Source organism: Gordionus sp. m RMFG-2023, chromosome 2, assembly GCF_954871325.1.
Source record: "Gordionus sp. m RMFG-2023 chromosome 2, tfGorSpeb1-WG-v2, whole genome shotgun sequence".
Lineage (NCBI taxonomy): Eukaryota > Metazoa > Nematomorpha > Gordioida > Chordodea > Parachordodidae > Gordionus > Gordionus sp. m RMFG-2023.
This window is the reverse complement of record NC_088776.1, coordinates 30,925,323-31,069,501: the sequence shown is the minus strand read 5'-3', so window position 1 is coordinate 31,069,501 and position 144,179 is coordinate 30,925,323. Positions and strand designations below refer to the sequence as shown.

General features: G+C 27.3%; 3 protein-coding genes and 1 long non-coding RNA gene across 10 annotated transcripts in view; 2 read left to right on the top strand and 2 right to left on the bottom strand.

Annotated features, from left to right (window-relative positions):
* Positions 1–28,654, top strand: part of LOC135924254 (cyclin-dependent kinase 4-like) — a 30,991-nt gene extending 2,337 nt beyond the window's left edge. The window contains exons 3-8 of the mRNA XM_065459306.1: positions 8,027–8,162; positions 19,980–20,147; positions 20,523–20,632; positions 20,765–20,815; positions 27,057–27,204; positions 28,580–28,654. Of these exons, the coding sequence (XP_065315378.1) occupies positions 8,027–8,162; positions 19,980–20,147; positions 20,523–20,632; positions 20,765–20,815; positions 27,057–27,204; positions 28,580–28,654 (688 nt within the window). The remainder of the gene's footprint in view (positions 1–8,026; positions 8,163–19,979; positions 20,148–20,522; positions 20,633–20,764; positions 20,816–27,056; positions 27,205–28,579) is intronic.
* A 10,561-nt stretch (positions 28,655–39,215) lies between these two features.
* LOC135923124 (uncharacterized) lies at positions 39,216–49,886 on the top strand. Of its 4 annotated transcripts, XM_065457707.1 has the most exons (11): positions 39,278–39,349; positions 39,407–39,422; positions 39,490–39,806; positions 40,088–40,259; positions 44,697–44,845; positions 44,962–45,036; positions 45,084–45,193; positions 48,473–48,510; positions 48,552–48,657; positions 48,722–48,853; positions 49,691–49,886. In XM_065457707.1, exons 1-11 carry the CDS (start codon positions 39,344–39,346, stop codon positions 49,761–49,763), a joined length of 1,194 nt encoding a protein of 397 aa, XP_065313779.1. In that variant the 5' UTR covers positions 39,278–39,343; the 3' UTR covers positions 49,764–49,886. The 4 variants fall into 4 exon arrangements, with proteins under 4 accessions (XP_065313781.1, XP_065313778.1, XP_065313779.1 ...); XM_065457706.1 differs by having other exon boundaries at positions 39,227–39,422; XM_065457708.1 differs by having other exon boundaries at positions 39,286–39,422; positions 39,493–39,806.
* A 9,770-nt stretch (positions 49,887–59,656) lies between these two features.
* LOC135924995 (protein retinal degeneration B-like) lies at positions 59,657–125,789 on the bottom strand. 4 transcript variants are annotated; one of them, XM_065460129.1, is made up of 21 exons: positions 125,662–125,789; positions 115,402–115,511; positions 108,024–108,168; positions 105,046–105,249; positions 104,685–104,791; positions 104,394–104,550; positions 103,426–103,677; positions 102,350–102,520; positions 101,973–102,119; positions 100,474–100,602; positions 85,202–85,301; positions 84,383–84,656; positions 83,528–84,107; positions 73,725–73,862; positions 72,630–73,012; positions 63,976–64,092; positions 63,723–63,931; positions 63,146–63,557; positions 60,522–60,650; positions 60,354–60,461; positions 59,658–60,273 (listed from the first exon to the last, which is right to left on the bottom strand). In XM_065460129.1, the coding sequence occupies exons 2-21, from the start codon at positions 115,477–115,479 to the stop codon at positions 60,034–60,036; spliced, it is 4,080 nt and encodes a 1,359-aa protein (XP_065316201.1). In that variant the 5' UTR covers positions 115,480–115,511; positions 125,662–125,789; the 3' UTR covers positions 59,658–60,033. The 4 variants fall into 4 exon arrangements, with proteins under 4 accessions (XP_065316202.1, XP_065316201.1, XP_065316203.1 ...); XM_065460131.1 differs by having other exon boundaries at positions 60,256–60,303; XM_065460130.1 differs by lacking the exon at positions 73,725–73,862 and having other exon boundaries at positions 59,657–60,273.
* Positions 73,996–83,441, bottom strand: LOC135924996 (uncharacterized). Its single transcript, XR_010571483.1, has 3 exons — positions 83,414–83,441; positions 74,212–74,306; positions 73,996–74,170 (listed from the first exon to the last, which is right to left on the bottom strand). It is a non-coding gene; the product is annotated as an uncharacterized LOC135924996 (long non-coding RNA).
* Positions 125,790–144,179: the final 18,390 nt, after the last annotated feature.

Genomic DNA, 144,179 nt, shown 5'->3' with positions numbered 1-144,179 from the left:
AATTTATGGACAATTATATCTAAAAATTTATAAAAAAAATAATATAATTTTGGCACAACGTGGATTGATTTATACCAGACTATTATATGATATGGCTCCGGGTCAATAGGACATTTAATTTTTTATTTACAAAATAAACTTATAATTTATGCAAATATCACATTAAAAAAAATAATAAAAAAATTTATTAATTTGAATTTTATAAGCTTACACTATATACCGATAATGTGAAAAGTTTGAAATATTGGCTTATCTTTACTCTTCATTTGATTAGTATAAACATATTTCATTCTCATCAGTTAAATATGCATCCATATAATTTACTTGAATATTGTAATAATTGATGTTTGAACTTTATATTTCGGGCTAAAGGAGAAAAATTTAATGTGTAATTTGATATCTAATTTTAATATTTATTTGATATGCAATTAAACACAGCGTTTGCAATCTATTAAAAAAGATTTCGATTCTGAATATTTTTTAAAGATACTCTGATTTCTGACAAAAGAAGTTTAGGTTAGTAAATTTTACTCGGTTCCAAACTCTGAATAAACAAAAAAGTTTATATAAAGTTTAAATTATTTGTACTTTTGTTAGAACAAATTCATGGGAATAAGAAAAGGGTATGGTTCAAGTTTCTAGATTTTACCCGGTTTCGAGATTTTGATTCTAAAACTTTGATCAAAGATATTATGTCAATCCTTATTTATAATGATAAAAAATTGACAATTTATTTCTTTGATTATCATCTACTTTCCGCGAAATGACGAGAGTATTATTTTTATTAAAAGTCTAGCCATTCATTTTTGCAAAATGATATCTGCCTCTGTTACCTACAATTTTTATGACTTTATCAATTGCATAAATAATATAGTCAAGTAGATTATAACGCATTAATTAAGTTTTAATTACAAAAAAGGGCGTAATTATCTATCAAAAAAATTACTTAATTTCGATAACGTTATTTTTTTTATAAATTCGAGTTTAAAGCTTAGTTTTTATGTAAAATTTTTATCATTTATTTGAGATCTTTAGGAGAAATAAAATATAATGCATCCTGTTTGCGATAATAAACCTGATTACTTTAAAAAATTTGACTTTTTTTAAAAAATATATCCTTTGGTTAGTATGAAATTAAATATATTACTCTTAATCGGACACAAGTAATTTTTCTATTCTAAAGAAATCTTGCGTAACATTTATATGCTTACTAGTGTTATTAAAGTAACTACTTACTTTTGCGAAATAATAACTGCAACTAGTTACAAATGAAAAGATTGTAACTTGTATTTTGGAATGTAACTAAAAAGTAACTATTACTTTTTATATGTTAAATGATATATATTTTATTATTCATTATATGATTATTTCCGAACCTCGAAATTACATATTTTATTAAATATAAAGTCTAACCTTTATAAAAAGCTCCCTAAAACATTTTAAGTCTATGGAAGCTTATATTCAAAGTGGGGTTAATCAAAAATGAAACAAATATTTGATTCGCTTTAAATGATTCAAATCAAATTGAATAGTAACGAATGCAAATAGTAAATTATTTGTTTTGCTCAAATACGAATAAAGGATTATTCAACAAATTATTTGAATAAATGGATTTGTTTGAATCAAATTATTCAAATAGTTTGATTTAATTCGAAATATTTGGAATAATTAGTAGTATGTTTTAAAATATTTTAAACTTATTTGTCATTTCTGATAACCCATCAATCCCGTATCCAAGAAATGGAGAGATAGAGCGATAACCCCCCCCCCCCCGCCTTCGGAAATTTACATGTTCTGTTAAATATCATAAAAAAATTTCCTAAACCCTCCGCCCTTTTTCCCTCAAAAATTTATACAATATATTATTACAAACCATAATTTGAAAGAAAAATAAGCAATTTTATTTTAAATTACGACTATAATTCCAAAATTTTTAGGAGACATTTTTATAAAAAAAGTAAATATCCAAAATTAACCTTAAATAAGTGAAAAACCAAAATTGCTATTATAAAAATATAATTTATCCAAAAGTGTACAATAAGTGGAGGTAAAGACGTCCAATAAAATTTATGGCGGAAAGCCCCAACTAATAATGCCCCCCCCCCATCTCCATAAGAAAATCATAAATATACTTATCTATCAATCTGGCAGGTCTAATTAAAAGATTATGCTTCAACTGCTTATGAAATTCTTAGTTGTAACTAGAGATGTAAAGGTAGGGAAATTTCCCGAATCTTCCCTTAATATAAATATAATATTTTATTGCAAAAATTATGATTTATTTTTTATAAAATATAATATTCTATTTCAAAAATTATGATTATAATAAATTTTAAAATAATTTTTATTTTCCTCGTGAGCCTTTAATTGAATGCTTTGGATGTGCCGCACATGGCTTGAATCTGCTTATTAAAGATTTATCCAAATACTTTTTATTGAAAAATCATCAAAAAAGTCAAAGAAATAGTTAAATATATAAAATTTAATGGCATTTTATTGGCAACTTTTAAAAAAGGCAAATATTGAAAGGATATAAATCTTCCTTAAAAATTCCAAGTCCGACAAAATGGAGAGGTTTTATTATAATGTTGCAAAGTGTTGTGAAAAATAAGGAAGTTTTGCAAGAAAATGCAATTTCAAGTTTATTAATAGACAAACAAAGATGGCGTATTATATTGGACAAAAAGGATACTGGGATAAATTAAAGTCTATACTGACTTTTTTGGAATTTATTTATAACAAAAATATAATTGTAGAATCGGATTATTATCTGACGTATCAGAAATATTTTGGGATATAAAAAACTCAATTCCTCAACTTTTATTTTTAATGAAAATTATTTAAAAAGTGTTAAGATACATATTAATAAACGATGGAAATTTTGTTGCCTTATCATTATGCAACAAATCTTTGTATCCTAGATTTTATGGTGTGAAATTAGCATATCTTGAATTAACAGTAGCTTTAAATTTAATAAATATTTTTTCAAATTGCGATATTAGAAAAATTATGAGTAATTTAGCAGAATATCGTTCAAACAAGGTTTCTATAAAGGAGCTGGCATATGGGAGAGCTCAGACCATACTACACCACTCATATGGTGGGGAGGCTTGTGTTCAAATCAACTTCCGATACCACCCTCAAGCGTTAGAAAGAATCTAGTCAGCATTTAAAAAAATTCATTCAAAAACGAGTAATAGAATAAGAATGGAAGAGTCGAAAAATTAATATCCAGGTATAACATACATTTAAAGGATCACACAAATACATCATGTTCGGGATATCATAAAAAAATTTCAGATTACAATTTATCAGTGTTGTTAAACGCTACTTTTAAAAGTAGCGCGCTACCGCTATCGTTTTCAAATGAGTAGCGCGCTATTAGCTACTTTTTACGCTATTTTGATTTTTTTTAAAATATTTTTTACGTAACTTTATTTCCACAAATAAAATATTGGTATAACATGACTATAATTTGTTACATATATATATATTTTATTTATTATTGCACTTTAATAATAATAACATTTCGGTACTGTCATCCCTAAGTCTAGAGCGACTATCAGAAAGTATAAGCTTTGCCATACTAAATAATCGTTCAGCACTAGCACTTGAGGGCAACGCAGTATTAAATTTAATAAACTCACTTTTTATATGAAAAAAATAATCAAAAATATTTAAATGTGTATTTTTAGATTTAAAAAATAATCTAGAGGTTCAATAATAATATTATTATTATTTATTTTAAAAAATCGTCTATGGAAGGACGCGGTTTCGATTTTGCTATAGTATTAGTATCATGGTTAGGCATGTCATTTTTTAACGTTACATCAGCCTATCAAGTTGCCCTTTAGATTCAGTCAAATTAATGCATGGCCAATTTAACTTGAAACTAGGATGAACGATAGCAGCTATTACATTATCATCATCATACAGATCTGGAAATCTAATTTATATAAAGCGATTGTATTTATTATAAAAAAAGAAGAATAAAATAAAGATTTTAAAAATATAATTATTATACACAAGGTAATTAATAATATATTAATTTTGAATTTTATATTAATACTATATATTAATATTATAGATTGTGTTGTAAATTAAGCCAATTTAAATTATGGCTAATCAAGCAATAAATCATTCATTTTATATAATTGTATAATAGAAAATGAAAATAAAGTTTTGACCTTTTCTCAATGTCTTTTAGCATAGACTCTACCAGTGGTTGGCAAAATTTTAGATTATTGATTCTTTTGAGCTTGGTAATTAATATACTCAGTGTGGGAACATAATATCCCATGCTCATATTATCTTGCCCTTCCAAGATTTTAAGTGAGGCAGCAACATATTGCATAACCTAAAAAATTAAAATGGTTAAATATAATATAAAATTATTTATTAATTAAAAATACTTCAGTATATTCTTTAATAAAAGTATGCTCCTCCACATTAAAATACTGTATTCCTATTTGATTTAATACATAATTCATTTACATTTTTTTCTCATCTAGAAACAATGCTACCCCAAAACTTTTGAGATATTTTTCAATTTATAATTTGTGTGAACAGTCTAAAATTATAACAGTAATACTTTGAATAAAAATTATGTAGGAGATAAGTACATAAAAATGATTGAAATAACTATTTTAAAATGTTTTAAATAATTTAGATAAAATTTATGAATATATAAAAAAATGATTGCTTTGATTTAAATTTATTTTAAAAATTAAGGATTAGCTGTGTAATATATTACCTTTAAATGTTTTTTTAAATTAAAGCTGCTTGTATGATTTGAGGATAAAATTTTGCGACACATCTTGCATCGAAACCGATATCCAGTAGTAATTTTTTATTCAAGATTAAAGTATTTTTTGAATTTTGGGAAAGGAAAATCTATATTTTTCTCATTTTCCAAAGAAATTTCGCTATCTTCAATAATCTCACACATTTTTAATAACTAGATTTATAATGTATATTTTTAAATATAAATTTCAAAATTAAAATAAATATAAATATATAATTTTTAGATGTATTTATTATGTAAAATTGAAAGTAGCGAAGTAGCGCATTAGTAACGAGCTACCGCTATCGCCATTTTCTAAAAAAGTAGCCCGCTAAAGCTACCGCTACTGAAAAAAGTAGCGCTCTACTTGTAGCGCGCTATTTTAACAACACTGCATTTTATCAATATAAAATGATAATGATGATATTTCAATTACATCCCATGAAGATGTTGATGCTATTTCATTAGCATTCCATCAATTTTAAATCTAATTTATAATGCATGCTTCTTGTAATTAATAAAGTAATTCAAAAAAAATGAAATGTTTGTAGTTTTTGTCTTTATTGTTTAATCATTTTATTTTGCCTTAGTTCCCCAAAATAAAGTTATTCAATAAAAGAAATTGAAAGGTTTAAAGTGTATTTTATGATTATTTAATTTTCCGTTATTTCCACTAATTTTCTCTTTTCCCTCAATTTTCCCGGGAAAATTTCCCCTGAACCTATTTTCCAAGGAAATTTACATCTCTAAGTAACTAATTTGCTGTCAAAAAATCGCATGCCTCAATTACTAATGTAACAATGGGAAATAGGGAAATTTCCTTTAAAAATGATTTTCAGGTCAATATTAATTTTTTTACATCGAAAATATATAAACAAGTGTGATATAAATTTCAATTATTTAATTTTTTATCTTCGCTTGAAACGATTCCAGATCTCTAAAATCGAGTAATTTGTCATTTGTCTCACAACATCTAAATCTAGATATCCAGAAAATTGGAACATTAAACCTTTATCAACATTGTCTTTAAAATTAAATCCGTAATATCTTGGGTCAAGTATATGAGCAAGGTAAAATTTATCCCAGCAACAAAAATTTTTCAAATTTTTTAAAAATAAATTGCTCAATCTGTATAATTTCGTTCCATAAGAGATTTCCCTGATATCAATAAATGCTTGAGGAACGTCAAATAAGTTTGATTTGTCCGCGTCGACTTCCTCTATTTGTGCAGAAATGACTATAAAATTGTGTAGATATGCAAGATCATTAAAAAATTTCATTATCAAAAAGATTGTCTCATATCTCTATGAAAATAGGAGTATTGCCTCAAAATATCTATTTCTTAACAGACTATTAATTGTCATAGCTATTCCAAAAGAGTTGGGGGCTAGGCAACCTTAAGGAAACAATCCTATTTTTATCTTTTAGTAGTTATTTTTCCTTAAATGTGTAGAAGAATGTTGAATTTTACACATTTTACTAAAATTTAAATTGGCAATATTTTATTTGCTGATATTTATAAAGCAAATCAAGTCATAAGAGGCAGACCGATGCATTCGATAATTGGATATTTAATTCTCACATGGGTCCACGCTTTCTTCATTACTGGCATTATTTATTATGTTACTTTATGTGTTTCCTATTTCTACAATTACTTTAAATAAATTCACTAGATATATAATCCTCCCTTATGCATTTTAGTCCTGGGTGAACATATAAGAGTGAAATGGGTTATAAATTTTTTTATAGCAATCTCAAATCCAATTTTCTATAAATTAATTAATAAGGGTCAATTTGTATCTTATCTTTGGGTTACTATATTTTTTAATCCTTTCATATTGGCTGTTTAACAAATGAAATAATTTTTTCCAAATACACTTTGCACTATGGAAAATGAATAATTTAATATAAAAAGGTGTTGCAAAATTATTAATATATTTCATTAAATTAGATTATAGTATTATTGGTAAAATTAAAATTAGAAGAGGAAGTATGACCTTTTCCTATATTTCTTACTAAAATTGAGCTATTATTATATTATCGAAAATGAACATACATATAAAAACAAAACACAATTATGATATATGAACCAAGAGAAAAAAATATAACAAAATCTTGATCAAAAAAACATAAAATAAAAATAGGGGAAATTTCCCCTACTTTACATTTCTAGTTTTAATAAGAAAAACTCTGCCTTAAAAATTGTCTAATTGGTTTGGTTTTATAAATTTAATTAATATGCATTTTAATTTCGTTAATAACTTGATCGCATGTTCTTTATCATCAGATTTTAATAATAATTTTTTCATTTTAAAATTAGAGGTGCAATAAAAATATTCTGTAAATGTATTATCGTATAAATTATTTAATAATATTTTTAAAAAACGAATTAATCGAAACGAATGCAAATAGTAAATTATTCTATTCTTTTAAACGAATCGAATATGAATAATGCATTCTTTGATTCATATTTGTTTTAATAGGCCTAATTTAGAAAAATTATCAACCTTTGGACACAAATTTTGAAATAGCTCGCTGCCACATAAAAAATTGTTAAACTCAAATTTTTATGAAAAATAAATATTATATTATAGATATTTTTTTGGGTGCAAATATATATTAAAATCATATATATATAATTTTAATACAAATGATTATACAGTTCAGCTTTTCAGTGCCGCATTTCTTTAATTAAATCTTATTTTAATGTCCTTTTATTAAAATTTGTAAAAATTTTATATAATAAAAATAATTATTAAAAATGATAGGTTATATAAGTTATTTGTAAATTAACTATCAATGTAACAACTAGTAACCTTTTTAAGAATGTAGCTAGTTACCCTTCAAAAGTAACTTCAAGCAACACTAATTCTTTCCATATAACAATCGAAGATTTATCTGTTAATTTATAGTGTAATCAGAGAATAATTTAAAACAGGAAATGATTTTTTAATTGATATTTGCAATATTGTATAGTATGATTTTGATTATTAATTATATGTATGTTATATATTTTACTCATCCATAAGCACAGGAAAAAAGAATCTTCTCTTGGCTACAAAAAATAAAAATGAATACGGTAGGAACAGTTTGCATCCATTCAAAATAATAGAGGCGGGGCAAATATTCCAATGCCCTATGAAAATCTTGGCCACGTTTATTTCTACACTATAGACTTGTCATTTTATTTAATATATACAATTACCTATAAATTCGCCATTTTATTTTATAACAAATCAATAGAATTTTAGATATAGCTCAAGGTGCTAAGAAGACTAACGAGGTCATACTATTTCTAATTTTTGAACACGTAGATTATGATTTAGCAAATTATCTCAAGAGCTATCCTTCCCCTGTCTTGCCAGCAAATCTCATTAAAGTTTGTCACCTCTCATTTTTATTATAAACCTAAAATTTAATAATTTAAATACATAATTTTTAATTATATGAAGATTATCATTCGAAAATATAAACATATATTTTATCTAACATCGATATAGCGATTTTCTATGGCAAAAAAACTTCATTGTGAGTTGAAATTTTCTCTTTTTTTGCTAATTATTATTATCTAAAAGGTAAGATAAACTCTACTCACCCCCTTCCCCTCCCCACCTTCTTTTTGGGGAATAGTAATAAATAAAGTTGCCTATATTATCAACTTATACCCTTAAAACCTTATTATATTTGGGTTATGTTCCAAAATCAAATATCAATGTGTAAGAGCCAAATTTTTTAAAAATAAATGTTCATTCGTTTTGATAGATATTTAGTTTTATTTTATTCACTATCCTTTGTGATATTTATTTATGGCTCATTCATACTGTTTTTAATTTAATGGCAAAAAATATATTTCATTAACACACATTTAAACTGTATCATTAATTTCTTTAAAAAGTAAATTAATATCAATTTTTTTAAAAAATAAATTGATTTTATATGACCAAAACTTTTAATGATTTATAAATAAAATTTTTATATCGTCTTATTTATATATCTTTCTGCATAATATTTTTTATACGCGAAAAAGAAAATTGTAAACATTTTACAAATATAAGAATTGAATTTATTCAAATAGAAATTTTTAGACATAATTATGGTTCCTTTTTGGGTATAAAATTTTAAATATATAATTTTTGATTTTTATTGTTTTAAATTTGAAAAGTAAAATAAAAAAGTTATTTTAATTGCACAGTTTCTAGCCTTACAGATGCATAAAACATGTTGAAGATGACTATTTAGTATAAATTTTGATTTAAAAAATATTTTAACTTAGATGCGCTTCTGATATATTTAATCTACTTTAATGTTTTAAAAGTAAAAAGTGTAAAAGAGCCAATAATTTTAGCCTCCTAGTACTAATAATACCTGAAATATTAATGAAACATTGGAGCTCATTCTTCCTCTAAAATTTATAATTTTGTTTTCTCGTTTCAAAAATATTGGCGGTCATTCTTTCTCTGAAAGTCTATAATTGAAAATAACTTAGATAATTATATTGCGAATATATGACTAGAGTTGAGAAAATACATACGTTTAAAAAAATGTATTTTAAATATAAATTATAAATTTTTATAGTATTATTTATTAACTATAAGAAAAAACATGAAACAATTTCAAATAATTAATTGTGCCTTTACTTTATTATTGATTTATATTTTTTGAAGGAACTTCTGTTAAATAGGTTAAGTGATATTTATAGTGTGGAGCTCTTCATTCTTATAAAAATGTTACCATAGATAATTCCACTGAGTAAAAATTCCCTAAATAAATTTAAGGGGGTTTTTACAGGGAATTATCTTCCGCTTACCGATAAAAATATATTATAAACATCACCATTAACTCGGTGGAACTGGAATCTGATCTTTTAATATATATAATCTTTTTCAAAAAATTTATCTTCAGTTTCATTTTGCTATGAACATTGCCTATTTTAATAAAATAGGACGCTAATGTTTTTTCAGCAATACATTCGCTATAGTAATTCTTGAACATATTCGCTATAATGCTTTATGTCCATTCCATGTCAAATCGATAAAAAAATGGCACATTTTCAGCCGTTCCCTTTTAATGGAATTATTTAGATAGGTAAAAAAATGAGGAAGCCGTTTATTTTAGCTCGTTAGCACACCTGGTTCCCAAGATTTAGGGGCTCATAGGTGCAAAAATGAGCCACTTTGGAATCTGCAAAATTTTTTAAATGCTAATATCTCAAAAACTATTTATAGTAAAAAAATTTATCATATTGTAGGTAAAAGATATCTCTAAACGGCTATCAAAAAACAATAAAAATTGGTGCCAATTTGAGCCTTTAACTTCCGGTTTTATTTAGACACCTTTTATAAATATAAATACGGTGTGAAAACCTTGGCGACGCTATCGACTTTCCCTAAATATACATTTTTACCAAAAATTGAAAAAAAATAGATGGCCCTTTCTTAGCATAAATGAAAATATTGATACGTTTATAAGAAATATGATAAAATTTCCCAGTTCTGCCCCTCCCTTCTTCCACCATCCTTAATAAGTTTTACATTTTTTAGACCTCTACTTTGCTACTATAGCGAATGACTTATTAGCTAGATTATGTATAACAGTTGCATTAAAAGAGAATATTTTTATTATCGATTATATTTTACGAGCATATTATTTTACAAAATAAACTGTTTAAAACGATCTCTCTTTCTGCATAATATTTTTAACCTGCCCGTTCAGATTAATTTTAAATAATTCAACCCATTTGCATCTTACTATTTTATTGTCTGACTACCAATAACATTCGAAATTTGGAGAGTGCAAAAACATATATTCTAAGTGCAGATCAATTAAAATTTTATTCTATATCACAGATGGACAATATCAAAATGTTGCAACCCATTTAATCTACAAAGACACGCTTACTATCACAAGAATCTAAGAAAAATTCAACCCTGGATGACCCAAAAAAATTTACCAATCAATTTAGATATATTAATATGCTCTTCATGCAGCAAAAATTAACATTCCTTATACTTAGACATGTGCGCCGACAGCATTTTCGGCGGCGGCGTTTCTTTTTTTAAAATGATCGGCTGGCGGCGGCGAATCGATTTAGACGCCGCCACAAAAATCGGCGGCGGCGACAAATATTTTTCTAACTTAAATTTTTTAAATTAAATTTATAAATTCATTGGAAACACTTTTAAAATAAAATTTATACTTTATTATGTTTATAACTATAATTTAATGATTTTATTAAGTTATAATTATCATGAATAAATATTATTTTATTAAGATTTAAAGGACCAAATAATGATCTTTTAGAGTTCAGAGTGAGCCCAGCAAATACACGCTCGCTGGGTGTGCTCGTAGCTGGAACGCACAGGACCTTTCTACCTAATATTGAGTTTAGGAAGATCCAATGCTCTTATCTTCCAAAAATCTAAGACATCTTTTATCTCCAAATTATAAGGCGAAAATAATGAATAACACTCTTTTTCTAAATTAGTTAAATAGTGTTGTTGTTCCAGGCTATTGTTTTGAATAGATGAATGTTTCGTAGCCAATGACTTAAGATCATAGTTATTCCTTTTTGGCCAGATAAAAATTCAACAGTTTGGAGGTTTTAAGAAAATTTAAAAGTTCATGCACCAACTATACCAACGGGCACATTTAATTTTAAGGTTTTTTGTTTTTTCTCATATGATTTTTGATTTACACTATCATCACAAAATGCAAACGATCTTCATAAAAAGAATCATTATCATCCAAATCTAAAATATCCGATATATATGATATCGATTCAAAACATTTTCTATATCGTTTATATTTTCAAAATCCACTGTTTTGAATCTTAAGGCAACTATAACTTCTCTCACTTTTTAATGAGATTTTCTATTTTTATTAACTTTTTTTTATTCCATCGACTGTCACTAGATTATGTAATCCATGCCCCAAACATAAATGATGGTCATATTCTCCTAGACGAACACTTTTCTTTATATTGGGTCCTGCATCCGTAACCATTTGAATTTTCTTGGACCCTAAATTAAATTCATTTTCAACTTTTTATATCTCGGAAAAAATAGTTTCAGCGGTATGTTTTTGAGTGACATGATGTGTCGCCAATGTATAAAATATAATATTAAAATTATTATCTATTTCGTGAAATGTAAAGGTGATATAATTTCGCCGTCTATATTTGTCGGTCCAAGTATCAAAAGTTATAGCACAAAATTTAGGACCTATATTATGTTGGCATATGTATGCTTTCATTGATAAATACACATCTTCTAATCCACTCCGGCTAAGTGTAGTTCTATATGGTAATTTTTGGTATCTGAAATAATGCTATATTTCCATATAATAAAAAGTTAATAATAAAAAATTATGTCGTAAAAAATTCTAAATGAGGGATGTTATAAAATAATTTAATATATTAATAGTTATAATAAAAATTAAGATTGCCCTTGCCCTATAAAAAATTATAGTGATTTTACAAATAACCTTTAGAAAATCTTGCATTCCAATATTATTTATAAAAGAGAATGGCATTAAATCCTTGCAACACATGAGAACATAATTCTTTACCAGAATCCATTTTAGGGACAGTTGTATCTTATGGGTTTGAAAAATAACTTAAAATTTTGTTTAGGTATTTCTTCTTTACATGATAAATCATGTTTGTCAAGTAAATGTTTTATTATATTTGATGTGCTGATATTTTTTGAAAAAGATTTGATTGGATAACTAATTAAAAAAACAAATATTTTTAAAATAATCAAAAAATTTACTCTGAAAATGAATAATTATTTTCATCCTCACCATCTTTATCAAGTGCTATTTGCAAGCATATATTACAAAAGATTTTATCTGTAGGAACACTGGTACTCTTATTATTTGTGTCAGTTTTTAATATTAAGGATCCAAAATGTTTCCATGCAAAAGAAGGCTTTGCTTGCAAGGATATACTATATTTTGTTACAGGGTATTGCAATGTTGCATCCATTATAATTGTTTAAGTCCTGGTTTTTTTATATATGTTATAATGGCAACAAAATAAAAATCATTAATTAAAATTTCCTATTATGATAAAAAATAAATTTTATATAACGAGTTGTAAATTATTTGAAGCATCAAAAATTAAAAGAATAAAATATAAAACCTTTTCAAATTTAATGTCCTAATCTTATTTTATCTATCAAGTTGGTCACAAACCTGCCCAAAGTGAGCGATATGGAAATCTATAGCAAATAATATTTATTAATTAAAATCGCATTTTTTAATAATTCAAAAAATATTTAATATCTTCTGATTACAATTCATAAATAACATATAAAATAAATTAATAATAAAAAATATGTATCACGCCGCCACGCCTCTCGGCGGTGGCGTGTTGAGCGCCGACACTTTTTTGGCGCGCGGCGTCGGCGTAGTCAGAATCACCGGCGGCGCACATGTCTACTTATACTTCAAATGACAATGTAGATATTGATTCTCCTCCTCATATAATCAAGAAGCTATTGATAACATTAATATATCCCTACAATCAATAAGGGAATCTCCCATTAAAAGAAATATCCAAAGGAAAAAAAATATCTAGAGTAAAAAAAAGTTTTAATGACTAAAATATCTTCATCAAATGATGAACGATGAAATTCTAGATACCCTAAAAATCAATTACCCACAGCTGTCGATTACAAATAAATTTAGATTATTATGGACAGTAAGAAAAATTGTTAAAGGATTTAATATTACATATCATATGGCGTTAAAATCAAAAGGTTTAATAAATGAAAAGGGGTTGTCAAAACTTTTTATAGCAATGATGAATATAGTAAATCGATGTCTGAGAAAAGAGATCTTGTTTCTATACAAAATTGAAGCAAAATTTTATTCAAACTCAACACATTCGCAAATATTAAAACATTTCACTCGAATATTAATGCAAATTACTATATGAAAAAATGAATGGATATATATTATGTATCTATGACAATCAATGGTGGATAAAATCGAAAAAGAGGTAAAAATGAATAATAAAAAAATTATACCAAAGATATTTATTATTGGAAATTTTTTATATTATTAAATAGTGATCTGCATCGGGCCTAATTTTTCAAGCTCGGCCCGGCCCAAAATTTTTTTTAAAAAGTTTTGCCAGCCCGGCCCGAACCCGAATTTTTTTTTAAAAATATTTAATAGAAATTAATTTTTATAATTACTCAAAATAAGACATATGTTATATGTCTTTTAGTTTCAATAAATAAAATCAAATATTTTTATTTTACATAAAAAATTCAATATAAAATAGATATATTTAGATATATTTTAAAAAATTTCCAAGGTCAGACCCGACCCGGCCCGAATTTGTTTAAAAAATATTAAGCCCGGCCCGAACCCTATTATTTTAAATAGAATTAGGCGGGCCTAACTTTGCAGATCTCTATTATTAAGTGTCTAATGGGCATTTGTCCACACTGCCACTCGGTGGCGTAGACAAGGAAGGGGATGGGGTTGAACCCCCCCCCCCCCCCCCTAACCTCCGAAATTAAATTTTTTAGAAATTTTTTTGTTGTTGCTTAAAACGGTTTCAATTTATAAATAAAATTATATACGATATCAAAATGAAATATATTTTAAAAAAATAAATAAGAATTTTCTATTTTAAATGATAATATGGTTTAAAAATATATATTAAAAATTATATGTAAAATATTAAATAACAATAAAAATATATTATAAATTTTTAAAAATATATTATAAATTTTTCTTACATAGTTAAATAAGATATTTTTAAATTTATATTGTTAAATTAATTAGATAGTTTTAAAAATTTTAACTAATTTTTTGTAATTTTTAAATAAAAGAAAAATCATTTAATTTGGTAAATATAATGAGAAAGTAAAGGTAATCGGTAATATGTTTGGGATTAAAAATTTTAAACCTATAGTAGTTTCTATTTGGTCAATCGCTTAAAAATATTGATGCATCTACGATTGAGGATTTTTATAAAATAAATATTTTTTACTCCCCTTATTGATTTATTTTTATTTCAATTAAAGGAAAGATTTATTAGTCACAATTTTATTTTAAACAGCTTTTATTTTCTTTTGCCGGTTGAGTCTGAATACACTTGAAACGCGAGAGGATATTAAGAAAATCTCAGAGTTTTATTCTGATGAATTATCAGGATCGTATGATAAGTTACTTTGTGATATCGAATTTTGGTATAAAATTTTTGACAGAATAGAGTACTCTTTGAGACCAAAAAATGCTTTGCAGGCCCTTTTCATGTGTAATTGCACTTTAGATTCCCTGCCTAATATCAAAACATTTTTTATTTTAGCTAACTTACCGATTAACACCTGCACTAATTGAAAGGTCTTTTTCAACTTTGAAAGGTTAAAAACCTATTTCAGAAATAGCACCTGTGAAATCCGTTTAAATGGATTCGCAATATTAAATATTTATAAGGATATTATTTTAGATAAAAATTTGATTCTAGATGAATTAGTCAAATCTCAGAGTAAAGTAGACCTCTCTTTATAAATTCAAATCATAGAATTGCTCTATTATTATAATATGTTCTTAGTCATAAAATTTTTATATTCAAAACGTAATTATAGACAATTCTTAGTCATAATATTATATATTATACTATTTTTAATAAAAATATTTCATTTGCAATAAGATTTAGTGATCTGCATCGGGCTTAATTTTTCAAGCCGGCCCTGTCCGAAATTTGCCGGCCCGAACCCGAAATTTTTTTAAAAAAGTTTTGTCGGCCTGGCCCGAATTATTTAAATATAGAAATTTATTTTTATAATTACTCAAAATAAAAGATATATGTTATATGGTCTAGTTTTTATAATAAATAAATAAAATATTATTATTTTACATAAAAAATTTAACATAAAATTTATATATTTAGATAAATTTTAAAAAATTTCCAAGGCCTGACCCAACCCGGCCTGAAATTTTTAAAAAAATATTAGGCCCGAACCCGATTTTCAGATCTCTAATAAGAATTATTTTGTTTTATTAATACACTCATTTGTATTAATCATATTTGTTAAATTAGATTTTTTTAAATACCTTATAAAAAATTACTCATATTTTATTTTATTGTAATTTTATTTTTTTTTAAATTTTAATATAATCTGTATAAAATTTCTACATTTTGAAATTTATATTCTATATATCATTAAAATAAATACATAGTTAAATAAAGGAGTGTTATTTATACTAAAGTATTTTAATAATAAACAAAATTTATAATGAAATTCTCTGCAAAATTTTTGTTATATGCAAAAATTTAATTAAAATAATTATTTTTAACATAGAATAAGATATATTGAGTGATCATAAAAAATGGGAGGTTAGGGGAGCGATTTTTTTTCCACCGAATGGATTGAATTAATTTACAATTGTCTAAACATTGATAAAATTTTCAAAATAATGTTTTTTAATCATAAATTTGGCCAAAATTTTGTTACTAATATTTTTTTCATTTATGCTGGCTACTATAGTGGTTAGACCAGGGTTGTGCATTTGACCGGTCAAATACAATTCGGTCATCAAATATGGTCAAATACGGTCAAATTCAAATAAATGTTTTTTACACCAATATTAACTTTATTTTGCATTTATATAATATTATAATAAATCTATGTATAATAATAAATATCATAATATTTTTTAATTCATTCTATAGTCAATGTTTCACCCTCCGTGGCAGAGTCTTGTTCCGATTCATATTCAATATCATTATTTTCTGTAATATTTTTAATCAATCTTAAATTATGATACACTCTTACTAATTTTCCTGCTGTAGAAGCCTTTAATCTATTTCTGTTTTTCGTGTGAATATTGCCCCAAACCGACCAATTTCTTTCAGAAGAAGAAGTCGAACTAGGAAATGTTAGTAAAATATTAGCGACTTCTCTTAATGGGCAAGGTGGGCAAAATGCATTCCACCAACTTGAGGCCGAAATTTGATTGTTTCTTATGGAAGTTACAACTTTCCACATATTATGGCTATTAAATATACCGCTTTTGCTTCTGAAATTTACAATATTACTCAAAATATTTTGATTATCACCACCTTGTAAAATACCCAATTCTTGTATTATATTACATGCTTCATCAAATTCAGTATTAGTAAGATGCTCCCCTTGATATTGGGGGTCCAATAAATAAGCAGCATTGTGAGCACATGTATTTATATCAGTTTTTCTCTTTTCAAACATAACCTTAATTTTTTTTTCTTGAGATGGAGAAAATATAGAATCATGGCATGATTGTATTATGTGTTTTTCCAAATTAAGCATCTCGTTTTTTACTTGGGCCAAAGTACATTTATCCCCTTGCACTTTCAACAATGAGGTAGCTAAAGGTTGGAGTATAGCTAAAAATTTTAAATTTTTCGTCCAAAATTCTTCGTTTAATATATTATTGGTAATTTCTATGGGACAATTATCACAAACAGCTTCTTCAACAACTGATGCTTTTAGAGCTTTCTTGCATATTTGAATTTGCTCCATACATTTTATTGACGATGCCCATCTTGTTTGGCTAATTGTACTTAATGTAGATGGTATGCCATGAAGATTCTTATTACGGGAAAATACTGCAGCTGGTATGTGTTTATTCTTGAAAAATTTAACAATTTTTTTAATTATTGAAATATGGTCACTGAAGGCGTCCAATCGTTCAAAATCGTGAAAGAATAACTGCAATGTATGCGCTGCACAACCATAACATTGTATATGATTATAAATAGATTCAGATTTTAGAATTCTCCAGGCTGCTTTCATGTTAGCGGCATTATCAGTAACTAAAGAATATACTTTTACCGGATTCAATTCATGAATTACATTTTTAAATTCCTGGGCAATATAATCTGCCGTATGGCGATTTTCCTCAGTATTTAGAAATTTGTAGAACACTGGAACAGGCGTCATCACCATAAAATTAATAATACTCTCGTTTCTAATGTTGCTCCAGCCATCTGATACAATTGATAAGTAAGGAGCTTTATCTGTTATATCTGCAACTCTCACCTCCATATTACCTGACGCTTTGTCTAGAAGATATCCAGCCAGCTGCCTTCTCCTGGGTAATGTGTAAATAGGACGTATTTTTTTAAAAAATTCTTGGATGTAGGGATTTTCAGTGATGTGGAAAGGTAAATTGCTCGCATATACAGCCTTTGCAAACAATTGATCCAGCTCATTTTTTTCTTTGGGATTAATTCTATCTATGAAACCGGTTATACAAGATTGAGATTTATATTTAATCGCCTTGCTTGTAGATTGATTAGAAATAAGGGAATCAAATTCTCCTGAGTCACAAGACAAAATATTGTTCATTTGATAATCATTCTCACTAATTTCACCCAATTCTTCATTAGAGTTAGACTTAGAAGTATTACAAATTACATTTGTGATATTTTTTGTAGAGGTTGATATTTTGGAATTTGAATAAAATTTTTCCTTAATTATAACAGGGCACATAGTACAGCTGCTTAATAAATGTTTGACCATTCTATCAACGTGGGTGATATAGGACATCTTGCAAAACTTGCACACCGCTTTAACTGATTTACCATCGCGTACTTCTTTAAAATGTTTCCAAACATGATGCTTTGGTTTGACCATAATCCCTAATATATTAAAATTTAACAAAAAATGATTTTGATTATTGTAAAGTTAATCAATCTTAACTATTTTATAATTATCGACCAATTATTCCAATAATATCTTAATATTATAAATATAATATAATAAACTTTTTACCAGAATTGAATAATATTCCGTAAATTTGACCAGAACAATTAAAATGAAAATTAATTTTAAAAACCAAATATAGCAAGTGTAAGTAAAACAAATGAGAATTAATATAATTTATACTCGGCTAAATATTAAATAAAATTTAAATTTATTAAAAAATAAGAATGAAAAAATTATATTATGATTATAATAAATCGGGTATTTTTATTTTTTTTAAGAAAAATGAATTGAAAAAAATAAAGAAGGCGAGAAACGGCAATGATTAGGCAAAAAAATAACTAAAAATATTACTATATTTAGAAAAATTACATATTTATATTTTAATAAAAAAATAATAAGATTGATAAACATGCTTTTAATGCATACTAGTTAATTATATCAAAATATTTATTCGCCATTAATATTTTAGAGTATTTGACCAGTCAATTGACCGACATGCCAACCCTGGGTTAGACACTAATAAAGCACAAAATATTTATAAATTTTTAAAATGCGGTTTGAAGGCAAAGCCCCCTCCCCCATGGATTAATCCTGGCTACGCCACTGCTGCCCCTCAATTTAATTAGTATATTTAATAGAAATTCGAAATTTTTTAGTATGAAAAGTGAAAATATCCTATTATTGGTAATTTAGCAACAAAATTTTAACCATAATCCGTAATTTCATAAAGCGCTGTCTATTTTTTTAATGTTTGGTAAAAAGGTATATTTCGAAAGAGTCGATAGTGTCGCCAAGGTTATGACATCGTATATATTTATAAAAGGTGTCTAAATAAAAAGCAAAAAAAATTTCGAAAACCCTTTTTTGCTTAAAAACACAGGTAAAACAATATAGGTAAACCGAAATTTACTCAAATTAGCGCTACTTTTTATTTTTTTTGATAGCCCTTTAGAGATTATTTTACATATAATATGATATATTATATTTTTTTTACTATAAATAGTTTTTGATATAAGCATTTTAAAAATTTTACAGATTCCAAAATGGCTCATTTTTTACATATAAGCCCCTATATCTCGAAAATCAGGTGTGCTATCGAGCTAAAATTAAAGGCTTTCTCATTTTTTTTTACCTATCTAAATAATTCCAGATATTTTTAACAATTTTAAAAGGGGTCAGCCGAATCGTGATCGATTTGACATGGAGTGGTTATTGAAAAGCGGTAATATATTTGTAATTATGCTTTGGCTAAATTGCTTTAACAGTAATGCATTGGATATAATGTATTCGCGATAATCTTTTGTTCTAATGCATTCATGGTCGAAATATTTTGTATAAGTTGTCCGGCCCGATCCGTAAATATTTTTTTTAATATAGAAAAAAAATTGCGAACTTTCGGCCTGGCCTACCAAAATTTTCAAATTTTGATAATGTTTTTTTTGGGTCGTTATATGTATTTTTTTCCTTCTATCAATTGCAAAAAATAGGACCTGCTCAAACAATTATTGCTAGCGATAAAATTTTTACATTCCCACGCCATAGTTCACAGGGATATCAAGCCTCAAAACATTTTGGTCAGTTCTAAAGGTCATTTAAAATTGACGGATTTTGGATTGGCTAGAGACTTTGTCCGAGGGATGGAACTCACAACTGTGGTAGTTAAAATTCATATACATATAAATCTAACTTGATAAATACTAGCAACCTTTAATGAAAATGTAGGCATGGTTTATTTTTACTAATCACTTGGGTGCTAAATGCTCAAATTTTAATAGTTTCCTGTAAATTAAAAATATTATATTATAAGTTTTTTTTGATTACTTGAATCAAAAGGAATATGTTTTATAGAAATTATATAAAATAGAAGAAACAAGCATCCTACTATCTCATATAAAAAGCAAATATATTTTTGTGTGTACATACAATTCTGAAGGTAGTAAAAGGGTTAAAAAATTTTTATAATGAATGGGAAATATAATTCCGTTTAATCTGAAATTGTTAAATTAAAAGAAATTTTAAAAAATTATAAGGTTGTTACTTTGTGGTACAGGCCACCTGAAGTATTGTTGCAATCATCTTACACAACATCTGTCGACATATGGAGCAGTGGGTGTATTATAGCCGAAATGTATCTCAAAAGGTAATGTTTTTTTTTATAGAATTGCAATATTAAACTTCGAATACATAAAACTTTTGATTTATTATCCTATTTTTTTTTAAAAAAAATACTAATTGTCTTATAATATTTATCTTCGGTTTATAAAAAAAATAGACCACTATTCAATGGTAACTCTGAATTAGATCAAATTAACAGAATATTCGAGTAAATTTTTATTTTATTTTTATTTGTATACAAATTTACAAAGTTCCATTATGAAATTTGAACACATTCTTATATATGTGTAGAACCCTACAAAGTGATTTTTTTGCAGCCGTAGCCCGACCTAGCCCTATTTTAATTTTATCAGAGCCCAAGCACACATTTTTAGGTCCAACCCTAGCCCGACTAAAAAAAATTTTTATAGTTTCAATTTAAATATTATAATATCTAAGGAACCATTAAAAGTTACCTGTGTTTATTCGCATATTAAAATCTTAAAGAAAAGTATATTTAACCTTCATAATCTAATCAATAATCATATAAAGTCTCATTTTATTTAATTTGTATACATATATGATTGATGTCGAAAAAAGGTGATATAATTGTTTATATAAAGAAAAAATTATAATGATGAACATTAAACCTGTAACATTTTGAAAGATTGTTTGATTATAATCGTTGTCAAATAAAGAAAGGTTAGAACTAAAATGATACTAAATCTTTATTAAATAATAAGATAAAATATAATCAAACTAATTTAATATAAATTAAAAAAAATTAAAGATTAAAAAAATTAAGTTCGTAAAATCATAATCATAATAATTATTATTTACAAGACAAATATCCTCGATTATATTAATATTCATTTACATAATGTTTTACAAACAAACTGAAAAAATCTTGAACTTATTTAATTTGAATATTTATTCATTTTTCTTTAATCAACATTTGCATAGTCTCAATTTGTATCGAAATTTAATTCTTTTTTCTTGAGTAGATTTGAATATCTTTCGGCTTCGTAATTTGGTTTAAAAATAATTTGCCTTTCTGGCGTTTTTCTTAATCTAGTAAATTTGCATGTTACCACAATTACAACACCCTTCCACTTAGATTAGTCCCACCATTCTGCGAGTGATCTCCTTTCTTCCGATTTTGACTTTACTGATCTTGTTTCTCCACCGAATCTATTCGTCTTAATATTTAATGTCTTCTAGTTTCTAACGACGGAGGTCTATTGTCATATTTTTTACTTCTAAGGACTGTTATCAGATTACAATCTGAAATTCTTGATTCCTTCTGTTTCTTGTCAACCCCTTGTAAACGATTATCTCTTGATCTCTAGGCAATTGACGAACTTGATTCACGCCTGTTATTATGATTCCCGATACATTATTCTAGTCTCTTTTAATTATATTTCGTTTTAATCCCCTTGGTTTCTAACGGTTTCTAGTAACTAATGACGGTAAACGACTGACGATAATTTGTCTGCGAGTAACGATTGTTTCCACGACTTCTTGTTTCTAAGATCATCGATTTTTTATCCCATACTAAAGTTTTGATAAGCAATTGGCGATAATTTGTCAACGATTAACGATAGCATCCTGGACTTGACCACTTGTTCTACCTAGTCGCTTGTCCAGATATCCACGTTGCCTTAAGATCTTTTATACGATAATGATTTCTTGTATCTTTTGATCCAAAATAAAAATCCGATCTCTAATTGAGCTCGATTGCGGCATAAATTTTCTAATGACGAAAAGCCGTTTCTCTTTATGAAGATTTTTTGGTTAATCAACAACCTGATATTTTGCTAAATATTATCAACTCAAATAACAGTTAAACGTATATCTTTAATAAAAATTTATAACGAATTTCTTTTAGCCACATCGATCACTTGTATGTATAACGATCTCTTGTGACGAATTCCTTTTAATTAAACGACTAATTCTATTCTCTTCCGAAATTCGACCATTAATATTGATACCATTGTTTTATTGCTCTCATTCTTTGTCTTAGTCGATCGTCATTTCATACATCCCCTTCCCCCTTTATTTAGAATTTCTTTTCAGAGTTAATTACACTGAATTGTTGAAATTGCCCTGTCGCCTCCACTCTCCAAAATCATTGTAACATTTTGAAGTTTTTTTTAAGGATTGAGAGATTAGAACCGTTGTCAAATAAAGAAAGGTTAAAACTAAAATGATACTAAATCTTTATTAAGTAATAAGATAAAACCATAATCAAAATAAATTAAAATTAAAAAAAATTAAAGATTAAAAAAAGTAAGTTCGTAAAATCATAATCATAATAATTATTTTTTACAAGACAAATATCCTCGATTATATATACTTTTCTATAATATTCATTTACATAATGTTTTACAAACAAACTGAAAAAATCTTGAACTTTATTTAATTTGAATAATAAATCTTTTTTATTCATTTTTCTTTAATCAACATTTGCATAGTCTCAATTTGTATCGAAATTTAATTCTTTTTTCTTTAGTAGATTTGAATATCTTTCGGCTTCGTAATTTGGTTTAAAAGTAATTTGCCTGTCTGGCGTTTTTCTTAATCTAGTAAATTTGCATGTTATTACAATTACAACAAAACCGATATATCATTGTGAATAATAATGATATATAAATTATTAACCAAGTTTTTTATAGGGTACAAGTTCTCCTCTCTTATTTATTTTAAAACTTGTTTGACCGATCCAATCCAAGTATTTTTAAAATAAGGATCCAAGTCGATATTTTATTTTATCACACTCTAGGTTACGATATATAACGAAAATAGATAAATCAAAAACTCTGAAGGAAAATGAAAGATTTTGGTCTTTTTTAAAATATTATTTATGAATACTTAAGAAAAAATAAAATAATTTTAAATTTTATCAATGTTTGCTTTGTCCGAATCATAATGTTAAAATCAAAATTCTACCAAGATGTAGGGCTCTAGTATATATATCAAATAAATGGTGCTGTAAATTAACTTTAAAAAGTTACTCGTTGCCTAAATTTTTTATTAAATGGGAAAAATATATTTTATTATATATTATTTTAAAATTTTATGAATAATCTGAACCCCCCCTCCTATCCTTTGTACCAGCTGAACCTGTATTAGCACGGCGAAAGCTGCGTTGAGCACTATGCGCTCTTGTTTACAGGGTTGCCAGGTCAAAATTTTCAAATTGTGGGAGAATTCGGTATTTTGTGGGAGTAATATAAAAATTGTGGGAGAAATATGAAAATTGCTAACCGGGATTTAGAATTGACTTAGTTATCCGCTTATTATTTTTTATAAATATAAAATCGAATCTATTTTCCAAAATAAAATAGGTAATTATTTTTCAAAATAAAATAGCCAACTATTTATAATAAAATAGACAACTATTTTTCAAAATAAAATAGCCAACTATTTTTCAAAATAAAATAGCCAACTATTTTTCAAAATAAAATATTCAACTCTTTTTCAAAATAAAATAGGTAACTATTTTCCAAAATAAAATACGCAACTATTTTTCAAAATAGGTAATTATAGTACGACACAAAATTTCTTAAATACTATCTTTATTATTAAAATAACATATTGATTTATTATAATATATTAATTTTGTTTAAAAATAATAACCAACGATCTTTTTTAAATACAAAAGAATGTAAACAAGATAAAATTTTATAAAAAAATTGTAATTTTACAATGTAGAAAAATATATTTTATGCTAATGTATAAATAAGATATTATAAAAAAACAAACAATTTTAAATTTACAATGTAAAAAATAATTATAATCAGTGCGGGGAAGTTGTTCTACAGTATTTAGTTAATACAATGGGGGAAGGGAATATGATATTTTGAGGCATCAAAAATCTTCAAAGCATAAATCAGTACAGGGCAGTCTATCAACATCTATTGCAAAACAAAAAGATTCTTCAAAAATAAGAAATAATACAGATGCAACTATAGTTGCGGAAATGGTAAATACCTATCATGCAGTACAACATTCAGAGAGCTACTTAATATCACAATGTTGGTAGAATCTTTTCCCATAATATTTAACGACTAATATAAATGAAAAGTATACTTTGTAGAACACAAATGAGCAAGGCTATCATTAATGTTTTAGGATATAAATCCAGAAGGTCAATTCTTGACGATTTGAAAGATGTGCAAACATATGCAATTCTAACAGATGCATCTAACAAGGAGATATCAAAACATTTCCCTTGATCCTCCCCTATTTCAACAAAATTAATGTCATTTCAATAAAACTATTAAAAAATTTTTCTCCAGATATGAAATATCCAAAGACATAGCTAACCATATATAATGGTAAATTAGGCAGATTTGGCATTACTAATGTATTGCATGGCAGCTTTCTGATCTGATAATTCCTCAGTGAATTTGGCAAAAACCAGAGTGTATTTACAGAATTGAGTCAGCATAATGTTGGTTGACAGGTTCCTCCTATTACGCGCCATCGTAGAATTTTAAAATTTTACAAACCTTTAAAAAATAAATAGATTATAAAAGCTGTCCTAATATTTTGAAAAAAATTTTCAAAAATAAATGGCAGAAGTATATTTAGGAATTTTAAGGAAATCTACTATATACTGTTAATATGCAGTTGCAATCAGAAGAATATAATTTAATAAAGATTCACTAAATTATGCTGCAGAAATACCAAAGTAAGAATATTATTACTATTATCGGATAATTATTAATAAGATTTAATATGATGTCATGTTTGAGGAGATTGTAATGCTTCTTTATTTTTATGATTTGCCAAAATTTTCAAAATATTAATTTTACAATGTAAAAAATAAATTTATTTGATTTTATGCAAATATAGAAAGTCAAATAGTTATAGTTAATTATATTTTATTTGAGATTTAAATAATGGAACTAAACGTTTACCGTCGTTATTAAGATATTTATAAAATTCCTGGCATGACATTTTATAATTTTGTTTAACCATTAACTCGGCCTCTAATGTTGTTAAAGCAATTCGATTTCTCTCCTTTCTCCAGGCAGTCCTCATCAGGCTAATGCGCTCCGATGAGGCATTAGAATGAGGTAAGGAGAAAACATACTCGCAAATTTTTTCCAAGCATAGGGATTTATCATTATTACGAAAAAATTCCACCCATTTCTCCTCTGCTTTTAGACCATCTAATATTCTGGCGAATCATAAAAAATGGAAAAAATTACAATCTCTTCAAACAAGGCTTCAATGTCTATCAGTAATTTTAATATATTTATTAAATTACAAAAACCATCAAATGATGGTTTCTGTTCCAAGGTCATAATATTTATACACTTGTAAATAGAGTTATTAAAATCAAATCTTGATTGTAAATATTCCAAAATTGTCTTAATAAAAATATTTGCTTCATTTAAAAATACGTTAATTATAGTAATATTTGAACATTTTAATATGATATTTTTAGCAATAGCGCCATAAAATTATTTATTTTTAACTGTAGAGATGAACAGAGCTGTAGCATGATTTTGTGAATCTTTATCAATAAAGAATCTTCTGATTGCAACCGAATATTAACTACATGAAGTAGATTTCCTTCATGTGAAACTAATCCCAAATATGCTTCTGACATTTCATCCTCGAAATTTTTTTTTAGCAAAATAGAACATTTTATTACTTAAATCTGTTTGGTATATGGGATATAATATCCACTTCTAAAAGTTCTGTTCTTCTAACACAAAAATTTTGAAAATGTCGAGTGGAGCACTGCAATTCTAGATAACGATATAAAATATATTAAGTAATTTAAAATATATTTATAATAATTATACATATTGTTCTAACTTCTATTCTTTCTAACACAAAAATTTTGAAAATGTCGAGTGGAGAATTGGAGAATTTTATAAAAAATATATTTTAGAGCGGAAAAATAAAATAAAAGAACTAGACATATTATATTTAAAATTTATTTTAAAAATATAAAAATAATCAAATACTGTCTCTCAAAATTATTATTTATTTAAAATGCTAAAAAAAAATTGTGGGAGTTTTGTGGGAGTGAGATGTATTTGGGTAAACAAAAAAATTGTGGGAGACTCCCACTGATGGGGGGAGACATGGCAACCCTGCTTGTTTATTATGATCAAAATTTTGAAAATTTGTTAAAAATAAATAAAAATTTTACAATAAGATCTTATCTTATAGTATATTATTTTGTATTATTTTATTTTGATTATCGGGAAAAAACAATTAAAGAAAATTTATATTTATTATTTTTTAAATAACGAGTAAGGCTTTTCATTTTTGAAGAAACGTTTACAGCACTACAAATACATAATGTAAATTTCTCAATAAAAATACAAATTAATCTTAAATTTGTAAAATAATTATATTTATTTTTTACATACATTACAAAAATTTCTATATAGCATTTTTTTAATTTATAGTTTTAAGTATATATTTTATATTCACCTGAATAGGATAATTGGTTTACCGGATATATCAGATTGGCCTCTTGGATGTCCTGTACCGTATGAATTAATGGCTAATAAATTTCATAAGACTCCTAGTGTTGCTTTAAAAAATATAATACCTCACATGAAAAACGATGCCCTCTTTCTTTTATATGTAATCTAATGTCACATCATTTTAATAATGTTTATGATTTTTTAATATGATACATATAATTTTGAAGTACTTGCCCATATTTGTATCTAAAAATTGAAAGAGCGTCTATATCTTATTTTAGTTAAAATTTTTGGTTGCAATATCACCTTCACAATTAGCGAAAGTCATGGTTCAGTGTGGAGCGATTTTTAAAGACTGAACAGTGAGCCGCCTTATAAGAACCGGACTGATTTTGGTTTTTAATACTTATATAAACAAAATGTCTATTAAAAATTTCATTTATTTGCAAATATCAAAATAAGAAAATATGATAACTAACACAATTATTGGTATCAGAAGGAAGGGCACAGCCTTGCTTGACACCTTTAAAATAAAAATGACACTTCTTTTTTGTGCACCCTCTATAAGGTTATTTAGAAGATTTAGGTAATTAAGGCTTCTAAAACATTTATTAACACTTTAACAATACAAAAATTAACCCTTTTAAAATAATTTTATGGGATCTCATAATCTAAGCTTTTAAGCGCTCCTTAATAAAAAAAACTACTGGCACCTCTTGTAACAATATTTATTTTTATCTTATAATACAACTTCATAAGATTAAATTAAAAAATTTATGTATTGGATTTTTAAGCCGTGATCTAATTCAAATGATAATTATATCATCTTACTCAACTTGATAATCTATTTCTCAATATTGTTAAAGTAGAGCGCTATTTTATTTGTAGGTTTAGAAGTAGCCCGCTACTATTTTTTGAAAAGTATCTTTGCTCTAGTTGGCCTTTTATAATATAAATTTTAAATTATAATATTGATATTTAAATATATTTATATTATTTTTTTTGTAATGTAAATCTAATCGACCTGATCCAAAATTTTTATAAATAAGCTGAAAATAAAGTGATGAGACAAGATATTATAAGAAGGAGATTATATAATTGAAAAAATTGTGAGTAATGGGTTTTCTTTTCCAAATTTGGATATTATATTTTAAAAAAATTTAAAAGAAATAAATTTTAATTTATTTTATTACAATTTTTTAAATGTGTGAAATATATAAAAATTAACTATTCAAAAGCTACTTTTTGAATTTAGTAATTACCGCGCTACTTTTTTTACAAAGTAGTTTTATAGTAGCCAGCCACTTTTGAAAGTAGAGTTTAACAACTGTTATTTATATTCCTTTTTTTTACTGTGAATAGCTTGGAAAAAAATTGTTCACAATAAAATTGAATTTGTTAATTAAAAATAAATAAAATTTACAAATCGAACCTAACTAAGAACCCGATTCTAACGACAAACCCGTCATAGTTCGTCCCAACCCATAAATATATTTGCTTCAATTTATATCATTTTTTTTTATTTCAAAAATAAGAAAATGCTAGAATTCAACTCTCTTAAACGTATCACTGCCGAAACTGCCTTATTGGACCAATATTTTGATGAATGAATTTATTTTGCTTTAAAGATAGCAAAATTAGTACAATTAGAATTGAAAAAAAATATAATTTTTTGTATAAAGTACGAGAATCAGTCACACAGTGATCTCAATCTATTTCATGATATAGTACTAAAATATATTGTTTTAATTTTTATCAAATATCTTTTATGTCTCAAACCCATATATAATAAAAATCTGTTTCTACTCATGAATTCTATTTTTTTATGTAAATTATAACCTTAAAATTTTAACCTTCTTTATTCCACTTTCTTTACTGAAAACCTTTTTTTTAAATGAAGAATATATTATATAAGTTTCTAACTTCTATGTATGAAACACGATTATAATAATATTTTTTACAAGTGTGATATTAATTTATTTTAAAAACCAAAATTTTCCAATTTTAAAATATGTTATAGATATCAATTTATTTGATAAATTTTTTAAATTGGAATCAATTCACTCTAAAATATGCTCATCTTTTATATTTTTTAAATTAATTGTATAATTTTTGCATTTCGATATTTTTATTTAATAATTCCAACCAAATATTGTATTACTCAACATTTTGCTCATAATATTTTTTGAAATAATCATATTTTATATCTTATAGAAATAACTATGCATAATTAATTAATGGCGACAATCTTTTCAGTTATAAATTAAGTCTGATTCTATTCTAATAACATATTTTTTGTATTGATTTTATTATTTTAATTGTGATACATCGCGATATATTATGCAAACAAAACTAAGCATTTACAACAACCATTATATTAAATTTGATTTATAAATAAAGTTACTTCTTTATTGAATTTGATTTATTAATACCTACAAAGCGTTAGAGGGGGGGGGGGTGTATAGTTCTCTTGTGATATTTATTTTAATTAAGGCCATTTCCTTCGAAACTTAGATTTTTAAATCATTTTCTAAATTAATATTTTAAAAGTCAAAAGCAAAAGCAAAAAATTCTAATATTTTTTAGAAGGTGCTAATTCATTTATTGTTATTTTTCAACTTTAATTCATAACTCGTTTTTTAAAGCCTGAAATGTATTCCAATATGTGTATAAGTAGAATATCTGGCAATTTTAAAACGTTTGAAGAAAGTTATATTTATATTAATTTTTCCAAATATTTTAAATATTAACTAAAATTTTTTTAATAGTTTGTTATAGAATTGCCTAAAATTATAGGGTAGGTATTATACACATTGGAATACATTTCTGGCTAAATTAAATTTTTAAATTTAAAAAACCCGCTCAACAAATGATTTAACAAAATGAAGAATAACCTATAAAATTATCGCCTTGCCAAATAAGTATGGCCCATTTTGGATATATATATACCAAGATTTTAACATATTCCATCCAATTAGAAAATTTGTTACATTTGAATTATGTCTCAACATATTTCGTCCAATTAAAAAATTTCCTACATTTGATTATGTCTCATGTTCATCGGGTTACGCCGTGAATGTGAATTTTGAATTTCGTTCCATGATTGGTCTTGACAGACTTTTCCGAAAAATCACCCGGCGTGATTGAGCTTGGTAAGAAATTTTGCATGAATCACGGAAAAATTTATAAAGATATCTTTAAAAATCTGATATCCTTTCTTACACATTTTGTAACAAGATTTTTTTCCCAATAAACTGTTTTTTAAAATTCTATTTAACAAAAAATTGAAACTATTACAATTTTTCAAAATTTATAACATTTTTTTATTTTATAAAAAAACTTATTTCATTATTTTTTTATTAAATTTTGGATCTTTTCCTTTTTTAAAAATGCCAGTAAAAAATTTTCAGCCCCAACCATTCAGTTTCCAGTGAGCGATTATTTTTAACGCAAATAAAATAAAAATATTGGCATCATTTTTATCTTTTAAATAAAGATTTCTATTTGTAAATGTGACTTAATTAGTGGATTCTTAAATACTACAAATTAGGTAGATTTTATAGTAAGCTGGTTGGCTAAAAAAATACATTATACGTGAATTTTTTTTTAGTATAAACGTGAGAGGGCGGGTCTTGAATAAAAAATTTGGACCGCGTCAACCTCTAATTTCAACATCCTAAGCTCTCTCCTTATGTAAATATTATATTACCCTATTAAATTCAAAAAATATTATGCATAAAACTTAAGGTGTATAAAAAATTTATTTGAAAATAATAACTCTAAGTTTTATCTGGTCCATCTTCATTTAAAAAAACTGTAAAAAATAACGTCTCATCTGATCTGTTTTAAGTAAAAAAAACATAAAATGTATAAAATTTATTTGTGAATACACATTCTTAGCATCTTGTCTGTCTTCATCTAAAAATTTGAAAGTGTAAAATTTATTATGAAAAAAAAATTCCATTTTCGTTCATAATTACTATTTTAAAATTATAGCGATTATCATGATTTTGGAAAGGGCTTCTTTTTTTGGTATATGAATTTCAGCACATGTAATATTAAATTTTATTCTATGAAATGTTATTTTATATTTCATAATCTCTAGATATATAAAAGAGCGAATATAATTAATTCTTAACCCTGCACTACTAATCTTATGAGCGAATAACTTTAATAAAAAACTATCTTAAAAATTACGATGATATGAAATTTTAAATAACTTTAGAACTGTTATGTATTAAATGTTTAGTTTGTTATTTTTTTATTTTATGTAAAATGTTTATTTTATTATATGAATTTAGATATAAAATGAAAAATGCAATTTAATAACGTATAAAATAAAAGGTTATACTTCAAAAATTACTTCTAACAAATACACTTCAAGAATGACGCAGTCAATAAAAAGACTAACGGATTCAAACCTGTGTTACTAAGATTGGTTCGACTTATTTAAAGAATTTAAAAACAACTAAGTTTAACATCATCACAAGAAAAATCACTGCTATTAACAATAGGATGTGATACCAGGCGCGTAACCAATGGGGGGTGGAAAGGGGGAAACTTATTTTTATAAATAAATTTTATTAAAATTTCCTTTCCTTGTGAGTACACTAACATTATTCAAAAATATTAATAAAATGAAAAAATTTTTAGTCAAAGATTGAAATCAAACTATAATTTATTTTATTATTTAATATAATTATTTTATTAAATTCAAAATTATTAATGAGTTAGAATTATTAAGTATTTTTAATAATATTTTAATTATTAATAAATATCTATAATTTTTTAAATATTTTTCAATTTTACTTCATTTTGTATAACATAAGAAATAGAAATACAAACGTTAAATAAGGCTGAGCATGAAAAAAAGTAATGTGTCGTCAGAAGCAATATCATTATTGAATTCAATTTATCAATCAGAATTAATCATAGATGCTAGTTGCATCAATGAATTATTTTCCTATAGCTCACTACTTTGTAGATATTTACAAAAACGATTTGGTTCAGGTTATTGATTTGGCGGAAAATATATATGAACAGGTAGATACAATAAGAATGAATGTAGATGAATATTTTCATAATATTTATCTAGACGTTGAATCGAAGGCTAAATTTTATGATATAATACTAATTAAACCTAGTCTAGCACCTAGGCAATTATTGAGATGTAAAATAAATATTGGCTCAACTGAATAATATTATAAAATATCCATTTTCATCCCATTCTTAGATACCTTTTTATCGCAAATAAATGTACGGTTTTTAGATAAAAAACAAGTCTCAATCTTCAAGTTTTATTACCCAAAGATCCTTCTTCATTTTCTAATGCCACTATAGGTAAAATTAAATATTTAGCAAAATTTTATTCCTATTATATTGATACTGAAATAAATTTAATCAGTGAATTCGAATTGTAGTATAAATATTTACTACGTTTAGCTATTTTACCTGAGCATGCTATTGATGCGCTCAATCGGTGTAAAGAAACCTTGGCTCAATTTCCTAATATTTTGAAGTTGTTTTATATTTTTGTATGTTTGCCTATTACAACATGTACGAATGAAAGGACTTTTTCCAACTTGAGAAGATTGAAAACATATTTACGAAGGAAGTACTACTTCCGAATCTCGGCTAAATGGGTTAGCTCTGTTAAATATCCACAGAGATTTGGTTCCAATGACAAACGAAATTCTTGATGAATTGGCAACATTCCCACGAAAATTAAAAATCACATTATAATTATAGTATAATAAAAAATTTTGTATAATATTTATTTGATAAGAAGTTAAAAAAAACTTGATTTTTAAATTATTTTCTAGTCAATATTTTATACACACTACTATTAGTATTTTCAATTAAAAAATTATATTCTACTTATATTGTATGAGAATTTAAGCTAAGCCTAGTTTTTAAAGCAAATTTTATAAAAAAAATAACATTAAACTTTATTTCAACTTTACATTTAAAAAAACTTTAATAAATATAATATACCTAACTTAAAATCCCCCTACCCCATAAGAAAATCCTGGATACGCCACTGTGTGATACTAACAAAAATACTGGTAAATTTATGTGCACCTGATAGTCCGGGAAACAAAGAGGTATTGGAAATAATATTTTAATCAAATTTTTTGATCCCAAACCTAATATAATTGTAGAGAGATATAATTTTTATCAATATAATCAAAAAATGAGGAAAAATTAATAGACTATATATATAATCTTCGAAAATTACTAATGACTTGTGAATTTGGAGAATATTTGAATGCTGCTTTAAGAGATAAAAACATATTTGAACTAAAAAATCCTAAAATATTACGAAGATTATTATCCGAAGATGATTTAGATATAAATAAGGCTATTCAAATGGCTACTGCAGTAGAAAGAGCTATAAAGAATACAAAATGATGTATAAAATTGATCAGTTAGAAGAGGAACATGATAATATAAATATAATTTATAAAATTTACTAATGATAATGATAAACAATCATAATTATAATACGAGCTACAAAAAACCATATCCCTACCACTCCTGCTGCGGAAACCATAGAAAGGAAAATTGTCCTTTCAAGAATGCTACAAAATTGGGCACATTGCTCGAGTCTGTATAGTGAATTTTATTAATAATACAACAAATGAATATAGTCTAGAATTTTGGGTGGATATCGAAATAAACAACAGCGATATCAGAATGGAATTAGATACTGGAGCTGGGGTAAGCATAATAAACAAAATATTGGAATAATAAACTTTATCATCCTGGATTAATAAATTGTATGTTGAAACTTAAAAGCTATACAGTAATCAATATACAACTATTAGGTCAAACTCTAGTAAAAGTACAATATAAAGGACGAACATTAGAACTAACTCTCATGATTACAAAAGGATATACAAAAAATCTAATTGGAAAAAACTGGATAACTAAAATACTGAAATACCTGAAAGGATATACAAAATGAATTTCCTCAAATATTTACCAAAGATTTGGGCTGAAAGATTTTAAGGCACAAATATATATGAAAAACGAGAAACCAAATTTCTGTAAATCACAGTCCCGTTCCATTCGCATTAAAATAAAAAGTTAAAGAAGATTTAGACAGATTGCTAAAAATAAGAGCAATATAAAAAAATCATAAGGTGCTAAAATATCTTGGTGAAAATGAAATCAGGTTAAAGATAGAAAAATGTAAATTTTCAAATAAAATATCGAATACTTAGGACACAATATTTAAAAAAGTGATTACAACTACAGTAAAAAATATTGAGGCAGTAAAAAGCTCCAGAACCAACAAATTTAAAACAATTACAGTCATTTCTAGGGTCCACAACATACTATTCAAAATTTATTTCAAATTTTGCAGACAAAACCGAATCATTATACAAATTATTGGAAAATGGTAGTTGGACAAATGAATGCATAGACACGTATAAAAAAATAAAGCAAGAAATAAGTAGTACTCCAATATTACTCATTATACTGGCAACAGATGCATCAGCCATAGTAATTAGGGCAGTAATATCACATATAGAAGGAGGTAGGGAGGGACCAATTGTATTCGCCTCAAGAAAGCTAAATGCAGCCGAGAAAAATTATTACCAAATAGAAAGAGAAGCTCTTGCCAATCATATTTAGGTTTATAAAAATCAAAGAATTTATATATGGAAAAAAGTTCACATTACAAACAGACCACAAGCTTATTTCATCCAAGAAAGGATATACCAGCAACATCTACTGCGGAATAAAAAGATGGGCTTTATTATTAGCAGGTTACCAATATGAAATAGAATTCAAAAGTAGTCGTCAACTAGCAAATGCTGACATGCTATCTCGATTACTGTTACATGATTGTAATTTTATTTTAATGTTTAAGGCGTTATTTTATATTGTATTGTGTTATGATAATTGGATATTATACATATTCATTTTTGAGTTTTAACGTTAATTGTTTAAATAGGAAATTAAATTCGTATATATATATATATTAATTTTTACACACAAAATGATATATATACATCGTTTCTTAAATAAAATTACATATACATTTTTCTTAAACAAAACTTAATATACATTTTTTTTTAATAAAACGACATATACATTTTTTTTAATAAAACGACATAAAATAATAATCGTCACACTATCAAAATCGTTTTCAGATTGTCGACTCTAACCCCAACGTTATTGCAAGTTTCCCCTGCATCAATCACCTATACAGGGAACCACAATATCAAAAGAAGAAAGGAAGAACAAACACCTTTAAATGCAAGCGAAATTGAAAGAAATACAATGCAAGATTATTTACTCTCTAAATAGTATTGTTAAACGGCTCATTTTAAGCCTATTTTTTAAAACGGCTAACTCAATATTTTAACCAAAAGTATCACCTAAGCCTCGAGATTTCAATAATATATGTCTAGACCTTTGTTCCTTATATGAAAAAAAATCTTCAGGCTTGCGTAATATTTTCCTGGATGAAATACATGTTTTTGGGAATATAGCGAAAGATGAAAGGAAATTACAACAGAAAGAGTTTGTTTACTGTGGAGAACTAAAATGATAATATCACAACAACACCGACGTGTTAGACATGATACAACAAGGACATATTGGAATGGTATGTTTAGTATTCCAGGGTTATTCCAGGGTTAAACAACATGAATATTTAACATAATTAATCTCAAACAAGAGTGGAGTAAAGTAGAGGTCTTAAAAGAGCGGATTTTTATCCCGACACCCATTGTTTCGAATATTTAACTCACCTATATTTTTTTTCAAAAATTTACCCACTCACTTGCCCATTTATTTAAGTCAACCCAAGATATTTTTATAATTAATTGATTAGTTCATTTGGATCTTTATTTATTTTAATATATTTTTTTAAACTTTCAAAATATGCAATGTTATAAAATAAAATAAGTGAATTACTGCCTTACTTATTCCAGTAAGATATTTAGAAATTGCCCTTCCGCTTAAAAAAATGGAAATACTACCGATTTTCTGTACAAAATTAAACGCTTAATTTTTTACAATACGCCTTTGTTACATGGTTGGATTAGGTACAAATTTTAATCAAAATTTTTTTTAGTCCATAATTGGCATAATTTTCTTTCCATATTTTTAATTGCCGCCCATATTAAATAAAATAATTATCTTATAATAAGTCCGATATGATTGATATATATATTTAAATGAATATAATGATAATTTAGAGAAAAGCGATTAAACCTCAAGTGTGTTATTATTAGTTAAAACATATTAGAAAGAAGGAATGACAAACTAGACATGTTTTTTTAAAAAAAATAAAAATTTATTTAAAAAATGTAAAAATAATTATATACTATTTCTCAAAATTATTATTTATACATTTAAACGTTAAAATGCTAAAAAATTTAATGTGGTAAAAATTTTACAATTGTGGGGGATTTCCAATTGCGGGAGAAAAATGACTACGTGTAAACCTAAAAATCGAGAGAGTCTCCCGTTGATGAGGGGAGGCCTGGCAACCTTGGTTGGTGCTAATATTAAGAAAATACCCTCTTCCCTATATGATTTTTATTAAAAATTCTAATTTGCAAATCGTAGAAAAAGAGGATGAGATTAACTCACTTTTTGACCTTACCCTTTCTTGCCTATCTCTGGAATATAAAATATTAAAAATATTTCTTACATTTTATTAAATTTTTCCTCATATAAATCGGCCCGAGATTAATTCTCATATAACCCGGAATATCATAAATTTTGTTAGAAATTTAATTATGTGTCGTTTTGGGATATGGAATCCATAGTATTCTGAATTTCTTAATTTTAAATCATTTACTGACAGATTTTTAAATATAGACTTTTTTTGACTGGATTTATATTCCAGCATATGTAAAATATATAAATTTATTAAAAATATTAAATAAATAGGTACAAAGCGGAAGAGAGATAAGCTTGTATTTTAGATACCTGTATTTGCTGAACTGCCTAACTATTTGTCATGAAAAACGATCCCTTTCCCAAAAGAGATAACCATGTCACTGACCTTTTAACCACCAACTTCACACATATAAAATTTTGGAAGCTCATTAACAATCAATTTCATTAAAACCGAGGCTTATAGAAGGGATATAAAATAATTGACTAAAAATAGGGTAATATAGTTTTCCGTCATTTATAAATTAAGCTAGCCCCCAAATAAAACATTAAGTCAAGTCAAAATTTATCTTACAATTTAAAGCGATATTTAAAATTGGTTTAATTTTAATTTTTAAAGGGATTTTTTTTTATTGGTTAAATTTAAATAGTTTTCATGCAAATTAGGTGCAATAGTTTTATAGCTCTTAAATTTCTCTTAGACAATTTTTTAAAGTAGCTAGAAATATTAATTAAATATTTTAATTATTATAAATTACTACTGAATATTTTTATTTGAAATAATAATTTAAAGGTCAATTTCTACTCATTACAATTCATCTATATGATATTTACAAGAAAGAAAGAAAGAAAGAAAGAAAGAAAGAAAGAAAGAAAGAAAGATAATATATAGAAAATATAATTTTAATCAAGACAAAATTAGGCAAAATCTACATAATAATATCAAAACAATATCATTACAGAAATACTATTAAACAATTTTTGTGTATTTTTTAATTTATATTAAAAATCTAATAAAAACGGATATAAATTAAAAGTATTTCAACAGTTCTACGGAAAATTGTGTGAAATTCACAGCGTGGGTAACTATATATATTGGAATATATTTCTAATCAAATCAGATTTTTTAGATTTATCGCTCTCAATAAATGATTCTAAAATGGGAGAAGTGAATCCCGACCCAATAAATTCCATATCAATACGACCTATGTCTAACACTAATATTACAATGATGAATACAAAACAAATATTTTTTGCATAATTTTTTAAAAATTATTTTTGCATTATCTTTTAAAATTTAATAGTATTTTTGTAATGATATTGCTTTGATATTATTATGTAGATTTTGCTCAATTTTGTCTTGATTAAAATTATATTTTCTATATATTAAAAAAGTGTGTATAAAGATTTGTAAATGTCATATAGATGAATTGTAATGAGTAGAAATTGACCTTTAAATTGTTATTTCAAATAAAAATATTCAGTAGTAATTTATAATAATTAAAATATTTAATTAATATTTCTAGCTACTTAAAAAGATTGTCTAAGAAAAAATTTAAGAGCTATTAAACTACTGCACCTAATATGCATGAGAACTATTTAAATTTTAACCAATAAAAAAAAATCCCTTTAAAAATTAAAATTAAACCAATTTTAAATATCGCTTTAAATTGTAAGATAAATTTTGGCTTCACTAAATGTTTTATTTGGGGGTTAGCTTAATATATAAATGACGGAAAACTATATTACCCTATCTTTAGCCAATTATTTTATATTTCTATGAGCTTCGGTTTAATGAAATTGATGGTTGATGAGCTTCCAAGATTATATATGTGTGAAGTTGGTGGTTAAAAGGTCAGTGACATGGTTATCTCTTTTGGGAAAGAGATCGTTTTTCGCGACAAATAGAGTTAGGCAGTTCATCAAATACAGGTATCCAAAATACAAGCTTATCTCTCTTGTATCTATTTATTTAATATTTTTAATAAATTTATATTTGTGTCAAATATTTTATTTTCAACAAAATTTCACATCTTTTTTCCTTGACAAAATATTCTGATACTTTTGATATTTTTGTTTAAAAAAATTCAGTATTCACTTTTAACAATTTTTTTTTTCATGTTATTATAATTTTTATTGGAATTAAAATAATTTCTGTAAGTTAACGATATATCCCTAATTTTTTCTATTTATTATTGTTATTGGCATTTCAAATGATCATAAATTATATCCTAAATATTATAGAAAGCAAAAACTAATAGACGAAGGACTTAAAGCGACACACTTGACCAAGAAATTTTTTTACATCAATTCATCATTTTTTTATATATTTATTGCTAACAAATTATTAAGGCAAACGGTTTATTTAACAAATGAATGAATTTTTTGCTTTGTTTATAAGGTCATTCTTATGTCTAAAAAAAATTGTCACGTCAACAAGAGAAAAACCTTGAAAATTTGAAATTTATTTTAATTAGTAATTATAAAAGAATTTTTAAAAATGTTATAAAATATATTTTTTTAAAAGGATAACATATCTGTATTCAATTTGTATAAAATTTAAATATAATATAAATTGATATTTTTTTAAGTTTTTTTGTGCCTTGATATCATACTTTAACATTTATGAAATATTAAATTTTATCAAATATATAATCATGAAAGTTTATATAAGCTTAATTTATCTATTTTATTTAATCCTTATCCAATACACTCCTCAGGAAGCCATCTCACCTTGTAATGCTATTCAATTTTTTAATATGATTACAAGATGTTTTTTTATTTTTATTTGTCGCTACATCAGTAGAAATATTTTTGAACAAAGGCGCCATTCGTGGCAAAATTCCTCTGGGCGTTGGAAAAGAATATGTTTTTCCCATAAGATTGGATGATAATCATTGGTCAGATAATATAACCATAGGAATGCAAACTTACGAATATGGTCAATTACAATTCCATGTACTCAAAGTTAATTCTAGCTTTAATGAAGGAATTGAAAGCCGGCAAGCGAAAAGCTTAGAAAATATCAGACTCTCTTTATACGAAGGCAATGTTTCAGTTTTAGAAAACAATGTCAGAAATAATTATCCCGTTTCTTTGATATTTAAAAATGGGCGTTTGGTAAGATTTTATTTATACATGTATTGATACCTATCGCCACCACATAATTTATATTTTCTACCTTTCAGAGTGTTATATGGTGAAATATTATGACACTATATAATCATAATATTAATGGCAGTCATACCTAATATACTGGACTTTACAATTTTTAATCAAAAATATAGTTTTTAAAAATTTTATATAGGTTATTTATTATTAAAATTAACTGATAGATTATTTAAATTTTCAAACATGAAAATCATTAAAAATCAGTTTTATAAAAATATTAATATTTGAAGGATACAATATTTTCAATAGGCGAATTTCATTTTGAAGTATATCCTATATGGAATGAGACTGCGACTGCCAACTATACCAAACTGGTAACTTATCCTCACAGATTTATAAAATATAAATTAGTAAATTCATCCGAAATAAAAGGAGTAGACATGTCGACAACTTTCCAAAAAGGTTCAAATTCATTCATATTTCTAATTATTATGTTTAGAACTTTTTAAAATGAAATTAACATCGTATTTAGTGTTATTAAAAATCCCGTGGGTCGATTCTTAAAAACGGCCCGATTAAGATTTGAGCCAAAATAATATTATGTAAGCTTAAAGATTTTGATTATAGCAGAAAGATTTGGACCTCTATTTGCCAAATCTTGAGGCCTACATAATATTATTTTGGCGAAAATCTTAATTGGGCCGTTTTAAAAATCGGTAAAAATTGAGGTTTTTAACAATACTAATCATATATAATAAAAAGTAATTTTATGACCACCTCTATTAACTATCTCGTTATCTTGATTTCCCTATCAAGGTCCAATTAAAAATATTAACAAAATAATTTTTCATGTCGATCATAAAGTATGTTATAATAGATAGAAAAGATTTCTGCTAAATGTTAGTAATAATTTTTTATGCGATATTCTTTTGGGTATTTAACTGACATGCATAATAATAATAATATTTATTATCATCGCCCAATTGGCAGATTTTTCTTTATGCTAAAATTTAGTTCTATTTAATTGGTAAATGAGGAGAAAAGGCAATTAGTATATAATTCATGGAACTTTTTATATTGAAAAAAAATTAGACAATTTTCCTGATATTTTATCAAAATCATTTGGTGCCATCTATAACATTTGGTCGAGCTGTAATGTATAATAAAAATATAGGGTTTGCTACATTTTCATATTAAGAAGTTAAAGCTCTACATAAGGGATACAATTAGCATATAATTTCCCTCTTCAAAGGAATATGTTGTATTTATTTCTTTGTTTTAATTTCAAACTCAGAAATTGAATCCATTTAAGTGCTTTCAGTGGATTCGATTCTATGTTCTATGTTAATTAAACTGACCGTAACTCAGTGGTTCTTATAACGGGGGGGGGGGGGTACAAAATGACTGCTTCATAATATTTGCATATGATATATACCTTGGTAGACTTCAATAAGAAAAAATTCCTACAAAAAAATATATTTTTTATCATTTCAATTTTATTTTCATTAATTGTTTTACCACATAAGCAATATTGGTTATCAAAAAATTATTATATAGAACTGACAAATTTAATAACATGGGATCTAATAGAAGGAGGGAATTCTCATTTTCTTTCAATTTTAAACAATGCCAAAAACATTCACCAAAAATAAGTTTTTTAAAATAAATATCTCTTTCAAAGTAAAAGGGATGATAGATAGACTGATCATGGGAAAAACCATCATATCTCTTAACTTTGAAGAGGTTTAGAAAAAATGTACATTCTTCTAATGGCTATACCATTGAAGAGTAAAAATCAAACTGATTAAATCTCGACTCTGAATGAAAAATTTCTAAATATTTCAAAAAGTTGAAGAAGACCATTTTCTTTTCCTACAATTTTAATTTCACTTAGCCATTTCATTCCATTTTTAAAAAATATTTATATATTAATATATATTTATTCTATTTTAAGCGTACGTTTGAACTAAAAGTTTGGACCAATCCCAAACCTAAATATACTAATTTGTATGAAATATATTAGCCAAAACTAAAAAAAATATTATAATATAAAATTGAAAAATTATATTTATCAATTTTTCTAGTTAAAATTTGTAGCTATATTTTATTTTAAATTGTGCAAAAAAGACGATTTTTTATTATATCTTTGAGTATTTAATTTAAAAGGAGGAGAGGGTGAGCAAATTAATACTATCGAACATATTTTTAGGGTGTTATTTTAAATCAGCGTTTTTGTTTCTTGTGCTCACGGAGGGGGGGGGGCTTAGGAGCCATTGAAGTAACTTATAGGTTCTCGGCGGTAGTCATTTGACTTCCGCTCCCCCCAAAATATTCGTTCCCCGCTGACTCCCTAATTTATAATTATAACCCTGGTTCAAGAAGAAATGACATCACCACAAAAATTAAACATAAGATAGAAATATCTTATTATTATATTGGTCACTCCACAAACTTTTTACTCATTTTGAGAATTTTCATTTTTAATTTACTTCTACGTTTCTCAAATATTTTACCATGATTAGTGTCGAGTTTCACTCAAACAGGGCATGCATTTTTTTTCTCTTTAGCTTTCACCTTTTCTGGTGGTAAGCTCCTTCAACATCTCTCTCCACTTTATGTTATTCATAAAATCTCTTTTATCTAATTTATACTTCTTTATATTGGCTCTAACTTTATGGCCCCATTGAAGTTTTGGCCTTCCTCTTTTACGTTTGCCCATCACTTCCAAACTCTCAACCTTATTTCCTATGTAGTTCATAGGCCTTCTCATTGTGTGCCCATACCACCTAAGTCTGTTTACCATTAACTTAGTCTTAATGGGCGCTACCTTTAAACTACTTAGTATTCTTGTACTGCTCACTTTATCCTTTCTTGTTACCCCAACAATCATCAGCATTCTCAACTCCAAAGTTTGTAGACTTAACTCATCTGATTCCTTGGTTGGTCATGTTTCCGAACTATATAGAATAGCTGGTTGTACTATGGAACTGTAAATTTTTCCCTTTAATTTGTGTGGGATTCTTTTGTCAAATAGCACTCCAGATAAAGATCTCCTTTAACCACCCTTGATTAATTTTACTCTTTATCTCTTTTTCTATTGTGCCGTTTGTTTGTATAGTGGAGCCCAAATATTTGCAGCTTCAATTGTCGATATCTGCCATTCATTTATATCAATACTCTCTGTTTCATCTCCTCCTATCACCATATACTCCGTCTTTTCTCTATTTACTTTAGTCCGTGCTTTTCTAGGATATTTATCCAACTCACTAATCTTTCTTTCATTTCATCTTTGGATTCGGCAAGTATTACAATATTATCTGCAAATATCATACCACGGGACTGTTTTAGGTATAGACTGTCTAATACATCTATTACTGTAATGAAGAGAAGTGGGCTAAGAGCCCCTTGATGAACTCCTTCGGCTATTGTGAAGTCTACTAAGTATGTGTTGTGCTACGGACCATTGTTATATGGCCTATATACATATCCTGTATTATTCTTATATTTTTCGGGAACCTTTTTGTGGCGTACACCAGATAAGTTTTCATGGGATACTATCGAAGGCCTTTTCTAGATCGAGAAAACCATGTGTAGCTTTTTGTTCTTTTCCCTGTATTTTTCACTCATTTGCCTAATTGCGTGGATAGCATCAGATGTTGATCACTTCCAGGCATAAATCCAAATTGGGTCTCTCCTATTTCGATTATGTCTCTTAATCTTCTTTCTATTATTCTTTCGTATAGTTTTAGACAGTGTGACATTAGTTTTATGCCCCTGTTTTGAAAATTGTATGTGTTATATATGTCTTTTTATTTTAGTCAGCGTATAAAAATTTATAATATTTTATTGAGTCATCGTCGTTAAATTTATAATATTTTATTGAGTTATCGTCATAAAATTAATATTATTTTATTGAGTCAACGTCGTAAAATTAATATTATTTTCGTGAGTCATAATTATAATAAAAAATATATTTTTTATTAGATTATTAATAAATTTGTATTTATTTGTAAAAATTTAAAAAATATAAAAATCCTTTAAAAAGGGAAAAATCATGCATTAAATTTATTATTAGATTTTTTTTTATATATAATTGATTGATTAATTCTTTTTAGTAATTTTTGTTGAATTGATTAATTTTTGGTTTCCGCATTAATAGATTATTATATATTTAAATTTGTGTGAATATTAATAAAGTAAAATAAAGAGTCGAAATCGTGTATAGCAAAAAAAATAAATCGTGTGTAATAACTATAAAAGTATGGATCCCCTTTATTTTTGAAGATAGGAACTAGATAGCTCTGCCTCCATTTTTGAGGAACCTCTTCATTTCCAAGTATTTTATTATATAGATTTGTGAGGAAATGTATTCCATCATCTCTTAGTGCTTTAAGGCTTTCTATTGGAATATCATCTGGACCCCTAGCTTTGTTGTTTTTCGTATGCTTGAGGCATGTGATTATTTCTTGTTCTGTTATAGGTAGTACAAGGTTTTGACATGGTGAGTGTTCGTCTAGATGTAGTATGAGGGAATTAAAGTTTAGAAGCTCCTGAAAATATTCTTTCCATCTAAAGGAAAAGGAAAACAGGGCATAAATATTAAGAATAAAAGTTATTTAAAGAGCACATCTAAAAATCTGTATACACTCTTTACACACAATAATAAAACCTACTTATCTCAAATGTAAAAAACATTTTTTATTGATGAAAATTATTTTCTAAAATTATGAACTTAAAAACCTTAATATAAAAAGGTTAATCTTTAAAAATCAGTATTATATTTCATTTTTTAGGCCACCTTCGTGCTCCCATGATATTGTTGTTGAGAGTTATTATAATTTGCATATAATACTTAACATATAAAAAATATGCCCACGCATATTATATAAAAATATCTAGATGATCAAGGCAAATCTTCATCCAAATTATTGGGAGAAGATAACATTGATATTTTGCACAAATCATATGTGATTGAAGGAGCATTATTTATAGATGAACATGATAGCAATAATATAACCGAGGAGATGATCATTCTGATTGGGGAAAAAGTTAAACGTTAATTTGTATTTAATATAGATAAATGAATATCAATTAATCGGTTGTCGCTTTAAAATTATTCTAATAAATATTGTTCATTGTTAAAATCTGCTTATTAATTTCATAGCTCTCCAAAATATTTGAAGTTTTATTATTTCGTATTAACATCCGATTCAAGTTGGTTGCTTGGTTTCCATATCCAGTATTAATTTATAAATATTATAACTTGATTAAATGATTGATTAATAGAAAGATTTGGTTATTGATGAGAATATGGTACAGAATCAACGAAACTTGGAAAAATACATATCTACCCACCCCTTAAGACATACATACGATGTGGGCATGTTGATTTCTAGGTATATAATCTCTATATTTTTCTATTCATATAGTATATTATTTATAATAGAATAAAAATAAAATAAATATATACATTTCTAGACCTGTGCGCCGATGTCTCAATAGACGGCGGCGTTATTTTTTAATTTTTTATCGGCGTTCGGCGCACTTACTAAATTGTTGACAGAGGCAGCTCGATATTATTTTTAAAATATTTTTAATGATTTTAATTTATAAATCAATGTATTTTTTTTAATAAATTTAATTAAAATATTATATTTTTTATAATTTATTTGGGCGCTCTTTTCTAACATATTGTTAACATAGTTTAATTTATTTCTTAAATTATTTCCTGTCTCACTCCAATTTAAATTTATGTATTTTCTCATTCTCAGAAATTGACTAAAGAAATGAATTTTTACTCAGATCAGAGTCACATAAACAACACATATTAATATTCTATTGATTTTTATTATAACAAATAAAATATAAATTTGGAATCCTAGTATAATATAAAGTACGAAATATAATAAATCAGAATTCAGATTTAGAAAAATTATAATTGTCATGAATAAATAGTATTTTATCAAGATTAGTGGGACATAAAGAAGTCCTTGTTGCATTGAGTATTAATCCAGCAATGGAAAAATTTTCCGCTGGGTGTACTGGTTGCAGGTATACAAAAATCATTCCTAGCTAAATTAGCAAGCCTAGGAAGTTCCAGTCGCTTTCTCTTCCAAAAGATTAATGCATCCTCTTCTGGGATATTATGTTGGCTGAGCAAAATATGGCATTCTTGTTCTATACTAATATTGTTATAATCGTTGTTTGGAAGGGAATGTTTATGAGCTATTTTAGCTATATAAGAACTGGCTATTTGCTCATTATCTTCATATTGAATTTCATTCTGTACACTTCTATCATGCTCTAAAAATTTAAATGTTTAATTAAAAATTGGATTCGTAGAATTTGAATTTAAATATTATGAAACAATTTAAGATTTTGAAATCAGGGATCAAGTTGAGTCGCTAATATCGAATATTTAAAATATAATTTTAATAAAAATATAAAATAACTTGTAGTTTAGTAATGGGAAACTTTTGGTCAAACTTTTTTTTCATATTTTCTTTTAAGCAAATAATATCTGAAATGGGTTTCTATTTCACTACAAAGTAATAACCCTAAGTTTATTGTCGATCACTTTTGAGAGGAAAAATCCACCGACTCTCGGAATGGATTTAATACTGCGTAAATTTCATCAAACATATTCATTCAATTATTAAAGAGTCTTAAAGATTCTTTTCCAATATTATTTAGAACATTATTTATAGGAATTTTGTTTACATTGGGAACTTCTAGCATAATTAATATGCTGTGCCAACGGGTAGGGCAATTTAATTTTAAAGTTTTTGTATTAATTATATTGGTTTGTGCAATGCCTTTTCTATTATCTTATTCATCAGACATATCAAAATAGTCATCAAGGTATGTATCAGAATCATCAATATCCAAGTATCTGTCTCATAAATTGACTGCAGACATTTACGATGCTCATTCACAATTTCACATTCCAAATCAGCTACTCGATATCTGAGGGCTGAAATAATTTCTCTATATTTTTTAATGAGAATATCAATTCTGGCAACTTTTTTTATGCCATCAACTGTATCCAAATTAGTCCATGCCCTAAGCATAAATGATGCTTCTAATCCTCCAATCTGACTCTTCTTTTGACATTGGCCCCAGCATCAGTTACCATTTGTATTATTTTGGCCCTTAAATCGAACTACTCTTTAATATTATCAATCTCAGATATGGTTTCCCTAGTATGCTTTTGAGTCACATTTCTAGTTGCCAGGATAAAATATTTTAATCAGAATTTTCATCTAAATGATGAAGACTAAATATGATATAATTTCAACGCTTGAAATGATCGGTTCATAAATCAAAAGTGATAGAACAGAATTTTGGTACAAAATCAATCAGATTTAAGACATGTGCTTTTATAGATAAAGAAACATAATCTAGCGCACTCCGATAATGTTTGTCCTATTAGAAAATTCAGATGAGGAATCAATTATCTTATATTTCTATTTTTTTAGGAAATTTATTTTTTAATAAACATTTTATTTAAATTTTAAACCTTTAGAAAATCTGTCATTCCCTTATTGTTTATAGAATCAAATGGAATTAAATCTAAGCAGCACATCAAAACATGCCCTGTTAGATTTCATATTTATTTTATACATTAAAAAGATTAAAAAACATCAAAATAATTAGAGCTGGAATGAAACAAATAAGAAATTTGATTTAGTTTTGAACTTTCATAAAGTTTTACATAATTAATTTAATAAATTATATATTAGGATTATTCATTAAAAAGATCTCAAAATAGAGCTGACAATAAACAAACTAAAAATTTAGTTGTTTTAAACTTTAAAAATTAATTTAACAAACAAGTTAAAAATTTAAATAAATAATAATAAACAATAATATACTAAACAGAGCCATTTTTATCTTTTATATTGTTGCTACATCTTGGTGTTGGCTTTAAAAACATTTTTAGACTTTGGGATTTATTATTATTAATTTTTTTTGATATTTCATGAACATTAACTAAATGCCGAGAAAGGTTACTTGTACTTATATTTTTACAAAAACATTTTATTTCATTACTAAAATATAAATTATATATATAAATATATAAGTCTAAAATTAAAATAAATTACTTGAAAATGGATTATGCTTATCCAAATCTTCCTCTTCCCCAATTTTAAGCAAGGTTCACAATAAATATAATCAGGCATTATTGTGCTTTTCTTATTTTCATTCTTCAAAATAAGATTTCCAAAGTAACTCCATACATAACTTGATTTATGATTAGTAGAGAGAGTTATTATTTCATAATTAAATATAGAGTAGTTTAAAACATGCAAGTCCATAAAAATATATGTATTGTTTGTAGAAATGAAATGATGTAGGAATGAATGTAAATGATATATACTATTCTATTTTATATAGCTATAGAATACAATTCATTTTCATTTTATTAAATTCAAATTTAAATTATAATAATAATAATAATTTAATATATAAATATTGTTAAACGGCTTCTAATACACGCCGCGCCACCGTCATTAAAAAAAATCGGTGACGAGCCGGCTTACGCCGATAATTTTAATCGGCGGCTGTTCCGGCGTGAATAAAATGCCGGCGGCGCAAAGGTCTATACATTTCTAATTTGTAGATTTCAAAAATGTAATAATCTTTTTTATTCATTGCAATCAATTATCCTATAGCCGGGCTATTGAAAGCATTAACAAAGGATATGTCGTAGGTAATATTTTAAATAAATTATAAAATAATTTGTTTTCTAAGGTTGGGCTAATGTAGGAACCATGTGCAGAAGGAATCAGAGTGCTTTAGTTGCTTGGTACAAGCCAACAAGTGTAGCCTATTTTCTGTCTCACGAATTAGCTCATTTGTAAATATAATTAAAATCTATTATAAAATTGGTAAGAGATTAAAATCTTTTCAAAATTCATTAGATTAAATTCATATCACGACAGTGAGCAAGAATGCGATAAAGGTTCCCAATTAGAAGATCAACCTTATATTGATTCCAAGAATGTGATTCATTGGTCTAACTGTACTATAAAAGTTATATCTGATTGGATCAAGTTACGCAAGATCAAAACATAATATACTAAGTTGTGGATAGTTAGACATTATTGTGAATTTATATAATATAAGGCTTAAGGTCGGACAGTGTCTGACTACAAATTTATCTAAACTACAGTTAATTTTTTAGCTATCTTAACTATATTTCTCTAAGTGTAGGTACATATTTTTCAAGTAGCTTGTAAAATTTATTGATGTTAAATGGTAACATATATTCCATACTCCATATTTAAATATTTTTTATAAATTTAATATTTATTATTTAATTAAAAACGTCTTATTTTATTTCTTCTTCTAAAATGATAAAATAATTTTTATCAAAAATTTGACAAATATTCTATCTGCAAATTAAGTTTATTGGGCTCTAATTAAAGAAAACACAATATTATAAAATTAACTTATTAATAGTGATGAAAGCCACCTCACTACATAAAATATTGTTTAAGCAAAAGGTGCTTGAACTCGAAGTAGGGAAGAAGTTTTATTACGATATAATGTTGTTAAGTTTTTCAGAACCTGTAAGCAGATTATTTGGATTGTATACTTTTATTGATTTAAATCATTAAAAATTTGTGGAAGAAAATTTAAAAATTTTTTAATTTTATCTTAAGTGTAAATATTGCTAACGCTACCTGACCTCTTAGATTTTAACAATAAAAATGTTCTGATTCGTATGAGCTATAACAACTATAATTTTTTTTAAAAATCATATTCAGCCAGATACATTTTTAATTATTGTCATCCTTGAACGTATATTATTGTGTATAATATGAAAATTTTTCGATCCAAATTATATTTTTTGTTTTTGATTTCATAATAATATATAATTAATCTAGGGCTGGAAAATTGGATTGTCTCTTGTTTAAAAATCACACTAAACAATTACCGGCAAAAGATTTATATTTATAGAGATTGAACATATTATTTTTGACATTTTATTATTAATATGTAAATATAATTAAACTAATATATCTTACTATACAATTTTTTTTTGTGTGAGTGATTTAAAAAATAAATTTCTCTGTACGCATAGATGATCAAAACAAAATATAAATTACATTTCAATATAATTTAAAATAATCATATACATATGAGACTTTCAGAAATACCATTTGCACGACCCGACTCGGATTTTTTTAAAAAAGCTTTACCGCCCCGCCGGGTCTTATATTTTTAGGGCATTCTCAGATAATTTAAAAAAATTAATTTTCAGGCCCGGCCCGGATTGTTTTAAAATACATATTATTTATTTTTAATTTTCATAGCTAATAATGGCGATTTAAAATATTTGGTTTTAAAATATACGGCCTGGCCCAGGTATTTAAAAAAAGATATTTAGGCCCCGTCTGTGTATATTTAAAGAATTAAAATACAACTCGGCCCATGTACCCGGGCCGAGCTTAAGCCTGGGCTCGCAAGTCTCTGATATACATTATTTGATCAAAATTGTAAAAGAATTAGTCTTCAATAGTAATATTTTTTGTTTGTTATTTGAGGCCTACTCTGGTGATATATCTTATTACCAGCGATATTAATATAAGCTTGACTCACTCTTATAACCAAAACAGATTATTCACTATTCGAATCGAATAAATAAATGTTTTAAATATTCGAAAGGATTTAAAATTATTTGTAGTATTTAAATTTATTTGATCTTGAAATTATTTGTTTAATATTCTAATTATATATGTTTGACATTATTGAGTAGTTGCACGTCAGACAGGCTTTGTTGTTTATGTACTAAACACGTTGTTTATTTATTATATGCGATATAAGATGATAAGCTATACTACAAATTGTATAGTGGCTTCGTATCCAGCAAGACCAGTTTTTTCTGAAACCAACTTTGTGGATCTGTACTATGGGGTATGATATATAGAATAGGAAGCGATCCTGTGATTCCGTCTTTAGTATTATAAAAATAAGTATTGCATTATAATAAAATTTGGTTGTTGAGCAAAAATTGGTTTTTCTTTAGCAAATGATCAAAGTGGAATTATCACTAACCAAAATTATTTCCAAGTATTTAACTTGTTCCTTGTGGAACTTTATTTTTTTAAATTTATATCAACATTAATTATATTTTTTTTAATTTAGTTTTCACTTTTGATATTTCAAAATATTTAATTTTCGAATCGAATGATGGTTTTATTATTCGTACGTTGGTGCAACCCTTATACTATATCTTATCTACAATAAGGTTTAATAGTAAAAGAGACCGGGGCGAACCCTGGATAAAACAAAAAATCCGAGGCAAGACAAAACAGAAAATAATATACTGCATTATATTTAAAAATATCAAAATTTAGAATGAAATCGATAATCATGATAAGTGTATGATAAAAATGGTATTTCTATATCAAATTCAGAATCTTTAAATTTTATTGTAATATATATTTTTCTATATTAATTCTATATTAAAGTCAGGGATTTAATAACCATAACAATAAATCGCCTAAATCTTATTAAGTTTTTAAAGACGAGTCTATTCTAAAATAAAATTTCATGACTTTTGGAAATTTATGAATTCTGAATATTAAAAAATTAACTTGCCTAAAAATATAATTTCTTATTAAAATTCAGTATCAATAAAACTTAAGCATTTATTGTTTCAAATGATTATTATTAATCATTAAAATATAGTTAAAAATTACTAGGCGTTAAGCGAGGCTCTGCTTTTAAGACTCAAAAATGAACAAATAATGCTGGATAAGCCAATTTTGCACACATTCATTCGACCTAAAAAGGAAACGTCACAAATATTTAGTCAATTTAATTTTATCTCAAGTAAAAAAAATAATATTTTCCTGTTTAAATTTCTCAAATTTAAACTTTTTTCCAAATATAATTGAAGAATGCGTCGACATGTTTTTCTATATAAGACAAACGATATTTAATGCAGTTAGCAATGTCTTCATGCATGGTATATTGATGCCAATGACAAGTATATGTCATTAATCGATATTTCTAATGTTACTAGTTTTGGAATTATTTTTAATGGTGTATTTTTAAATAAAAGTTTAAATATTTACCTATATAATTTTAAATTAGTGATCTGCGGGCCTAATTTTTCAAGCCCTGCCCAAATTTTTTTTAAAAAAGTTTTGCCAACAAGGCCTGAACCTGAAACTTTTTCTAAAAAATTCTTTTTAAAAAAATTTGAAGGCCCGGCCCGAACTTATTTAAATATAGAAATTAATTTTTATAATTACTCAAAATAAAGAGTTCTTTAAATAAAATCTAATATTTTTATTTTATAATAAAAAATTCAATATAAAATTGATAAATTTAAATATATTAAAAAAAATTCCAAGACCCGACCCGGCCCGATTTTATTTTAAAATATTGTTTGCAATTGTAGACAATATGTTCATCTCTGCATCAACCCTAAATCAAATTTGGGACTTGGGCTCATCTTTATTTTTTAGTTAAATCTTTGTTTAATCAAATTATTATTTTTTGATTTTAGTAATCAACATTATATTTAATTATTCTACACCAAATGATATAATTTTTAAAATATCATTCAATCAATAATGAATAATTCATTGGGAAAATGGACATCAAAAAACCTGATATCCAAATTTATTATTTCTTTCAAAGTTGATTAATCCTAATAACTTACCTATTTGAAGATTTCAGATTCCTACTTAAACGTTTAAAAATTTTTGTTAAAATTGGACTTTTTCTTGCCTGTAGTGCTGTTAAATCGGCTCAATCCTAACAGTCGTAAAAATTCTCTAAGCCTTGAGGCACGAGTTGAATTTTTTAAAAATATCCTTTAAGTTTAAACTGCTATCGAGGCTAAGATGATAATTTTAGCTTAAAAATTCGGTTTAACGTTTTTGAGTCGGCTTAAAACTTTCTAAAAATGGAGCCATTTATCATCACTACTTTCTAATGGTAAATCTCACTCAATATTTCAAATTAAACAAAAGCGGTGACTTATAAAATTTCTATGGGTTGTAAAATTTAAAAAAAATTAATGGGTCAATAATATAAACTTTATAGAATATTTAGAGAGACCCACCATCCCTGTGGACTCCGCGCCACTGAAATGAAGTAAAAATATTAAAAATTGTCATCACTGTCGATTGCAAGTATCATTTCTTCTCCAATCAGTACCGCTTTTATATTAAAATTTTCAAATAAATTTTTTTTTGTCTTTAATTTTCTAATATCTATAAAAATATTGTTAAAATGAGAGAAATGAAAATTTACATTTTAGCTGATAATAAAATATGAAATGAAAAATAAAACTTTTTGTTTCTCTATCTCTTGTCATAACGGCGATATCTGGCGATAAAAAATTCGATTCAATTTTTATAACAATATAGAAAGAGGATTCAAATTTAACATTTTTGAAAAACATAGGTTAGCCTCCCGTTCTTCCCGACCATGCATCCCTGATTACAATCTATTTCTATCCCTACTACAACTCTTTTATAAAGCGGAAGTCCTGCTTTTTATATTCTATAATTTTAATGGTATATGGCCCAGGGTTACTTTATTATTAATCAGTCGTCTATAAATTAAATTACCGAGGTGGTAAAGCAGTAACAAAATACTACCTTTATAACATATAATATATTAAATACAATGACCATTATAATATATAATACTGCTCCGCTTCATTTTGTATTTGCCACTTTTTAGGCCTCTTATAATAGTTTTAACACCTCTCAAAGAACTTGACTTCCTTGATAAATAATTATTCTTCCATAAAACACTGGCTAGACACCCTGTCATTTGCCTTTACTACCTTGCAAGTTCCTGATCCTGCCAGCAAAAAATCTCTGACACAGCAAATCAAGGATGCTACTATCTACCCCTTACCCATCAGTCACTTTTCCACATCTTTTAAAGGTGATGACACTGATAAAAATAAAAATCACAAAAATGAGCTACTCACCAAGGCCAAGCTTATATCTAAAAAGCTGGATAACCTGAATGTTAAATCCGCCATATGACTGGCAACATCTGACAATAAGCTAGCTCCCTACGATCAAACAACTTATCAAGCTCTTCTCCTAAAACACTACCCACACGATCTTAAGGACGAAATACCGTCTTACCCCGAAGCTCCTCTAATTGCAACCACTTTTACCTCAAGCGAGGTTAGAAAGGCTATTCTCTCCTTCAAACGCGATTCTTCACCGGGAGTTGATGGGTTTCGCCCAATATTCCTACAGGATCTAACCGCACCTTACATCACACAACAATGCGACGTTTTGGAAAAAATTACTCAACTCATCAACCGTATGCTTGCTGGAGGCTTACCACCCGCCATTATTCCACTCCTTTATGGAGCTAAACTCATCGCCCTCCATAAACCTAATAAAGATATTCGCCCTATCGCTATTGGGACCACTTGGCGCCGATTAACCGCAAAGCTAGTAGTGAGCAGAATATTGTTCACAGTATCCAATCACCTGTGCCCTAATCAATTAAGAGTCAACGTAAAAGGGGGATGTGAGGTATCCCTACACATGACCAGAATGTATCTACAAACAGGACCCCAGTGACGATATCCTAATTAAGATAGATTTTTCAAACGCTTTTAACTCTCTAAAACGTTCAGCGTTTCTTAATCCCATCCTTACCCTTTACCCAGAATACTCGCAATTCATCTTCGATTGTTATGCTAGTCCATCGCATCTTCAATTTGGAGATAGATTGATTCCTTCTAGTAATGGAATACAACAAGGTGACCCTCTAGGCTCCTTTTTATTCTGTCTGGGCATTAATAGCCTAATACAAGGCATAAATTACCAATGTAAACTAAACCTTTATAACTGGTATATCGACGATGGTATACTAGGCGGCTCACCCAGCGAAGTTATGAAGGCGGTCGAAATAATAAAATCCAGCGAGAGCAGTTTGGGACTGCGAATCAATCAAGACAAGAGCGAATATTGTCCTTTTGGAATCATCGACCTAAACTATGATCCTATGTTCAATCATACACCATTGAACTTCTTAACACATCTCGGATCTCCAGTGGGTAAAGACGAGTCCTTTGTCAAGTTCTTCGCCGACACTCTACTAGAGATATCCCTCATGCGCGATACACTATCTCGCCCCCCCCAGCCCACCAAGCGTTCTTTCTATTAAAGAACTACCTCCTAATCCCAAAAATTCTATATACACTCCGATCGTCACGTATTTTCCAATACGACGTCAACCTCGCCGCACACGAGCTAGAGATTAAACACCTCACAGAGGATATACTCAATCTCAAATTCGGAGACCTATCTTGGCTACAAGCTACCTTGCCAACCAAATCCGGCGGCATTGGCATACGATCGCTTTCCCTACTCTCTGTTAGTGCGTTCATATCCTCTCGCCTGTTCTGCGCGCCCATCATACACGCACTCACAAAACATCCTGACCCTTTACTTCCCCAGGAAATTGATCTATGGAAATCTCTTTCATTAGTCGATCCTCCCTCATCGGCACTGCAGAAGGACTGGGATAAGCCTCTAGTTGGCAACTCCGTTGCATACCTTAAATCGAGGAGCCAACCCGAGGACCATTCTCTACTCTTCTCCATTTCCGCAGACAGCGGGTATGAATTTCTCGAAGCTTTTCCATCGCGAAACCTTGACCAGCTCCTAAGCAATAATGAGCTACGTCATGCCATCGGTCTAAGACTTAATTGTGATATGGTAATACCCTATCACTGCATCCTTTGTCAAACGCCGGTCAACTCCAAAGGCCGTCTGCAAGCGCTATAGAGGCAGATTCATTAGACATTCAAAATGCAATGATATTATTGCCAGGGCCCTAAAATCTGCCGGTATCCCATCAACCCTCGAACCTACTGGACTCTACAATTCTGATGGTAAGCGTCCTGATGGCTCTACCATGATCCCTTGGAAGAGGGGCTAATTCATAACCTGGGATTTCTCATGCATCGGTCACCTTGCCCCTTCCAGTATAAATAGAGATGCTCTAGTAGACGCCGAGACGAATAAACTCGCTAAGTATTCGCCATCGCTTCCGGCCAATTACACATTCCTACCACTAATCGCCACGACTCTAACGTCGTTCGGCTCTCATGCCCTGGCCTTCTTTAAAGAGCTGGGGAAACGGATCTCTACTAGGACCGAAGATCCCAACGAGGGTTACTACCTACGCCAAAGATTAGCCCTCAATATAATAAAATCCAATTATCTCAGCTTTATATTCTCAATGACTGATACCCTCTAATCACAGAATCGGCGATGAGAAGAGCAATTAAGAACAAGAGAGGGATATTCAGATGGAAGTCAACAAAAGAACCAAACCCTAATCACAGAATCGGCGATGAGAAAAACAATTAAGAACAAGAGAGGAATATTCAGATGGAAGAAGAAAAACTGAAGGGCAAACTATGAAAACTCATAATTCTTTTAAATCATATGCTCAATTTATTATATTAATTTACTATATATTTATTTATATTATTTAAATAATTTATTATATTAATTTACTATATATTTATTTATATTATTTAAATATATTATTATTTATCCTTAAAAGATATACTAACAAATGTGATTATTTTTTAAATTGACATATTAATGAAATTTACTATTTTATTAATCGTTATTATATCATACATTTTAATAATAAATTAAATAAAAATAAAATTACTAGTATAACATTTATTTCTTATCTCTTTCACTCGAGAATTATTTTAGAAGATCAAGATGTTGACTTGAGTAATTTGAATAGGTTAAAAAATAAATTGTCATTTTTCAATTGATTTTTACCAAAATAGAAGTCTTTGATAAATAATAAATACTCTGAAATCTGAATTCTATGATCTATTTTTAGTTATTTATTTCGTAGTATAGTAAAGATGTCTTCAAATTAAAAAATAACAATTTCGATTTTCGTTAATTTTTTCTATGTCCCTAAAATTATTTAAATTTTCCCTTTTTTAAATTAATCTAGATGGTATAAATAGATGTTAAATTTAATCAGATTGAGAAGATGAGAATAGAATATTAAAAATGATTAATAGTTTTTTTCCAAAAATATGTATATAATATAAAACATATTATGAATAAATTACCCTTTGGAAACAATTATCTATATTTTTTTAGATTAGATAATGAGAAACGCTTCGATTTTAATACGAATCTATTGGCAGAAATTTAGCAACTAGTTTGAGCGAACAAGGCTCCAGCCCATGCTAGTCTAGACAAATTTTTGCAATTTTAAAATATCTTTCATCTTTTTGCAAATTTTTATAAAACTACTTTACATTTTTAAGAGTATTTTATATCAATTATATATTTTACAACCCATGATAATAAATCATCATGTTTAAAATTTAATAAACAAAAAGATGCATTTATATATACTATTTTTATATTTAATATTTTTAGAGGATATTTTTTTATTAATTAAAACTGAAAATCGTCTGTTTAAGGATTTAATGTTTACTAGCTCAAGGTACACTATTTTTAATTATTAAACAAACCTAATTTTTGTATAAAGATTTAATGATAGCCAAAGCACCCATGATTCAGGTATGGATATTTTATCTGATTGTTCTCAGAGAATCAGTTCTCAAAATTCTCAGTCATTCGATAAAAACGTTAAGATTGAAAATCAAAAGGTTATTTTAACATATGAAATATGACAAAAATTATAATTTAAGATCGATTTAAGTCAACATTTTAATAAATATTTGACAAATTCTCAGTCAAATCTTAGCTACAAATTAAATTGTCCAAATGATTATAAAAATGAAGATAAGTATGACAAAATTATGATGTTACGTAAAGAAAATGAAATAAAGTTTAATTCTACATTTAAAAATTTATCTATAAATATTTTAATAGAGAAAAAATATCTGACATAAGTGTAGAGATTAAAGAATTTCATTCGTCATTTGGAGATTCTATACTTAATATATGTAAAAAAATAGATGAAAAAAATGATTTTGATCTTAAGGCTAAATCTTATATCCAAGAATGCGGTAAATATTGTTTTAATGTATAACTTCTAAAATCATATTCTAGTTGCTAGAGAGATCAATCAGTTTCAAAAATTTTTCTCTCAATATATGGAATGTAAAGAAAAAGCAAGTGATAAAAATTTTTATAAATTATCGGAATCTATTAAGGTAAAAAGGTTTATATATTATAATGCAAGAAATTTTAAGGAAATAAAAAATATTTGGAATATTGGCACGTCAAAAATTAAGGAATTTGATAGACATCATAAATCTTTGCAAGAAACCAATAAACTAATGCTAAATAAAATTGATGATAAATTTAGTAAAGGTTTTATGGAAATAAAAGATGAAATATCTTATTACTATACAGCAAATGAAAAAACCTTTACAGTAAACTTTCGATTTTTATATTTATTCAATAATATTATAGTTATTAAATCAGTCGCTTTCAGACTTGAAAATTAATTATAAGGAACCAAATTTTAAGAATGAGACCAACTCATTTACTAACAATAACATACTAAATAAAAATTTAACTCAAATACGAGAAGGTATAGAATCATTGATAATATCGCAGGCAAGAATTTGGACAGATGTGTTAGATAATTCCAAACTAAATACTCAGTGTATAATAAAGGATAATATCAAACAGGTTCGAATAAAACTTTATTATATTAAAATATTTAAAAAAAATATTAGTTAAATGAATTTCAAAATCAATTGTTAACCGTGATAAACACGCATTTTTATAAAATCCAATCAAGAAATATGAATATGAACAATAACAGTAGTAATGTTATTAATGAAACTATTTCTATCCTGAAAAATAAAATTGAAGGCATTAATAATACTTTTAAAAACTTATCTTTATTAACAATACAACAAATTAATAGCCCTGATATGTTAATGATATCTGAAAAAATAAATTGTTTAAATGAAGATATGAAAGAGAACAAAAATGAATGTCATAATAAATTGGTACAAATGGAAATAGATAATGACTCTTCAAGTGAGATAGAAGATATTAAGTTGACTTCAAAAACGTTTGAGATGTGTAAGATGAATAAAAATATTTCAAGTAAAATTTCTAGAAAAAATACATTTATGAATAATCTAGTAAAGATGAACATAATGGGGGAAAAAAATGTAAAAAACGCCAATTCAAAATTAAAACTTAGCATGCACCAAAGAGACCATAAGCTTGAAAAAAATACTCAAAATTATAGTAAAAACAAAGAAACAAAAAAAACTTCGAAGTTAATCGAAAAAAATGCTAAAATATCGAAAGAAATATGCGGCAGTTCAAAAACTTACAAAGTTTTTATAACTCCAAAGTGCATTCCGGAACCCAGAATAACACCATCTTATACCTATGTTGTTTCAAAAGATAACGATATTGACTCAAAGCCTAAGCATCCTAAATTTTTTGCAAATAAGATGAATTCTTTTGGAAACAAACAAAATTTTGTTAAGGGATGCAACGTAACAGGCCAAATAAACGAATTTATGAAGGTGAAGACATCATTGAATATAATAAATGATAAAGGAAATTCAAAGGATAATTTTAAATATTTTGTATTTCCAGGCAAACAATCGAGATGTATAGTGAACCGAAAAAAAGTAAGAAAATCATCTAGATTGAAGGAAAAACACATTTTGGAAGGGAATTAGAGAAAGTTATTAAAAAATTTAAAACAAGTGAATGCTTTGTTATAATATATATTAATTTCTTTCAATCTATATATGCATATTATAATTTGTGAAATAAACATGTTTTGCCATATTTCTAATATATTCAAAAACAAAATGTTATTTATTTTGTATATTGCAGTTATTATATAAATATGAAATAAAGAATTAAATATTTGAGTATTAGATAAATTACACATATATGTGGAAAAAATAATAAATTATATAATTTATATTAGAAAATTATTATTGCAGAGAATGAATGACATTGATTTTATTACCTAAAATCTTGTTATTTAAATACAACTTTCTATATTTTGATTAGTTTAAAAGATTTTATAATATATTTTATTATACTATATTGCAATTAAATAAACTTGTCAATTTGAGCAACTTGACAAATCATAAAATTAGTAGGTCGTTGGAAGATATGGATTCTATTGGCAATCTCCGTTATTAAAAAAACTAGAATTCTAAATATAAATATATTCTATAGCAAATTATCTTTCAACAAAAACCAGTTATATAAGTAAAAGATTAAAATTTTTTGAATAATCGACTCAAACTATATTTGCGTTCCCTGTGATTAGACAAATTATTCGAAGAAAGATACTCGTTGGGCAATTTATCATCAGAGATGGTGGATTTTATGTTAGGAAGAGTTGAATTATTTCGAGTTTTATCATCTTCATAAATATTATTTTTGCCACTATATTTCTCACTCATGCATTTTTTCGTAGTCTTTGGTAATTTAAAGCTATTTCTATTAAGATCCCACTATTTTTAAATGCAAAAAAAAGCAAATTACTTTAAATAATAAAATAAATTAAGAATGGCATAATTTATATTTATGTAACCTGTGTAATAATATTATCATCTATATATAATTTCGACTGAACGTTTGGAATGATCTTTTGTTCCACTTTAAGTTGTTGTAAATGTGCGGAATAACCTTCACTTAAATACTTTCAACAAAAAAATATTTTTTCCATGGTCAAATAGTGTTAATTATAATTTATTTTTACCGTGGCTTCCCCTTGATATCTCTTTGGTACTTTAGTTATAGAATAAATTCTTTCTGGAGGTATATTTAGCGAGCAATATGTAGGAATATCTTTGCTCGATCCATAAGCAACAAAAATCGTTAAACCCACCTTTGTAAAATGTAGAAAATAATGTATAATATATTTTAACATATAAGAAATAAATATCAGTCCTGGGTTAATGGGATAAAAAAAACAGAGTAACTGTTAATATTTATAATTCTAAGTAGTTTGCAAAATTTATTTGCAATATATGTTAGAGACCAGCAGAGTTACCATTTGTACGGCCAGGCTCGGATTTTTTAAAAAAAAATATTTTCGGCCCGGCCCGGGTTGTTTTTTAAAAAAATTCAGACCCAGCCTGAATTTTTTTAAATTTTTTTATATATTTTTGATTTTTATTGCTAATAATGACGATTTAAAATATTTGGGTTTTTTAAAAAAAATTTTCAGGCCCGGCCCAGCCCGGATATTTTTTTTAAAAAAAATTTTCAGGCCCGGCCCAGCCCGGATATATTTAAAAAATTAAAATAGGGCCCGGAGGGCCGAGCCTGCAGGTATCAGATATATGTAGTATTCGGATATGGATTCCGTTGGGATTTGGAATCTCTCGATTTTAAATCAAATATCCTTTACCGAGGATTTAAAAATTTTAAAATCCGATTTAACCGGAAATGTATTCTAGCACATGTACAGTATTTACCCTATAAATTTTAGTCAAATTTCGCCATAGACATTTTAGTATTTTTTAATTTATATGAAAAATCCATATAAAAATTAATATAAATTAGGGTTCATAACAAAATTGTTTGAAATTTATATTCTGAAATACAATTCCTGTCAAATCAGATTTATAAAATTTAAAAATCGCCTTTAGTTAATGATTCAAAATCCAGAGATTCCGAATCTACATGGATTCCATACCCCCCCCACCCCCCACATGGATTCCATACCTCAATACGACATATATATTTGAACAAGTAGAGTTTCGATTCTGGCCAACCATGGGCACATTTTTGAACCCGAAAAAGCTAAGAATCTCAGCCTCAACCTGCCGTTCTCTCCCAACAACCCCCCCCCCAAAAAAAAATTTAAAAACCTTTTTCGCGGATGCTCTATAGAAAATGCTGAACAAGCGAAATTAGTGATCTGCATCGGGCCTAATTTTTCAAACCCGGCCCGAACCCGAAATTTTTTAAAAAAGTTTTTCCGGTCAAACCAGAACCCGAAATTTATTTTAAAAAAATTTACTGGCCCGGTCAGGCCCGAATTTATTTAAATATAGAAATTAATTTTTATAATTACTTGAAATAAAAGACATATGTTATATAGCGTTTAGTTTCAATAAATTAAATCAAAAATTTTTATTAAATTTTTTTAAAAATATAAGGCCCGGCCCGAACCCGATTATTTTAAGTAGAATTAGGCCCGAGCCCGTTATTTATTTTATTATCCTTGAAATTTTTATTAATTTTATATGTAATATTATATTCTTATATATAAAAATTTTACAGAATAAGTTCAAAAAATTTATGTTTGATTTTTAGAAAGAAAAAGATATGGCAAGACAAGCCACACTTTTGTTAAATTTATAAATTACATAAAGAATTATTTAAAGCCAAAGTTGATGTTCCAAAAAATAAACATCGGTGATTAATTTTTTAGTTGTTTCCCCAACGCTTATTTTTATGTAAAATTACACAAAACATTTGTTTGATTTTCTCTTTTTTATTAAAAAATAAGCAATTTTATGTTTGTTTACCAAAGTTTATTCTTCCAACGCAATATGATTTTTTAGCAATTTTAAATTTTCTTCCGCATTTAAGCTTTAAACTTAAAAGCAGTAATATAATAACGCAGTAAAATAATGTAGTAAAAATATCATTAACTCTTTTTAAAGTTGTGGTATTAATTTTTTTTAACGTAGCATAAAGATTATATTAATTTTATTTAAGAAAAATTACAAGGGAAGCAATGATTTCCTTGCTTCTATGGACGTTTAGTCACTGATATGTAATAGGTAGAACATTTTATCAGCATAAATTGTATAACGAGAAAATATACCTATAGGCCCAAAACTAAATTATGGATCATATTTTTTAAACAATTTTTTGATAATCGGGTAGGGAAAGTCGAATTTTTTAGACCCGCATATGGTTCAAAGTTAGTATAGAAATTCAAAAATTTCATAAACCTGAACTATGATAAATGTGTACTGTCTCAATGCGGACACTATAGTGATTATTATTTTGTGAATCCCTATGAAAAAATGTGGCCTAGTTTGGGGGGCTTGAGTTAATTAGGGTCAACCTTTAAAAATCTGTATGTAAATGGTCAGTTTAAAAATGACCAATTTATTATAAGACATTTCATTGAAATAAGGTAAATATAGAATAGAATGTTAGTAAAAAGTTAGTAGCGAAAAGTTCGCCGTCTAGTTGCACAGCAAATAGTTTAATATTGTTGCCTATGTTCACGCAACAACAAAAAAGGATTGCAGTATTCATATTTAAGTGGTTAATTTCGATATAATATGTAGACCTTAGAAGGCATTTGCCGATAAATAAGCCTTAATTCAAAACATTATACAAGTAACAAAGAGTAACCTCGTGTACGAGATGCTTTAAATAAGCCGCTTTATCTTTAAGCAGTGATATTACAGGAGATGTGTCAAGTGTGGTAAACCGTACGAGTCCACGAGGAAACTTTTCACGAGCAAGCCAGTCCACTACACCGTTTAATTGTAAGTCGGGTCGTGCTGATAAATAAAGAGGAAGAAGGCCACAAGTCTGCACCCAGAAACGGGCCAATTCCGCCGATCCCATGCGAGAACGAGCGTCACTCCCGGTCAAAGAAATATTTGCTGCAAAAGCTCCATCAATGCTAAACACTGCTAAGGCCGTCGTAAAATGGAGAACGGCTAATGTTAAGGTAGCGCGTTCTTCCGTCTCTTCTATATCTTGTAGATGACTTCGAAGTTGAGAACCTTTAAAGTTTGTTGCGGAAGAAGATGAGGAGCTATATATTTTATTAATAACAAAAAAGCTTGTATCTCATTATAAGACATTAACTTTTACTATACTACATAATATTTAAAGTTATAAAAGAAAATCAAATAAAAAGAAAAAGAAAAATCACACTAAAATTAAATTACATGTGTTTTTAAATTGATGTATTTTTAACCTTAAAACCATCTTGATTTTGTGAATGCCATCTCTAAGTCTTTTATCTGACACAATGTTATATACCAACTTCCCGTTCTGCTCTGTATAAGAACTTCCAATATATTTCCAATCAGCTTGTTCTATCTGATTATTATAGTCTTTGGTACTGTCTTTTTGGTTATAATATATTCTGTTTAATATTTCATCAGGTTTGTGATAAATATCGACCTAGTTATGTATTATACATTTTAAAAAACCATAAATTATACTACTTTTTTTCCTCCTAATGTTAAAACGTCTAGAGGCCCGTAAGAGAACCTAGCAATCAATGATTGTGGCATCGAGTCATTTAAGATAATATCGTTGGCTCTGTGATTACTACTAATATTCTGAATAAATTATATTTTCAAAATTTTTGCTTATATATTTGTCAAGAATATAGTTGAATTGCCATTTTTATAATAATCATATTTAAAAAAACATGCATGTTTGTCTAATTTGAACATTAAATTGAATAGTTTTATATTTTTATGATATTTTTCAGATATTATTCTTACCCCACTAACCCAGATCAGGCCATGTCCTGGTTCGTCTTATTTCTAATCAGCAGTCTGTTTATCCGCTTATATAGCTTCCTCTAAACAGCCTAACAAGAAAAGGCCATTTAGATTAACTTTGGTAAAGTGCCTTTGTGATTCTTCCAAAACAAAATATTTATTTATTGTACAAGGCCGTGTCCTGGTTAGTCTTATTTTTTAAATAAACAGATTTTAGATGTTGAACTAGGACACCCAATATTGGTTTGTTTTAAGTGTGTACATTAAATAATTATTTGTTATTTAAATTATTCTAACATACATTTTGCTTTATAGTACAAAAAAAATGTGTATTAATAAATAATTATAAAAGAAAATTGAGTTGTCAAAACAAGCCCGTGCAAGAGGGTAAGAATACAGGTGAGCTGGGTCACCAAAATTAAACTATTCTTAGGGGCAGCCAAATTTTTAATCTTTTTTGCTATTGACTTGCTTTTTAAAAATTTTTTGATTTCCTTTTCTTTAGATTAGGTTTTTCAATTCATTTTCCCATCTGACCGCCAAAAGTGTCAATACGGCAAAAAGGGACCATAAATGAAAACCAAAATCTCGAATTGTATTTTTAGGCGAATATGTAAAATTTTTTATTTTGGAAATAATCGACGATGAATTTTCGAGAAGAAATGACTATTGGGTAAATAAATAATTTTTTGTATATTTTGATTCCGTAAAAGGAATTTCACATAATGTTGGATATAAAGATGATACGCGAATATAACCCCAGATTAGAGTAACGAATCAAATATTGGTATTATTAGCAATAGCTCAAAACGATTATTTCACAAATTATTTTTAAAATATTTTCAAAAGTTAAAAATGTGTTATTATATTTTAAAAAATTATTAATTAAATATGAAAATAAATTTTAAAAAGGAAAGGAATAAAGGAATACGATGGGTAAATCTAAAAAATAAGTTCCGCAAGGAATATTTTGGCTAGTTTATAATTATTTCAAATATTTATGATTAAATCGAATAACAAATAATTTGCTTTAATTATACCCTAGATTAAAGTTTTTATCAAATTTTGAAATTATTGTCAAGCAATCTGGCCACAAATTCTTCTAAAAATATGTATGCTGGCTCGAGAAAGTTTCGTATATGAGGGGCTCTGATTGAATATTAATTTTGTCGTCACACTTTGAGTTATTATCATATTGTAGTATTCCGTCTTCTTCATTTGACTCCTCACTTGTTCATACGATCATCTTCCGTTTCATTTATTTTGCTACCATATCTTTGAATACACTGGCAAATGAACATTATTCGTTACGTAATTTAACACGCAATATATATATATCTTTCCTATTTATTTCATCAAGATAAAAATCCTGAAATCATACTTCCCAACCTTATAGGATTTTCCATACATTTTAAGAGGAAATAAAAAATTATTCTATCTGCTGAATATCTTCAGCAATATAAGATTTGCAATCTAAATTTAAATATAAACATTTTAAAAGGGGGTATATCATTAAATTATTTTTCCTGGCATAATTCCGTTCCTTTTTCTTTTTTTTCTCTTTAGCTTTCACCTTTTCTGGTGGTAAGCTCCTTCAACATCTCTCTCCATTTTATGTTATTCATACAATCTCTTTTATCTAATTTATACTTCTTTATATTGGCTCTAACTTTATAGCCCCATTGAAGTTTTGGCCTACCTCTTTTACGTTTGCCCATCACTTCCAAACTCTCAACCTTATTTCCTATGTAGTTCATAGGAATTCTCATTGGTGCCCATAATATCCAAGTCTGTTTACCATTAACTTAGTCTTAATGGGCACTACCATTAAACTACTTAGTATTCTTGTACTGCGCACTTTATCCTTTCTTGTTACTCCAGCAATCATCCTCAGCATTCTCATCCCCATAGTTTGTAGACTTCTCTCGTCTGATTCCTTGGTTGGCCATGTTTGCGAACTATATAGAATAGTTGGTTGTACTATGGAACTGTAAATTTTTCCTTTTAATTTGTGTGGGATTCTTTTGTCAAATAGCAATCCAGATAAAGATCTCCACTTTAACCACCCTTGATTAATTTTACTCTTTATCTCTTTTTCGATTGTGCCGTTTGTATAGTGGAGCCCAAATATTTGCAGCTTTCAATTGCCGATATCTGCCATTCATTTATATCAATACTCTCTGATTCATCTCCTTCTATCACCATATATTCCGTCTTTTCTCTATTTACTTTTAGTCCGTGCTTTTCTAGGATATTTTTCCAACTCACTAATCTTTCTTTCAATTCATCCTTGGATTCGGCAAGTATCACAATATCATCTGCAAATATCATATTCCACGGGACTGTTTGAGGTATAGACTGTGCTAATACATCTATTACTGTAATGAAAAGAAGTGGGCTGAGAGCCGACCCTTGATAAACTCCTTCGGCTATTGTAAAGCCTGCTGAAGTACCTGTTGTGCTACAGACCATTGTTGTATGGCCCAAATACATATCCTGTATTTTTCTTATATATTTTTCGGGAACCTTTTTGTGGCGTAGCGCCCACCAGATATGTTTTCTTAGGATTCTATTATAGGCCATTTCTAGATCGAGAAAGACCTTGTGTAGCTTTTTGTTCTTTTTCCTGTATTTTTCACTCTTTTGCCTAATTGCGGGGATAGCATCAGTTGTTGATCTTCCAGGCATATAGCCAAACTGAGTCTCTCCTATTTCATTTATGTCTCTTAATCTTTTTTCTTTTATTTTTTCGTATAGTTTTAGACAGTGTGACATTAGTTATATGCCCCTGTAATTTTGACAATTGTGTGGGTCCCCTTTATTTTTGAAGATAGGAACTAGATAGCTCTGCCCCCATTTTTGAGGAACCTCTTCATTTCCAAGTATTTTATTGTGAGGAAATGTATTCCATCATCTCCTAGTGCTTTAAGGCTTTCTATTGGAATATCATCTGGACCCCTATGTTGTTTTTCATATGCTTGAGGCATGATTAACTCTTGTTCTGTTATTGGTGGTATAAGGTTTTGACATGGGGAGTGTTCATCTAAATGTAGTATGTGGGGATTAAGTTGAGAAGCTAATGAAAATATTCTTTCCATCTTTCCATCTATTCATTATTTCTTTATTATCAATTTACCATCTTTATTCTTGATTACTTTCGGAGCTCCGTTTATATCCCTAGAATTCTTTTCTCGCTGTTTGGCTAATCTTTATATTTTATTTTGCCCTTCTTTAATATGTAGTTCTTCATATATGTCATCGTATGCCATAGATTTGACCCTAGCCACCGCCTTTGTAGCTATTCTCTTGGATTTTTTGTATCTTGTCTTGTCATCTGGGTTTTTGGATTTGTACCATATTTTATTAAGGGTTTTTTTCTCCTGTATAGTGGTTTGTACCACTTCATTCCACCACCATAGTTCTTTGTATGATTTGTTGCCTCCCCTTGTCAAGCCTAGTGTAGATTTGGCAGTGTCTATTAATCTAGATGAAAGGTCTGTTCACATTTTTCACTGACTTGTGAGGAATCTATTGTTTCAATGTTTGCATGAATTGCAAAGGCATCTGTCATTGTTTTTAATTTATCCCATTTGAAGCATGGTTCCAGTTTTATCTTGTTTCGAGTGGATTTATTTGTGATGTGTAAATCCATGACCAGTAGTTTGTGTTGCGCGGCTATATCTTCTCCTGGGATGACTTTGCAGTCTATTACACCTTTAAACTTCTGCGAGAGATTAGCATGTAAAAGCTCCGAAATTTATCTTACCATATGTCTTTACACATCAGTCATAGAAGAAAAACCTGAAAATATTTATGCTCCTTACCAGGATTGAACCTGCGTCCTTCTGTTTCCAAGCATACATTATAACCCGTTAGGCCACTCTGGCGATTGGCATATTTTCCTTTTAAAAATTAAAAATATGTATTTTTAATTTTTAAGAGGAAATTCTATATGCTGAATATCCTCAGATGTAGAGCCGTTCCAACAAGCTGTTTATAATTTGATCAATTAGGACGAAATACTCCAAACCTATAAAGATCAATCGATTCTTGAGGACGTTTATCTTGACATTTGTCACTATATATTCTCTTCGCTCGTCCTATTCGATTTTTTGGCAGAGCATTATGTACCCTGATACTCTCCGAAAGCTTTAAATATTAAAGTGTTTCATTTAAATTAGAAGCCATTTTATTGCTTTATATTGAATCGATGTAATAATCGATGATACAGAAGACTTAGCATCTTCTATCATTTTCCAAGCTGACAAAGTACCTAATTTTTTAGTTTAAAGATATGACAGTGGCCAATTCAAAAATTTCTAAATATATTATAGCTGTACTTAGAGTTTTAAATTTACAAAAATTATCAAGTTTTTGTATCAAATGATTTATTATCTATTATAAATTGAAGTGCATTTATCGATATTGGGAGCAAGCTCTCTTTACCATATATCCTCTAAGGGCTTTTTCACGTGTACCTTATCTAACCTATTTTTTGCAGCTTTCTCAACTTATTTTGGCCAGATGAATTATTCTTTTCACCCAAGCATCCATCCTTTAATCTGATTCACCGACCTGGATTTTATTTGATTTCAATGAATTAAGAACAAGAAATGTTGGCTATATTATTTCTAAAATAAATCAATGTATAAAAATGTAATATAATGAATTAATCAAAACTTAGCTTTCACTCTACTCAAACGGAAGCGTTTTTACTTCATTTGAAAAAAAACAAAGAAAAAAACGAGGTAATGATGTATAGCGTCAAGTGACGTTATTGGTATTTTATGCATTAAATTATAGTAAACGACATGACAATTGTCAAGGAATGTGATATCATTAAAAATAAATAAATGATAAGAGAAAATAATGTGCATAATAATCGACCTTTTTTTTATAATCGGCCTTTTTTTGATATTTTCTCTGATCGGCCTCAAAAATCGACATTTCTCGCGGCCTCGTGGGCAAAATGCTCACCTGGTCTTATGGCCAGTCCGCCCCTGGGAGATAGCCATATCTATAATTGGCCTTAAACGCCTTTTTGAGATTCTCGAAAGTTCCTGTAATATATACCGATGTTTCTAAAAAAAACCGTCATCCATAATGATTGGCATAAAAAAATAATTTGATGATTCAGCTAAATATTTAGGCACTTATTATTTAGCATAAGAAAGTTGTTAATTGAAAATATGCCTAATTTTTTAATTCTATTCTAGTCAGAGCCTCTGACATGGAAAAGGAGGGGGAAGGGGGTGATATGGAACAATGGTGTCATTGGGTAACTCAGAGGGGTATCCTCATAGTCAATAAACATAGTCAGTATCTATTTTGTAATGGAATCACATTTTATATATAAGTCATCAGTCTCAGTAATGTTATATAACGGCTCGATTTTTAAAAATGGCCCGATTAAGATTTAAGCCAAAATAATATTATGCAAGCCTGGAGATTTTGTTCATGGATGGCAAAAAGGTTTGAACCTCTATTTGCCAAATCTAGAGGGCTGCATAATATTATTTTGGATAAAATCTTAAGCCGTTTTTAAACGACCCACTAGATCTCAGCATCATTAGATTAAGGGGGTCAGTCTGCCGTCATATTTTAGGCATAAGGACAGGTTAGAAAAATTATACAAGGATAAAAAATATTTTTAAAACAATGGGTAAGTACGGGTAAATTTTAAATATTTATCAGGCGAACTAAACACGAGTTTATTTATTTTAAAAAAAATTTATTTCATAATATTGCATATTTTATAATTTTAAAATAAAATAAATAACAGAAAGTAGCGCATTTGGCAAAAAACTCTATAATTTCTTTAAAATTATCCAAAATTCTTGTCATCACTTCTGCCAGCAGGATAACTTGGTACCAAGTGATAATGTAATCAGATTGATAAATAAGGGACTATCGACCAAGGAGGGGTTGAATTGCATTAATTATAAAATTGATTATCGATTTATGTGCTGATTATTGAGAAACACCTGATTTTGTTATCTTAGAATTAATCTATTTAGTTTAAATTAAATTTGATCTATAATACACCAAAATTATAGATAAATTTTCCAATCTCCTAGAAATTTTTGCCGTGGATATTCTAAATTTAAAATAGTAGATGATAATTTATTAAAATTTATGAATAATATCTTGAGATATTTTTATTTAGGTTGAAGTTGCTTTATTTATTGAATGATTTTGTTATTCGCTATTTCATGCGTCCAAATTTAAATCCTATATTATTATTTTTTCTAAATATTTTGCAAATTTGGGGAGAGAGTTAAATTACGTGGTTATCATCTGTCTCGAAATTCTCTTCCATGTCTATCTCTATTTTCAACATTTTATATTTTAAATTACTTGATAAATTTGATTTATAGAGTAGATTTTGAAATTTATAAAGATTATAATATTAAAATTAATTGTTAACTTATAAATAAATTTTAGTATTTTTTATGTATAAATTTATTATATAAATTTTTAAAGTTACTCTGAGCTGGTTAAACAAATTTTTAGATGAATGAGCGGCAGGGAAATTTTTTAAAAAAAATATGGTTGGGCGGACGAGAGGGTTAAAAAAATTTGAAACATTGAGCAAACCTGCTTTGGATTAAAACCCACCCACTACAGACCTCTAGTGAAATTTTACTGAATAGAAAGGTAAACAAATATAATTATAATATAATTTTTATAAATATCTAATAAATCTTATGTTTAGTTATGTGAGTTAAGAAATTACTTTGTATATCTTAAAATAACCAATCCATCAAAAAATATGGTCAAATAAATTTGGAACAAATTATATGCTATGTCTATTTATTAAAATGCTTATATTTTTTTATTGAAATGCTTAGTTATTGCTTTTTAAATGTTTTGCTATACTTTATCATTTTTGGCTATGTATTTAATTATTTGCAATGTCAATGAATATTTGTTAATATTAATAACGCAAATACGGCAGTTTCATCTTAAAAATTTTAAGGTAATTTTATTAGGCTCAACATAAATAATAAATCTCAAAATTATTTGATCTAAGATTAATGATAAATCTCAAATATATTTGAACTAAAAATGATAATAAATATGCAAAAATGACAATCACTTTGCCCAGAGTGATTCAATTTGAAATTGTTTGATTTCTAAAAGAAAAAAATTCTAGCCATCAATTATAAGTTTAGTTAAGTTAGAAAATTGGCTGTGAAAATTATTAAATACCAACATCGCAGGAAGAACCTTATATGATATCATATTCTCACGTTGAAAAGTTTCAATTTTTATATCAACTAAAAGGCTGCATAACCATGCTAGTTAATCTAAGTTAATTCATGCTGATGCTTATAAAATAAATTCAATCATACAAAAAAATTTATAAAACAACTCAAAGATACTTGGCTTTTATAATTCATCATTTCAATATTTTTTTATATATGAGTTCAAAAAATTAAGATTGGAAAAAAGTTGTATTATTTGTTTAGAGATCTGAATATACGAGCCCTTATTTAGTCTAAACGAGCTTCGGGCAGGGCCCTTTTTCAAACATAATTTTAGTCAGGGCTGGGTTAGGTATAATATTTTTTATAAAATTTCGGGATGGGTCGGGTTTACATTTTTAAATATCATCCTTCAATTTTGTGAAATAAATTAGTAAATTTTAAATTTAAGCAAGAAACATAAGGCCAATTTTTTATTTGTAGAATATTTTTTTACAATTTAAAAAAAATTAAATTCTATATTTAAATATATTCGAGCCAGGCCGGACGCACAAGTAATTTTTATTAGGTCGGGCTTTTCGGGAAAAATAAAAAAATGTTCGAGATCGGGCCAGGCAAATTTAAAAAAAATATTTAGCGCCAAGTTAGGCTTGAAAAATTTGGCCCGATGCAGATCACCAATTTAATTATATATTATATAGATGATTTGTTTTGTATTATAGTAATTAATTAAATAATAAAGAAAATGGATTTTAATATAAATAACATTATATAAATTAATTTTTAACATAATTATTCATTAAATTGAAAACTTCATAAAATTTGCCTAGCCAACATGGAATGAACAAATTAATTTAAAATATGAAATTATTTATCAGTAAACGTCTTATTCAGGACTTTGCAAACTTTGAAAGTTTTAAATCTTAAAAATTTGTTTTTTGTGTGTCATAAAACAGTTTTTATATAAAACTTAAGATTTATTAATTCAAAACATAACTTACAAATTTAAATTAAAGGATGCCATTTATTATCCATTCATAGCACTTATTAATATAAAACATAGCAAATCATTAATTTTTTTATTGAAAAAAACCAAGCAAAAAGATAATAACGTAGCATTCAATTTAAATAATACCTAAATAAATTCGTAAAAATAGTTACCCTATTCTGCACCAACGATGTTTTAGTACGATTCCAGGTTTCTTTAAACTTTATTGGACCAGCTTTCGAATCTTTACTTCCGGATATCCAACCCATAACTGGTCGCTTATCCGATTTATAACCCGGACTAGTATCATAACCAATACCAGGAGCTGAAAATTGTTCTTTAGCCCTTTCTTTCCGAACAGCTTGACGAGCGAATTTTCCCGAAAGTGCATAGAGTACACGCTCCGCTATGAAAAGGGAGGCGTGGCGACTTTGCCAATAACCCGCATGGAAGATATGAGGCAGTACGGACATTGGAAACTGCCCCGCATTCAGTGTAGGAGGACATTTACGCAGCACGTAATCTACGCGATGTCGCCCCCACCAGTGACCAGTTACTAAATGAATACAATAAAATTTTATAATATTACTATTCAAGGGAGTTGCTTTTGTATATAAAGAGGATGGAATCATAAATTCAATTTTGTGAATAATATTATAATTGATTTAGGATGGCTTGAGAACCATCAAAAATAGTAAATATATCATGGCAGTCACCGGCTCAATCCCAGAGAATCAAGCTGAAAATATGAGCCTTGAGATGTGAGTTAATTTTTTCAGCCCAATCCTCAATGTTTTTCGACTAAATCCTTAAGGTTGAGTGGTTTTTAAGGCTTAAAGAATAAGCCAATAGTTTTCAATCAAGCTGCTTTGAAGTTTTCTCAATTGGAACACCACTATTGTATTCAGTTATATATGTAAACAAAAAAAGCCACTAAATGATTACTCATACACAATTATTTCCAAGTTCCTACAATTGTTGAGTGTGTAAATCAATTATAAAATTATTCTTTAAAAAATGTGATTATATATGTTTTGGTATATCAGATAAATTTTTTGAATTTATAGTCCTTTTTATAGTGGTCAAAATGATTTAAATAAGCTGTGCACATAGTTATAATTTTTTATATTTAATTACGTGTAAAATCAGAATTAGAAGCATCGAAATAGGAGCTTCTGGATATCAAATAATGGTAATATTTCATAAAATATATATTACATTTATTAGAATTATCTAATATATAATTAATATCATCAAAATTGATTTACGGTAGGAAGTTATTTCATCACATTTGTCTAAGATATTGGAAGATGATTTATAAAGAAAATTAGGGTGGCTTTCTTGAGATCTTTCGATTGTGGCAAAATAATTGTCGAATAGCTTGTAATTTGTTTGAACGCATTTATCTTAGATGGAATTTTAAATTTAAATAGAAGTTTTCTAGTCCATAACTTTTCTCTATAAATATTAAAAGCATTTCGGTATAAGTTTTAACCTATAAAAATTTTAGGATTAAAATTTATAAATGGTATACTATTAAATTGCACATATATTTCTGCACCTGTTGGTATAGTTGTGCAATAGCAAAATATATATGCAAAAGTTACCGCGTTGCTATCTACTCAGTGATGTAGCCAAATTTATCCAAGGGAAGAGTAGGGATTGAGAGCGAAGCTCCCAAATTCTATTTGGCCGGCCTTCGGCCGGGGTTTGCCTATGACAAATTCTCATTACAATTAAATAATAATATGCAACTTAGCCTTTATCTCATTTCCGTTAGTTAGCAGAACAATTGGAAGGATTAATTCTAGCATCTATGCCAATGCGTGCTTTATTAGTGCCGGTGAGTGCTTAAGTATAGAGAAAATAATTGACAACAAAATTTTGGCCAGTCTTAAGACTAAAAGGCGACTGGAGGCATTATTCTGAAATTTTATCAAAACTTGGTGCTTAATCACATATTATTATAATCCATTTAATATCTGGCGAAGACAGTAGAGAAAAAAGAAGTTATTAACAAATTAACAATGAAAAATTTAGAAGAATTAAATGTCTGGTTTGCGTTAATATTGAGTGATTTACTTATTAATCCTTCAATCAATTTTCCCAACCACAAAAAAGTTCCGAATTATAAACCAAATACCTTATTACGCCTTACCCTGCATTTAAAATTAGCGCGATTCGTGACGAAGTAGAGGAGACTAGGGCTATTCGGCGCAAGGGACTTGTCGGTTCAAAAGAATTTTATTTTAAAACTAGTAATGATTAAAAATTGAAATTTTGTTCTAAAATAGAATTCTATAATATCCATATTTGGGGATAAAAATAATTTATAATATTTAGCTATTTAAATTTTTATCTGTTATGACATGTTTTTGACGTGAAAATTAGAATATTTTTACTTAATATTATTAGGTTGTATTAAAAAATTAAAAGTTTAAACATGACAAAATGGACAATATATGAAAGTTAAATATCTATTTTAATATCTGGAAAAGTTTCAGATTGATATCTAATGCTTAAATATATGTTAAGATAAAATTAGTATTATTACCACTATTGAGGTTAGCTAAATCGTGGCTTGTCGGCGCAATCAATCAATTTTTATAATACTATGGTAAGCAAATATATACGGAAAATTCAAAATAGGAAGGTTTTTAATAAAAATGATTACGAAGAAGCCATAAAACTGTATGAAAATGATATCTCATCAAGAAAAGTATCATCTATTAGAGGTTAAAATATAATATTTTATAAATGTAATATAAAAAATAATTATTATAATATAAATTTATTAATGTAATTTTTCATAATACATTTTATTTTAATATATATCAAATCTAAATGAATATCTTACAAACTAAATCTTCATATATATTGCTAATATAATATATACTGTGATATTATAATATATATTGTGATAATATAATATATATTGTCATAAATATAATATACATTTTTAGTATATAAAATTTAGCCTGATAATAGATCAACTATTTAAAATGAATTATATCTAGTAAACAAATATTTTTATGTAATCTATTATAATTGAGATAAATATGATTCAAATTAATAAATTTTATTGGGTATGAACATTTTAGTTATCAGAATATAATTTTGAACTGATAATAAGTTCAAATGATGTTATATATTTAAATATAGAATTAGATAAATTTTGAGTAAATTTATTATTTATTTTATTAAGTATACCTAAAACAAATTTTTTAAGGTATTATAAAAAATAAAAAATATAAAATGGCTGGCACTATGCCCAAGATAGATTAAAATAATAAACAAAAATTTTTGATGATGAAGAAAATAAAATTGTTGAATATCTTATTACATGTAGTAAAATGTTTTATGGTTTATCTGTTAAAAAGGTATTAAAAAATTTATAATATTATTATTTATACATTAGATAAAGATACAAGCTTATTATCATGCAATTCAATTAAAAAAATACCCAGATCATGTAATTTAATAAAATGGCTGGAGAAGAATGGTTTTCTTCATTGAGAAAAAATTTAAGATTATCTCTAAGATATCCAGAGGCTACTAGTTTAGTTCGAGCTGCTTGTTTAAATCAAAAGGCTGTTCTATATTTTTTTAATCTATATAAGGGAATACTAGACCAACATGAATTAAAACCTATGTCAATTTATAATATGGACGAAACGGGCTTGACAACTGTGCAAAACCCATCAAATATTGTTGCGCAGAAGGGTCAGATTCCGCAGAGCGAGGCACTCTAGTAACAATGGCGCTGGCTGTTAACGCTTAAGGGAATTATATTCCCCCATGTTTATTTTTCTACGTAAAATCGTTTTATTAGAGACGGTTCTCAAGGATGTATTGGCGCATCCAACGGATGGGTGGATGCAAGAGGATGAATTTATTATGTTTTTAAGTCACATTGTTTCTAATACCAGATGCAGTCAGAAATATAAAATTTTGCTAATTTTGGAATCACATATCCCATCAATAGAGATAATGGTATAATACTTTTATCTCTTCCTCCACACTTTACTCATAAATTGCAACCTTTAGACAAGACAGTATATGGGCCTTTAAATTTTTTTTATAATAATGGGATAGATTCGTGGATGCGAAATCACCGTGGAATCTCCTTTTCCCTTTATATAAAGGATAATTTACTTTTGGCAGTCTCCTAAAAAAATATTCCAAAAAAATTTGAATCGTGTGGAATATACTCCTATAAAAAAATATTATTCGGGAGGGGATTTTATTCCTTCATCAAATCATGATAGATCGTTTATATAAGAAGAAAACCTTTGACATATTCTTTCAAATTCTTTAATTATGTCTATTCCTAGCTCATTGATTAATTCTCTTCCCAACACTTTTCCTTCTGTTCCTAGCCCCTCATTTAGTTCTATTGCTAACACCTCACTGAATGATATTCCTATCCCTTCAAACATTAATCTACCAGGTCCATCATTTATCCCGATCCCAATCTCATCTCGCTATTCGCAAATTAAAGGAACAAGGAAAAAAAGGTTGAGATCTTTACCTCATCCCCATTTAAGAGGGAACTTCTATTAAAAGAGAAGAATAAAAAATCAAAAAAAAACATTGTTAAAAAATTAATAAAAGAGATTTGCATTTTATGTAAACAGGAATATAAAAATTTTCATAATTTAGAAGATTGGTTTCAATTTATTTATTATAATTGTAAATTTTAGCTTTCACCTTTTTGGTGGTAAGCTCCTTCAACTACTGTCTCCATTTTATGTTATTCATACAATCTCTTTTATCTAATTTATACTTCTTTATATTGGCTCTAACTTTATGGCCCCATTGAAGTTTTGGCCCTTCTCTTTTACGTTTGCCCATCACTTCCAAACTCCCAACTTTATTTCCTATGTAGTTCATAGGCCTTCTCATGTGCCCATACCACCTAAGTCTGTTTACCATTAACTTAGTCTTAATGGACACTACCTTTAAACTACTTAATATTCTTGTACTGCGCACTTTATCCTTTCTTGTTACTCCAGCAATCATCCTTCATCCCCATAGTTTGTAGACTTCTCTCGTCTGATTCCTTGGTTGGCCATGTTTCCTAACTATATAAAATAGTTGGTTGTACTATGGAACTGTATATTTTTCCCTTTAATTTGTGTGGGATTTTTTTGTCAAATAGCACTCCAGATAAAGATCTCCACTTTAACTACCCTTGATTAATTTTACTCTTTATCTCTTTTTCTATTGTGCCATTTGTTTGTATAGTGGAGCCCAATTTGCAGCTTTCAATTGCCAATATCTGCCATTCATTTATATTAATACTTTCTGTTTCATCTCCTCCTATCACCATATACTCCGTCTTTTCTCTATTTAGTTTTAGTCCATGCTTTTCTAGGATATTTATCCAACTTACTAATCTTTCATTTCATCCTTGGATTCGGCAAGTATCACAATATCATCTGCAAATATCATATTCCACCGGACTGTTTGAGGTATAGACTGTGCTAATACATCTATTACTGTAATGAAGAGAAGTGGGCTGAGAGCCGACCCTTGATGAACTCCTTCGGCTACTTTGAAGCCTGCTGAAGTACCTTATCCTGTATTATTCTTATATATTTTTCGAAAACCTTTTTGTGGCGTAGCACCCACCAGATAAGTTTTCTTGAGATTCTATCGAAGGCATTTTCTAGATCGAGAAAGACCATGTGTAGCTTTTTGTTCTTTTCCCTGTATTTTTCACTCATTTGCCTAATTGCGTGGATAGCATCAGTTGTTGATCTTCCAGGCATAAAGCCAAACTGAGTCTCTCCTATTTCGATTATGTCTCTTAATCTTTTTTCTATTATTTTTTCGTATAGTTTTAGACAGTGTGACATTAGTTTTATGTCCCTGTAATATTAACAATTGTATGGATCCCCTTTATTTTTGAAGATAGGAACTAGATAGCTCTGCCTCTATTTTTGAGGGATCTCGTAATTTCCCAGTATTTTATTGTATAAATTTGTGAGGAGATATATTCCATCATCTCCTAGTGCTTTAAGGCTTTCTATTGGAATATCATCTGGACCCCTTTTGTTGTTTTTCATATGCTTGGGTATGTGATTATTTCTTGTTCTGTTATTGGTTGTACAAGGTTTTGACATGGGGAGTGTTCATCTAGATGTAGTACGTGGGGATTGAGAAGCTAATGAAAATATTTTTTCCATCTATTCTTTATTTTTTTTCCTTTATTATGAATTTCCTATCTTTATTTTTGATTACTTTCAAAGCTCCGTTTATATCCCTAGAATTCTTTCCTCGCTGTTTGGCTAATCTGTATATTTTATTTTGCCCTTCTTTGGTATGTAGTTCTTCATACATGTCATCGTATGCCATAGATTTGGCCCTAGCACCTTTGTAGCTGTTCTCTTGGATTTTTTGTAACTTGTCTTGTCATCTGGGTTTTGGGATTTGTACCATATTTTATAAAGGGCTTTTTTCTCCTGTTATCTCTTCATTCCACCACCTTAGTTCTTTATATGATTTGTTACCTCCCCTTGTCAAGCCTAGTGTCGATTTGGCAGTGTCTATTAATCTGGATGAAAGGTCTGTCCACATTTTTTCACTGACTTGTGAGGAATCTATTTTTTCAATGTTTGCATTGATTGCAAAGGCATCTGTCATTGTTTTTAATTTATCCCATTTGAAGCATGGTTCCAGTTTTATCTTGTTTTGAGTGGATTTATTTGTGATGTGTAAATCCATGACTAGTAGCTTGTGTTGCGCGGCTATATCTTCTCCTGGGATGACTTTGCAGCCTATTATATCTTTTAATCTTCTGCGAGAGATTAGCATGTAATCTATCTGTGTTTTCCTTGTACCATTTTCATATGTTATTAGATGACTGTCTTTTTTCCTATAGTAGGTATTGGTTAAGGCAAGGTCGAAGGCTTGTGCAAATTTCAGTATAAGCTCTCCATCATTTCTTTCTCCATATCCAAAACCATCATGATGCCTTTTGAGCTATCTCTTTCTTTCCCCACATGCGCATTTAAGTCACCACCAATTATGACTAGGTCATCCAAAATCTTCTTTCTCTTCTTCCTTGCAACCCGTTTGAGGAGCATATACTGAAAGGATGTGTAGTATTGATTGACCAATGCAGAGCTTTATCTTCATTAGTCTATCAGAGATCCTGTTGACCTCTACTACTAAGGAGGTTAGTTGACTGAGGATGATACCGACACCGTTCCTATTGCTAAGAATTCCATTATAGTACAATTTATACCCATCTCCAATCATTAAAGTCTTCTGACCTTTCTTTTTCGTCTCTTGTATGCACGCTATGTCAACTTTACTCTTGTTCAACATTGATGCCAATTCTATCGTTTTACCTTTAAATGTCCCAATATTCAAACTTGCTAATCGTCTTCTTTGCTTTGACCTTTATTTTACTTTTCACAGGATGGAGGTCTACACCCTGCGCGTGGCTTGGAGGGATGCCCAAGCTTTCATATTCATATTTTCATTTGTTTCCTTCATTTTGTTTATTGGACAGTATCCTTAGCACACGGCTGTCCAGGCCTGTCGGTGACCGGGGTGTCATCTCTAATATCCGAAATTTATCTTACCATATGTCTCAGTTATCGAAGAAAAACCTGAAAATTTTTATGCTCCTTACCAGGATTGAACTTTCGTCCTCTGCGTCATTCTGTTTCCAAGCATACATCATAACCCATATTAGGCCACCCCGGCGATATAATTGTAAATAATATAAATAAAGCATAATAGTTATAATCAAAATCTGAAATTTTTTTTTTGCATAAGAAGCCTAATAAACCACTTGATTCGAATAGCCCCATCAATGATCGACTAACCTTGGGTTCGGGGCTACTAGGTTCAAAAATGATTACTAAAACTCTTTTAAAGAAAAAATTACAGTATATATTTATAGGTAAATGTTTAAGGTATCTATTGGTATTTTGTATGATCTTATACGATCATTATTTTCGGAGCTATGATGATTTTGACAAAAATTGCGCCGACTAGCCCTGGTTTCCTCTATATAAAATTATTATATTTCTATCAAATTTTGTATACTCCGCTGCGAATTAGCGCTAACTATGAATGCAGGAATAAGCGTGAAGTGGGCCAAATTTCTAGAAGCATAAACTGTGAAATCTATATCATTAATTAGTGCATATTTAGTAAATTTTAGAGCCTCATTATGTTTGGCAGATATTTTAAAGAAAAAACCATTATTGACAAAATAAAAGAAGTTGTCAGCAACATGCCAGAAAAAAATTAAAGTAGATATCTGGATGCGCCAATATGTAATGCCTGATTAAAGATTGCTAATTCATCAATCAATTAAAAGAACAGTTATAAGGAAAAAAAACTATAACCATAGTTAGCTTGAATGAGGGGTTACCCTGCATTCACAGTTAGCACGAATTCCCGTCTAGTTTACAAAATATGTTGCATTTTTATATACTTCGCCGCGAATTCACACTAATGGTGAAGGTTACTCTGGGTCTTTTATTTTTAAATTACAACTCAAACATCTAAATACATTAACATTTTTTTCCCCGATTCAAGATACTTTTGAATTTTATGATCCTACAATCTTCTATTTTTGTTCTTTTCGGTTAATTTAATAAATAAAGGGCTCATATTATTATATTTTGAATCGAGTTATATTTTCAAAATTTGATTCTGTAATTAAGATTCAGTTGTAAGCATAATGTTTGCCAAATTTTTAAAAGCGCTAAATCTAAAGCTAGTATGTAATGCTAAACTTGTATACAGTCTAATGATAAAATGTTCGGTAAATAGCATAAAGAAGTTATTAGCAAGATACAAAAATCTAAATCAAGATAGAAAGAAGAATATAGATAGTTCATACTATTTTTTAAGTTTTAATATTTCTTCAGATATATTTTTTAAATAATTTTTATATTGGTATTAGAGATCTGCAAAGCCCGGCCCAAAAATTGGCAATATAACCAGTAACGTCACTAAGGAGGGGGGCTAATTCCCTCTGAAAAATTTGAAGAACCCCAAAAATATTTTAAAAATCTCTTAATAAAAAGAAGGTCATTTTCAAAAATATTAGCAAAAAAAAACAGAAATTTAAAGATAATAATTTTTGAGCCCCCTGAAATTGTAAAGGCCAGAGACGCCACTGAATATAACGATAAAAAATTATGATAATAACAAAATATTTATATGGGATATATCAAAACAAAAATCATTCCTATAAACCAAATTATTACACCTCAAATATAATTTAAAAAGTTTGAACACGATTTTCAAAGAAAGGAGATAAATTAATAAAGTTATATATTTGATATTTTAAAATAAAATGTATATATTAAACAAAACAAAATATGATAATAAAAATGAAATATAATAAAATGTGAAGTATGATATTTTAAATAAATCAATATATCTTGTGAAATTAAATATTCATTCATAAAGTGATATAAATTAAAATTGATGATAATAACAATAACTAATCAAAATTGTGATGTACAAATTGATATTAATACATGCGACGACCAAACGTTATTAACCTATCAAAAACTACAACGAGAAGATGACAAAGAACAACGACAAAACTAGTGTTGTTAAACAAACAAATGGTCTAGAAATGGAAATTATGATATAAAATAAAAGTAATATATTCAATTAACAAATCAGGTAGACTTTGCGTCCAACATTATTAAATACCCGCATTCACCCTTTATATCTTCGCAATATAATAGCTATAGAGCTATATTTCAATTTTAATTTAACTCTACCATACCTTAGTACAAATTTAATCAAATTAAAGGAGATGGGTACAGAGGTGATCGCTTTGATTTCTGGAACGTTTTTAAAATATAGTTAAGAGTATCAAAATACACCTTTAAAGTGTTTTCTAGCTCAGAAAAATAAATTTCCAAAATATTTCCATCTCAATCAAGATCACATTTAATATGTTTTTAGGTAAAATATTTAAATAATATTTTTTAAAAAAGAGAGCGTATAAAAGCAAGCTTTATAGAGATGATCACTGAATTGTAAGCTTTATTAAGCCCAAGATTTACAAGGTTTCCCATTGAAAAAGAAAAGTCCTGAACAAAAAAAATCTCAATCAAAAAGGAAAAGATCCAAAAAAAAGTCTCAATGGAAAAAAATGAAAAGCCTTTAACAAAAAAGGAAAAGGTCCGAAAAAAAGGAAAAGGTCCGAAAAAAAGGAAAAGTCCCACAAGAAAAAATTTTCAGTCAAAATAGGAAAATCGTTTTTTATATTTTTCGTATATTTTATTTTCAATCTCATATTTTTGACATGCATTTTTCTTTAATTTTGGGCCAGCATTTTTCTTTATTTTTGCTTATTTTTAAATTATCTCATTTATTCTAACTTTTTGATATCTCTTTTTATTTTTATTTCATTTTTAAATTTAATCTATTTTTGTTATACTTTTATCAATTTATTTTTTCTCATTTTTTATTCTTTTTATACTTTTTTAAAAATAATTTCTTACTTTAAAAATTTTGTAATTAAAATATTAACTTATTTTATTTTCAATAAAATAAAATGATAAACATGATTTTTGTGATGAATCTTTTCCTTTTTTTGATCAGGACATTTTTTATTTTTAGTGAGAAACCCCATAAATGAACTGAGACAATATTCATCATTAAAATCATGTTTCATATTTTCTTGAGAGAGAGTTAAAATTTTAAGATAAGATATTTAAAAAAGGAATAGTCAAAAATGAGAAAAAATAATTAAGAAAACTGAGAAAAGATGATAAAAATATTACAAATTTGAAAATAACATGTAAAAAGAAATACTACAAAGAGGAAAAAAAATTAAAAAATAAAGAACAATACCAAAAAAAAATTCAGGAATATTTTTTCCAATATACAAAAATATAATTAATAAAGATTTTCCTAATGAGAATTTTCATTTTTAATTGGGTCTTTTCTTTTTTGGTCAAACCTTTCAAATTTTCTGATCAGGATTTTTTTGATCGGGACTTTTTTTGTGAATGGGAATCCTTGTTTATATCCTCAAATCGCACTAAATGACGTTAAATAAAAATAAAATGTGTACAGAGTTGGCACTCGTTTACGTGATCGTTTAGTATATTGAACAAAGATGGCGTTGATGAGAAACTGAAGTCATCCGCGCAGTGCGGAGGAATACATCCAAAGACCGGACACATAAAAGGCTCGAGACGAAAAGCATAAGGGTCTGATTCGTAAAATATGTTGTAAAGCTGCCCAACGCTCCTCAATGATTGGGGGATAATCATCCATCCATTTCTATCAAACAAGTTAGTTTCCAGAGCGCTTATCATTTCGCAATTTTGGTTTTTATTGTTGTCAATATCTATATTATTTCTAGTATTAATTTTATCGTTTTTATTTTCAATATCATTAATATTGGTTCTATAAAGGTGATCCATATCGTTATAGGCATTTTTGATATGCATAGGGTCGAAAGATTTGGTCTGATTAGCACGATAGATACGCCTTTGAAGGAGAACTAGTCCCAAAGGTGAACCAAATGTGAAAAAATGATCGATGTGTGGTGGGCATAAACCTGTGGAAGTCTGACGAATATCCGAAGACACGCTAATCAAGGTATCAAAAATCAAAATGGAACCTACCATGTCACTAACTATTACAACCTGATGAATAACGAGTGATATATTATAATTAATATTTGGGTTTAACTAAAAAAATAATATGGATACTATAAATTGCTAAAATGAACAGAATAGTAGTATAAATAGTAGGCAAATATTCTTTATTTTATCAGTAAATTATTTTAATACATAAAAAATAATTATAACTATAGAATATACTAAACATATATAAGAGCTAAATTATATCATAAGATAATAAATAAAACGAAAAAAAAGAATAGAAATCGTGCCCCTTAAATATTCAAAATAATAATTACTTGTCCATTAAAATAAGGGTTAGCCAATAAATGTCTTTCGTATGCCTGACAGATAAGTTTCAAACACGGGTTTATAATATTATTTAAGTAAAATGTATATCCTAAAAGGATAGGGGAACAAGTTAGCAGTGGGAGTGCGGATAGAGGAATACCATATTCTATATCATCATAAACTTCCGATGATTTAAAATCATTATTAGTTTGGCTAATATTATTAGTGGAGGAATTGGTGTTTGCATTTAGTAGTGCTCTAAGAAAGCCATTTGGACGAGACCTTTTTTGTAAAAAATAATGAAAAACTCTCAAATACTGTTAAAATTCCAAAAAGGATCATAATTTAGGAAATATTCAAGAGATTATTAGATAAAAAGTATTACTTATTAGAGGCCAGCAAATGGCAAAATTTTCAGACCTGGTCTGGTTACAAATTTTTACTAAGGTTGCCGATTAGCCAGGGTTTTCACAATCCAGTCCCGGCCCGATTTTTTTAAAATCCAGTCAGATTTTTCAAAAAAAAAACAATAATGATGAGGAATTGGGTTTTATGATTTTCTTATTAAAGCAAACATAAAATTAGGAAAATAACTCGTATTTATGAATGAATAATGTAGCAGGTCATAATTTAATCATTAAAATTATAAGCAAAATAAAAATATGTCCTTTTAACAAAATCAGCTCAAGAAAAAAATTTTCTGTTCTCTCTTAAACGGGCTGGGCATCTCTACTTTTTGCTCGCTCGGCCCGTCTCAAATATAAAAATTTCATAGGGCAGAGTATCTACCTTAAAAATAATCAATGAAGTATATAAATATAATTTACTCAATTAAACAATTAAGAGTTTGTGAGTATATATCGGGCAAAATAACGGATTCAAAGCCAACTTTATTAAGCACTTCATCATTGTAATTGTCCGATATTGCTTAAAGTAACGATTAATAATAGAAAAATAAATATTAGAAACATGATATTGTCTAATTTGAAGATAAAATACGGAGTTTGGAATCTCGACAAAGGGTTCTGGTTACGAATGTTTTTAAAAGAGTCTTGGTTCCTACAATTTTAGAAAAGTGGGTTCTGGTGCCTATTCTACATTTTTGGAGATCGATGGTTCTAAGTTCTGGTTCCAAACTCTGTTCAAGTAATCAAAATAAATTAATAGGCCTAAAAATTATATAGGAAACAAGGTTATGAGTTTAAAAATGGGTAATTCCATTATAAATCGACCCGTGATTCGAACGATCATTAAATTGAATGAATCTTGGCAAAAAGTTAAATAGATTGTATATTTTATGTAAATCCAAATTCTAATGCCCTAAATCAAATATATCCCGAGTTATGAGCCTTCAAAATTCGACGACTTTTACTCTTTCAACGAATCTTAAAATACTTAAAATATGTCTAAAGTAACAAATTTTATATCATTTTGTAGCCTTTAAAATTTTCCTTAAAAAATTATCTTAAAAATAACTTCAACAAAAAAAATTATTTTGAAAAGTACCCTACTTAAAATTTTGGAATTCAAGAAATGTATTACCAATATATTTAAATATTTAAGTAAAAATATTAATATGGAAAATTAAAATTTAAATAAAATTTAGTTTTTTTTAATTTTAAGAATAGAAAAATCCATTATAAAGGGATTTTGAAACGATGAAACTCATCATATATGTTTATTACCAATATATTTAAATATTTAAGTAAAAAATATTAATTGAGAAATTAAAATTTTATTTAGTTTTTATAAGCAACATTAGAGGGCGCTATCTACAAAGATAATTATACTACAGTGTCATTTTATTGGGGTAAAAAAATATATATTCTCAAAATATTTCTAGTGCATATTATAATTTTATAGAAATATTAATGGTTGAATATAAAATGTATTTTTTATTTATAAAATATATTATAATTAATTTTAAAAATACCGCCCTCTATAATGGATTTATTTATTCTATAAATTCTAAAAACTAAAAAATTAAATTTTTGTTTTTTTCCATTAACAGTGACGAAGAGCGTCAAGTTTATTAAGAGAAGCAATCAAAATTTTATGTTTATTTTAAAAAAACCATAAAAAATTAAAATATATAAATGAGTAAATGTCTATAATGATCAAGTAATGAATAATAAAATTTAATGCTAGATTTTAAATTTTTTAATAAGTTTAAATCGAAATCTAAAATAGATTTAAAATTTAAAAAAAAATTATTTTACATTAAACTTATAATTTAATCATTAAATTTTAGCGGAATATAAAATTATCTTACAAAATTTTAAATAAATTTACTTGCTTAAAATAATTTTGTGCATCAATATTGTTTATAATTAAGGGGAATCATGGTTAAGCAAGGATTTATAAATTTCTTTGCATGATAAAAATATTCTTCACAATCTTAAGCTGATATCTATAGCTATATCTTTTTTTATATAATTTTAATATTATATATATTTTCATTTTATAATATATATTTATTTAAATTATATGCTCCTACATATGAGATAAAATTTTCACTTAAATATTTTTATTTTTTAGATAAAAAAAGCTTTAAATAAAAGTATATCATAATGTATCTTAAAAAGTATCTATAAACAGATACAGCTACCTCTTAAATAGTATATCGATATAGATAATTTTTATAGAACTCTGATAATCTTAATTTATTTTCAATAATATAATTACAATTATTAAACATAAGTATTAATTATTGATTTTAAAAGAGGAAAAAATTTTTATTTAAAAAATGTAAGGAAAAAAATAATTTTTTTATTTGCTCTCCAATGCTTTTTTTTAAAGGTAAAATTACACAATACATTCGCATAATTTTCTCTTTATTTATTAAAAATAAAGTAATATTAAATTTGCTTCCCTCATGTTTTTTAATGTAGTAATAATAGTAAATTTTTCAACGTTATAAAAATTATATTAATTTTTTTTAACGAAGTCATTAGTTTTTTTTCGTTTCCCTAACTTTCATATAAAAACCTTTCATATAAAAAATTGCGACTGAGAATAATTGCGACTTTTTTTATGATTGGTTGTGATAATTGCGACTTTATACCCATTGGTTATAAAATTCTAACTTGGTGGTTCCATCCTTGGGGGGGATAATATATAGGAGGCCGGACTCGACCACGTGATTCCGTATTAATATATTAAATAATAAGAGTTTTATTACATTTTAATATTTTGGTCGGTATTTAGCAAATTAGGTTGGTATTTAGAATATTTCCATACATTTACTCATTAACCATATAAAGTCGCAATTATTTATATGAAAGGTTTTTATATGAAAGTTATACCAACCGTTTTTTTAACGAAGTCAGATTAGTTTTTTTTAAAACATTTTATAAAGATTATTTTGTAGAAAATTTCAAGGGCTTTGTCACTGTCCATTAATATTACCTTTTCAAAATAATTATTTTTTGACTTAACGTAAATACAAAGAAAGTGAAGAATTTTTAATTTTTGCATTTTCTTAAGGATAATTTTATTGGCTACAAAATGATATAAAATCTGTTACTCTAGACCAATTATATTTTGAGTATTTTAAGATTCGTTATAAGAGGAAAAGGCTCTCATCGAACTTTGTAGACCCATAACTCGGGATATATTTGAGCTAGGGTATTAAAAATTTGATATTTATATAACCTTTATGCCAAGTTTCATCCATTTAAAAAATGGTCGTCCGAAAATCATGTTATTTTGGTCAATTTGTCATTGAATTACCCAAATGATATAAACGAAAGAGAGTGCGGCTAAAACTCTAATAGGCCCACAAAGTTAAAGCCAATATCACTAAATATAAGAATAAAATTGATTGTATGAATTAGGGATGTACTGATATTTTTATCGGATCGGGTCGATATTTTACCCATTTTAAAACATCGGTTATCGGCCAATATTATAAAAATTTTCCAATACGATTAAAAATGGCGTTTTTAACAAAAATAAAATATTATAAATTTTTAAAAAAAATTATATCTAAAATCATTTATTTTTATAAATAAAATCGAAATCCATTTTTATGTTTAAACAAACATTCTGTCATATTGTTATTTTTTTTACGCATTCCGTTTATAAAAGTGTGCGATAATCTCTTCAGAATTTGTTTTTAGTGAAGCTGGTGATATTGACAGTTACCATCGCCGCAGGTTGACCTCTGTTAAATTTAAAAATTTAGGTATTTCTAAAAAGAAATCTTTAATATATTAATGTTAAATATTATTTAAAATATTTATTTCAAATATCATAATATATTTGTCTATTACTTATTATGTATATAGATTAATGTTATTATTTATTATATAAAAGTAATTTAACAATAAAAATATTTTATATGCTTTTAGAATTGCAATTGAATTGAATATAAACTATAACTGCATTATAATATATTTAAATGATATAAGTTATGGTATAGGTAATAGATGTTATACTAATAAAAAATATATTAAAAATTAAAACCATTGGTACTTTACAGAATACAAAATTCGATATGATATCAGATCGGTAACCGGCCGATATCAATTTAATATCGGGAATAGATCGGCCTCCAAAAAGTGGTATCGGTACACCCCTAGTATGAATAATAAAATGGAAAGACAAAGATATTGAAGGAGCTTACCACCCGAAAAGGTGAAAGCTAAAAAGGAAAAAAATTAAATAAGCCTTTTAAAATAAATCACACAGCAATAAACAATATATAAGCAGAGTTGGGCATAGAATTTTAAATACTATAAGATAAAAAGTATTTTGTTAATATTACGATTTCAGATGACTACAAATTTTATTAATAATTGGATTTTAGATGTGTATCCACAATATATTTATTTAATATTAAATTTATGACCCGAGCAAAATATTAACATCAAATCCGTTTCCAACTCCCCTAAAACACTAATTTAAAAATATGATTATAGCAAGTATTGAGAAATAATATTATCATATGCTTTAAGATGAAGCCCTCTTAACTCAAAAAAAATGATATAATGAACCAGGCAAATATTTTATCCTCTTATGTTGAGGAAGACGATTATTAAAGTTCTATAAAATGTTAATACGTCTAAAAATGTAGTTAAAAGTATTAAATTATTTAAAGAGAGCAAAGATATATAGTTTATATAATTTTAAAATTATTTTTTAATATAATTCTACTTTGCTACCCTTTTCTCCAGCATAAATATCAATTTAATAAATAAGCCAAATAGATATAGGTTAAATGATATTTTGAACTTATTTTAAAAAAAATAATGAGTTATTATTAATAAAAATTATATAATATCATTTCTGTTACATATTCGTAACGATTTATTTTTGATTGTGTTAATATACTTTTTCATTTTAGATAATGATGGTTTAAGGCAATCTTGTGATATATTAAATTAAACTTTTACATTATATTAATTTTTATAGAAAACGTTATGATAAATATTTATATAATTGAGATCTTATATTATATAATTGAGATCTTATATTATATAATTGAGATCTTATATTATATAATTGAGATCTTATATTATATAATTGAGATCTTATATTATGAAATAGAATCTGTTAATTTTAAATTATAAATTTGTTATTTAATAAGACTTTATTCATTTCTAAAATATTATTATCATACTACCGAAGACAAGACAGACTACTAGCGAGTACATTCTCAGACAAGAGTTCCCCGCTTGTCAATAACTAATGCTGTAAAGCAACCACGATGAAAGTAGCTAACGATGTTACTTTGTGAGGAAAAGGAACGTCATTGGCTATTTGTTTTAAAAGGTAAGGATTTGCGTTTCTATTTTTTGAGTAACAGTAACGCAAAATTTTGCTCGTTACTTTATCAATTTTAAAAATATTTAATTAATATTGAATCAATGAAGTTATGTAATTTATATTTTCAATTTTATAAAGATATATGTCAATAGTACTTATTTCTTCAAATGAAAATGATTTAACTCTGCCTGGCGCTGTAAACATTTTTTACACAAATAAAGAAAAAGGGGATTAAATCTACACTTTGTAAGTGCAGAATATTACGTAATTCATATATTTCAACCACGATGTGCAGCCTCAAATCATATGAAGTAAAAATATGAATTTTATATTATTATTTAAAATATATAATATTTTGGTCCCTTTAAATAACAATAAATATAAAGATTTAAAAAAATTGATGAGTATCTGAATGAGAATTCTTGTAAAGATGATTCATTAATTTTTTGAAAATAAATACCATTTTTAAGAAATTTCCCCATTTAAAATTTTTTTAAATATATATAATACAACCCTCCAATCCTCTGTGTTAAACGTGTTTAATACAAGGAAATTTGTGTTAAGCACTAAGCGCTATTTTATCAAAATTTTGAAAATCAATGTTATCAAAATAAATAGAAAATTATTTAAATAAACCTTATATTATAATATATTATTTTTTTCATCGATATTCCTTCTTTAATGTGTTATTTTTTTTGAATAGTAAGTAACGCGTTCCTTTTTCATAAGCGAGTAAAGGTAACGCGTTCCTTTCTCAACCTAGCCCTACATTTTTTAAATGTGATTTATTTGAAATTTTGTTATATGATTGCTTTATTTTATTAAATATTATGTTAGGATAATTCAATAATTTGTGTTTGCAATTATTTTTTTTACTTCTAACCTGCCAGCTGAAAATCTTGGTAATGCAGCCATCTCACAATCAAATAGTGATGATAGTAGGAAGATCTTGGAGATGTTTAGAAGTATCAACCATAAAATTGAGAACACGTTCTTCTCCCACAACGAAAACAACACTCTAACTTTAGAAGAAAAAACATTAAATCACATATTGATTTCTTTATCTCTAACATTCATGGTTGGTTTAAAGATATGAAAGTAATGCCAAACATTACTATTTCCAATCATAACCTAATCAGATCGAGCATCACTGTGAGGAATTATTCCCAAGGTTCTTTACCACAACCCAGTCTAGATACCTTCCCTGGAAAAGAAATGTAAAATACCTACAACGACAGGAAGTTAAGCTACAGTTGGATCAAAATTTAAGTGATAGGGTGGCAATTTTCCTATCTTCCTCGGGGTTTTCTGCAGAGGAATGCTGGGTGTCTTTCAAAAACAATTTGTTTGGTGCCTGAAACAATTTCCATAATACTAACAACTCTCCTCCGAGATACCACGAATGGTTATCCAAAGACACCGTTCATATGATAACGGAACTAAAGCGACAAGGAAGGCGAGATAATTATCAGGGATAGAATGATCTTTATTGCTAAAAAAGTTTTCGAGATAGACAAGGATATGAGGGAGAATAGAACATTTGACGCCTACAAGAAGCTTAATTACTTGTGCAAAACTAAAATGTTCAAGACACTCCAATCGATAAGGCTGAAATAGATATATTGATTACTGACTCAGAAGAACAGATGGCGTTATGGCTAGATCATTATATGAGTATCTTTGATTCAAGGAGGCCAACCTTAATTCCATCCACTAGCCAAAGTGTAGAACAATCTAACGCGAACTTGTCATTAGCTAAAATTGCTACAGCCATTAAGAAACTTAAGAATAATAAATCTCCGGGGCATGGATAACAATACTGAATAACATCTAAAAACAGCCCCCTCAGTGATTGTTCGTTTCATACTGATATTGTTTAACAAGATATGACTCACTGGGATGATGCCACCTGATAGAAACGTGACTACCTTTTGCAACTTCCCGAAAATCCCAATTCCAACCAAATTCAAGGATTATAGAGCCATTCCTTTTTATTGCATCAAAGGTTTTTATGGTCTTTTTAAAAACCCGCATTCTCTCTACACCCAATCTATTATCTAAATACAATTGTGCTTACTATCTTTAAGAAGAAATAATAACGAACCGATATTAGCTTTAAAGATTATAATGCAGTAATTAAGTTACCTTTATACTTTACTTCGATTTTAAACGTGCTTTTGATAATGCTAATCATGACTCGCTGTGGAATTTCTCCATCCTTCAGGACAAAGAAAGGGGTAAAGCAAGGGTGTGTTGTTTCCCCGTTATTATTTATATAGTCATGAACAAAATCATGATAGATACGCTAAAATTAAGGTTCAATCAGTCGTGTTTCTTGGAAAATAGGGTGATATGTTATGCGGATGACATAGTGTTGATCACAAAAAGTTTAGAAGAAACCCAAAATTTGATTTTTTATACTAAATTCTTTTAGTCTCGAGTTTGGTCTGGTTATAAACTTTGATAAAACAGTGATAATGCCCTCGAATAATTTGGTAGTAGGGGGCAAGTTGGTCAAGGTGGTGAAATCCTATAAATATCTAGGTGGTAACAATTGACAATAAAGGCAGTTGCAGAGAGGACCTAAAAATCCGTATACAAAATGCTAGGGCGGCTTTTTATAAAATTTTTAAACTGTGGAAAGCTAGGGAGATATCTGTTTATACAAGACTCCGTATTTTGAATTTAACCATCATTCCGATTCTCCTTTATGGCGGTAATATTTGGAAGATTACCAAGACTGAGACCGGAAAATTGCAGATGTTCGTAAATAAATGTCTAAGAATAATGCCTTCTTCTACTTTAATATTATCTCGAATGAAACCCTTTGGAGGAGGTCTAACCATACTCAAGTACACGTAACTTTAAAAAAGAAACGCCTTACTTTCTTTACCCACATTTTGAGAAACCATAGTAATAATAGTCTCGTTATTTATGCCATTAATTGGTTATACTCCTTTAATGAGAAAATATATTCAAGTATAAGACATTATGGTTCTATAGAGCTTTAAAGACATCATGGATTTAAACTTAAATATGAAACAGTTCCTGAAGCTGAATAAAAACAAAGTCAATAAGGAAATTACTAAAAATTAAATCGAATTACCTAACTCTCCCACAATCTTTCCTGGATTACAGGTTATTTAATTTTTTATTTTTCACTTATTCACTGACTTTTGTCTTTCACTTTATCTTTGAATTATATTTTCATTGATACTAGCTCTTTTCTCATTTTAATTTATTTTTGATTCAATGTACATTAAAATTAAAATTGGTCCGTTTCATGCTTTTAATGGAATTAAATACATTAGCAATTTTATGGCTGTAGCTGTATTTCCTATACTGTTTCCCTTTGTATGTGTAAAGCTACGTTTATGGCACCGTATACTAGCTTGTGATTAGTGTTTATTATTATGCCTGCTAGGATTAAATTCGGCATTTTTAATGTTATATTTATTCTGGGTATGTTTTGTCTTTTCCAAAGATTTGAGTTTTTAATATTTCTTAGGCAGAAGATGTCTTCTATTGTTTCTATTGTTAAAAGGTTTGGAGTCACCTATATTTGCGTTTGGTTTTTTCTAATATATCCCTCCATAGACTAATATAGGAATCATTGCTGTAGTTCCATAGTCTGGTAAATAACGAGATCCCTTTTGTCTTCCATACTTTTAATAAGAAGTACCACTCGCCTTTTGTATTCTAATTATTCATTTCTTCTTTGCAACTACCTTTATTATCAAGTGTGACCCCTAAATACTTTTGGGTACTACTTTTACTTCGTTATCTCATGCTGTAAGTTTTTGGAGTAGTGGCGCGTTTGGGGAGGGAAGGGAGAAAAATTGTTTTGTTTTAGTTTATTGTTAGTCAACTCTATGACTCAAGGTCTAATTAGGTAAAGTAAATTTTTTGGTTTCATCTATATTTTTGGATATTACAACGATGTCACCTGCGTTGAATATTATTCTGTTCCTCAAAAAGTAACGTCTCATTTCATCCTTTATCTACTTGATCGACAGTACCCAGTGTTTATGACTTTAAACAGAAGCGACGAAAGTTTTTAGCCTTGTTTTTCTTTCTTTATTCTGAAGGAAAGGGATATTTTTCATCGTTGATTTTGAGGTATGCTAATAGTTTGTAACAGTGGTTTTTAAAAATGAGAATGATGTTGGGGTCTATCCCAAACTCTGACAGCGTTTCCCATAAAGCTTCATGGTTAACATTATCAAAGGCTCTGCAATGTGAAGTAAGAGGGTATTTTGTATTTGAATTATTTTTTTTGTGGCCTATACGCGCATATGAATCTGGAGGGAAAGATGAGGTGTAGATGATATGTTTCTTTTTTAAGAGGACCTTAAAAAATCTTTGAGACACAGGATGTAATGGATGCGGCTCGGTAATCCATAATTCATCACCAACTAGCTTTATCCATTCACTAGAACTTTCACGATCTATTTCAAAATTTGGGATAAATTGAACATTTTTTTTGATGATAACTCGTAATTCACTTGATATGAACTTAATCTCAATTTTGATTTAAATCATTAAGGTTTACACTAATGATTTTAAACTTAAAATTAGTCACAACCCATACTTAAAATATTTTGTAGTTCTCGGGTATAGGCTTTTGTTTTGCCCAACTCTTTTTGTTATTAGCCTATAGACGTTTAAACAACAGTTCTTGGACTGTTGTGCGTACAAGTACGTGCGGCTTGCCCACAATCGTGTAAAGGGCTTCTCATATTTCTCCCCCAAATTAAATATTCAGTTTGATGGATTTTTGAGGAAAAACTAGAGTAGCTCTGTTGTATCCACAACCAGAGGGCGAAAATGCTTTCATCACGTATCACGTAATCTTTTGCAAATCATTTATCTTTAATAATTTGACATACACTAACATACACATTAAAATAATTTTATCTCTCATAAAACAATCCAATTATTTACTAGATGTCAACCGTGATAATCAATTTAGTCTCCTTGACCCATCATTGTCTTGAAGTACACCCAATTCACAGGTTTCACCCCTCATCTCATTAGTTTACCATTTTCATACACATACCCACAAACATAAAAATAATGTCAACTATTTGTAACATTTGTGCAAAATTAATCAAAGTGACAAAAACTAATCTTATATACAAACAGAGTTATAAAAGGATAACGTGTCCTTCATCTCAAAAGCCGCCAACTAATGAAATTATAACAATTCAAACCTTTATTAAATATTACTGATCCCCATCCTTCTCATAATAGCACAGATTTTCTTAAAGGAGTTTTTGAATGGAAAAAGGGACCCACCTTGACGCATCTGCCCAATAAATCTAGAAACCTAATTTCAAATTTTGTTACACACAAAAGTCTTAAAATCATGGGAAGACTTACTAACCTTCTCTTCCAAATGTCTTATATGCCTCATTACATGAACTAATAAAATTACACTAATTTTGACACTATACACATGATTAATTATCATATCAATAAAAAAAGCAAGTAGATGATATAACACACAAAATGCAAAATAATATCAAATAAAATAGATCAAGGTTACATAGGTGGTGTAATTAAGCTTATATCTTCAGATAAATATCTTTTTCCTATTAATGAAGAAACTTTCAACTATTGAAACCATTTAGAGGCTTCCACAGATAATCTACCCTTCCCACCAATCCACCAGATTATAATTTTTACCAGTGAAGAAATAGTCAAAGCTATCAATTCCTTCAACAAAATTCAACAAGTGATCTTGGTGGTTCAGACCCTCCTATTTTCAATACTTAATTAATTCAAAAAATCCTTCCCATAGTTCTGTCATCAAGGTTTTAACTTTTTGTAATAACATATTAAATAAAGATATCCCAATACAAACTCACTAAATTCTTTTTGGAGCACATCTAATCGCTTTATCCAAGCCAGATGGTGGTACCCATCCCATTGCAGTAGGTTCCTTTTTCAGAAGATTAATATCAAAAATTATAATCAAACGTATAAAACATGATGCTGTCAACATTTTAAAAGGTTTCAGGATTAAGGGCGGATGGGAAATTGTGGCTTATATTTTAAGAATATACATAGAAAACCCACCACCAGACTCGGTAATATGTAAACTAGATTTCAAAATGCCTTCAATAGCATTCATTGTACCTCTTTTTTTTAATTCTTCTATGAGACTTTCTCCTGTTACTCTAAATTTATTCAATTTTTATATGGCTTTCAGACGCCTTTGGCATATGGATCTTTCCAGATTCTATCCCAAGAGGGCATACAACAAGGGGGCCTATTAGGACCTTTTCTTTTTTGCTCTGGAATCCATCATCTCATATACCAAATTAAACAAAATTTCAACCTAGACTTTAATCTGTGGTAATTAGAGGTTGGGAACTGGCTTCTCAATGAATGTACTTAGCGCCTTAGAATAGTTGTAAACCAATTCACATAAAATAAATATAAATGAATTAGGTTTTTAACTAGGGATGTACCGATATTTTTTATCGGATCGGGCCGATATTTCACCTATTATAAAATATAGGTAATCGGCTTATATTATAAAATTTGCCGATCCGATATAAAATGCCGTCCTTAACAAAAATAAAATGTTATAAATTTTTTAAAAAAAGTTATATCTAAAATCATTTATTTTTATAAATAAATCGAAATCCATATTTTTTTAATAATAATAATTAATTAATAAACATTCTGCCATATTGTTATTTTTTGCGCATTCTGTTTATAAAAGTGTGCGATAATCTCTTCAGAATCTGTTTTTAGTGAAGCTGGTGATATTGACAGTTACTATCGTCGCAGCCTGGAAATTTTGATATTTCTAAAAAGAAATCTTCGATATATTAATGTTAAATATTATTTTAAATTTCATAATATATTTGTTTATTACTTATTATGTATATAGATTAATGTTGTTACTTATTATATAAAAGTGATTTATAATAAAAATATTTTATATACTTTTAGGCAATAAAATTGAATATAAACTATAACTGATCATTATAATATATTTAAATGATATAAGTTATGGTATAATTAAATTATAGATGTTATACTAATAAAAAGTATATAACAAATTAAAACCATTGGTATCTTTACAGAATACAAAATTAGGTATGATATCGGATCGGTTATCTGCCGATATCAATTTAATACCTGGAATATCGGATCGGATCGGCCTCCAAAAAGTTGTATCGGTTTTTTAACTAATAAGCCCGCAATTTTAGAAGGCTATAAAATCACTGCTCCCGATAGTTTTACACTACGAGGTCCACATTAGCCAATGCTACCAAGTCAGAAGATTTTCTTTTTTTATAGCTTTTACAACATGGAGCACATTCTGTGCCATTTATGGCACACCAAAGTTTATTTTTAATATGCAAATGCCTAGAGATATACCAAAATTTTTGCACATTTTCCTATCATCATCTTTTCTTAAAAACTATAGATTCATATCAAAAATTCAGAATAAATTTTAAATATTTTTGAAAAAATTTTAAACATAAATTCAAACTAGGCCTATTCAAAAATAATTCGAATATTCGATTCGATTCGAATCTAATCGAATAATTACGAATACGAATAATAAATTATTTGTTTTATCTGAATACGAATAATCATTTATTCGATTCGAATAAAACGAATTATTTGAATAAAACGAATTATTCGTAATATTTAATAAATTGTTTAATAAATCTAACATTTGTCATTTCTATTTGTTGACCTGCCAATCTGACAGGTGATGTGTTTGTGTTTATAAAGATTCTAGCACAAATTTAAAAATTTCTGAAGTGAAAATTTAAATTTTTATTTGCCACATTTTTTGAATCTCACGAAAAGTTTATTTTTTGAATCTCTAAAAATTAAACAAACCAGAGGTATATAAAAATATATTACATCTCCTACAATAATTTTGTTAGCTAACCTAATTATGTTAGAGGAGAATGCTTCTGATGAAATTATGCTTGATGTTGAAGATAAATACAAGGAACATCAACTGCTTGTGAAAGGCTTTTCTCAGTTGGAACTAATTTGTCAAAAAACCGCATGTCATATAAGGAAGAAAATAAAAGAAAAACTCTTTGCCTTAAAAATTGGCTTAAATTATAAAATAAATTAATAATATACATTTTAATTTTGTTTATAACTTGATTATATATTATTTATGATCAGATTATTGATTACATATTATTATAATTTTTTCTGTTTAAAATCAAATTTGTAATAAAAAAATTTGCCAATATATTTGAGTATGATTTTTTTTATTAAAAAAATTAATTCGAATTATTCGAATAATCGAATCGAATACAAATAGTAGATTTTATTATTCGTACGAATTCAAATAGTAAATTATTCGATTCGTTTAAACGATATGAATAATGCACTATTCGATTCGAATTCGTTTTTGAATAGGTCTAATTCAAACCCATTCAATTGATTACTCGCCGAGTTACCTTCTAAATTAGGTAGTTTTTGCCACTGAATCTTTTATCCTCTTTCGCCCAGATTAACAAACAATTCTATGATTTCAAGCTTCATAACCCTACAGATATTTTATTAGATGCCGCAATTGTCAAATGGAAGGCTTATATACCCATCACTCATATACCATCAATCATCATGCGCAAAAATTTTTCCCAAACAGATATATCAGTCAATCCACCCTTAGATAGCATTCAACTCCAATTGATGGTCATGAATGGTAAGAATCACTTCCTAGTGGTATGCTTGGTAATATCTTATAAGACGAACAACTTAGAGTAGGGCTTACGTCTACGTTGTAAGCCTCATGCTTGTATCATATGCAAATCACCCATCGATCCAAATGGTGGGCATGGCCTTAATTGTATATTTAGTCAAGGGCGACACCAACGTAATACAGCAAATATAATGATCGAGGTTTGACAGCCGCCCACTTTCCGAATCATCTTGAACCCACAATATCTCAAGGTAATGGCTTAAGACCTGATGGCATGACAACCATACCTTAGACTCTAGGTAAATTTCTAACATGGGACTACACATGTGTCTTTTTATTACCCTCAAACTTAAATATCAACCCACTAATACACACAGAAACTAAATAAATTTAACAAATAATAAATTTTTAACAACTTCATATTCACTCCAATAGTGACTTCTACATATGGCTATTTTCCCCATTAACATATAAGTTAATAAAAAAATATAGGCAACGGCTTTTTACAGACGAAGCCAGTGAATTTTAATATATGCGCCAAAAAATTCAAATTGAAATTTTTGGACATAATTACAATTATAGTTCCTTTTTGGGAACTCAAGCATAAAATTGTATTTTTAATTATATAGTTTTTTAATTTTTATTTTTATAGTATTTTAATTTATTGCAAATCGTAATCGTTTTTTAAATTAAAATAAAACCTTCATTCAATTTTTTTAAAATAATTATATATTTTATTGTAGGATTAAGCTCAAATTTATGTTTTATAATGCTCTGTAAAACTGTGCAATTAATGATATTTACAATAATAACATAACTTATGTGATATACTACTGCAATAAATATATTATTTAATACGTTTGTTTTTCCACAGATAAAATAACTATAAAATTTTCTGTACGTTGATATTGTTTACATAATTGTTTAAAAATGGTTAATAAAAATATCATTTAAGTAAATTATTGATAGTGGTACTACAAAAATCTTGCAAAAATTATTCTACAAAGTATTTGTGTTTAAATACATTATTCAATTTTTTTTTGTAGGTATTTAATTTGTATTAATATTTAAAATTCATTTTTTAAAACATAGTGTATTTATATCCGTCAATTAAAATTTGCCTAACCATGATTAAATATTAATCGGTTTAGAACTTTCGACGAAGAAGGGTTCTTAATATTTAAAAAAGTGGTTCTTCTGGTTCTTAAAATTTAGAAAACGGGGTTCCGGTCAGCGCCGGTCCAAGATATGAGCTTTATGGGCAATTGACCCAATAGCGTGATTGAAAGGAAATATTTTTTCTAACCCTAACCCTAACTACCTAAGCCATAACAAGCTTTTCAAGACTTAAAAAAAATAGCATCGTAAAATATATATTGCAAAACATCGGTTTCTGGAAAATTTAAAATGGTTTCTGGTTCCCGTTATTGTCATTAAAATTTTAAGAAGATTCTAGATATATAATATTAACCTTAATTTAAACTAACCTTACTAGCCAACATTACTTTGCCATCCAACATATACTAACCCCATTAGCTCAAATAAATAAAATGGCGATTTAAGTTTATTCTACAAAGCAGTTTACTTATTAAAAAAAATATACAACATAAAAAGAATTTAATACATGTATACCTTTAAGTAAAGTAGTTTTGAAAGTATTGATGTCGTTATTTCTCATGTCCATGCCATTCTCGTCGTTCAAATTATCCAAAAAGTTTCCTCCGTGTACCACCAAGAATAAGTACGATGGGCTGAAAGTACCTAATTTATTAATTCATCCTTTTAGAGGTCGGCAGAGCCCGGCACCTGGCCCGCGCGAATGGGAAAAAAATTTGCATATAATTAGGGTAATGAGCCGGTCAGGACAATTTGTACAAAATAAAATCTATGGACCGGGTAAAAATAATTATAGTACGGGCCGAAAACCCGAATAGAAATTTTCCACAAGCCAGTTCATGCCACGCCGATCTATAAATCTTGTATACATCGAATGCACTAGAGAAAGTAAATTTTTGATGAAAATTTTATATATCTATATATGCAAGATTTTGATGGGGGGGGGGCAGTAGACTGATTTTCTCATAAATTTTATTGGATGGCTTTAGGTTTATTTATTGTAGTTACATTTTTTTAAAAAAAATAACTTTGGATGTTCACTTTTTTAAAATTAAATTGTTGTTTTCTAAAAATTTTGAATCATACTAATTATTATCTATTATTCTTTTTTTAAAAAATATGGATTATAGTGATATTGTTGTATATATTTTGCGAAAGACGTGTCTGTGGGAAAGAGGGGGGGGGCTGTAGGAGAATTTCATATATAAACAAAAACAGACAAATTTTTGATAAAGGGAAACATCCTTGGCTATGCAGGTCTATGAATATATCATTAACCATTATTAGAGCTTTATAAGGTGATTTTCTTCCCGAGCCCGAATTTGACTATCTTCATGTCCGAGCCTAATTTGAGCCCAAGCACAAATTTTTTGTTCCAATCCGACTAAAAAATTTGAAATTTTTCAGCTTGTTTATTACATATAAATAGGAATTCTTCCATACTTCTGATTTTCTTTGATCTCAAATTCTTGAGTTCTAATCTTTTCAGAAATTATTTTTAAATTTGGATGCTTTCTATAAACTTTTATAAATATAAAAATCTGATGCTATTTTATAAAACAAAAATTATCATATTGTTTCAACAGATTCATATTCTAGATTTATAGTTGGCTAAATGTAGATATACTTTATTTAACCTGATGAATATGATATATGTTAATAATAGAATTTTAACTAGTCACAATACATATCACAATCACAGAAATTGTTAATTTGGGAAATGGAAATTACGTAAATAGACAAATGTGTTAGATGAAAAATCGATGAAACAAAATGATTATTGAAGATACTTCTAATATTTACCTTACAGCCCGACCTAAGCCAGAGAAAAAAAGTAATGTCCGAACCGAGGCTTGGACTAGGCTTCGTAAAATCCCTACTGGGCTCTAACCATTATTGCATTTTCATTACTTTTTATTAATCAATGAAACATATTTAACGGAGATCATAATTCAATCTTACCTATAAATATTTTTATAAATCACATTCCTTATTTTGTAAAATATTTTATGTACTTTTTCCGTCATTAATATCATCCTTTGTCGATATACTTTTGTTATCACCAATAGAATGATTAGAATTATCCATAGCGTCAAAATAAATTGCCAGAGATTCATCATCATTTTCTTCATTCTCATCAAAACTCTTGTCCTCTTTGCTTTCTTTTAAAATGGAAGTTACCATTTGGTAAAATTGTTAACAAGTCTCTCAATAACTACCTAAATTTAAATACTAGCTTGTCTTTAAAGATATGTTTAATTTTAATTAGTAACTATTTATTCTGAGATAATAAAATTCAACAACTAAATGGGTTGGTTTTGATTTTGGGGCTATTACATATTTAAGATAAAAATATCTTATTATTAAAACTGAGAACAATATTTATTCTCACCAATCTCTGGTGATAGATAGTCGTCTTCATCATCAAACTCCTTCGTGTCTTTGCCTAAGAGTTCTAACAAGGAAGTAGTACTAGCTAGACCTTTATTAGAGGAAATTTGATTGATCGATTTTTGTCTGTGCTTAAAGAGGTTGGAATTAAAGTTGCTACTTATTGAATCTCCTAGAAAATAAAATATATTCTTTAAATAATAAAAAAAAAGAAAATTTGTAAATCTATATTTTAGAATATCGATCTTCAAAAATAAAGTGTTGGGATCATAATAAATGTCTATAAATGTTTTATCTGTACGGGAGGTGTGCAAAGCCCGATGGGCCGGGTCGGGTAACGACTGGAAAAAATTTATTTGGGCCGGACCAGGCAAAAAAAATTTTGTATATATATTTGATGAATTCTGATATTTCATAGAAGTGATAATTCATACAGCATTTAATTTAACAACTTTCCAACATTATAAATAGTTGTTTATTGATGTGTACAACAACAAATTTAAGTTTAGGCCTTGTATTTAAAAAAATATCTAAAACCAGGGTTGGACAAAAACAAAATTCCCACCGGGTTGGACCTGAAAATTTTGCTATTTCCAGACCTCTTAACTTTACACTATAAAATAATAACTATTCAATCATTCTGCCAATGAACAAATCAAAAAGGATACAAACAACATACAGATTAGAGTCCTCAATTCAATATTTTTCGTTCCGAGCACATCCCAAAATTTTTAAACCCGACTTGAATTTTCATTTTAAACCTGAGCCCAAAATTTTTTTTAAAAATTCTCTTATATTTTTTAAAATCTTTAGCCCGAGCCTGGTCCAATTTAAAAAACAACAACTTAAACTCAAGCCCGGCTAAAAAAAAATTTTTGAGTAAGACTTAAGTTAAATTTGTCCCGATTTTTTTCTTCTGCAGGGCTTTAATATGGATATTATATTTTAACCAAAATCAAATAAAAATATGATAGGCATATATAATATGTAACAAACAAAAATATTATAGAAAATACCAGAGCCTTAATGGCTAATAACAGATATTTTTATATTAAGTAACAATAAAATATCACTAACTAGATGTCCTTTTAAAATCAACTACATTGCATGAACTATTTAAGCACTTCATATTTTGATTGATGTCATTTTTATTAGGGGAATTGTTGAGATTGGATAAAGGTGATGATGTAATGTTTTGATTCATTTTCATGGCTAAAATTTTTTGTGTTTCTCCTTCAAGTTTGCGAATAGCTTCCATGTCCAATCCTATCCATTCATCTTGCCAACACCAAGCCTGCTGATGAGCAGTTATCATTGTCTTTCTCAGAGCTTTGTCATAAAATGAAGATAGTCATTAAAAATTTAATTCAAATGTTAAGTTTCAAGAATTTATTTTCTATACAATAAATCATTCAATTATAAAAAATTTAACTTGTCCAATTTGAAATAGAGGTCTACAATATGCGTATTTTAGCATAAACGCCCATCCGCCCAATGTTCAAAAAAATGTAACTACCTACTCGCCCCCCACCCTGGTTTAAAAAATTTTACCATCCGGGCTGCCGATTTATAGAAAAAATTTGTTAATCCACTCGCCCAATGTTTAAAAATGATTTGCTTGGTTGGTTTGGCTCTTTATTTATTTATTTAAATCTATTTTTAGTTAAATTTATAAGATCTGCCCATTTCGCCCAAAAAATATTCCAAATTCCCCGCTCAATGCTTTAAATTTGAAATTTATCCAGAGCTGGTTAAAAACATGCCAGGAAACTCTAATTTCAATATTAAATAATTTTTAAGTAAACACTAAGCAGAAAAGCCAACCGCATATTAATCTAGAATTTAATGTTCCGTGACATTATATAAAAATTTTATACAAAAACAAATCAAATCAAATAATTCGAATATTAGTTATATCTTAGCTTACATGAGATGACTATAAATAGATTAATAGAATTGTGTGTGTGTGTGTGTGGGGAAGGGGGGGGGGGGGGGGTTAGGGAAAAATAAAATTAATATTAACGAAAATTGATGTTTTCATTTACCGATATCATTGATGAACTTTTCGACTTTGCTTTGCATACCCCAATATCGGAAATCGATACGGCATAATTTATAAGCGCACATTATACTTTTCTTGTATTTCGTCACTGGTGAAGAATGAGATTTTTGCCAGTCTTTAGTGCATACTTTCAGCCAATCCTTTTATAGCCACGAGTTTAATAATGGATTTTTTTAAAAAAACAATCAAAATATAATATCTACAAGGTTATCATAATCATATCTTCTCGAAGATATTAAAACAAATATAAATAAATCATATTAATTTATAAAACCTTGTTTAAAGGACCTCTTTTCGTTTTTACAGAGACATAACGAGTTGGATCTTCCGCAGGATTAGATTCAGTGCTGGAGAGGGAGTCATTGACTATATCTATCATTTCTAAATTAAAGGGATGAATATATTTAAAAAAAGGCATATTTATTATGTAAAATACTATATTAATTCAATTGTGATTAACTTTTGAAATTCTTTCATTCAATTTAATTTATATAACCATTTGAATAACTAAATATCAATATTTATACATTTTAATTTATTATTCTGTATAGTTTAGTTTATTGAAAAGGTCGTTTATTGGTCAAGTAATGAGAGATCTTTAAAGTCTTTGTATATTGTATTAAAATTAATAAAACCGATGGTCCTTTCTTTGAGTTCCTGAGGAGAAAGATTGAAGACATTATCCTGAATTCCCGGATCATCGAAATATCTCGTTTCAATTTCAATAAAAAACTTTTCCATAAATGGACATGTGTAACGAGTTTTGGTATAAGGGTATGCATTCCAAGCTTCTTCGTCAACCCTCTGCGCCGTTTGGGGTACTATGGATCTAAACCAAGCTATAAGATGTAATGCAAATTAAACAAAATCCCCAAGTTGCAATAAAATAAGATTAGTATAAAATAAATAGCCAATTAATTATATTTTTTATAGTGAGTTACATATAAATTAAAAGGAGAAAATAAACAATGGGGCGGGGGGAGAGAGAAATCCTCGGTAATTCCCCAATTTTTTAAAGATCACCCCCCCCCTTCCCCTAAGTACAATATCTTATTATAAACAATTTTTTAACTTACTTTTAATTTAATAATCCAACAAACAACAATCTAAAAAGGGAAAATTTTCAAAATGTTTTATTTTTAAACAATTGTCATAAAACTAATAACCAAGATTATTGCAAATTACGGGTATGAACGAATATTACCTTAGCATTTTTAATTGAGCTATAATGCTTCAGGACACCTAATTGGGAAATAACAGTAAAATAATAAAACCAATCATTATTTTACTAGTCAAAAAATTTTAAATTTGGTTTAACAATTTTATTTGAAGATATTCAATAGTATTCGTTTTAAATATTGAATGATTTTCCTTCCGAATTACTGATATTAACTAAAGATATTTTTTTAAACAGTTTGTACATATCAGCGAACTTTTGATAGAGAGTCGGCTTTTTATTTGGCAAAATATAAAATTAGCTCATGACTTATCAATATATATTCCTTCAACAATTTCCTAACCGGGTGTCCTGAAGCATTAACTTTTTACTTGTAGGTAATATTATACTATGGTAAAAAAAAAAGATGTGATATTTTTGAATCTAAACCTGTACCTCTCTGATTGAAATATTAGTATTTGATTTAAACATTATGCCAACCTTAGTGTCTGGTGAATCTAAGATTTTTAAGTAATGTATAGTCACGATTTTTTAAAGTGATGAACTAGCATTTTCATCTTTAAAAGATATATTACCAGACTTGCGTGAAAGTCATATTGATAAAGGCTCGATTTAGCCGATTTTGATTTTTAAATATAGCTAAATTAATTTAACCAAAAAAATATGTTGCAAGCTTAATGATTTTTCTCTTGATTTAACCATGAGCCATTTAACTACACTATGTGGAAGTTTTATTTCAATGATTATATTTTGTGAGATATCTTGATTTCGCATAAATAAAATTTTTAAAATACAAGTATATTTATGGTGAATACTGAATATGATAAAATATTTTTTAAAAAAATTTTTTTTGCAGCCTGAATCAAAACTTGGTTCAGGGCTTTTCACGAACCTTTTTAGAAAAAGGCTTGGGAACTAGGTTATGACAATAATACATTATTCGAGTCCGAAATATTGGACATATCTATCTATAAAATAATTTATAAACTTAGATATCATAATAAAATATAAACCATATTAGAAGTTAAAAATATCTGAAAGAAACAGCTGAATAAAATCTTTTATTATAAACGTAAAATAGGAAAAGCATACGTCAACAAGTTAAAACTCGTAACACTATTAATCGTAAATACACAAAATATGTTCATAAATGATTGCATATATCTATGATATTTCGATTAATTAATTCTAGAATTAATGTAATGTTTTTCATTTGGATTCAACCGGTTTGTTATCATTTTTTTATATTTTTAATTAAACGCAAGTTATAACCCATGATATTAATACAAACCTATACTAAAGACTCATTAGTTAAAAATGTAGTGCACATAAGTTGAAGTCAGCTGTAGTCAATTAATTTCAAGTAAATGGCCTTCAATGCTGGACTTTAATGCATGTACACTTTTAAAAACATTTGAACGGTTAGTATTAATTAATATTTAATATTATTGATTATAAAAAGTTTTAAATCGATTTACGTTCCTTGAATTGCTTTATTTATGAAAAATTTCGCCAATTGCTTTCGATTGGGTAGATTATAATAGTTCGTATTAAAAAAAGTTCAATTTAAGGATTGTTGCTGATAAACGGTAAATTTCTTGGTAAGGGAACTTTTACAAACATTCATTATATTTTTCTTTTTTGTTAATGCTATCTTATTTACAAAAACATTTTATACTCGATTGCTGCCTTTTTGAATTTAAATGGCCAAAGTTTGCTATGATGGAATAAATTTTGAATTGTGGGGTAGAGGTCCAGATTCAGTAAAAAACCCTAAAAATGGAAAGGTCCTCGAAAGGCAGCTATAACCCTCCAATAAAATTGAATGGAAAAACTTAAAAGTTTTATCCGTCTTTTACAAAAATCCTATATGCATGTGACTCGTCATCCTATTTCAAAATATCTTGTCCAACTACACTAGTGAAGTTTTAGCTCACTTATCGCTAATTTTTCCAACGCCTGTCCAGGTCCAGTAAAAAACTCTAAAAATGGAAAGTTTTTAAAAAGCAAACCTATAGCCTTCCAATAATGATGGAAAAAGTAATTAAAGTTATTATCCTTCTTTTACAAAAATTCTATTTGATTTTAATATGTGACTCGTCCCTCTTTTATTTATTTCATTATATGATTTTCTAATTACTCTAGGGGAAGTCTTAGCTCACTTTTTAATCGCTGCTTTTCCAACGTCGTAATGGAAATTGTTGCTTTTTTAAACTGCGGGAAAAGTTTATTTATTAACCCAAAATAAACAGAAATGTGAATAAAGTTTTCCAGCTTCTCTTATGGCTGTAAATATAGAAGCCAAAAGGGTTAGCTAGGAAAGCCTCTTATATCAAAATAAATTTTACTTATAATTTTTTGAAGTATATTATACGAAATATGTACTGAATATAAAACATTTTATATCATAAAACTGAAATATTATAAAATATTTACAAGGTAAATGTTTTCCAATGTGATAGACTTTGTAGGTGTATTGACCAGACGCAATGTTACCGTCGGATTGTTCATTAGTATAAGGTTCATTAACTAGAATTTCGACACCGCTCCCTTCACCTTCCGATTCCTTTCGACTCTTTTTCTGCAATTAAAGTGGAAATTAGATTTTTGATGATTTATAACTGACATCCGAAAACGGAAGTCGATGAGGTAGGGATAAAAAGAAACAAAATTTTAGCGAGTCTCGTTAAAGGGGATACGAAAATTTTCAATTATCTTTTGACATGGAATATTTTTTGATTTATTTTTAGGGTTTATGCCAGAAACCTTTATGGGCCTTGATTCTATGACCAAACCTGGCCCAGGCTTGCAGAAAAATTGTAAACCCAGGCCCAGCCCGGTCCGCATTCAATAATAAAAAATTTCCAAACCCAGTCCAAGGTTACAATAAGCTTTAAAAAATTTTCACAAGCCCGACCCAAACCTATAAAATCATTTTATAGGACAAATCCCCCCCTCCCAAGCCAAAAAATGCAGATGCCGGATTATATTTTTCAAAAATATTATTGTTAATATTAATTTATATTTGTTAATATTTATTCCTATCTCATATATATATTTAATTACATTTATATATCACATTCATCTACTAAGTTATTTTATCAATTAATTTCGATTTCAAGTTTTCCTTGGCGTAATTTACCTATTATTTTCAAATTTTAATGTAGTATTATTTATCTAAATTTCTAGTCAAATAATAATTATCTCTGAAACTCCTTGTCTAAAGGGAAAAAGAAATTGCAAGCTTGTCCAACGAGATCGAGTCTCCGTCATCAAGCAGTAACAGTTTTTATGGAGTTAGAAGAGTCAATTTTACTGAAATATCACAATGGCTTGAAAGAAATATTTCCTCAGAAGCAAGAAAATGATTGGATTCAATACTTATTCCAAATTTTTTTTCTCATTAGAATGTATTATTTAATTATACAACTATTTTATGTAATACTTTTTAAAAACATGACATTGACTTGATCAAGAAGATGAGAATAGTGGAGAGCATTTTATTAGAACTCAAGCAAATTAGAGTTAATGTTGATGAAGAATTTCATATTTTAGTTATTGTTGAGTCAAAAGCGAGCTATACGTGTTTAATATTTGCCCCCTTAGACTTGCAGCAAGCAAGCTCATCGTCAAAACATTAATATAGGAACAGTAGAAGAGTATTATAAAACAAATGTCCCCTCTCTTAAATACATTTATAACCCAAATAAATAAATGGTTTTTAATTTATCATGCACCATTTATAAATCCGCAGATATTACTTCCACAAAAGCCTTTCCAACCTTTTTCAGATGGTGATAAATATTTGTATATTTTTATCATGAAGATGTTAAAATATCTTGTGATGCCTTATTAGCTGAATAACTATAATTAAAAGATTAACTATGGTTGATACAGTCCCAAAAAATGATATGGATGCTTAGCATTATTTCAAACATATTTTAGATTATATTCCCAATTTATTAAAATGGTTATATATATTAGCAACTCTTCCCATTAGTAAACTAAGAGAACATTCTCATTTTTAAGAAGAATAACAGAGCTCTGCAGAGGTACTATTTGCAAAGCACGGCCCAGATTTTTTTAAAAATTTTTTTTGACCCGGGTTTTTTGTAAAAAAAATTTGAGGCCTGGCCCAGATTTTTTGAAAATAAAATTTCAGGCCCTGCCCAATTTTTTAAAAATAAATTATATTTATTTTTGATTTTTATATCTAATAATGGCGATTTCAAATATTTGGTTTTAAAATATACAGCTCGGCCCAGATATTTTTTTTAAAAAAATTTTCAAGCCCAGCCCAATTTTAAAAAAATTTTGGGCACGGCCCGGGTATGTTTAAAAAAATTAAAATACGGTTCGACTCAGGGGCTGGGCCTGCAAGTCTCTGAAAAACATATCTATGAAATACAACTTCTGAAAGTATTGAATGATTTGGAACTTTTGAATATTCATAGGCATTTAACGCCAAGATAGATTATTGAAAAATTAGCTCAAAACATACAAAATACAATTATTCCTAGAAACTTGTGTATTAATTTATATTTCAAACATTTAAATTTTTTATACTTTATATATTTTAAAGGCTCAAAAAATTCAAATTTCAATTTTGGGTCACTTAAGTGATTCATATCGTGGTTATATTTTATAATTCACATTTATTTTATAGTTTTTCAATGCCGGTTTATATATATAATTTTTTTGTACACATTAATTTAAAATTGTGTATTAGAAAAGTTATTAGTCCTTTAGTATTTTTAATTAACAATAATATTTCTTAAAAAATTTTATTATCCCCCCTCCAGACTAAATTCCTGCGTACGCGCCTGGGTTAAATAATACTAATGAATAAAATATTTTATTGCAACTAATAATTCCAAATTATCTTTTAAAAATAATATATTATCAACAATTGCTTTATTATTTTTAATAGAATAAAAAGAACAAAATTTTATTTTAAATTTGATTTGCATTTATGTCTAGATAAATATAAAGACCCTACTTTCCTTGAATAAATATCCTGACATTTCTTACATTAAACAAATTCAATTTTTTAATTATGATTGTTTATTATTATTAAAATATTATTTTCAAATAAATTATAATCCCGAGAATGTAATTTTTTAAGTATTATTTGATTTTTATTCATCATAACTATAAAAAAATACTACAAATTGTTATATGCCATTTTTGATTTATAATCTATAGAAAGAAAAGGTTTTAAAATAACTGTTATAATAAAAAACTTATCTGAAAAATTTATCCGTAAAACAAAAGTTATATTGTTGCATATTATCTTTTTATCCTATAATAACCATGATTATTAAACCCTATTAATAAAACACTTTAAATTTTATATTTATTGTCAGGTATAAGACACTAAATTTGCGATTTTAATAAAACAAGCAATAAAAACAAAATTAGCACTCTCCAAGTAAATAGGATAGTGTAGTGTGATAAATAATACTAATGAAATTATAATGATTTGTTATGTTTGTCCTATTAAATATTCTTAAAATAAGCTAAATTTAAATGAAAAATTTGATCCAAGCCCATTAAAAAAAATAAAAAACCCCAGTCCTGCAAGGGGCTGGGTATGGGCCGGTCTCTGTTTTATGTCGCCTTTTACAACTCATTAATATTGTATTTTAATTATTTGAATTATTGTGGAAAATATATATGTCTCAGGTGTTCCTCCGACGTATTAACCCATTTGACAATAATACTTTTTATTAATTTAATTTAAGATTGTGAACAGGAGTACTCCCATCAGGCAGGCCTATTCTGGTTACTGATGTCCCAAACATTTTAATGGCGACAAAATAAAATCCTGTTAAAAAATTTAGTTCCCCTAAGAGACGCGCAAGCCCACGAGATAACTGAGTGGGATTTTTAAAATGTTAATTTTCTGTTATATTTATAAATTAACAAAATAGGGATCTCCAAGATTTTCGAACGTAATGAAATTTTTAAAAAACTTATAAGGTATATTACAAAGAAATGGACATTTTATTAGCAATCTAGATCTGCAACGGGCATGTTTTTACTTTAAACTATGGGTGAGGAATGAAAAATATTTAAAGGACGGGTGGGATGAATTTTAAATATTTTATGGGGCTGATTGGGTAGAGCGGGCTTATATTTATCAATAAGTTATTTTTTATTAAAAAATATTATTTTATAAGTTTAAATAAACAACTAAAATCCTTTATAAACATCTGGCGGTGGTAATAATATTTTAAACAATGGACGATGAATTATTTTATTCAAAAACCATGGGTGGGCCGGGTAAAGAATTTAAAACAATGGGCAGGAGGTCCAAAAATTCGTCTGTTGCAGACCTCTAACTATTGTCATAAAGAAAGAATTCCAAAGAGATGTTAATGAAGCAATAATCGTTTAAGAATAAGATAATGAGAATTCAGTTAAGTTATAAAAAAGTTATATTGAAAGATGATGGTGGGTATTCTCTTTAGGATCATATTGTTAAAATTTAAATTTGAAGTTAGCTAAAAAATTTATAGATATCTCATCTATAGACAAAATTTATAATTAAATGATAAATAATAATTGTTAGATTTTAATATTATATATATATATACCATATATAATTAAATGATAAATTATTGTTAGATTTTAATAATACATAATAGAAGTTTGCAAGCACAGCCTGGCGAAGTTTTACGAAAAGTCTATGGCCTGTTAAATTTCTTTGTATAAATGTTCTGACAATAACAAATTTAACATCTATATCTAATTTTTTTCCAGTGATTTAAGGCCCTTATATCTCTCCTCTGTGGATATCTATTACTACAAGAACCGTTTTATAAATCAATTGTGTTTGTAATTTGTATCATATTATGTATATACACTTTTATATAATAAAAATATAATTATATAGCAATAAACTTTGTTACAAAACCATAAAATTATTACTGTGCTTATTTCTAAATAGAACAACATTTTGAATCTTTAAAAATATACTTGCCCAATTTCTTTCAATTTAGATTTGAAATTAGAACACACTCAAAGGAAAGTGGACTGTTCGATGTCATTAAGTCCCCCCTTTCAAAGAAAGACCAACATGTACACACTAAAAACAAACCGTCCTACTGGGTTCGGTTGAATTGGATTCAAACTCGGATCGGTCAGTGGTGGGATGTAACTTATAAAATTCTTTTATTTCTTCATGCAATCTAAATTTGATTGAAAATATAGAAAGAATGCATAATAGTGCACACAAATAGATATACGTTTTGCCGTAATTTTTTAATAAAAAAAAGTAACGCATCCCTTGTTAAAATTGTTGTCTTTTAATTAATATCGTAGATTCAAAATCTTAAATAAGTTCTTAAAAAAGGATATATAATTAGCATATAAATATATCATAAACTTCTTTTTAGAAATCTGAAATGAATAATAACCTTAAATATTTAATGTAAATTGCAAAATATATTTAAAAATTTCAAACTTTAATAGTATTATCTTCGAGCTCATTTACTTTATCTGAAATAGAGGTCTGCAACCGGGGTGTTTTAGCTCGCCCGCCCGTCTAAGAGGTCGGATGGGCGCGTTAATTTTAAAGAATGGGCGGGCGGGCTAAGAATTTCTCAACTTTATTTATTATTCAAAATTCTTTAAACAAACTAGAAAAATATTGGCCCCTGCATGGAAGTTTCTTAGAACAAAGAAGAAAGTGTTTGAATTCAGAAAATATGGTTTCATTTTTTTGAATTATAATTGCAAATAGTACCAATAAATATTAATTTTATATTTTTTCGTAAATATTTTATTTGATCAAATAAATTCCTTATAGTATTTTAAATTGAATATTTTTTTAAAGCTTAAAGTAATTTCCTAAATTATAAAACTTTTTTGTAGGGATGTAACACTGAAACTGATTTATTTTTTTATTATATGTCTAAAAAAATTGAAAGAGTGGGCATATTTAAATTTTATGGGCGGGAGTGGCTTAAATTTTTTTTATAAATAATGGGCGGGCGTGTAAAACTATTTAGACAAATAGGCAGGCGGATTTTAGACTGGGGATGGGTATACTTTTTAATACTATTATAGGGTTAGGAGGTAAAAATACGCCAATTGCAGACCTCTAATTTGAAACATAGAAGTTTTGCGTAACCTTTTCTATAAGGCGCGGACCAAACAGGTTGAAATTTAAATGTACTAATTAGGCATTAAATAATATCGTAATCAGGATACTTAGTGCTGCTATAGTTTTTATTTTGGTGTAATTTTATTTTTGTTTATTTCGTTAATAACTTATTTTAATTTGATTATTAAACCGATTGAAGCAATAACTTCTATTAACGAAGCACTAAAGAACGATATATGTTTCATAGTTAGTGCTTTGCTTTCAATTGACTTTTAAGCGTGAAATTGGCAAAGTTTCTATTTTTCTTTATAACTTTTTTTCCTTAACTTCGGAAACTATGGATTGAAGCACTAACTAAAAATGGTATAAGATTCATCATTAGTGTACTTCCAATCGTTTGACCAACTCACGGAGCTATAGTATTATGCTAAATAATGCTCTTGAAGAAAGATTACTCAGTTCCGCAAATTTAATTAATAGGCCAAACAGGCATAGATAAATTATATTTTATTTGAAAACTATATTTATTAAACATGTTATTTCTTAAAATATTTCTTATGTGGTATTTTTATTTTGCTTTTTAAAATGCGTATATATTTTTACAACGGCATAAGTGATTTAGGGTCAGAACACCCTCTAATCTAAAAATGTATACATGATTCATATAATATATTATTTTTTAAATATTATAAACTTTCCTCGTTATAATAATATATTCATTTAAAAAGGAATACTCCTGATCTTGAAACAATAGACCTGAACATTTTTCAAGTCATAGAGACTAAAAATATCTTATAATTATTTTATTATAATGACCCCATATATTTCAACATTTATGTTTCTTCCAACGGATTAATTTAAAATTACTATTCAAAAACTGATTAAATGATTCTTTAACCCTAAAATCAATGTTTAAAATATTATTTCAAAAAATCAAATGTATTATAAAAAATTTGTTGATACTAAAATAAAACATTTCTATTTTTAATAAGAGAGCAAAAATTCGTTATAACCGATTATAATTAGTATAAGGAGATTAGCTTCGTTTTATATTTACGATACTATCATTTGTAATTAGAAAATTAAGATGTTTAGAAAGATAATATACTCCCTTTCATTTTACAAATACTCCCTTTCATTTTACAAGTTCATATTTCTTTTAAAATATTTAATAGATTCTTTTCTATTAGTAGAATATTCGTAAAAACTTAAAATAAATTTTGATTTCGATTCAATTTTCAATCGTTACTGACTTCTGTAGGGCTGACTGGTTAAATTATTTTGTCATAAAAATTTATACTTAATTACTTTAGTTGAACATTGCCACCGTTTGGCATTATATGCATCCACTCAACTAATTATTCATCCATTTAATTAATATTCATTCAATTTCAAATCCTCAATTATCATTCTAAATTCTATCAAATTTTTTACAAATTATAATCAAAATAGATGGCATATAAATTATAACAAAATCGATAATATCCTTTATCTCCATAAAATAAATAATTTTTAAAAAAATGGTAGAAATATAACCGTTTGCTATCTTATATGTTTTCAATATTTTTATAATATTCCAATAATCACAACAAAATATAATTTTTATAAGGTAAGTTGTGAATTTATAAATTATTCTTTAAAGTGTTTAAGAGATATTGGGGATATTGTCTCCAATAGAATGATATGTTAATAATTTAATTAAACCTGTATCATGTACAATTGAGCGATTTTGTATTCCTCGACAGAAAGGGGCATGGGAATTCGATATTCCTTGATTAACATTTCGAGTAAAATGAGGATACGACAAATCAAATCTATAAAAATTTAATATAATTATAAGATTAGCGAAAATTATGGTTTTGTGTTTTGAATAAAAACCAGCTTTATTTGATTAGTATAGTAGTGTTGTTGAATGGCTCGATTTGAGCCGATTTTTAAAAACGACTCAATATTTTATCCAGAAAAATATTACACAAAGAGCTCATAAATGGTACGAAGGTTTGGACATCTATTAGCGAAATCTCGAGGCTTAGGCAATAATTTTATAGCTAAAATATTGAGTTTTTTTAAAATCGACTCGAATAGAGCCGTTTAATAAACTAGTATAGAATATAAAACTGTAAATAAAATCGTGAATAAATTACCCTGAAATTCCCTATTATTTGCATAAACAATCATTTTTAAAATGTATATCGCTTTATTTGGATAACTCAATTGGTGAAATTTATTTTTTACTTTCCTCATATTGTTTTTATGAACTTGATGAGAGTCATTCCCTTAATATTAATATTTAATTAAAGAATATCCGGTATTAGGCGGATTGAAGTTAATTCTATGAAAATGGCCTATTCTTAGTCGGATTTTCCATTTATAATAAAAAAATTTTTAAATATTAGTTTAATTTTATCTTGCTTAAGCAATAAAAAAATACATTTCAAAGCATATGAAATTTGCACAATTTTTAGGGATATCTGGGGTGGGCATAATTACTCAAAAATTGTAATTAATACCTAATTATAATTATTAATTTCTATTCTAAAACCTGTAAAAACGATAATTAATTACTAATTACTTACTGCAATTCCTTTTATAGTAATATAAATTAAAGTAGGATTTGAATAAAGATTATAAAAATAAACCGAAGCTCTTTTCCTACCCTAGCGTGTAGCTAGCAGGGAGGAAAGGGAGGGAGAAATTCACCCCATAGCAAAATTTATCGAAAAATATAAAAGCAGGCGCGTAGCTAGCGGGGAGAAGGGAACCCCCCCCCAGCCACCCATAGCCAATTGTAAATTAATTCTGAAAAAATATAAAAGGCTTTCATGGATTGTATTAATATATTTTTATTTCAAATATTTTGTCCTTGGCATTAATATTTTATCTCAAGAAAATTTAAGGTATAATTCTTACATTTTTTTAAACACTGATGGATATAAGAAAATTTTTTCAACCAAAAAGACCTAAAAGTAATATAATTTAATATAAAAATATATAATCACCAATAATAGTTATAGAAAATATAATAAATGATTATTCCTCATTACAATCTGAGGCATCGTTAATAATTTCAAATGAAACTATTGAACATAATCAAATATATAAAGAGATGGATGTTTTTATTCCACTTTTGGAAACATTCTTGACTCAAATTCATAAAAGATTTGTAATTCACCAAGTGGCGCTATATAATTTACAAATTTTATTGCCTATAAATCCTTAAGAGGAAATATTAACATTGATCTCAAAAAAATTATATTTGACTGAATTTTATTCAGAAGACATTAATGTATCTGATGGCCAATTGATTTTTTAATTTAAATCTTGGTACGAAAGATTAATTCTACTAGATAATATTCCGAGAAACACAATGGAAGCATTGTCTAGTTTAAAATATATTTTGGAGTTTTTTCCAAATATATTTAAATTGGCAACATTACCAATAGGTACTAACACTAATGAAAGAACCTCTTGGTTAGTGTTGTTAAACGGCTCATTTTAAGCCGATTTTTTAAAACGGCTAAATCAATATTTTAGCCAGAAAAATTATGCCTAAACCTCAAGATTTCGTCAATATATGTCTAGACCTTTGTTCCTTCTATGAGCAAAATCTTCAGGTTTGCGTAATATTTTTCTGGATGGAATATTGAGTTAGCCGTTTTTAGAAACCGGCTCAAAACGAGCCGTTTAACAACACTACTCTTGGTCATCAAGGAGAATAAAAACCTATCTTAGAAATATCACATCAGAAAATAGGCTAAATGATTTAGCCTTATTTAATATTCATCTAGATTTAATCCCAAGCATAGAACAAAATATTCAATATAATTGGCACAATCAAAAAGACGATTGTTTTACTTATGATGAACCATATTTTATTTAACATTTTAAATAATCATATTTTAATCCAATATTTATTGTTATTTACATACCTTTAACTATATTTTCTAATATTTTGGTTTTTTTTGTTTTTTTAAATATTTAATTGTTATTTTTTAACATAAATTCCTGGCTACACACTAGGTTTGACTAAACTGCAAATGCCTAGGCAAACTGCAAATGCCTAGGTAAACTGCAAATGCCTAGGTAAACTGCATTGATATATACTCTATTAATTGAAGTGATATTCATTTTCTTATGAAATAAATAACTTATAAAAATTAAATTATAAGATATCTATACCTATAATATATCTAATCCTATTAAAAAGTCAATATTTAGCCAATAGTACTCTTTTAAAAAATATTAGTTTAATCATCATAGCAATTTTAAGTTAATAATAATTTTATCATGTGATTTACAGATTATACATTTTATATTTAATTAATGGTGATGGTTTTATATACTCAATCCAAGATGCCTTATCAGAAGATGTTAAAATATTGGTAATTTATGTTACATATGATTTTCTATTAATAAATATTTCCCATTCATAAAATGATATGAAATTAATGATTTTGCTTTAAGAGCTATATTGAAAAATTTACAAAATATGAATCAAATTGTACAAGGAGTGCTTTGTGCCTTCCATTATAAATATTCCCACAATCTAACATATATTTGCATTTTATACAATTATATATCTTTGTTACAATCTTTAAATTTCTTAAAATATTAAAAGGGCAATTTTTATGCATTATTTTATCATGAATTTCTTTTTATAAATAAATAAATCTGACAATCTTTAAAAAAATTGAAATTGGGCCATGCAGAACTTGGGATGGGCATTAACTAAATTCCCATTGGGCCTAAAAATGTTGTCATTTTCAGACCTTCTGGTGGTAAATGCATGTGAAAATAAAAGTGGCAGAGACATATCATTTATAAATGGATTCTTTGGCAGAGATAAAATCCATTATAATCTGCTGTTCCGATATCATCCTGACTAAAGGTCTGCAATGGATAGGTTTTGGTGCATCTGCCTGCTTATTTATTTAAAAATTTTGTTTACCTTGCCTGTCCAATGTTTAAAAATTATTACATGTTAATTTGGCTCTTTATGTATTATTTTAATGTTTTTTACTTAAATTTATAAGTTATGAAATAAAAAAATAATATCTAATAATAAATAAAAGTCAGTTGCTCATTTTGCCTAAAATATATTTCAAATTCACCTGCCGAATGTTTTAAAAATATTTTTTAACCCTCCCATTCACCAATCCAATATCTTTCAGTTTATCCATAGAATAGGCGGGTTTATATTAGGTAAAAAAAAAAACTTTAATCTAGCAAGAATAATTTTTTTAGGTTTTAAATTGCAAATGAATGTATAAAAATTCATTTAGGAATATTTTTTTATTGAGCACAAAAATAAAATGTTTACAGATTTTTTGAAATTAATATAATAAAAATTCATATGATCTGAGATTATATATTTATATTAAAGGTAATAAATATATCAGAGACCTGTAGGTACCATTTGCACAGCCTACCCTAGATTTTGTTTTAAAAAAATTTTTGCCATGGCCCGATCTGGATTTTTTTAAAAGATATTATATTTATTTTCAATTTTTATAGATAATATGGCTATTTAAAATATACAGCCCATCTGGGTATCTTTAAAATTTTTACGCCCAGCCTGAGAATATTTAAAATAATTATAATATGGCCTGACCCCTGTACCTGTATCAAAATATATTTTCTTATAATAAAGATCATCTTGAAGAATGGATCAATATAATGAGAAGATGCAAACTTATTCAAAACTCTGTGGATAAGATATTACCAAGGAGTGCTTTGTGGCTTTCATTTTAATAAAAGACTCTTTAGGAAGGATCCATTCCCACAATCTAATAAATATTTGCATTTTATATGATTACTAGCTGATACAAGAATGACAAGGAATTAGTATTTACTTTTTAATATGATGGATAAATCAGAAATAAGCCTATATGAGGTGTGAATCAGAAATTTACCTTAATTTGGTGAGAGTTTAATCCAAAATTAACATTATTCTTATAAAATGTTAATGAAGTATATACTTATTCCATTCAATATTAACATATATTTCAAACATATTTGAATATACTTTTTTTAATTATATTAATTCATTTATTTTTTAATAAAAAATTTAATCTTGCAAGATGAGGGTTTTATGTATTATTATCATGGAAACAGATTTTGGATTTGGACTTATTAAGAATGGGTCCTTTAAAATAATCTTCAAGAAATAGAAAACCAATTATTTTAGGAAGAGCATCACAGATTGTTCCATCATCAAGATGCCAAATATTTATATCCAAATCAAATTTAAATTTAAGATAATAGATGAGATCATGAATACCAAGGTAAAATAAACGAGGACATGTGCCCCCTGCTGGATCCTTTCGTCAGAATCTATGATATGTGGGCTGAATAAAGGAGTTTAATGTTACAGTATGTCTCTACGAATTTTAAATAATCAGGAAATCTAAGATAAAAAAAATTTATAAAATGTTCACGAAATTTGCTATTGAAAGCATTAATCCAGAGTTGTTAATCGCTACTTTTAAAAGTGGCGCGCTACCGCTATTTGTCAAAAAAAAGTAGCACGCTATTAGCTACTTTTTATAAAAAAAATTTAAAAACAAATTTGTTTTATTTTTTGCTTATAATGTTATTGTATAGTAAATATACAAAAATCAACATTTATAAATATTGAAATAAAGTTAGTTTTGATTATAAAATAATTTATCTAATAAAAATGCTAGTTTCTACCTTGTGTTATGTGTCCAACTTCTGCCGTGATACATATATGATATCTCTGATAAGTCTACTATTAAAGCATATTTCATCTCTTTAAAGTTATCTGCTAATTCATTAGTGTCTGGCGACATAAAATTGTTGTACCAGAGGATAGAGTTTTAATCATCATGGTAAATGATGGATTATCAACCAAGGATATTGGCTGAACAGTATCAATTACAAAATCAGCAATAACTTTATCAGCCAATTTCTGAGAAATATTGGCGTTTGAAATGAATTAGTTTTTTTGGATGCAGTGGCCTATACCAAGATTATTTCGATGTTTCTCCATTTCCTTTATTGGCATGAACAGTCTTATAAAATAAATCCTATTAGATTGTAAAAAATGGCAATTTACCTTTAGGTGTTTCTTGAGGTTATAACTGGATTGATTTGAGGAAATATTTTTTTTATATTTTAAACAAATAAATTTAAAGCTAGTTTTGGTTTTTATATTTATTTTAAAAAAATTAAATCTAGGGAATGGGAAATTTGTATTATAGCTATTAAGAACATTTTCTTCCCTGGTATCTTCCATTTCATTAATATCATTATCTGAATCACTTTCAGATTTGGATATCCATAGGTGATGACATTTTAAATTATTACACGTGATTTAGGTTCATAATACAAATGTACCCAAGATTAATCTCAAATACCAGCTTATGGCATATTTCAAAAAATTTCCTGATCGAGACTACTCAAAAAAAGACAAATTTCAGACAAAATATAGTTCATGAGGTCATAATCTGGCTCCAATCTTATGAAGAAAAAACCTATGGTAAATAAAAGTCATATTGGCTGTACAAAACGATAAAAGATGTCATAAGTCTAAATCTGACGATGGACCAATTAATACGCCTAAACAATGATAAAGGTTCTATAAAAAAGCTACTAAAAATCAAATCCAACTATCTAAACCCTCTAAACCTTTCCGGTCCCCCCCCTAAGCATAAGCACCACCCTCCTCCAGCCATGGTAAACATACATTTATTTGTAAAAGTCCTCATTAACCTAAACCTTGATTAACTATCCAAAACATACTTAACTTAAGCTATCACCCCTCTAAGCTAATATTTTTTTAAGTAAATAAGGCAGTTTTTTAACACAATAAATCAATATTTATAATAAATAAACAAATTCTATACAGTTCATAAACTTAAAATCAACCAATACCCCTCCCTATAATATACAATTTACTTAATCGGGTACGGGCTTTTCTCTCTCTTCTTGTTTCCCGTAGGCGTTTAAGCAAGTGGCTTTGCTTCTTGCGCGTACAGGTAATTGCAGCCTGCCCAAAAATTTGTGGATGGACTCATCTCATAGGCTACCCCCATATTTCTTAACCCAATTAGATGGGATGAGATAGTCCAAGCGTAGCTCTGCTGTTTAATATAGCGATAAAGGGTGATTGCGCTTATTATGACGTATGACGTAAAATATAAATTATAAATTGAAAATATATTTCAATTTCAAAATTAAATAATAAATCATAAAAATTATAATTAATTATGATATTATATTTAAATTTTCATGTTTATACTTACCTTCATTATATTTTTTTTCTCAAAAAAGTAGCGAGCTAAAAAATTAAATAATTACAAAAAAAGTAGCCGCTAGTAGCTACAGCTACCAAAAAAGATAGCGTGCCAACTTTTGCACCAATCAAACTTAAGTTGTCCCGCTAAAAAAAATTTTGTCATGAGAAAAATAATGAGACCAAATGTCCCGTGAAAGTCAGCGAAATGAAGAAAATTAATCCTGCTAAATAGTCATAAATCTTAAAATTTCATAAAATCTCTCTAAAAACAGCTGTAAATTTCCTTGATATTTTATCAACTTTCTTTATTATCCTGCTAAATCCTATAAAGAAACAACTTTAAAAATGTTAAGAATGTACATTTAAATCATGCAAACTCCTCAAATTCAAGTAGAGAATAAAACAATAAGTATATTTTATGTTCATTATAGATATAATTTTTTAAATCTATTTTAATAATATATACTATACATTCATACATATGATATTGATAAAATATACCTAAAAAAGTTGTAATGAATGTGAGGTAAGATTTTATTTATTATTTAAGCATAAGGTTCCTATAACATTAACCAATAATAACACTAATGAAATTTATAGTTTAAAATTTTCCTTAACAATGGACATTTTTTTTGGAACCAATAAATGGAACCAAAAAAACAAATTGTGTTAATGTGGTCAATATTTTGTTTTAAGGACATTTTGATTTGTAATTTTTTCATTATTTTTAAATTCATTTTTACCTTAATATCATTTAACTTTATTAATTAATTTTTTATTATAAAATCTATTAAATTAAATTTAACATTTATATATTTTTTTGTTAAATTTATTTTGATTGTAACAGGTTAAATTTTTTATTTAAAGACAAAATAATTTAATAATCCTACATTATAATTTCCTCACCCAATTTTGGATGTTTCAACTATTTGGAATTCAACCTATTTAATTTTTGAAAGGGCGATAATAGCTAAATAAGTAAATATATTAATCATTTCCAAAGATACAGTTCCCCTTGAATGGTGGAAATCACACCAAAATGTATATCCTATATTATCAAAAATTGCCAAAGATTATCTGGAAAGGGGGGGGGCGTTATATTATAATTAACAACGTTGTACACTAGGTGAACTTTCTATCTAAACATGCCTTTGCATACAGAGTTGGATATGCATAGAGAACTTCAATAATATATAATTATTCTTCTTTATATAATATTACTAATTTTTGCACTGTTTTTTTTATATATTGTTTTGAATGAAAGTTTAAAAATTATGCTGTTTATTTATTTTATTTATTTAGTTTTGATTTGTTGAAAAATTATTGATTAAATCAAAATTTCTCAATTTCATACCATTTCAGATTTTTGAATTATTATTTATAAAGGAATCAGAAAAAATTGGGTTTGGTTCTCTAAAACAATATTACCACATAGTTTTTTTACATATATATATTTATTTTAAAATACAATTAAAGTATTTTTTAAATAACTTTACCATATTTATTTAAACAAGAGTTTTTAAAATCAAATTTTATTCTTTTAAATTATTAACAATTTGAAGTTAAACCAATAGCAATACCAAAACAAAATATAATATTGTTTAAACACTAAACCAATATTTTGACTCAATAACATTAGAATATTTTTTTATCTTGGGTTTTTAATAATGGTTCCCAGCCCTATTTAGCAGTACATACATAATACAATATCAATATTAAATATAAAATTGGTCAATATTTTTTGATAAGTAAAAAAAAAAAATTTACTCAGTAAAAGAAAATTTGTTCTTGATAAAAACATCCAATTCTTTATAACTAGTTAATTTGGCTAGTGAGGCCATTGAGGGGAGAGATAGAAGTCTGTCCACTCATTGGATAAAAAAATTGGAAAAAAGTTCATGGTGGCAGGTAAGGTTAACATGTTAGAAGGGTAATGAATAGTGTTGGTCGTCACATTCAACTAGTCCTTGCTGAATTCAAACCCATATCTATGTTTATAGAGTGATTCCTTAATCAACATCTAAAGCTATTGAACAATAGCCGCTACTCGGAAACAAAAAAAATTTTGTACAATGCTATCTAATACTTTAATAAAACAGGTAAAAAATCAATAAGATTTAATGTTATACATCATTTCATAACCCAAACTTTAAATGCCTAAGTTAATTACAAATTATATTTACATACACTATTAATTAAGTTTTCATTTCCTTTCTTCTATGTCCAATTTTTTTTTTTTTAAATTTGAAAAGTCTTACTTTCTAAATTTTAAAATTTTAATGAAATTGTACGTTAAATTTTTGAAATCAATAAAATTTTCTAGAATTATGTATTTTTATAAATTTTCATTAAAGTTTAGAAAGTTTGTGAATTTAATTTTTTGACATTTTATACACAGCCATGCTATAAACAAGTTATAAAATTAAATTATTGATTAATAAAATATAGTAATATAAATAACTATATTTTTCTTAATCTACTGATTAATAGTTAAATTTCTAAATGTATTGAAAATATATAATCCACTGGAGCATTTATCGATATATAATAAAAATAATAAGTTGGCATAATTTAATCCAATTAATTTAAATAGTAATGATAATTAATCATCTTTTTAAATAAAAATCATATAATAACTCAAATATTATTTTAAAGAATATCTATATTTATTCTAATTTACCTTATTTATAAATATTAATTACTATAAAAACTTTCATAAAGTTTTATATAAAAATATTTTAATTGTAGTTTATAAAAATTTTATTTTTAGGTCTAGATTTATGCAAAAATAAAATAGTTAAATATTAAAGATATATTGTTAAAAAATTATTTGTTACATATATGTTAAAATTATTGTAAATTTTACAAACTGAATATTTTTATTATATATGATAAAGTATTTTTTTAGTAAAACATAGTCTAAAAATTTATAAATTAAATTCCCTGTAAGATTCGCCCTACCAATCCAATGTTATAATTTTTAAGCCAGTGGCTTCCACCTTTGTGGAGCTTTTAGTTGAGATATCCATAAAATCATACTTAAAAGGCTCTGTTTTGTGTCCAATTATATGATTAATTAGATAAATATTATAAGTTCTCTTAAATTAGGCTTATCATAAAAGAATTTTAAAATCATTATATAAAATCTATAAAAAATTTAATTAATTTATTTATAAAATTATTTAATATAATAATTTTGAACATGTTAACAAAATTTAGGTCAAGATACTAAACAATATTTTTAGGTATTGCATATTCAGAAATTGGCCTATTTTTGTATCAATTTAATAAAAGTTATCCCTATAACCACCCCTTTGGTTCATTTCTTAAAATAATGGCAACAATTCATAATTTCAGAAGAATAAAAACCCAAAATCATTTCCTAAATTAATGACCAAAAACTTGTAATAAATAGACCTTGTAACGTATTATATATCATATAGGAGGAAAAGCAACTAATTGTGCTTTGCCCCTTAACATAATCCTGATTAAACCTTATTTTCACAAATATGAATTTTATGTAATAACCATATGAAGATTTCAGTTAAAATATTTTAAACATGGAATACTTATAAACCCTTAAGTAAAATAAAACAATATTACAAAATAATTTTAAAAGTACTACCAAAATAATAAGTTTCAGAAAAATATTAATAAATTATTAAGTATATAAATCAATTTCCAAGTTATTTAATATAGCTTACACCAATGTTGAATCAATATTTGACTGTGAGAAATAGGGGAACGTAATCATTTACATAATTGAATTTTAAACTTTTCAATATATCGATCGATATTTACAAATTTTGAACATCTGGATATAAATTTATTGGATATTTTATATATAAAAAAATGTATGGCAACTGCCACTTGTCAATTAATATTTATATCTGACAGAATAACTCAGGTGACAGTAGGGCGATAGTATGATATGTTAAATTATCAATTGTATTAATTTTAATTTTTTTTATTTTAATATATTTAAAAACCTGTAAGAAAATATTCCATAATTTCGTATTTTTTAATATTAATATACTCTATTTATCTATTAAAAGTACAAATATATAAGTATCTCTTTAGTTGTTAAAGTATCGTGATACCATATAGACTGTACACTATCCAATACCTTTTTTATTTTGAAATTCGATTATATCTATATTTGTCACTTTCCATCTATCTATATTGCAAAAATAGTTGAATTTTTTATTATTATTGTTAGTCTTAAATTATAGTAATTCCCTATTTTTTATACAAATTAAGAAATGAAAAAATGATATGGGCCATTCCACGTCAAATCGATCAATATTCGGCCACCCCTATTAAAATTGTTAAAATTTGGAATTATTTAGATAGGTAGCTCCCTAGCACACCTAGTTTCCTAGATATATGGGTTCAAATGTGCAAAAAAGAGCTAATTTGCAATCTGTAAAATTTTTGAAATGCTTATATCTCAAAAACTCTTTATAGTGAAAAAAATATATAATATATCATATTGTAGGTAAAAAAAATCTCTAACGGGCTATCTAAAAAAATAAAAATTAATTTGAGTCTTAAACTTCCGGTTTACTTAATTACTTTACCTGTATTTTTAAGCAAAAAGGGGAGTTTGTTTTAGAAATTTTTTTTGCTTTTTATTTAGACACTTTTATAAATATATATACTATGTCAAAACCTTAGCGACGCTATCGCCTTTACCGAAATATACATTTTTACCAAAATTTAAAGAAAAAAATAGATGGCGCTAATGGTTGAAAAATATTATCCTTAAGGAAAATGAAAATATTGTTACGTTTATAAGAAATGTAATAAAATTATCCAGTTCTGCCTCGCCTCCCCCCCCCCACCATCCTTAAAAAGTTGTACTTTGCTACTAGAGCGAATGACTTATTTGCTCGATAATATTTTAGCTGCAGTAAAAACGAATATTTTATTAGGCGAATTATCAATTATATTTTACAAAATAAACTGTTTAAAACTATCTCTCTTTCTGCGTAATATTTTTAACTTGTCCGTTCAAATTAATCCCGTCTGCAGCTTTTATTTTATCGTCTGTCTAGCAATAATATTCGGGATTTGGAGAGTGCAAAAACATATATTCTAGATACAGATCAATAAAAATTTTATTCTATATCACAGATGGACGTAACAAATATTAAAATGCTATGACCAATTTAATCTACAAAGACATGCTTATTATCGCAAGAGTCTAAGAAAGATTCTACCTTGGATGAACCAAAAAACTTACCATTCAATTTAGATATGTTAATATGCTAAAAAAATTCCCAGGCAAAGTACAAAGCTATAATAATTTTAAAAAATTCTTCTAAGCCCAATGAAAGATTATAATAATTTTGGTAATTGAGAACTGAAATAAAACATTTAAATAATCATAATGCATTTATAAATACAATTAGAATATGAAAGTTGCATGGGCCTTGGTTTTTTATCTGTACTCAAAAGAAATTTTCAGAAATTTTTTATTTAAAATTTAAAAAAATTCAGGAATCTAAGACTATATTAATTTGAAAAATGTTTCTCAAGCTACGTCCAAGTCCATATTAATTGTGAAAAATATTTCCCAAGCCCAGGAAAACCCAGAATAATATTTTTTTTCCCTTGGATCCAGATAAATAGGCCTGATGTAAAGGGTTTATATAAATTAAATATTTCTAATATGTACATATTTTTTTTGCCATTTATTATATTGGAAAAATTTTTCAAAATTATCATCAAATGAAGGGGAAATATATAATTCCAATTCATGAATAAATATTAAAGTACCATGCTGAAAATGTGCTTATCCAAATTTATTTTAAACAAACCACCACCCTTTCAAATGATTTATTACTTAGTTACAAAATATAAAATTAAATTTAAGACAGAAGATATTCTAAGTTAACAAATAATAGGAGGTTATCTTCAACTATAGTCAAATTATATATAAATAAAACAAAAAGGTTATACATTTAATCAAAAATTTTATAATAAGTTATGAATAACATATATTTTACAATTATGAAGTTATGATAAAATATACAACACTATGGAATGCATGTAGCAAGGCCAAATTTTCAGAAAAGATAAGAGAGATGCAAATATCTACTTATGCATAAAAATTACTTAATTTTGCAGGATTATTTATTTTTATCTTACCATCTAATGAGCCAAGGCAGTTTGGAAATCCATGTTTCTCAAAATATAAAATGTTTGATTTTCTAACTCTAAAATAATTAAAAATTATTTATTAATATTAAAAATTTACCTTGATATAAACTACTATTCCTGAAAGTGCCAACATCACATTTATATATAAATTTGTTAATTAAAAAATATTGCAGATTTTGCAGTTGATTTTTATGTGCTTACCATCTAATGAGTTTAAGCTGTTTGGAAATCCTTCTCAAAATATAAAGTGTTTGATCTTCTAACTAAAATAATAAAAAAATATTTATTAATATTAAAAATTTACTTTGATATAAACTACTATTTTTGAAAGTGCCATCATTACACAGCTAAACCAAGCAATCTATTGAAAAAATTGGCCATATTACAAATTGTTAAATATAAGTAACAATGTTATTAATGGATTTTTTTTATTGTAGAAGACTTAATGCTAGAAACGTTATATTATATTATATTTATTTAATATTAAGTCGATGTTTGAAACATTATATAAAATGATTTTTATTAAATATTAAATTGATGCTGATTTTGTATATATACCAAGATGATTATGATTAAGTTTTACCTTTTTTTCATCTTTTTGGAAAATAAAGAACTTTTTTTAATATATACTACATATTGTAAAATTAGATTTGCTCTAAGTAAATTATTTAAAATTGAGATATTCCTAATCCTCACGAGTTCCATATTCTACAATTAATGCTATATTCTTAACCTTCAATCATCCGTATTTATTGCAATTCAATGGTCCCCAAGTCTTTCTATACCTTTTTAGCTAGTCCATTATGGTGGAGGATAGGGGCATAATGTAAAGATCAAGGTATTATTGAAGACATTGGATCTAAAATTTCTAGCGGAGAATATTGTAGATGAAGCGACAAAAAAATATAAACTATTCGAAACAATGGACAAAGAGATGGCTGTGAGTATTATGGATAACATTGATAATTTATCTTACCAACAAATGAAAGAATTGATACAAAAAAAAGTTGAAAAGAACAAAATTACACATATTTTTGAATTGTTCAATGCTAAACCTGACAGACTTGAATCTTCGAGAGAATATCTTGACAGACTTAAAGATAGTGGTTCTGGGCTTAATTCGGAATTAATAGCTGTTCAGTTTATGATTAATTGTCGAAATGAAAAACTTAAAACAAGATTGATAGAAGAAAACACAACAGAGCTTATTATTGAGGATATTGTGGTCAAATGTCAGTCTATGGAGATAAATAATAATCAAACTTTTGTAGAGAAAGATCCTTGGAGAAGAGATGATGGAGCAGATTGGCAAGGCTGTTCATCGTGGAAAGTAAACAAGCAGAATTTTAAGACAAGCAACAGCAACAACAATTTCAAGAAACAAGAAATTTTACAAACACCGTACAATCTTAGACCAAGAAATAAGATACCTTTATTAATAATTTTATGATTGACATACAACTTAATAATCTAAATTTTTCTTTTATGATAGATACTGGTTCTCCAATGAACTCCTTGCCCATCAAAGATTTTGAAAAGTCAGTAATTGTAAGGTTAAAAATTTTAATACGATTAAATATTTAGATTTTTATGTTTTGGAAGGGGAAGGAACACCTTAATGTGGTTAAGACTGGATCAAAGAATTTGACATAATTAAATTCAACTCTGATAGTACCACTATTAATAAGCTAGTTATAGGCGATAGGATAAATTTTTTAACTTTTGACAATCCTTGCAAAAATATAAATTTTATAAAGATAAAATCATTATTCAGTCTATATTTACTGAAGAAGGGTGTGTTAAAGCGAGTTTTGATATTATTAGATTAATTAAAAGTTTTAATTGTATTTTTAATAGCAAAATTGGCAAGTTAAAAATTTACAAATAGATATTTGTTAAAGTATGATTTTATACCAATATTTTTGAAGGCTAGGAGAGTACCTTTTAAATTAGAAGAAGAATTAAAGGTCACATTAGAACAATGGCGTCAACAGGGTATAATAATCCCTGTGAGATTTTCTCAATGGGCCACTCCTTTAGTATTGGTTAAAAAAAAAGATAATGCGTTGAGAGTTTGTGTTGATTTTAGAGTAACCGTAAATCCACAATTAGAAAGGTTTTAATATCCTCTTCCAAGTATAAGTGACATAATTGCTAAAGGAGGTAATCGAAAAATATACTCGAAAATAGATTTTTCCTGGGCATATTTGCAAATTCCTGTTTCTAAAGAAACTTCCAAATTTTTGACCGTTTCAACCCACAAGGGTCTTTTTCAGTTTAACAGGTTACCTTTTGGACTAACAGTGTTAACTGCTTATTTCCAAATGACCATAGACGAAATTTTTTCTGACATTAACGTGGTTATTTATTATTTAGATGATTTGTTTTTGGTAAGGATAAAGAAGATCATTTTAACAAATTAAGAAAAGTGTTTATAAGAATGTTGGAATATGGTTTGATTGGAAATATTAAAAAAAGTGAATTTAGCAAAGATAGTATTAAATATTTAGGTTACTTAATAGGTGACAAAGGGATACAGCCAATCAAAGAAAAGATTCATCTGATAAGTACCATGACTGAACCTAATAATAAGGATGGATTACATTCTTGGCTGGGTCTTATGAATTATTATTCGAGATTTATAAGAGGTTTTTCTAAATTAGCCACTAATTTATATGAATTGCTTAAAAGGGGTAAAAATTTTCACTGGGGAGTTAATGAAAAAGCTAGTTTTTACGAGATTAGAAAAAGATTGTGTAATGCACCAGTTCTTGTGCATTATGATAGAAATAAGAATTTGTTTATTTCAACTGATGCTTCAAATAAAGGCAAGGGTGCAGTCTTATTTCATGTAGAAGAAGATGGTCATGAAAGACCAATTGAATTTATGTCCAAAGCTTTGGCTGGCTGTTAAGAAATGGAGGGAATATGTAGTGGGGAGAAAATTTAAGATTTTTACAGATCATAAACCTCTTGTTAATTTGTTTGAATCAGATCCAGTTAAACTATACAATATGTCTCCAAGTTACAAAAATGGGCCTTTTGTTTAGCTGGATTTGGTTTTGACATTTATTATAGGTGGGGTAAAGATCAGATCATTCCTGATGGGTTATCAAGGCTAATTGATATAGATGGAGTGTGTTTTTTTAGTGTTGATAATTTTGAGAAAGATGTAATAATAATTAATAATTTAGATCTGATAAAAAAAAGAAACTTTGGTAGATACTGAATTAATAAGAGTTAAGAAATTCGTTTTGAATGGAGATGGAGATCATTCGCAGATTAAAGGTTATAAGGGATTGGGAAAATTGTTGAACATTAAGAATGTATGTATTTTTAAGGGAGAACAAATTGTTGTTCCTAGTCTAAGAAAAGATTTTCTTAAGGTGTTACATGAGGGTCATATTGGGTTGCTTAGGATGTTAGATACGATGGAAAGATATTTTTGGTGGCCTGGAGTGACTAAATATATTAAAGAAATGGTTTTTAGGTGCAACATGTGTATGGTTAATGCGCCTAAATTACTGAAAGTTAAACAAAATTATTGGGTACAGCCGAATGTGCCATGGTACCGAGTTATGTTGATTTTTTTGGTCCGATTAAGAATTTTTATGGATTTGTAATGATTGATGGATACTCTCGCTGGCTGGAGATTATTAAGGTTAAGATTATTCGTTTACCGCTATTATGGTTTTAAATAATATATTTTCCAGATTTGGTCATCCAGTAGAGTTGGTTTCCGACAATGGACCAGCTTTTAGGTCTTTTAAATAATGCGAGATTCAAATAGATAATAAAATAATTGTCACATATTTGTACTCCTGCATACCATTCTTCTTCAAATGGTATGGCTGAAAGAGCGGTACGATCTGCAAAAAATATGATTTATAAATTAGGTGGCTGGGATGATAAATTATTAGAAGATGTTTTATTAAATTATCGTAATACCACACATTCGGTAACTAAATCATCCCCTGCTTTTATATTATTTGGAAGGGATTTGAGATGGAAGTGGAGTTTTTTAAGAGACAATGACTGTGATTATAGACCTAAATTTAAAAGAATAAATTTTAGAGAGTTAACTTTAGGCAATTCTGTTTTTATAAAGGTGGGCAGCAATCAAGAGTGGCGTGTAGGGATTGACAGTGGGAGAATTAATGTTATATGAGAGATTCAAATAGATAATAAAATAGTTGTTGTCCACATAGATCAAATTAGAAGTTTTTAATTAGATTTTCAATTATTTATCAGTATTTTTATAGTATTTTTTTTTATCTATATGTAATATTTGTTGCATATTAATCCTCTGAACCAATCATATTGGAGCTTTTTATAACAATACATGTTTTCCCCCTTCACAAAATTAATCCTCTGACTCAGTGGCGTAGCTACGGGGGTGGTTTTCGGGTTTGGACCCCTCCCAGAGCAAAATTTTTTTTTAGATTGTACGTTCAAAAGACTTAAAAGTGACTTTATATCAAATAAATACCATTAATATTTATATTTTTTGGTTTTGATGTTTGCGAAAGGATATTATATTACTATTGAAATTATTCTGGGTAGTATTATTATAAAGTCATTGTGAATAACCTACTCAATTATAATAACATATTATTGATGCATTTAAAAAATATATTTATTATATATTATCGAAGATATGGTTATGTAAGATAACCCAGACTTTTATATGTATGGACCCCCTCTAAGAAAAATTTCTAGCTACGCCACTGCTCTGACCCATAGAATATTATTGAAACAAATTTTATGAGAAAAGATGTTCCCCACCCCCCATTCACAAAATTAGTGTATTGGTTGTTTATGAATCATCTGACACAAGATTACATAAACAAATTTTATAACAATATGTCTTATTTCCCCCTCCCCTCTTTCACAAAATTGAATGTAGTTATTACATATTAATCCTTTGACCCAGATAATATTATAAAAGTACATTTAAATTACCTCCCACATGTCAAGCGAGTGTTTTTGTCACTTTTTCCCCAAAATTTTTTTTGAGTTGAGATTTTCTCAAATTATTTCGTATTACCAATTGTATTGTCATTACTTAATATTTTTTTTATTATTTTTTATTGGAGGTGATGCATGTTAAATATAAGTAACAATGTTATTAATGGATTTTTTATTGTAGAAGACTTAAGGCTAGAAACGTTATATTATATTATATTTATTTAATATTAAATTGATGTTTGAAACGTTATATAAAATGATTTTTATTTAATATTCAATTGATGTTAATTTTGTATATATACCAAGATGACTATAATTAAGTTTTACCTTTTTTTTTATCTTTTTGGAAAATAAAGAACTTTATTTAATATATAATACATATTGTAAAATTAGATTTGCTCTAAGTAAATTATTTAAAATTAAGATATTTCTAATCCTCACGGATTCCATATTCCACAATTGATACTATATTATTAACCTTCAATCTTCCGTATTTATTCAATACAATCGTCCCCAATTTTTTCTATACCTTTTTCGCTAGTCCATTACAAATCACATGGAAATTAGTATTGCCTTAAAATTGCTATGATGATTATCATTGGACATATATTTTTTAAAAGAACACTATTGGTTAAATTTGATTGACGTTTTTTGAGGATTATTATAATAGATTTAATTGAATTAAAGACCTTTTATAATATATATAGATTAGTAAACACCTACCAAACTCTTTATATTATATACAATGACAGTCATATATAATAAAAAGTACCCTGCCAATCATAGAAATTTATATTTTTTAAATAAAATTCAATTCATATCATGATACTCACGAAAATAATAATGCTAAGTATCTTTATAATAATTAATGCTTGATTATTTATTTCTCATTCATTCCCAGATATCATTTTATTACAGTTTAAAGTTAGACACTCTTATGCTTAATATTTTTAGGGTTAGTAACAACTAGTTGATTATCACCAATTGATGATTATTTTATATTCCTGGCCTAAAAAATGAGACCTAAAGAGTTTATTAGAACTCTTTTAAGGTTATAATTGTGGTTCTGTTGAATAACGAAAATTCAACTATTAACTTTGTATTGATATTTTCTATTTTACGTTTTTGAATAATTGAGCTTAACTTTTATTTTTATATTTATTATAATCCTTTATTTTTGTATTCAAATATATTATATTAAATTTTGTATATATACCGATGATATTTTTTACTTGGTGAGTTGTAAATAGACATAATATTTTAGAAATAATATAATAAAATTTTACGCTTCTACCATCGTCATGGTTCTCCGGTCCGTGTGGACAAAAATATAAAAATTATTGATAATAACGATATAACACCTATTTCTAGACCTGTGCGAATAAAAAAAAACATGTTTATTTAAAAGACTATGTAACTTAAAATATAAAATAAATATTAAATTGCATAAAGTAAATTAAATATTAAAACGCTTATATTAAAACGCAAAGAATTAAAACGCTGAAAATATTATATAACAATCTTATTGAAATATCATTCTTCATTTATTTTTATATCCAACATGATGAACTATTATTTCTTATTATTCGCAACTTACTGATGATAATAACAATTTTGAAAAATGATAATAATAACAACTGAGTACTATCAAGCAAGCTATGATTAATGGAGACAACTTATGATAAGGATATCAAGCTTGCGATTTAAACAAACCAACGTGCAAAATCGATTTAAACAAACCAACGATTGGGACAAGCCAACGTTATGATGATTTGTGATACAACTTGATTACCAAAACGATAAACCACTTGGACAACAAACTCTCTATGACTTCTCCGATGAAATTATCAGAAGAGGGAGAATGTTGCGTTATAATCTAATTCTTTATTTTACTTTTTGTTTTTTGCATTTGAATTTTTTGTAATCTAATTTTTATTATTTTTTGAAATCTAATTTTATAACTTTATTGCGTAACCTTATTTTTATAACTTTATTTTTTATACGGCGTAACCTTACTTTTTATATTTTATAATATTTTTACTTTTTTGTTTTTCGTTTGTATTCTAATTTGGACTTATAAAAATGTATATAAACGATGTATGAAATGAAAAAGTGAGTGATAATAAAGTTAAATATAAATAAACACATTTTTACTTTCATGCACATTATCATGTTACTTTGCAGCATAAAAAAATATTACCTTTTATCAATACCTCTAAGGACACTATCTACAAGGAGCTGACAATACCGCAGGAAGCTAAATTTCGTTAATTTATCTATCAATATCGAAAGAACGGGAGTTAGATATCCCTGCTCCATATTATCCTCCCGTTCCAAGATTTTTAACGAGATCGCCAAAGGTTCCATAACCTATAAAATTTAAATTTATTTAGAGAATATCGTTGTATTACTGTTGCATACTCTTTAACAAAATAACATTCCTCTTGCCTAAACATTGCAAATGCAATTTGATCACATACTTGTTCTACTTCTGAAAACTTTTCAGAAAGCATTTTATCTATTAATTTCATAGATTGGTAATGAGAATTTCATCTTGTCTTGTTGGGAGCTATTAAATATCTTCCCAATTTCTCCAATAAAATATCCGCCATTTTTGACGACATATTTTGTTTATTAATGTCACAACGACAAGATTGTCATTGTGCATCAAAACCTAAATATAAAAATAGAAAACAAATATATATATAAAAAGGAAATTAATAATAATTAGGAATCACGAAATCATAAAATCAACTTTAATTCTTTATTCAAAATTATAATAGTAAACATCATAAAAAAAATAAAATAAAATTAAAAAATTAAAAGTAAATTTTAGTTAAAATAATAATCCCCTTTTCGCATCATAATTTCTCCATTATATATCCTTTTTCTTTAATCAACATTTACATAGTCTCCCTAGCGAAGAATAACAAGTTCTACATCCCACTTGTTAAAACTGTTAAAGTATGAAAAAATCTACAAATCTCACGCGTTTTTTTCTCATTTACATAGACGGGGATATTTTAATAAAACTTTATTTTTGTTTACGATTTGCATAATGCATTTTTTTGTAAAGTAAAACTGCAACACCCTTCCACTTAAGTTAGACCCACCAATCTGCGAATAATCAATCTTCTTTCGATCTCGACTTATTCTTCTTAATTTTTGCTGTCTTCTAAGTTCTAACGAAGGCTTTGTCGCTTGAAATTTTTGAATTCTATCTGTCGCTTGTCACCCTGTGAAACGATCAGCTTTTTATCGCTGTAAGCCACTGACGAACTTGATACACGCCTGTTTTCCACTATCCACGATTGATAACGATTATCGATGACATCCAGTTTCCTTTCCTCTCTGGTTTTTTGCTAGTCTGTCTTAATCTTTTTTACAATTTATCGTAGCTTTCTTATCAAGACTAAAGTCTCGGAATAATTGGCTATTATTGGTCAGCGATTAACGATTGCAGCATAACGTCTTGACCCTCTTTTCTATCAATTTGCTTGTTTTCCCCCTTTCTCTTGTAATTGATTGGTTGTTGCCTCTAATTCTTGTAATCGTATCTATCTTTCAGACTTTCGGGTCTTCTACGACAGTTTGTCCTTGCTGAGATATCGGGTTATCACATCTAATCTACTTCTACCTAAAATAATCTATTTACATATCTACATTTATCTTCTCTAAACTAATTCTGCCTTTAATAAATGGCGTAAATTATACTAAATCTTAAATTTTATAATACGTAGCAAAATATAATAAATTATATAAATATATCACATTCTATCACCCCTCTCCCCTTAATGAAGCCTAGACCCATATTTTCATGAAAAATTTACTTGTATTTAGCTATTGATCTCATCTTCTTTTCAGCCATGTCTAAATTTATATCTAAAAATCCTATTCTAAAATATATATCAAAACCTATCTTTTTTTTTTTACAAAAATTATCATTGTGTATTTATTTCCTCATGTACTCTTTGACACTCAGTCTTTAAAAAACTGCTGAAATATATAAATCTCTTTTCATACATACGTTGTTGAGAAATCAATGACCTAATCATAAAAGTTTTCATACTTACGTTTATGAACAACCTCTTACTTCTAATCACTATGGTTTTCACCCCACGTCTTTGAAGAACTTATGAAATCTAATCATTATAATTTTTCGCACAACCGTTGTTGAAAACTGATATGTATATTTCTAAAGCATGTTTTTCCTTTTGTATTATTAGAATAATATTGTATGATTCTTCTTAAATCTTATTCATGATTCAAAATAAAAATCCGATCTCAAATTGAGCTCGATTGCGGCATAAATTTTCTAATGACGAAAAGCCGATTCTCTCTATGAAGATTTTTTGGTTAATCTACAACCTAATATACTAATTCACATTAATCCTTGAGGCTGTTTTATCTCTCGCAGCCCTTAAAATAAAAGTTAAACGTAAATCTTCAATAAGAATTTAATCAACTATTTCCTAACAATATTGTTATATTCTAATCTTATTCACCGAATTTTTTAATTAACCTATTAGTTAAATAATTTATGTTTCTATTTCTTTGTCAAAGTTATTTCTAGTGATCACTTGATAATAATTCTAAAATCTAAAATATCATAGTCTTTATTAGTTTCAAAACCTTTGTCTTTAATTTTAGATTTTATATTCCTACATAAACATAATCTTAACCACATAATTTTTCCCTTTCATCTTTATTTACATATTTTTCTTACGTTCTTCTGGAATTTTTTTTTTTTTGTATTAGAATACAGTTTGACACATCTCCTTGTTGCCGGTCACAGACTGAAGGTTATTAAGGGCCGGTCTCCTCCGCTCTTCGGCACCACTGTCACAACGACAAGATTGTCATTGTGCATCAAAACCTAAATATAAAAATAGAAAACAAATATATATATAAAAAGGAAATTAATAATAATTAGGAATCACGAAATCATAAAATCAACTTTAATTCTTTATTCAAAATTATAATAGTAAACATCATAAAAAAAATAAAATAAAATTAAAAAATTAAAAGTAAATTTTAGTTAAAATAATAATCCCCTTTTCGCATCATAATTTCTCCATTATATATCCTTTTTCTTTAATCAACATTTACATAGTCTCCCTAGCGAAGAATAACAAGTTCTACATCCCACTTGTTAAAACTGTTAAAGTATGAAAAAATCTACAAATCTCACGCGTTTTTTTCTCATTTACATAGACGGGGATATTTTAATAAAACTTTATTTTTGTTTACGATTTGCATAATGCATTTTTTTGTAAAGTAAAACTGCAACAATTAACTAAAGCAAAACATTTTGCAAAAGTGGATCTAGATATTCGTTTAAAATTGAGATCACCATCTGCCATCTCCGCATCTGTTGTTGCAATAAGGTTAAGATTATGGCAACAACAACGTTGATGTTTTGGTAGGCTGATATTAGGAATTATTAGGTCATCAACGGATAATATGTCATCCAAATTTATCAATTCCATATCCTCACTACTATCTTCTTTATTTTCTTTAAAAACTCTAGAAAAAAAAATTTATTTTAATATTTTTTGCTAAATATAAATATTACTTAAATGCCTTGACAAAGTTGGTTCCATTGTCAGTCACCATCTTCACCCCCTTATTATGAATTTTATAGAACTTGTGGATACCCATGATTTCGTTGGCCAAAACATCATATGTTTGCCTCCCAATTATCCTCCTCAGTGCCAAAGCGGCTGACCTTCTCTTGAGGGTTAACGGATCCAGCCAATGTGCAGTAAGTCCAATAAAAGCCCTAATAAAATAAACATTATAAAATTCATATAAATATGATATCCTTCGATGACCACTCCAACAATCAGCAGTGATGCATATATAAGACTTCAGACAAATCTCTTATAAGATTTGTCGTCATATAAGAGAAGGAAGTAGATATCCTGTTGCCCAGTGTTTGGCGACAAATAATTTTTGTCGCAGGAGAAAAAGTTTTAATCATTTTTTCAAATGAAGGATCATCAACCAGAGACAGTGGTTGGAAGGTGTCAATAATAAAATCCATGATAACCTTGTCTGCTGTTTTATGCGATACAGCTGGAATGTTTAGATTGTTAAAATTTAATTTAGATTGTCTGGATTTGCAACCAGAACCACTTTGGTTTTGCCAGTGATATATTTTTTTGTGTAGAGAATTCGTTGAGGTGTTTGGCAATCTCATTTTTAAATTCACTGTGCTTTTTCTTTATAAAAGAAAAAAATAGTATGTATCAAAGTTGGATGAAAATAACTTCTCCTGAATCAAATTTCATTTTTAAAATTTTATGTGGAAATTTAAAGTTAAAAAAAACAATGTACAGGCTGAATGTAAAACCTATATAAACAAAAAAATGATAAAGGATTCAACACAAATTTTGTTAAACATATTAAAGTATATTGTTTAATTTATATATGGTTAAAAAAAGTTCATATAGGTTATTTTAAATTTTAAGTTTTCCATATTGTCTTTGTCTATCATTATTAAAAGTTGCCCAAGATGATATGGGCTAAAGATTTTGATAAAATATTTTCCTATATATGAATATAATTAGCCTTTTTGGCATTTAAGAACTTTGGATTGAGTCAAATGTTACAAAAAATACTTTCAATTCAAAATATATTATTTAAAAAAGCCCTAAAAATGTTGTCAAGAGGATTATATAATCAAGCTCAAACTGAAACTATAATACTAATTGATTAGATTTAACATATTATAATAAAGAAATAATAGAATAGATATTTATTTATCTTTTGATAAAACATTGCTAAGTTCAATACAAATAACATACATCTGGATGTTTTAATTATATTAAAGAAAGTCAAAATACCTTCCATTTATTATAAATATTCTTCTTTTGAAAATTAAACTAATATAATAGTAATATTAAAAAATAAATGCCTAATTATTATATATAAATAACAAAACCAAGATTAACTCTTCATAAATAATTTATTAATTATACTGTATCTAATAATTCATTTTTTTTATAAAGAATCTGTATTTAGATTCTATTTCTGAAGGACCTGCTCAACTCAGGAATGTAATAAATTAAATTTAAACATGTTGACATTAAGATTATCTAATAAAAAAAAATTTAAAAGAAAGGATTATATTTTGGAAGATGATATTATCTTCTTACAGAGATGGCATTTGGTGCTGATCATATTATAAGAGTTGCTTTCATCCATTTCACATAAAGTAAAATACTTACGTAATTTCAAAAATGGTAAAAGATTCTCATTCTCACTTATATCTGCTGTTACATCAATAGTATTAATATATTATTATAAATTTATATTAAATAACTTGTAAGAGCTCTAAATCTCGTAAAATTTAGGAAATGAATAAATATATCTATAAAATAAATGGTGGAATGGAAGTTGATAAAATATGAAGATAGATATTTGTTTAAAAAATAATATTTTAATTTAATTTTCAAAATTTATATTTTATTTATTGCTTTTTAAGTAAAAAATTAATTTTTAAAAAGATCGGGATCGAATTTTAAACAAAATGATCTCGATCCTCAATTTAAGTCAGAATCATAAATTTCGTAAAATTGACAAATTTGCGATCGAATCCAGGATCGTCGATCTTTTGATTCGATCTTTTAACAACTCTGGAATTCATATAGGTTTTCAAGTAACCAATATACTTTTAACAACACTTTTCCTATATATAATTGTAAGAATGAGAATAATAATTATTACAGACCTATTCAATTTTTGAGAAACAATTTAGACAAAATGATGACAATAGATATAATAATTATAATGATAGGAATAGAAATTACAATAATAATTTTATAAATTATAACAACAATAACATAGAAATTATAACAACAATAATAATTTTAGAAATTATAACAACAATAACAATTTTAGAAAACAATTATAGGCAGTATGATAATAATTCTAATAACTATAGAAACAACACATGGCTTGATAATAACGAGGGAAAACAAATACAATACGATGACCAAAATCGATTTAACAATAATAATTGCAATATGAATATTAAAGAAATCGTTGAAGACAAAGTTGGCACTGCCAAAGACAATTATGTTAATGATCTTAATGTCAAAAACTTAACTGAGAACACGCATAATGATAATGATAGTACTTTTATGACTACTCTGAAATTAAATAATGTAGCTACCACAATGCAATTCGATATTAGATCATTTACTATGATACTTCATGATATCGCTAAGAAAATTGGCACAACAGAAATAAAAAAAAAGTCCAAGCTGCCAGCCTAGTATGGAAACGTAATCAAGATTATTGGGGCAACTTAAATCAAAGTAAGTTATGAAGGTATCACTAAAAAATTACAAGTAGTTATTGTTAAATCAAGAAAAAATCCATTATTAGGACGTTCATGGATTAAAGCTTTCAAAAATATCTTGAACAAGTTCATAGCAAACATTGACACTAATTATGAAGAAGAAATAAAAAAAACTGATTAAAATCTGTGAATTCAAAATGACTAACAGACCGAATAAATTTAGTAAGATCAATTTCAAAAATGCTTTTCTACAGATTCCCATTAATAAAAGTTGTAAAAATATTTTTACAACATCCACACACAGATACTACCAATTTACCAGACTTCCTTTTGGGCTAAAGATATCATCTGCAATCTTTCAACAAATTATGGATATAATGTTTCGTGAATGAAAGTCGTCATATTTTATATTGATGAGTTACTTATAACTGAATATGAAGCACATTTAAACAGTATAAAAAGTCTTTGAAAGAATAATATCACATCGTTTAGTATCTAATTTTGCCAAAAGCTTATTTTTCAAAACTGAAATTCGTTTTCTGGGTCATGAAGACGCCAAGGGGATTTATGATATTCATGACAAAATTGAAGCAATAATAAACATGCTAGAACCAAAATTGGCTGCTGATCCACCAACATTTCTCGAAATAGCTGGCTACTATAGAAAATTTTTAAACAACTTTGCGGAAATTGATGATCCTTTATACAAAACAATAAAGAAAAGTGGGCATGGAATTTATAATACTCTAGAAGTTTTAACCATCTAAAGTGTTGATTAGTCTTTCTTTAGGTTTGACATATTTTAATCCTGAATTGCAACTGATGCATCTAAATGTTGTTTGGCAGCTGTATTATTTCATACTAAAAAAAGACGGCAAAGAAAACCAATAGCTTTTGCGTCAAGAACCTTATTAAAATCCGAAATGTATTACACCAATATTGGGCGTGAGACTCTCTCTATTATGTTTGCTATAAAGAGGTCCCAGGTATACTTAATTAGGACTCTATTTACAATAATCACTGGCCATAAACACCTAGTCCATATATTTACCAAAGGACTTAAGGACAACAGTACTATGTCCTTAAGACTTCAAAAAATGGAATATAACTTTAGGAAGTTATGATTTCAACATAAAGTATAAAACCGGAAAATACAATGTTGTTCCTAATTGTTTCTCAAGATTACCATAAATAGGTAATGATGAAGTTATGTTTATTATCCATATCTAAACGTACTCTGTACTCTAAAATATCATTATTATATCCTATTAAATAAAATAATATTTATACATGATAATTATTACAAATAAAATCATTAAATTATAGTTATAAAACATAATATAGCATAAATTTTATTTTAAAAGTGTTTCGAAATTTATAATTTTAATTTAAAAAAAATTTAAGTTAGAAAGATATTTGACGCCGCCGCGCCTCCATCGATTTTTGTGGGGACGTCTAAATCGATTCGCCCCCGCCAGCCGATTGTTTTAAAAAAAAGAAACGCCGCCGTATCCGTTTTTATTACTAGTATTTTAAACGTTAAACGTCTTCTATATTAAAATTGGTGACTGCCCATCTTGTATCAATTAAAAAATTAATAAATATTTTATCCATCAATAATTTCACCTCAAATTTTTTTCGAGATTCCTCTGGAGAATCCCAGTCCTCAAAACTTTCTTGCTCCTTTACTGTGACATCTATCGTTCGAATATATTCCTCCTTACCACGATTCCTTCTGCATACCTTCTGTATATGTCTTTTTATCCCACATTTATTACAAATTGCATTTAAATTTGGGAACTTTGATATTATATGGTTTTCTAATCCACAACAATAACAAATAATTTCTGATACTGGTTTATATTTGCCATACTGCTCCCTTGTTACTGTTTTTGCCGTTTTATTTAACTCCTTTCCTGCAGATAATTTTTCATACGATATCATTTCCGTTGTCTCCATTGAGGTAGCGATTTGTACAGCCCTTTGCCATGTTAAGTCTGGCGTGTTGATTAATTTTATTAATTTTTTTTCATTAGTAATTCCCGACACTAATTTATCCCGCAATACTGTATTATACATCTTTTTAAACCAATGACATATATTTGCTTTTATCTTTAATTTATATATTCTGTAATCGTTTCTCCTTTTTCTTGTTCCGTTTAAAAAAAAATAATATCTCTCTAGCATAAAATTCATTTTCTTAATATTTTTTTTAAAAGTTTAATTATAACATCATGATATTTCATTAAATATCTTTGGCAAACACAAAGTAAATAATTTTGAATAAACCTATAGTCTAATATTTGCTAATAAAAATGGTTTTTTTACTTCTATTTTGGTGATTTTAAAAATAAATTCCATCTTTGATAAATAAACTTCCATCTCGCCAGCCTCTACATGAGCGGGAGGGGTAGGAACAGTTTGCATCCTATTTTTTTGAGGAGGGTAGAGGGTAGGATAAAAATTTTTTGGGGTTATCTATTAAATTTGAGATAAAATAGGACAAATTTATTACTGTAGAAATTAATATTTTTATTATAGAACTATTATAATACAATTCATCGACCAAATCTATATATTGCAAACAATCATATACATTGTTTTCCAAATTCTGCTATCCTTTTCATTGTAATTTAAAAGGTTTAGATATTTTATCAAGATCATAATGCTATAATAATGAATTCATTGTAAATAATCGAGGTTTTAATTGAATTTATCTAAAAAATAAATCCTTTATATTTACAAAATAAATTCTTTGTATTTTCAAAATAAATCCTTTGT

What these genes read in the sequence shown, in the direction of transcription:
- LOC135923124 (XM_065457706.1), top strand. Translation starts at nt 39,344, where the DNA reads ATGAAAGTTTATATAAGCTTAATTTATCTATTTTATTTAATCCTTATC. An exon ending in TATTTAAAAATGGGCGTTTG is followed by an intron (nt 39,807 to 40,087) that starts GTAAGATTTTAT and finishes TAATATTTGAAG; the next exon opens with GATACAATATTTTCAATAGG. An exon ending in TTGCTTGGTTTCCATATCCA is followed by an intron (nt 45,037 to 45,083) that starts GTATTAATTTAT and finishes ATTGATTAATAG; the next exon opens with AAAGATTTGGTTATTGATGA.
- LOC135924995 (XM_065460129.1), bottom strand. Translation starts at nt 115,479, where the DNA reads ATGTTAATCAAGGAATATCGAATTCCCATGCCCCTTTCTGTCGAGGAA. An exon ending in AAAGAGGTCCTTTAAACAAG is followed by an intron (nt 104,551 to 104,684) that starts GTTTTATAAATT and finishes TGGCTATAAAAG; the next exon opens with GATTGGCTGAAAGTATGCAC. An exon ending in CATCGTTGGTGCAGAATAGG is followed by an intron (nt 64,093 to 72,629) that starts GTAACTATTTTT and finishes TAATTTATTCAG; the next exon opens with AATATTAGTAGTAATCACAG.